This window comes from Leuciscus leuciscus, assembly GCF_965113295.1.
Source record: "Leuciscus leuciscus genome assembly, chromosome: 12".
NCBI classification, from domain to species: Eukaryota; Metazoa; Chordata; class Actinopteri; order Cypriniformes; family Leuciscidae; genus Leuciscus; species Leuciscus leuciscus.
Genome location: NC_138736.1, coordinates 38,184,248 through 38,328,426, shown reverse-complemented (window position 1 = coordinate 38,328,426; position 144,179 = coordinate 38,184,248). Strand labels below are relative to the sequence as shown.

At 37.5% G+C, this 144,179-nt stretch overlaps 5 protein-coding genes and 4 long non-coding RNA genes across 16 annotated transcripts in view; 3 read left to right on the top strand and 6 right to left on the bottom strand.

The window, feature by feature from the left end:
• The window catches only part of LOC309510592 (NLR family CARD domain-containing protein 3-like), an 18,382-nt gene extending 3,306 nt beyond the window's left edge, over nucleotides 1–15,076 (bottom strand). For 2 of the 5 annotated variants that reach the window (XM_082185445.1, XM_082185448.1), the window contains exons 1-13: nucleotides 14,917–15,076; nucleotides 14,112–14,183; nucleotides 10,161–10,265; nucleotides 9,193–9,297; nucleotides 9,011–9,115; nucleotides 8,829–8,933; nucleotides 5,749–5,853; nucleotides 5,396–5,500; nucleotides 5,217–5,318; nucleotides 4,763–4,879; nucleotides 2,638–4,443; nucleotides 496–669; nucleotides 38–211 (exon numbers count right to left, since the gene is read on the bottom strand). In XM_082185445.1, the coding sequence (XP_082041571.1) occupies nucleotides 38–211; nucleotides 496–669; nucleotides 2,638–4,443; nucleotides 4,763–4,879; nucleotides 5,217–5,318; nucleotides 5,396–5,500; nucleotides 5,749–5,853; nucleotides 8,829–8,933; nucleotides 9,011–9,115; nucleotides 9,193–9,297; nucleotides 10,161–10,265; nucleotides 14,112–14,161 (3,053 nt within the window). In that variant the 5' untranslated portion in view covers nucleotides 14,162–14,183; nucleotides 14,917–15,076. Of the gene's footprint in view, nucleotides 1–37; nucleotides 212–495; nucleotides 670–2,637; nucleotides 4,444–4,762; nucleotides 4,880–5,216; nucleotides 5,319–5,395; nucleotides 5,501–5,577; nucleotides 5,620–5,748; nucleotides 5,854–8,828; nucleotides 8,934–9,010; nucleotides 9,116–9,192; nucleotides 9,298–9,374; nucleotides 9,432–10,160; nucleotides 10,266–14,111; nucleotides 14,184–14,916 lie in introns of those variants that run through there. The other 3 variants (XM_082185446.1, XM_082185447.1, XM_082185449.1) reach the window with 3 other exon arrangements.
• Nucleotides 15,077–55,655: 40,579 nt separating this feature from the next.
• sh3bp5a (SH3-domain binding protein 5a (BTK-associated)) lies at nucleotides 55,656–72,871 on the top strand. The gene is made up of 9 exons (XM_082185467.1): nucleotides 55,656–55,996; nucleotides 57,079–57,141; nucleotides 59,357–59,485; nucleotides 67,080–67,244; nucleotides 67,378–67,508; nucleotides 68,263–68,305; nucleotides 69,241–69,460; nucleotides 70,224–70,547; nucleotides 72,017–72,871. The coding sequence occupies exons 1-9, from the start codon at nucleotides 55,916–55,918 to the stop codon at nucleotides 72,202–72,204; spliced, it is 1,344 nt and encodes a 447-aa protein (XP_082041593.1). The 5' UTR covers nucleotides 55,656–55,915; the 3' UTR covers nucleotides 72,205–72,871.
• LOC309510625 lies at nucleotides 72,454–81,566 on the bottom strand. Its single transcript, XR_014210409.1, has 3 exons — nucleotides 81,482–81,566; nucleotides 79,998–81,257; nucleotides 72,454–73,517 (listed from the first exon to the last, which is right to left on the bottom strand). It is a non-coding gene; the product is annotated as an uncharacterized lncRNA (long non-coding RNA).
• Nucleotides 81,567–83,294: 1,728 nt separating this feature from the next.
• Nucleotides 83,295–84,511, bottom strand: LOC309510619. The gene is made up of 2 exons (XR_014210403.1): nucleotides 84,300–84,511; nucleotides 83,295–83,768 (listed from the first exon to the last, which is right to left on the bottom strand). It is a non-coding gene; the product is annotated as an uncharacterized lncRNA (long non-coding RNA).
• A 200-nt stretch (nucleotides 84,512–84,711) lies between these two features.
• LOC309510621 lies at nucleotides 84,712–93,843 on the top strand. The gene is made up of 2 exons (XR_014210405.1): nucleotides 84,712–86,901; nucleotides 87,529–93,843. It is a non-coding gene; the product is annotated as an uncharacterized lncRNA (long non-coding RNA).
• A 141-nt stretch (nucleotides 93,844–93,984) lies between these two features.
• On the bottom strand, nucleotides 93,985–101,751 carry LOC309510618. The gene is made up of 4 exons (XR_014210402.1): nucleotides 101,618–101,751; nucleotides 98,258–98,385; nucleotides 94,835–97,732; nucleotides 93,985–94,346 (listed from the first exon to the last, which is right to left on the bottom strand). It is a non-coding gene; the product is annotated as an uncharacterized lncRNA (long non-coding RNA).
• btd (biotinidase) lies at nucleotides 101,653–104,163 on the top strand (the record flags this gene model as incomplete). The annotated part of the gene is made up of 3 exons (XM_082185462.1): nucleotides 101,653–101,880; nucleotides 102,332–102,481; nucleotides 102,591–104,163. The coding sequence occupies 3 exons, from the start codon at nucleotides 101,653–101,655 to the stop codon at nucleotides 103,800–103,802; spliced, it is 1,590 nt and encodes a 529-aa protein (XP_082041588.1). The 3' UTR covers nucleotides 103,803–104,163.
• An 844-nt stretch (nucleotides 104,164–105,007) lies between these two features.
• Nucleotides 105,008–136,452, bottom strand: ankrd28a (ankyrin repeat domain 28a). 2 transcript variants are annotated; one of them, XM_082187275.1, is made up of 28 exons: nucleotides 136,252–136,452; nucleotides 125,300–125,383; nucleotides 123,778–123,856; nucleotides 122,627–122,697; nucleotides 122,345–122,545; nucleotides 120,556–120,643; nucleotides 120,320–120,462; nucleotides 119,077–119,289; nucleotides 118,515–118,593; nucleotides 118,323–118,437; nucleotides 118,155–118,237; nucleotides 117,354–117,417; nucleotides 117,203–117,271; nucleotides 116,867–117,007; nucleotides 115,663–115,774; nucleotides 115,549–115,575; nucleotides 114,996–115,070; nucleotides 114,437–114,638; nucleotides 113,714–113,801; nucleotides 113,507–113,624; nucleotides 113,088–113,298; nucleotides 109,815–109,902; nucleotides 109,644–109,727; nucleotides 109,426–109,571; nucleotides 108,289–108,371; nucleotides 107,147–107,229; nucleotides 106,946–107,037; nucleotides 105,008–106,003 (listed from the first exon to the last, which is right to left on the bottom strand). In XM_082187275.1, the coding sequence occupies exons 1-28, from the start codon at nucleotides 136,273–136,275 to the stop codon at nucleotides 105,714–105,716; spliced, it is 3,153 nt and encodes a 1,050-aa protein (XP_082043401.1). In that variant the 5' UTR covers nucleotides 136,276–136,452; the 3' UTR covers nucleotides 105,008–105,713. The 2 variants fall into 2 exon arrangements, with proteins under 2 accessions (XP_082043401.1, XP_082043400.1); XM_082187274.1 differs by lacking the exon at nucleotides 136,252–136,452 and adding an exon at nucleotides 128,196–128,758.
• A 1,896-nt stretch (nucleotides 136,453–138,348) lies between these two features.
• The window catches only part of snx13 (sorting nexin 13), a 30,963-nt gene continuing 25,132 nt past the window's right edge, over nucleotides 138,349–144,179 (bottom strand). For all 3 annotated transcript variants that reach the window (XM_082185450.1, XM_082185452.1, XM_082185451.1), the window contains 4 exons: nucleotides 143,834–143,979; nucleotides 143,676–143,744; nucleotides 143,482–143,594; nucleotides 138,349–141,968 (listed from right to left, as the gene is read on the bottom strand). In XM_082185450.1, coding sequence (XP_082041576.1) covers nucleotides 141,736–141,968; nucleotides 143,482–143,594; nucleotides 143,676–143,744; nucleotides 143,834–143,979 — 561 coding nt within the window. In that variant the 3' untranslated portion in view covers nucleotides 138,349–141,735. The remainder of the gene's footprint in view (nucleotides 141,969–143,481; nucleotides 143,595–143,675; nucleotides 143,745–143,833; nucleotides 143,980–144,179) is intronic.

Genomic DNA, 144,179 nt, shown 5'->3' with positions numbered 1-144,179 from the left:
TATCAGTATGTGCGTGACTCTCAGAGAGATTATTTACCACAATATCTCCAGTTTACAGTGAGGTTCCTTCAGTCCATCAGAGAGTAGCTTCACTCCTGCGTCTCTTAGTTTATTCGTTGTCAGATCCAGTTCTCTCAGGTGTGAGGGGTTTGATCTCAGAGCTGAAGCCAGAACAGCACAACCTTCCTCTGTGACACCACATTCAATAAAACTGTAGAGAACAATGACACTCTTCAGTTTCTCAGTTCAGGATCTAGACAGGTAATGCTCTAATCATCTGACCACAAAAAATCATGGAAATTCATGGAAATCATGTGAATGTAAAAACAAAGCATCAATGATGCATGTTGTGTTCCCACATGCACTTGCAGCAAATTCGGAGTTGAAGTTCACAGCATTTAGTGTCAGCTGTGTCAGAACAGCTACAACCATAAACTATTTGTTCATATTTCTTTGTGAGTACCAGTGTTTGTGATTCTCTAAGAGATGATTTACCTCAGTTTCTCCAGTTTACAGTAAGGATCAGTCAGTACATCAGAGAGCAGATTCACTCCTGAGTCTCCTAGTTTATTTCCAGACAGATCCATTTCTCTCAGGTGTGAGGGGCTTGATCTCAGAGCTGAAGCCAGAGCAGCACAACTTTTATATGTGACACCACAAAACCTCACCCTGTAGAGATTAAAAAACATGCATGAACTGACACCAAATTTTAAAAAAGTGAAAACTACAAATATAATTCATTTTATAATTTTATTATAAGCTTATTAATGACTAGCTGAAATGAACTGAAATATTATAGCCTAACATGTTACATTCTAGGGCTGAACGATTTTGGTAAATAATCTAATTATTTATTTACTTTATTTATTGATTGATTTTTTTTATTTACCAATATTGTGATTGCGATTTAATATTCTATTACTTTTTAAGTTCTTTATCTTCTGTATTATTCGACAAAGACAAGCAATACATCATTGTATAGTAGGGATGGGAATCTTTAGGAACCTCATGATCTACTTTTTTTATTAATTCATCTTATTAATAACACTTACAATCTTTATTTAATTACATGTGTAATTATACATATTTTTTAAAATAATTATTAAATTAGAGAAAGTAGAGTACATTGAATTAAACATTTGAGGTTATGATGATGATATCAGCTGTTAAGCAGAGTTTTCATGTCTTTAATGGCTATTGGAGCCCCTGTCCCAGTTGTTGAATAGTCAGGCTGTTTAGATTATCATATATGCATTTGAATGACACTGTTATGCTAATGAGATTAGGGCTGGGGAAATTCCGGTAATGAGCTGACTCCTGTACTTTATTTACATGCTTTGTTCAGAGTGTCTCCACCTCTATGTAAATCCCTCCCCCTTGAAAGGTATATAAACTACAATGTACACTGCCTTAGTTAGACTCGATGACTGCAGCTACCGACAGCTCGTGTTCTCAATAAAGAATCCTGCTGAAGAGTATTTGCTTCTGAGTTTCCAACACAGGCCATGTGACAAAAAAACAACCGATCACCTTCGGCCTTTCCGTAACATCATCGAAACTTGTGGAAAGAAGGAGACAGCGGCACAGCCGCGCTTTCCACGTGTTTTTAGACGCGACATGTAAACGACCCCTTACAGAGTGGGCAAATAATGATATTTTTGTCTTCCTTGATGAAATACTTCCACACAACTGATGTGTGGTGTCTGTTAGTGACGTTCGCCATTTTTAATTAATTTACATTTACATTTTACATTTATTCATTTAGCTGACGCTTTTATACAAAGCGACTTACAATTGCTATATATGTCAGAGGTCGCACGCCTCTGGAGCAACTAGGGGTTAAGTGTCTTGCTCAGGGACACATTGGTGTCTCACAGTGGATTCGAACCTGGGTCTCTCACACCAAAGGCATGTGTCTTATCCATTGCGCCACCACCACCAATTTATGGTTAATGCACGCTCGAGTAGTCGATTGTTTCCAACAGCGGCGACTAGTGGTTGCTAAAGATTAAATCGCATGCGTTAACATTGACAGCACTAGTTTAAACATTAAACTCATGGCCACAACAAAAGTATGTTGTTCCCTCAACATAGGATCTTGAGGCCATGATTTCACATCATGTGGACACAACATAAAGAGGTCGTTACCTAGACAAATTAATTTCATGGCCACAACATATGTTCCCACAAGTTAATATGTCGCGGCCACAATACAACTAAGAGACTTTCTAAGAGCCAAACTTGCGGTCTTGGCCAATTGAGAGCACATGCACGTAACAGGAAGTTAGTGTGCAAGAATGTCCGAGGTCTACTAATTGACAAAGCTCTGTGCCCTGAACACACACTAAATCCACACGGACTATTTTTGCTTCAGTATTTGAGCTTGCCATATATTAATGTTCATGATCACTGTAATTTCCACTCTCTATTACAGTGAATGTAAAATAACAAAACAAATGGGGGTGGTCCCTTGGAGATAATTGGCCCCGAGGCCTTTGCAGTGGTAATCCACCCCTACTGCCAGTATTGGGATCTTGTTGAAAATACCCCACTTTTGTTGCTTTGGTACAAAAGCACTTTCAATTTTAAATGTGATCATGTTTAATCAGTGAAGTGATTGTTGTCAGTGTGATTTACCGAACTGTTGTGGATTCTTTAACCACAGGCAGCAGCTTCTGAAGAACTTCATCTGCTGTACTTTGTGTTGCAAAATAATGATTTAGATCAAACTCATCCATCTTTTGCTCTGATGTCAGCAACACATAGACCAGAGCTGACCACTGTGAAGAGGAGAGTTGGGTTTGTTTTATTTTTCCAGATTTTACATAATCTTGGATCTCCTGCATCATTGAATCATCACCCAGTTCATTCAGACAGTGGAACAGATTGATGGATCTCTCTGGAGAGCGATTCTCCTTGATCTTCTGTTTGATGAGCTGAACTGTTCTCTCTTTGTTGTAGGAGCAGCTTCCAGTCTGTGTCAGTAGTTCTCGTAAGAGAGTCTGATTGGACTCCAATGAGAGACCCAGAAGAAAACGCAGGAAAAGGTCCAGATGTCCATTCTTACTCTTGAAGGCCTTATTCACAGCTATCTGGTGCATACCAGAGAGTGAAACATTCTTTGTAAAGCATTGTAAAACATGTAAAGCATTCTTTAAATGCTTCAAAGAACTAAAAGACATAGTAAACACATTTCTGTTTTTTTGCACAAGCGAGATGTGTGCATATAGAGCTGCTAGGTGTTCCTGGATGCTCAGATGCACAAAGCAGAATACTTTGCCCTTATACAAGCCCAACTCCTCTCTGAAGATCTGAGTGCACAATCCTGAGTACACTGATGCTTCTTTCTCATCAATGCCACACTCTCTCAGGTCTTCCTCATAGAAGATCAGGTGGCCTTTCACAAGCTGCTGGAAAGACAGTTTCCCCAGTTTGAGAATCATGTCTTCTTCATCTTTCACTCTCTTCTCATAGTCCTTCTCATGTTTGATTTTGGTCTGAATGATCAGGAAGTGTGTGTACATTTGAGTGAGAGTCTTGGGAATCTCTCCTCTCTCTGCTTGACTCAACATCTCCTCTAGAACAGTGGCTGAGATCCAGCAGAAGACTGGGATGTGGCACATGATGTAGAGGCTCCTTGAGGACTTCAGGTGTGTGATGATTGTATTGGCCAGACTCTGATCACTGATTCTCTTCCTGAAGTATTCCTCCTTCTGTGGCTCATTGAAGCCTCGTACCTCTGTCACTCGATGGACACACTCAGAGGGGACGAGATCCGCTGCTGCTGGTCTGGAGGTGATCCAGATGAGAGCAGAGGGAAGCAGATTCCCCTCAATGAGGTTCATCAGCAGCTCGTCCACTGAGGCTGATTTAGATACATCACACAGTTTCACTTTGCTCTTAAAGTTCAGAGACAGACGACACTCATCCAGACCATCAAAGATAAACAACACTTTATATTCATCACTGGATATTTCCATTTCTTCGGTTTCAGGGAAAAACACAAGAAGAAGATCTGAAAGACTGAGTGTTTTGTTCATCAAGTTGAGCTCTCTGAAAGGAAGTGGAAATATGAGCTGGACGTCCTTATTCTCTTTCTCTTCAGCCCAGTCCAGGATGAACTTCTGCACAGAGACTGTTTTTCCAATGCCAGCGACTCCCTTTGTCAGCACAGTTCTGATGGGTTTGTCTTGTCCAGGTAAAGGTCTAAAGATGTCATTGCATTTGATTGCTCTGTCCTCTGTTTCTGCTCTCCTGGATTGTGTCTCAATCTGTCTCACCTCATGCTCTTTATTGATCCCTCCACTCTCACTCTCTGTGATATAGAGCTCTGTGTAGATCTCATTCAGGAGTGTTGGGATTCTCTGCTTTTCTGTTACTTCATAAAGACACTGAAATTTCTTCAGCAGATTTGATCTGTTTTGGACCAGTCGAGAGTCACGACTGGAAGATTTAAATAACACATTTTTAATAGATCAGTTGAATTTCAACATACAGTCAAATCAAAAATTATTCAGACGCCTTCCTATCCTCACTTACATAAAAGAACTATAGTGTCCTGCACCCACTAGTAAAAAAATATCACAAATTATATCTAGTGTCTGAATCATTTTTGGTTTGACTGTAAAATTAAGGGGTAAAAGTGGCAATAAAATAAATAAACACTTGATAATATAATAAGATGATTCATTCTTTCATAATGGCTGGTGTGGTTGTAGGATATCTATCTGTCAATCTATTTAGACAAAACAATTTGTTGTACCTCAGATCAGTTGATGTGTGTTTTTCCTTAAATATTTCTGGCTTGTCCATAGACTGGTCACTCATCTTGGAAACACAACTGGGCTCTGGTGAGTTTGAATTCTGTCTGCAGAATGGACTACAATAGAATAAAGACAATAGAAAAGAGTAGAGATAACTGCTTTCACAAAACTGAGGAGGCAAGAGAGATGCTGCTTCCTGCTGTAACTTTAACCACTGGTGTTGCTGTGGGATAGTGCCGCTTCACAAAATTAGTAATTTATACACTTTTTAATGTCATATTTTATTATATTTTTGTTTTAAAAATATTTATTTTTGTACTGTGGATTACTTTTTTCAACCATTTTTTGAGGAGACACCTCATCCCTTATCTCCTCTGAGGTATCACCCCTTCTTATTATAATATGTCTGTCTGTCTGTCTGTCTGTCTATCAATCTAGACAGAAATTATGTACCTCAGATCAGTTGTGTGCTCTCCCCTAAATGTTGCTGGCTTGTCCATAGACCAGTCACTCTTCATGGACACACAGCTGGACTCTGGGCAGTTTGAACTCTGTCTGTGGAAATGACATTGATAGAATAGAGTCAAAAATTCATATACTTGATTTTACATGTAAATTAACCTATGTTGTACCTTAGATCAGTTGGTGTGTGTTCTCCATTAAATGTTGCTGGCTTGTCCATAGACCAGTCACTCTTCATGGACACACAGCTGGACTCTGGGCAGTTTGAACTCTGTCTGTGGAAATGACATTGATAGAATAGAGTCAAGAATTCATATACTTGATTTTACATGTAAATGAACCTATGTTGTACCTTAGATCAGTTGGTGTGTGTTTTCCCCTAAATGTTGCTGGCTTGTCCAAAGATCAGTCACTCTTCATGGACACACAGCTGGACCCTGGTGAGTGACTGGTCTATTGACAAGCCAGCAACAATCAAGTATATGAATTCTTGATTTTACATGTAAATTAACCAATGTTGTACCTCAGATCAGTTGGTGTGTGTTTTCCCTTAAATGTTGCTGGCTTGTCCATAGACCAGTCACTCTTCATGGACACACAGCTGGACTCTGGGCAGTTTGAACTCTGTCTGTGGAAATGACATTGATAGAATAGAGTCAAGAATTCATATACTTATTATTTTTTATTATTATTTAAGTTTATTTGAATAGGGACAAGTATGTTACATAAGCTTATGTTACATACTACAACATTTTAGCCAAAGCTAATTCTCAATGTTCGTCCCTAGTGGGCCTTTACATAAAATTAAACAATACATAGTTAAAATAATAATACAGTATAACACAATATAAACGCAACGGACAGTCAGTGGTCACATTTCTGACCTCTGATTAAAGAGTCTTTAAGTTTGTGTTTGAAAAGGACCCAGATTGACTCTCCTTTCAGTTCAATGGGTAAACAATTCCAGGCTTTAGTGGCTTGTAGAGAAAAAGCTGATTGTCCAAATGAAGTATTACATTTCGGGATCTGACAGTTCCCGTTCTGAGCTCCTCTAGTCCTTGAACCCACAGCCCTGAGAGCAACTATGCACTCACTCAAGACCTGTGGGGCTTGCTGATTTAAACATTTATGCATCAGCTTCAACAGAGAAAATTTAGTGAAATTTGCAAAAGATAAAATGTTTAAATTCCTCAGACTAACACAATGATGTAACCTAATGGGCTTCCTATCTAGGATTTTAACTGCTCTGTTATAAATCATTTGAAGTGGCTTAACTGTAGTAACAGTAGCCTGTGACCATGAGCAGATGCAGTAACTCATATGCGAGAAGATCATGGCGTGCATGAAAGTGTGAGCATCATGAAACGGTAGGTAATCCCTGATCAAGGCAAGGCAAGTTTATTTATATAGCACATTTCATACACAATGGCAATTCAAAGTGCTTTATCAGTCTGAATGTATAAAGATTTGCTTTTGCTACTCGACAGATTTTTTTAATATGACTTTCAAATTTAAGTTGAGAGTCAAGTACAAGGCCCAGGTATTTGACCTCTGAGACCTGCTGGATCTTATGCCCATTAATCGATAAATTTAGTTCTTCTGATATGGACTCAAATCTTGAGGCAAAGCAAACAGACATAGTCTTTTTAACATTCAATGTCAGACCTGCATTTTGAAACCACACCGCCACAGTTTGCAGGTATTTTGCCAGTTCATCAGAAACTGCATGCACACTTTTCCCTCGCACATAAACCACTGCATCGTCAGCGTACATTTGAAATCCTGCTGTAGGACATGAGTCTGGCAGATCATTAATATACAGTGTAAAAAGCAAGGGCCCAAGAATGGACCCTTGCTGTACTCCTGTATTCATTTTTAAGAATGTAGACATTTCATTATTGACCACCACACACTGATCTCCCAGTTCAAGATATGATTTGAACCACTGTAAAGTTAATGTTGTGAAGTTAAAATTGGACAGTTTGTGGATAAGGATGTCATGATTTAGCGCAGTGGTTCTCAACTCCAGTCCTCGGGACCCGCTGCTCTGCACATTTTGTATGTCTCCCTTATTTAACACACCTGAACCAGATCATCAGCTCGTCAGGAGAGACTCCATGAACTGATCTGAGTGTGTCAGATAAGAGAGACATACAAAATGTGCAGAGCAGCGGGTCCCGAGGACTGGAGTTGAGAACCACTGATTTAGCGTATCAAACGCCTTTTTGAGATCCAAAAAGACGGCGCCAACAATTTCTCCACTATCTATTGCAAGTTTGAGTTGTTCCACAAAGCAGTTTGCAGTTTCGGTGGAGTATTGTGGACGGAAGCCAAATTGTAATGGGTGTAAAATTTTATTTGATGGTATAAAAGCCATAAGCTGACCATACACAATTTTTTCTAACACTTTTGAAAATACAGGCAAAATACTTACTGGCCGATAATTGCATGCCTGGTCAGGTGTTCCTGACTTAAATAATGGCATAACTTTTGCCTGTTTCCAAGGTGTAGGGAATTGTCCGCTCCAAATAGACAAATTGATCAAGTGTGTCAGCGGCTTTACAAAAGTGTTTTTATTTCGTTTCAAAAAGACTATATTTATGTGAAAAGATCCTTACTATAGCTGTTGTTAACTGAATTGATTGCTTCAAGCACTTTTGCTTCATTGGTCTGCTGAAGTGAGAATGAAGAGTATTGGTCTATTGATTGATGTTTAGTGAATTTTAGTTGCTGTTCTGCATTAACTTGTTGCACCAGTTCTTCCACTGACGAAACAAAAAACGTATTAAATTCCAGTGCTATTTGTTTACTGTCCCTAATCTGCCTTCCTCCAATTCTAAGCTCATGAATGGTCTTTGATTTGCCTGACGGTTTCACAATACCATTTATTTGCTTCCACATTATGAGAGGGCTTCCCGTGGCTTCTGTTATTGTTGCAATGTAATACTCCGCTTTTCTTATATTTTTAGTGACTCGATTTCAGACTTCTACAAATATTTATATCACTACTTAATTTGGTTTTAACAGATTTTTTCAGAGCCAGATCTCTTTCTTTCATTAGTTTTTTCAACTCCTCATTAATCCAGGGTAGTGTTCTCTTTTTCAAATGCTTTTGCTTTTTAAGAAATTTAGAAATAATCCCTTCAACCTTGTTCATTACCTCTTTACAGCAGCTATGCACATCATCATTGTCCATAGTACTCCAGTCAAGAGCATTTAATTCATTATCGACAGCAGGAAAATCACGCTTTAGAATGGTTGGTATATTTGACTGTGTTTTGTTTATATTTAGCAGACGTTTTTTTGATAATTTTCGGGCAACGAGAATCATGTTATGGTCAGACAAACCAGTTAAAAATTATATGATTTCCAAATCCGATCATCCTTGTTCGGCAAAATTAGGTCTATTTGTGTCCTAGAAGATTTTGAGATCCTTGTGGCACCCTTGATTATTTGGGTGAAATCAAATTTAGTCATTAAGGTTTTGAGTTTTTTCCTTTTACCAGAATTAGACCAATCTATATTAAAATCACCTAGTACAATAACTTCGGACTTATGGGCCTTGATTACTTGATTTTACATGAAAATTATCCTATGTTGTACCTCAGATGAGTTGGTGTGTGTTCTCCCTTAAATGTTGCTGGCTTGTCCATAGACCAGTCACTCTTCATGGACACACAGCTGGACTCTGGGCAGTTTGAACTCTGTCTGTGGAAATGACATTGATAGAATAGAGTCAAGAATTCATATACTTGATTTTACATGTAAATTAACCTATGTTGTACCTTAGATCAGTTGGTGTGTGTTCTCCCTTAAATGTTGCTGGCTTGTCCATAGACCAGTCACTCTTCATGGACACACAGCTGGACTCTGGGCAGTTTGAACTCTGTCTGTGGAAATGACATTGATAGAATAGAGTCAGGAATTCATATACTTGATTTTACATGTAAATTAACCTATGTTGTACCTTAGATCAGTTGGTGTGTGTTCTCCCTTAAATGTTGCTGGCTTGTCCATAGACCAGTCACTCTTCATGGACACACAGCTGGACTCTGGGGAGTTTGAACTCTGTCTGTGGAAATGACATTGATAGAATAGAGTCAAAAATTCATATACTTGATTTTACATGAAAATTAACCTATGTTGCACCTCAGATCAGTTGGTGTGTGTTTTCCCCTAAATGTTGCTGGCTTGTCCATAGACCAGTCACTCGGCTGGTTGGACACACAGCTGGACTCTGTCTGTGGAAATGACATTAGGCGCATTTCCATTACAGATTTGCGCAAAACTTTTGCGATTTTTTTCTAAATAACCGATGTTATGCGACTAAAACGTCATTTTTTTCCTCTCGTAATAACTCCAAAAACCATGGCAACGGACGTTGGTAGGTTTATATACATCACAGCTACCGCACTAGACATTATTATTATTATTATAAATGGAAAGAGACGTAGGCGTGTTATCCAAGCATTAATGGCAAGGAAAGACCCTTATACTGTGAGTGGCACATATGAGGGGTTTCTCACTCATTTCTGCTCCGAGGTCTTGATTGTGGCATTTCTTTGAGGTTTAGAATCCAGTATTCCTGTAATTATTTTCTCTTTTATGAATTTAATAAAGAACTCTGTCTCGTATTCTGTCCAAACACACTGCGCCTTCTAAGTCAGGTGACTGTAAATGCGCAAAAACTGTTTCCATTGAAGTTTTGCAAAATATTTATTTTTCGAATTGCCTGAAAAACCACCTCATGCGAGCATAAAAACTTTTTTGCGATAAATGGGAGTTTTTGTGAAATTGACGCGTTTCCATTGAGCGTATTTTCAATTTTCAATTTCAATTTGTGCAATTTGAAGGGTAATGGAAACGCAGCTACTGATAGAATAGAGTCAAGAATTTATATACTTGATTTTACATGTAAATTAACCTATGTTGTACCTCAGATCAGTTGGTGTGTGTTTTCCCTTAAATGTTGCTGGCTTGTCCATAGACCAGTCACTCTTCATGGACACACAGCTGGACTCTGGTGGTTTTGAACTCTGTCTGTGGTATTTAATAGAATAGTTAGTTGATTTTACATGTAGATAATCTTTACCTATAAGATTATCTCTATCCATATACAGTTTTATAAATGTTGAAGAGTAATGACACTGCACAAGTCATTTATCCATCCAACCATTGATTTATCAAAAGAGATGGACTCTTTTAACCCTTTATGGTATGGCGTTGCCATATGGCAACAATTAATTTCTACTAATTTCCTTGTTATTCACAAAAAAAAAAAAAAAAAATATATATATATATATATATATATATATGAAGAGTTCAGATGCAAAAGCCTCTAAATGCCATCTGAAATGGTCTTATAGAATGATCATTTTTATCAAGCTTGTGTATTTAAGTTCAGTAATTTCACTTAAATGACAATTAATAGGTAATCTTCATTGCCATTTAAGTGAAATTATTGAATTTAAATATACGAGCTTGATAAAAATGATCATTCTATAAGAAAATTTCAGATGGCATTTAGAGGCTTTTGCATCTGAACTCTTCATATATATATATATATATATAGCACTATGGGAATTAAAAGGGTATGCCTTAAGATAGCCAATAATGTGCTGTTTTTAAGTCACATGCCATTTGAATGTCCCTACAAAACTCTCTTTCCCACTGTCACTCTCACATGGAAGACACCTGTTGAAGTGCTCCAGAAAAATGCTCTATTAAACTAATTTCTAAACATCTCTTCTCAAGTGGGATGATTTTTTTTTCAGCATCTTTCTGAGTAAATTAGATGCGTTTCACAAATCAACTTTTTCTAACATAGTTTTACCGTAAATCAATGTTAACCATATGGCAAAGCTGTACCACTATGGAAAAATAGGTATGTTTCTATATGGCAACGCTGTACCACAGTGGAATTGCAGTAATGTATTTCAGTAATGTGCAGTAATGTATTTACCCGTAACCCATTGGTATTTTTTATAGATAGTAGCATCAACAATATACACTCACCTAAAGGATTATTAGGAACACCATACTAATACTGTGTTTGACCCCCTTTCGCCTTCAGAACTGCCTTAATTCTACGTGGCATTGATTCAACAAGGTGCTGAAAGCATTCTTTAGAAATGTTGGCCCATATTGATAGGATAGCATCTTGCAGTTGATGGAGATTTGTGGGATGCACATCCAGGGCACGAAGCTCCCGTTCCACCACATCCCAAAGATGCTCTATTGGGTTGAGATCTGGTGACTGTGGGGGCCATCATAGTACAGTGAACTCATTGTCATGTTCAAGAAACCAATTTGAAATGATTCGAGCTTTGTGACATGGTCAGGGGCGCAACTACCCAGTGTCAGAGGGGTATGCAGCAACAATTTTGGCGGCGCCAAACGAGTAATAGCTTACAGATGAAATAAGTACAAAATTGTCATTTATTGATAAAATTGAACTATACTTCACAGTAATGAATCCAGTGCTGAGTGGACCTCTGTCCCTCTAGGGGCATGCTCCCCCGTTAGAAAATGTTGTGCTTTTTAATGTTGAATTCATCAATCTGGTGCACTTTGAGAGTTCAAAATTAAAAGCTCCAACCCATATTCAGTGTGCAAATTAAACAAAGAAAAATTCAAACCTTTTTTAGTAACACTGTCTGTCTACATTACACTACTACATAATAATAGTTATAATATTAATCCCATGATATAGACATATATTGAACAAATGCACTGAAAAATAAAGGAAACTTTCATAATTAGTTTTGTACTAATTTATATACTTAACATTAAAGATGTGATTGGGCCAGCCCAGTGTCAATCAAGAAAAGAACCAATGAGCCGCTGATCTACGTGTTTAATGAAAAATGTCAAAAAATAACTAACGCTGATTTTTTTTTTTTTTTACCAATGCATTACAACGGCACTAACCCAGCGCCGCCAATTAAGCAAAACAAAACAAAACAAAACGAATGGGCCACCGATGTACGAGTTTTATGGACCGTTAAGACAAAGACGAAGACAAAAAAAGCACGTCGGCCCACTGGGAATCTCCGAGCCTACATGCGTGGACGTCACACTTTAAATCCTACCTGTTGCCTTTGACCATCCACTTATTTAGCTGCTGGCGCATCAATTGACATGCCATCACCCTTTCCCTCTTTCTTTTTCTATTTTTAGTCCAGACAGCTTTTTTGCTTTATCCATCTTTTTCGACTCGTACCTGCTCGCTCAGCGCTCACGGCGCCCCCACTTATGAATATCCTACTCTAGCCTGTTAGTCCTCTAAAAAGTTATATAACATTGAGGAAATGCAGAAATTATTTAGAAACGCACAACAGCAGCTACGTATAGATTTAAAAAAAAAAATTAAAAAATTAATTACCATCGCTTTGGCGCCCCCCTGGTGCTGCGCGCCTCTATGCGCTGCATATAGCGCATACCCACTTTTTGCGCCACTGGACATGGTGCATTATCCTGCTGGAAGTACTCATCAGAGGATGGGTACATGGTGGTCATAAAGGGATGGACATGGTCAGAAACAATGCTCAGGTAGGCCGTGGCATTTAAACGATGCCCAATTGGCACTAAGGGGCCTAAAGTGTGCCAAGAAAACATCCCCCACACCATTACACCACCACCACCAGCCTGCACAGTGGTAACAAGGCATGATGGATCCATGTTCTCATTCTGTTTACGCCAAATTCTGACTCTACCATCTGAATGTCTCAACAGAAATCAAGACTCATCAGACCAGGCAACATTTTTCCAGTCTTCAACTGTCCAATTTTGGTGAGCTCGTGCAAATTGTAGCCTCTTTTTCCTATTTGTAGTGGAGATGAGTGGTACCCGGTGGGGTCTTCTGCTGTTGTAGCCCATCCGCCTCAAGGTTGTGCGTGTTGTGGCTTCACAAATGCTTTGCTGCATACCTCGGTTGTAACAAGTGGTTATTTCAGTCAAAGTTGCTCTTCTATCAGCTTGAATCAGTCGGCCCATTCTCCTCTGACCTCTAGCATCAACAAGGCATTTTCGCCCACAGGACTGCCGCATACTAGCCTGGTTCTACCAGACTCTCGTACATTTCATTTGTACAGAGAGTCTGGCCTCTCTTCATTGACAAGCGTTAACTTCCTTGTAGGCGGTGTTTTCTGTTGAAGTTTAAAACTATTGGATCTGCCCATCTGCCCAGAGTCACTCTGGATCTGCCATAACCAATCGCTAATGTTTGGTCGTGACGTAACCCTACAACTCAAACTAACGCACGACATCAACGTCATCGTTCTCAGCCACTCCCTCTGTTCACTGATTGGGCCGCCAAAAATTTGGCCGGAGAAAACCAAAGAATACACCACAATCCCAGACGTAGTACTGAAAGGAAATAAAATTGAGCCCATTCTGACATTCAGTTTGGAGTTCAGGAGATTGTCTTGACCAGGACCACACCCCTAAATGCATTGAAGCAACTGCCATGTGATTGGTTGATTAGATAATTGCATTAATGAGAAATTGAACAGGTGTTCCTAATAATCCTTTAGGTGAGTGTATTTGCAATATATCTGCAAATATATTTGCAGATTTATCTAAGTATATAAATCTATCAATTTCTAAAAGAAATGTCCAATTAAATAGAAAAGAAAATCATAATTTTATGAAAAAAACTACTTTTTGGACCATTTTCTATTGTTGTACAAAGTTCCCTAAGTACCCAACCTCCCATAATGCGCACCATATAGGGTTAATTTAGGGCGGTGTGTAGAAGCCCCAAAGGCCCATAGACATCCTAACTATATTTTGGACTAGGATTGATAGAGGACCACACAACCCATTGAAACAACCCATTATATTATATATAACATTAAGACCATATGAAGAGAGACGACGATGTACCTGCATCCTGGAGAAAAATCTCTCCCCCTGAATGTTTGTGTGTCAGCCATGATTCATTCAGTCTTCGAGGAGCTGCTCGGGTAACATCCATACAGACACACATACAAAAAGTGTTTCAATTTCGTAATTTACTTAAAAGTGTTTATGGGGTAAAATAATCAGATTTATGGCACAGCTGGCCTGACTGAGCACTTTATATGAGCTAAACCTGAATTTAGTTTGCTCAGTATTATTATATATCATTTTTTTTTTTTTTGGTTGGAGTTAGGTTGCAACAGTACAAAATTACGTTAAAACACACCTAACAAATTTTAATTATTGTAACCAAAATATGTAATTTCTGTACTTAACATAATTTCACACAGGAACTTTTACCAATTATCAATATATCAAAGCATCCGAGACACAAATAGCACACACACAGTGACACAGCTGGGGACTCTTCATGGGCGTAATGGTTTTTATACTGTAGCCTACAAACTGTATTCTATCCCCCTACATTAAACCGACCCCTAAACCTACCCATCACACAAAACTTTGAGAACACTGGAGAGATGCCCATTAAACCCTGTTTACGTTGTAATACCCATGTCGTTATTATGCACAGTTGTGTCCTCATAAACCATACAATAACGCGCGCGCACACACACACAGAGAGAGAGAGATGTTTATATAGAATATTATAGAAGTGAAAAGCATTACACTCCCCAATCCTCCTTACTTCTCAGTATTTTGGTCTAAATACAGTAGGCCTATGTGTTAGTTAATGAGGACGTCATTTTATGCAACTAATTTGAGGACTTACCTTGATCGAAGTGAAAGGTACAAAACACAGGTTCTCGAAATTATCCTCCGATATACAACTACAAACATCACTATTTCACATTCTGATTATCAGTTTTCCAGATTAAAATCTTAAAACTCAGGTGTAAAATGGCGCCTGTAGTCAAGAGGCTTGTTTGAGATGCGCCTTGCTTCACCTGAAATGTATGAGAGTAGGCGGCTGCAGTGAGGGGAGGAGTAAAAAAAAGCGCAGGCAATCCGGACAGTTTTAGGCTTGTTTGAGATGCGCCTTGCTTCACCTGAAATGTAAGCGAGAGTAGGCGGCTGCAGTGAGAGGAGGAGTGAAAAAAGCGCAGGCAAGCCGGACAGATCTCTCTTCTCGCAGTGAATCTGACACCTGTGAGATCAAAGATGGATATCGCGGGATTCGCTCGTTCACAGTGTTGCTAATAAACTGGATGTAATTTAAGTTCTGTTGCTTTTATATGAAAATAAATAAAATGAACAAGACACCCAAAGTACTTGTTATTTAATTCCATTCCAAATACATGTTTATCAATATTTTTTTCTTTAATACAGACATATGTGTTTTTATTTATTTAATTTTTTTATAAAAATTAAATTGCATAACCCAAAGAGATCGCACTGTCAGATAGTTTGGGAATATTCACACATAACATATATACACATAAAACATGATATTAGAGTTTTAAAATCAAACATTTTAAAAGAGAACAATACATCACAGTTGTTTAAACCAATGAGGATTAAGCTGTGTCGTCAGCAAGTCGTTTCCCATCGTGCTTTTGATCAGCGCAGTCGGTAGAGAGCAGGTGTGTTCGACATCGGCTGCGGCTGGATGTAACCGATCGGCGAGAGTAGCCGCGTGCAGGCGGGGAGGAGCTGCAAACGGAGACGTGAAGTCGGACACTTTCTGGTTCCCGTAGTGACCGCTCACGTGGTGTTCGCGTACAGCTTAAGTGAAATAAATAGGCTTGTTTGAGATGCGCCTTGCCTCGCCTGAAATGTATGCGAGAGTAGGCGGCTGCAGTGAGAGGGGGAGTGAAAAAAGTGCAGGCAAGCCGGACAGTTCGCTCTTCACGCAGTGGATCTGACACCTGTGAGATCAAAGACGGATATCGCGGGATTCACCGGATTCACGCTCGTGCCCAGTGTTGCTAATAAATTGGATGGAATTTAAGTTCTGTTGCTTTTATATGAAAATAAATATAATGAACAAGACACCCAAAGTAGCCTACTTATTTAATTCCATTCCAAATACATGTTTATCAGTCTTTTTTTCTTTAATACAGACATGTGTTTTTTTGTTTTTGTTTTTAATAAAAATTACATTGCATAAACCATAGTGATTGCACTGTTAGGTAGTTTGGGAATATTCACACATAACGTATACACATAAAACATGATATCAGAGTTTTAAAATCAAACATTTTAAAAGAGAACAATACATCACGGTTGTTTAAACCAATGAACATCAAGCTGTGTCGTCAGCAAGTCGTTTCCCATCATGCTTTTGATCAGCGCAGTCAGTGGATATGGCGCTCGCTTTGTGTCATTTCTTTCCTAACCAAGCTTAAAGACGTGTTAACGTGCGTGTGGAGAACGTCTACCCGTCTGCCCGTCTTAACGTCTGCCCGTCTGCACGTCTGAACGTCTGCCCGTCTGCACGTCTGAACGCAAAACGTGCCTTGGCTAATTTAAAAATAGCGCACGTACTTTTATGCAGCTACTTGTATGATGGATTAATAAATGACTAACTTACTAATTGTATTTTTCTATGTACATTTCTGAAATGCATTTTCTGTAAAGCTGTTTTGAAACAATATTGTGAAAAGCGCTTGGCTACAGCTAAATTTGAATTGAATTGAATAGACTTGTCTTATTTGAGACACTGTTCGAACAGTGTGGGCTAGAAGACTTGATCATTTAGCTATTAAAGCTATTATTAAATTAGATGAAGTAATTTTCAGCAGAGAAAATCACATTAATAGCTATTTAACATAGGCCTAGCTTTTAACATCCTCGAAGAATATTAAGAAAATACTATTTAGGTTTGGATACATAAAAAAACGAATCTCAACAGTAAAAAGCTTTGAATGTAGGCCTATTTTGCAATATCAATTATGCACGAGCATGTGGGAATATGAAATAGGATATAGGCTACAATAATAATAATAAAAAAGCTCTATAGTAGAGTGGATGCATTACTTAATTATATTCTTAAATTCTATGTTATAAAAAATCGTTCTATGAACTTCTAGCAAGCTCATTTAAACCGAGTTGTAAATGCCGAAATGAACGGAGGCTAAATCAATATTAAACTACTAAATATCAATATAAAATTGCCGGTAGATGGCGCCAAGGCCCTGTTCTATTGAGATTACTGGTTGATGTTCAACCTATTCTTTCAAAAATACAAATATATATTTAACACCCACACAACTACTCCTTTTAGACAATTGTTCTGCTGTGGCGATGTTTGGAACTGTATTTTCATTGACTTTTGTGTGAAATGCCAGTCATTATTATTGTTTATTTACAGGCATTCTGGTTTTCTAAAAACTGCTCATTACAGAAACATTCAAACAAATATTTACAAATTTGTGTTTTACTTGGTATTTTTTGATATTCTTGGCATGTTGGCAATTCATTTTCATTATATATATATATATATATATATATATATATATATATATATATCATTATATTTCTGTTACTCAGATGTGAAACATTATGTGAATTTAAAGTGGCTGCGTTATAAATAGAAATATGGGTATAGCCTAATGTATGTGCTGTTGTTGGTTCCCATGACATGCTACATTTTAACATTTTAATGACAGTGTCTTGGCTATACAGTTTGCACACACACACATATATATATACTGTGTGTGTGTGTGTGTGTGTGTGTGTGTGTGTGTGTGTGTGTGTGTGTGTGTGTGTGTGTGTGTGTGTGTGTGTGTGTGTGTGTGTGTGTGTGTGTGTGTGTGTGTGTGTGTGTGTGTGTGTGTGTGTGTACCAGAGTTTCCGCTAGAAAACAAGTGACCGGCAGAGGTTTCGTTTTCCGGACATTTTGATGATATGCTGGTCAAAGAAACTTAATTAGTAAAGTTGAGGAAAACTGGAGGCAGGCTATGCAACTTAAAAAATTACATAATCAGGCCGAATGCAACATGTTTATTAGCCTAACTTTCAAATAGACGAAAAAAAAAACATTTTCTACTATGGTTCGTTTCTTCATTCGGATCTATTTGCGATCCATTCCATTCTAAACAAACAACGCAGTTTATATGCTTCGTCCTTGTTTCATTATTCATTAAGATAATAATTAATAAATGCACGCATAATTATCAGCGAAACTTGATCAATGTTGCAGATATGTTTTGCTATGCACAAACAAATGCCTTTCAAATGCCTTTATGTGTGCAAAATTCAGAATAAAATGAATGTGCAGCAATTTGTACAAATAGAGAGTCTAGGTATACTATAAGTGTTGTAGCCATTAAGCTCATTTAGTTTAATATTTGTTAAAATATTATAATGTTATTTTTTTATTTATGTTGATTATGAAAAGTGAACAGCAGGAGTAAGATAGGATGCGCAATATCGAGAGACATGGAGCGGGTCAGACATGATTTTGACCACTTAATTAAGTTTTGTTTTGTAGAAAGACTTTTCTGAAGTGAATTTCGTTTTGTATAAATTGTATCTTAATTTTAATAAAAAAAATGTTTATCAACCGATTGCCTGGAAATATAGCAGACGATATAGGCCTAATCATGCAGGCGCCCGCGCGGTCACTTGCATTGCTCGTGAACTGGAGCGCATCTCATCCTAATTTAACAAAACTCAGCATAGGCCTCACAGACATGAAATATATCTTAAGAAAGCTTGAAATGTCTTTTTAACAATTTAAAACTAAAAGAAATAGGCTACTCTCTGATTATGTAATCATGTGCATTTCTCTCTATAGGCGCGTTCACTACGGAGATCGTCAACTTCATCTTTACAGCTGTTGTTGCTGTTAATAAACTAAAAAGAATAGGCCTATAATTTTATTAAACAATAAATGAAATGAAATTGTAATTGTATTAAAAAAGCAACAAAAAAATCCTGTTTAAGTGTTTTTTTTTGTTTGTTTTTTTTGTTTTTTGTTTTTTACCTATGCTAATTACGCATTAAATTCAGGTTGGCTACTGAGTCGCTGTCCTCAGTGCCCAGAAAAGCGCTGAAACGGAGATGAAGGGGAAACCGTTCTTATTTATTTTTTGGCTTATTTTAACTGGGCCATCCAGTTTTCTGGAGGCCCACCTAATCAAAATCCTGGCGCCGCAAGTGCTTCAGCGGTCTGATATCAAGAAATAACAGACCGCATTCCACATTGGAATTCAACCAAGCCATGTAATAATGTTTAATAACTTTAAAACGGTAGAGCCTGTTCCTTTATAACATAGCCAAAGGTCGGTGTATTTTTGCTTTATACATTTTAGGCTTATTCTCAAATTCAGATTGTGTTGGGGGGCGGGATTATTAGGCAATTTTAATCGGACAATTTGACCGGAGAGATTTAATTTTGTCGGACATTTCAACGGAAACCCTGATGTGTACATATGTATGTCATTGTGATATAAAGAATATAAATATAAATCGTAGCCATATAGTTTAAATCTGAAAATACTGAACACAAAATACTGAGCATATTGTATAACATGTACTTCATTAACTGCAAAATTGTTAAGTGAATGCTTTTTACTGTAATTCCTATTTATGTAACAAACTTTATTTCCCAGGATTTAAAGATTTAGTGTAGCATTTATGATTATTGTGTGCTTAAGAGCAGAGTAAAGGTATGGGTATCTCATGTGCTAGACAGGAAAAGGACCAGCATGCAGACAATACCATAGAATAAAGCAGTCATACTCTGACTATTTAAGTCTATTATTCTGTTATTAAAAAATGCTACAAATGACATTACAAACTCTTCGTTTTGACATAAAAATCCATTTAAAAAAAAAAATTCAGTCATACATTTTACTTAATATTTATCTTGTGGAATAACTTCCAAAGATGCATGCAGAACCCATACAAATCTGTAAGACATTTAAAGCACTGAAAATATTTTACAAAAGCAAATGTATACTATATCGAACATTGCTCCTTTCAGAAATTGTTAATGCATTGAGCCCTTAATGTACAGGAATAAATGACCCAAGACTTACTGAAACTTCCTACAAGTATATCAAGGAGTGGACATGTCTAATGAGCAGATGAGTGTCCCTCTGCTGCCACCTACTGACTTTAGTGGTCATTTACTGCCATTTTTGTTTTAAGTGTTTGTTTTTCCTGCAGGTGAAAACAAGATGCATCCGTTTAAGCCTTTTACTTTATTTATCAGGGCTGTCAATTGTTTTGCCTGAGTTGGGTGATATATTTGTATGCTCTTAACATATAGCAAAAATTTTTGCAGTATGACTAGGCTAGATTTAATAGAGTGCTAGGCTTTATAAAAACTGTAGTGTAGCTCTATTAAATAGTATATTTATGTTAAACTATTTTAAATTGAATGATTAATGACCTGTTCAGAATAAGTATAGCAGTAACCAGCAATCAGAAGTATGATAATTCATTTTAGTTTAAAATCCAATACATTTTAAAGTGGTTTCTGAATGGTTAATTAATACTAAATGCAGCATCTATGAATGAACTTGAGGCATGCAGACCGGCTGCTGCAGGGCTTTAACAAATCTTAAACAAACAAATATATCACCCACTTTTTCTGAATTTTACTAACCCATTTTATTTGTCTCTCATCGTATACATGACAATATACTTTTATCTATCATTGGGATACAAAATGCATACTTAACAGACATTCATCATTATATAAATAAATAAATAAATCCAATTTAGTCCTAAGTAAACTGCCAAAATAAGATTATCTATAATGTCTATAACAGTAGCCTAAATGTAGCCTATGAGAAAATAAGGAAAATAAGGCGGGCAGACGTGCAGACGTTAAGACGTGCAGACGTACAGACGTTAAGACGTGCAGACGGTATGGAACGCCGTTGTATGGCGTTCCGATTATGGCGCTCGAAATGTTCCATTCGGCGACGAGACTGACAAGCACGACAGATAACACACGTGTATACGTGCGTGTACGTCTCCATTTGTTTTATATGGAGACGTACACGCAAATATCACGTCACGTAGACACGTCAATAACGTGTAGCTGTTGATCTTTACAGACGTGACGGCGGCGTCACGTTAGAATTTAACGTGTGGATAACGTCTGCACGTCTGCCCGTCTTAACGTCTGCCCGTCTGCACGTCTTAACGTCTGCACGTCTGCCCGCCTTATTTTCCTTATTTTCTCATAGGCTACATTTAGGCTACTGTTATAGACATTATAGATAATCTTATTTTGGCAGTTTACTTAGGACTAAATTGGATTTATTTATTTATATGATGATGAATGTCTGTTAAGTATGCATTTTGTATCCCAATGATAGATAAAAGTATATTGTCATGTATACGATGAGAGACAAATAAAATGGGCTAGTAAAATTCAGAAAAAGTGGGTCATATATTTGTTTGTTTAAGATTTGTTAAAGCCCTGCAGCAGCCGGTCTGCATGCCTCAAGTTCATTCATAGATGCTGCATTTAGTATTAATTAACCATCTGAAACCACTTTAAAACGTATTGGATTTTAAACTAAAATGAATTATCATACTTCTGATTGCTGGTTACTATACTTATTCTGAACAGGTCATTAATCATTCAATTTAAAATAGTTTAACATAAATATACTATTTAATAGAGCTACACTACAGTTTTTATAAAGCCTAGCACTCTATTAAATCTAGCCTAGTCATACTGCAAATTTTTTTGCTACTATGTTAAGAGCATACAAATATATCACCCAACTCAGGCAAAACAATTGACAGCCCTGATAAATAAAGTAAAAGGCTTAAACGGATGCATCTTGTTTTCACCTGCAGGAAAAACAAACACTTAAAACAAAAATGGCAGTAAATTACCACTAAAGTCAGTAGGTGGCAGCAGAGGGACACTCATCTGCTCATTAGCCATGTCCACTCCTTGATATACTTGTAGGAAGTTTCAGTAAGTCTTGGGTCATTTATTCCTGTACATTAAGGGCTCAATGCATTAACAATTTCTGAAAGGAGCAATGTTCGATATAGTATACATTTGCTTTTGTAAAATATTTTCAGTGCTTTAAATGTCTTACAGATTTGTATGGGTTCTGCATGCATCTTTGGAAGTTATTCCACAAGATAAATATTAAGTAAAATGTATGACTGAATTATTTTTTTTAAATGGATTTTTATGTCAAAACGAAGAGTTTGTAATGTCATTTGTAGCATTTTTTAATAACAGAATAATAGACTTAAATAGTCAGAGTATGACTGCTTTATTCTATGGTATTGTCTGCATGCTGGTCCTTTTCCTGTCTAGCACATGAAATACCCATACCTTTATTCTGCTCTTAAGCACACAATAATCATAAATGCTACACTAAATCTTTAAATCCTGGGAAATAAAGTTTGTTACATAAATAAGAATTACAGTAAAAAGCATTCACTTAACAATTTTGCAGTTAATGAAGTAGGTTATACAATATGCTCAGTATTTTGTGTTCAGTATTTTCAGATTTAAACTATATGGCTACGATTTATATTTATATTCTTTATATCACAATGACATACATATGTACACATCAGGGTTTCCGTTGAAATGTCCGACAAAATTAAATCTCTCCGGTCAAATTGTCCGATTAAAATTGCCTAATAATCCCGCCCCCCAACACAATCTGAATTTGAGAATAAGCCTAAAATGTATAAAGCAAAAATACACCGACCTTTGGCTATGTTATAAAGGAACAGGCTCTACCGTTTTAAAGTTATTAAACATTATTACATGGCTTGGTTGAATTCCAATGTGGAATGCGGTCTGTTATTTCTTGATATCAGACCGCTGAAGCACTTGCGGCACCAGGATTTTGATTAGGTGGGCCTCCAGAAAACTGGATGGCCCAGTTAAAATAAGCCAAAAAATAAATAAGAACGGTTTCCCCTTCATCTCCGTTTCAGCGCTTTTCTGGGCACAGAGGACAGCGACTCAGTAGCCAACCTGAATTTAATGCGTAATTAGCATAGGTAAAAAAAATAAAAATAAAAATAAAAATAAACACTTAAACAGGATTTTTTTTTGTGCTTTTTTAATACAATTACAATTTCATTTCATTTATTGTTTAATAAAATTATAGGCCTATTATTTTTAGTTTATTAACAGCAACAACAGCTGTAAAGATGAAGTTGACGATCGCCATCTCCGTGGTGAACGCGCCTATAGAGAGAAATGCACATGATTACATAATCAGAGAGTAGCCTATTTCTTTTAGTTTTAAATTGTTAAAAACACATTTCAAGCTTTCTTAAGATATATTTCATGTCTGTGAGGCCTATGCTGAGTTTTGTTAGATGAGATGCGCTCCAGTTCACGAGCAATGCAAGTGACCGCGCGGGCGCCTGCATGATTAGGCCTATATCGTCTGCTATATTTCCAGGCAATCGGTTGATAAACATTTTTTTTATTAAAATTAAGATACAATTTATACAAAACGAAATTCACTTCAGAAAAGTCTTTCTACAAAACAAAACTTAATTAAGTGGTCAAAATCATGTCTGACCCGCTCCATGTCTCTCGATATTGCGCATCCTATCTTACTTGTGCTGTTCACTTTTCATAATCAACATAAATAAAAAAATAACATTATAATATTTTAACAAATATTAAACTAAATGAGCTTAATGGCTACAACACTTATAGTATACGTAGACTCTCTATTTGTACAAATTGCTGCACATTCATTTTATTCTGAATTTTGCACACATAAGTTGAAAGGCATTTGTTTGTGCATGCATAGCAAAACATATCTGCAACATTGATCAAGTTTCGCTGATAATTATGCGTGCATTTATTAATTATTATCTTAATGAATAATGAAACAAGGACGAAGCATATAAACTGCGTTGTTTGTTTAGAATGGAATGGATCGCAAATAGATCCGAATGAAGAAACGAACCATAGTAGAAAATGTTTTTTTTTTTCGTCTATTTGAAAGTTAGGCTAATAAACATGTTGCATTCGGCCTGATTATGTAATTTTTTAAGTTGCATAGCCTGCCTCCAGTTTTCCTCAACTTTACTAATTAAGTATCTTTGACCAGCATATCATCAAAATGTCCGGAAAACGAAACCTCTGCCGGTCACTTGTTTTCTAGCGGAAACTCTGGTACACACACACACACACACACACACACACACACACACACACACACACACACACACACACACACACACACACACACACACACACACACACACACACACACACACTGTATATATATGTGTGTGTGTGTGTGTGTGTGTGTGTGTGTGTGTGTGTGTGTGTGTGTGTGTGTGTGTGTGTGTGTGTGTTACATTCTCTATAAAGTACATTTACTGTATTACTGTATGTAAAATGCAAGTGGAGTACGTATACAGTATTACAGTACTGAAAATAATGTCTGATTACACACCTGTTCTGTGTACAAACGTTTAAATGATTGAAGACACTGTTGTTCTCTCAACATTCAGCTTTACCTTTTGACCCTCAGTCATTGTAAGGTCATGATTGATAACATTGTCTGCAATAGTGTCCTTATTTCATTAGAAACATGTCCACAATCTTGACCTCTTCCACTGTTTTGCCTCCGTACCCTTCTTCCACCACACATCATTACTCCTCTTCTTCCAGACTGTTGACCCTGTTTGTTTCTGTGTTGTTCTTCCATTATCTAAATGTGTGACACAGAGTTGTGCTCTGTCAATATATGCTTGTCAAATGAAGCTTCATGAGATGCACTTCTGAGCTATTTCAGAGACCTGGTTGATTTAATGCTTTACATTCCCCTTCATTAGTGAAATGCAAAATGTATAGCCAAGACACTGTCATTAAAATGTTAAAATGTAGCATGTCATGGGAACCAACAACAGCACATACATTAGGCTATACCCATATTTCTATTTATAACGCTGCCACTTTAAATTCACATAATGTTTCACATCTGAGTAACAGAAATATAATGAAATATATATGTATATATATATATATATATATATATATATATATATATATATATATATATATATATATATATATATATATAATGAAAATGAATTGCCAACATGCCAAGAATATCAAAAAATACCAAGTAAAACACAAATTTGTAAATATTTGTTTGAATGTTTCTGTAATGAGCAGTTTTTAGAAAACCAGAATGCCTGTAAATAAACAATAATAATGACTGGCATTTCACACAAAAGTCAATGAAAATACAGTTCCAAACATCGCCACAGCAGAACAATTGTCTAAAAGGAGTAGTTGTGTGGGTGTTAAATATATATTTGTATTTTTGAAAGAATAGGTTGAACATCAACCAGTAATCTCAATAGAACAGGGCCTTGGCGCCATCTACCGGCAATTTTATATTGATATTTAGTAGTTTAATATTTATTTAGCCTCCGTTCATTTCGGCATTTACAACTCGGTTTAAATGAGCTTGCTAGAAGTTCATAGAACGATTTTTTATAACATAGAATTTAAGAATATATTTAAGTAATGCATCCACTCTACTATAGAGATTTTTTATTATTATTATTGTAGCCTATATCCTATTTCATATTCCCACATGCTCGTGCATAATTGATATTGCAAAATAGGCCTACATTCAAAGCTTTTTACTGTTGAGATTCGTTTTTTTATGTATCCAAACCTAAATAGTATTTTCTTAATAGTCTTCGAGGATGTTAAAAGCTAGGCCTATGTTAAATAGCTATTAATGTGATTTTCTCTGCTGAAAATTACTTCATCTAATTTAATAATAGCTTTAATAGCTAAATGATCAAGTCTTCTAGCCCACACTGTTCGAACAGTGTCTCAAATAAGACAAGTCTATTCAATTCAATTCAAATTTAGCTGTAGCCAAGCGCTTTTCACAATATTGTTTCAAAACAGCTTTACAGAAAATGCATTTCAGAAATGTACATAGAAAAATACAATTAGTAAGTTAGTCATTTATTAATCCATCATACAAGTAGCTGCATAAAAGTACGTGCGCTATTTTTAAATTAGCCAAGGCACGTTTTGCGTTCAGACGGGCAGACGGGCAGACGTGCAGACGGGCAGACGTTCAGACGTGCAGACGGGCAGACGTTCAGACGGGCAGACGGGTAGACGTTCTCCACACGCACGTTAACACGTCTTTAAGCTTGGTTAGGAAAGAAATGACACAAAGCGAGCGCCATACTTTTGGCCTTCCATACAAAACGTTCGCGTTTACACGGACCAAAAAGACGCGTACAAACTGTGCGTGTTAATGCGTCCAAATTTCACGCGTTGCATATAATAGGTATTGTCCCCAACGGTATGGCGTTCCGATCGGCTCTTTATTATGACTTTGCTACATGCACTCGTCTCAATTAATGTCTCACTCAACGTCTTATTTTTTTTTTCTTTCTGCTATTTATTCCATTCATTTTAAGACGCAGACGTGACGCAGACGTCACGCAGACGTCACGCTGACGTCACGTAAATCACGCGTGGCAGTGAAGTGTCCAGTCAGACGTCACGCGTCATTCACGTGTGGCAGTGAAGTTATTATTTTTTTTTTTCTCTAACACGTATTTAACACGTATTTAACACTCGACTCAGCACAGCTCAGTGCAGTGTGCCAGCGGTTGCGATCGGTTCTTTAATATGACTGTGCAACATGCACTCGTCTCAATGAACGTGACACTTGCGTCTGTCTTATAACGTGACGTCTGCGTCTGTGATTTATATATTGGATATTGTGTGTGTGTGTGTGTGTGTGTGTGTGTGTGTGTGTGTGTGTGTGTGTGTGTGTGTGTGTGTGTGTGTGTGTGTGTGTGTGTGTGTGTGTGTGTTGTTTAACCCACATTTTGAGGGCCAAATGCCCCCTACAAAGATAGAAATATGAAGAAACAAACTTGATATAGGCTATTGCATTTTTATAGCTTATTGTTAGGGTTGTTATTGTGTTTTTAATTTTTTATAGTTTTAAAAGGCCTAGGCTACAGCACTTTGGTAAACTAGAAAACAGACAACTCGATCGTGCAAACACTGTTTCTGTAGATCCTTTAAATAGAAGAATAGAATTGAAAAATAGGCTATATTTTTTATATATAAGTCACCTGTGGTGAAAAAAAAAACGACTGTAAACTTTTTTTTTTAAATAGTTTGTAAACTATTATTTGACTTTTTGTTTATGACGTTTTGCCCCTTTATTAAACATTTAAAATATTCACAAATTAATATGGATTTTCTTTTTAGATTTTACTGGTTTTCTAAGGCCAAATTATTTTCCCGCAGGGCTGAATGAGAAGAGCCATCTCTGGAAACATACAGAGAGCTGATTTAGGCTATAGGTGGTTTATAGGCTAATGATAATAAATGTGTCTGAAAAAATAACGAGGCATTTTAATTGTTTTTATTAATAAACTAGTATTTTCTAATCAGTGTCGGCTGCAAACATATCCATCTCCGCTGTAAAGCGGATGCGCCTTTAGATAGAAATGCACCGTTCATGCGGATTATCAGACAGTATTTGCTTTCGATTCAAATTTGTTCGTTTAAAATTGGACATTTCAAGCTTTATTTTGTTTCAGTTCATTTTTGAGATGCGCTCCAGTTCACGGAGATCATGAAAGCGCGCCTGATTGTTTTCTTTTATTTCACGAAATCAAAACGTTTTCTTGTTATTTTGAGTTTACTCAAATAAAAGTAGTTGCAAATTATGTATTATTATTTTCTATATGACCATAAATTATGAGCATTTTAAGTTGTTTCCACTGTTGATAGGAAAATACAAGTGTTCGCGCCCGCGCCTCCGTGCCACGCAGTGCGCGCTCCACTCCGCACAAACCATTGGATATGCGTCAAAATCTTGTGTTGATTTGTGATTATCAAATAAAACCCTGTATTATTATTGTCTAACCTGTATTATGACTGACATATGACGAATTGCTTTGTTCCTTTTTTCGATAAAAGCGTCTTGTAAATATTGTTTGTTCTTTATTTTTTCTTTATTTGTTGTCATTGTTATAAATAACAACGAAATAACATCAGAGAATCTTACAATATAAGTGCAATAAAAACTCCATAAAGTGCAATCCGTTATATCACCAGTCGACAGGGAAATAACAATTGTATAAACAATATACTATGGATTGTGAGATGTAGAAAATAGTACAGCAATGCATTCCCAACTATTAAAGTTGTGTAGAGAGAGAATTTTGGTGTATTTGGTGGGGTGGGTATAAATTGGAGGAATATTTTTTTTCGGCCCGTCCTCACTAGAACAGCAAGCGATACGTTGTTAATTATTGTATATTGTGTATTAAGTGGAATACTTTAAATTGTCTTAGCGTGCATGCTTAAAGTGATTCTCAATTGTAGCGGGTCCAGGAAAAACGAGGCCCTTTAAAAAAAGTTATATATCTTCATTACCTAGAGATAAAATTAGGGTATACAAAATACAAAAAGTAGTCAAAACGCATAACAGAACATATATATATTTTTTTTTACAATATTATGTGCTTATTATTTTCAATTAACGAAATGTCAATCTTCATCTTTATAACAGAAGATACAATGCAACAATCTTCAAGATACAGTATAATCTTCACATATAAAGGATTGCCACCTTTAAAACAGTCCTTTTCGTTTAGGAACAAGCAATGCAGAAATACATAGCATATTAATTTAATCTCTTTTTTTCGTTCATTTACTAATTAGGCTATATATGTTAACTCAACTAATGCAATGTAAATAACTGGATAATTACTATCCAATAAATAATAAGTAAAAAATGTCAAATAAATGTATTGATTAGAGTTGCCATAGACTAAAGATTTTTGTAGTCAACTAGTAGTAATTTATTTAAGCAATTAGTCGACTAATCGCACGTTTATATTAATTAAATACTGGGTGCATGCATGGTAGGCTATAGCTCAAGCGCACGCATAAATCTTGCTGCAAAGCACCAGCAAAAGTAGGCTAATTATAATAAATGTGTCTGAAAAAAATAAAGAGGCATTTTAATTGTTTAAAGTGTTTTTTTATTTTTTATTCGTGTCTGCAAACATATCTCCTCCGCTGCGGATGTCTTGTTATTGTGAGTTTACAGCTATTACAGGCTATTTTAAGTTGCTCCCACTGTTGATAGGAAAGTGTTCGCGCCCGCGCCTCCGTGGCATGCAGCAAGCGCGCTCCACACTTCGCACAAACACTGGATATGCGTCAAAATCTTGTGTTTATATGTGATAATCTTATATTATGACTGACATTTGACGAATTGCTTTGTTCCCATTTAGGATAAAAGCGTCTTCTAAATATGTAGCCTAGACTAGCCTGCATATTAATAATGAATTATTATTATTTGCGTTTTTACCTAACTATAAATGAGTTCAGTAGGCTAATGTTTTTCATGAAATAATTTATGAATGTTTTATTTTTATAACCTAACCTTTTACAGTTTTGGAAATGTTTAAGAAATTCAAATAATAAATAGACACACCGTTTTATGACTCTTTACTGTCCAAGCAGGACATGAACTGATCGATTATCTCTTTTAGTTACAGTGCATGAATGAATATCAGGATATGTTGACAAGAAACAATGGCAAACAAATATTTTAACATGAACATTTGGAATAAAAGCTATACATAAGCAAGGTAAAATCACTTAATTGCTAATAAAATACAACTGAAGATCAGTGGGAAAAAATAATAAAGAATGAGTGTGTGGAATGTGCTGGAAACCGCCCTTGCAGCAGACTATGGCAGACGCAGACGTCACGTTCGGCACACGAACGAGTGATGTGGCAGACGCAGACGAGACGTTCGGCAGACGCAGACTTCACGTCCGGCACACGAACGAGTGATGTGGCAGACGCAGACGAGACGTTCGGCAGACGCAGACGTCACGTTCGGCAGACGCAGACGTCACGTTCATTGAGACGAGTGCATGTTGCAAAGTCATATTAAAGAGCCGATCGGTATGGCGCTCGCTTTGTGTCATTTCTTTCCTAACCAAGCTTAAAGACGTGTTAACGTGCGTGTGGAGAACGTCTACCCGTCTGCCCGTCTGAACGTCTGCCCGTCTGCACGTCTGAACGTCTGCCCGTCTGCACGTCTGCCCGTCTGCCCGTCTGAACGCAAAACGTGCCTTGGCTAATTTAAAAATAGCGCACGTACTTTTATGCAGCTACTTGTATGATGGATTAATAAATGACTAACTTACTAATTGTATTTTTCTATGTACATTTCTGAAATGCATTTTCTGTAAAGCTGTTTTGAAACAATATTGTGAAAAGCGCTTGGCTACAGCTAAATTTGAATTGAATTGAATAGACTTGTCTTATTTGAGACACTGTTCGAACAGTGTGGGCTAGAAGACTTGATCATTTAGCTATTAAAGCTATTATTAAATTAGATGAAGTAATTTTCAGCAGAGAAAATCACATTAATAGCTATTTAACATAGGCCTAGCTTTTAACATCCTCGAAGACTATTAAGAAAATACTATTTAGGTTTGGATACATAAAAAAACGAATCTCAACAGTAAAAAGCTTTGAATGTAGGCCTATTTTGCAATATCAATTATGCACGAGCATGTGGGAATATGAAATAGGATATAGGCTACAATAATAATAATAAAAAATCTCTATAGTAGAGTGGATGCATTACTTAAATATATTCTTAAATTCTATGTTATAAAAAATCGTTCTATGAACTTCTAGCAAGCTCATTTAAACCGAGTTGTAAATGCCGAAATGAACGGAGGCTAAATAAATATTAAACTACTAAATATCAATATAAAATTGCCGGTAGATGGCGCCAAGGCCCTGTTCTATTGAGATTACTGGTTGATGTTCAACCTATTCTTTCAAAAATACAAATATATATTTAACACCCACACAACTACTCCTTTTAGACAATTGTTCTGCTGTGGCGATGTTTGGAACTGTATTTTCATTGACTTTTGTGTGAAATGCCAGTCATTATTATTGTTTATTTACAGGCATTCTGGTTTTCTAAAAACTGCTCATTACAGAAACATTCAAACAAATATTTACAAATTTGTGTTTTACTTGGTATTTTTTGATATTCTTGGCATGTTGGCAATTCATTTTCATTATATATATATATATATATATATATATATATATATATATATATATATATATATATATATATATACATATATATTTCATTATATTTCTGTTACTCAGATGTGAAACATTATGTGAATTTAAAGTGGCAGCGTTATAAATAGAAATATGGGTATAGCCTAATGTATGTGCTGTTGTTGGTTCCCATGACATGCTACATTTTAACATTTTAATGACAGTGTCTTGGCTATACATTTTGCATTTCACTAATGAAGGGGAATGTAAAGCATTAAATCAACCAGGTCTCTGAAATAGCTCAGAAGTGCATCTCATGAAGCTTCATTTGACAAGCATATATTGACAGAGCACAACTCTGTGTCACACATTTAGATAATGGAAGAACAACACAGAAACAAACAGGGTCAACAGTCTGGAAGAAGAGGAGTAATGATGTGTGGTGGAAGAAGGGTACGGAGGCAAAACAGTGGAAGAGGTCAAGATTGTGGACATGTTTCTAATGAAATAAGGACACTATTGCAGACAATGTTATCAATCATGACCTTACAATGACTGAGGGTCAAAAGGTAAAGCTGAATGTTGAGAGAACAACAGTGTCTTCAATCATTTAAACGTTTGTACACAGAACAGGTGTGTAATCAGACATTATTTTCAGTACTGTAATACTGTATACGTACTCCACTTGCATTTTACATACAGTAATACAGTAAATGTACTTTATAGAGAATGTAACACACACACACACACACACACACACACACACACACACACACACACACACACACACACACACACACACATATATATACAGTGTGTGTGTGTGTGTGTGTGTGTGTGTGTGTGTGTGTGTGTGTGTGTGTGTGTGTGTGTGTGTGTGTGTGTGTGTGTGTGTGTGTGTGTGTGTGTGTGTGTGTGTACCAGAGTTTCCGCTAGAAAACAAGTGACCGGCAGAGGTTTCGTTTTCCGGACATTTTGATGATATGCTGGTCAAAGATACTTAATTAGTAAAGTTGAGGAAAACTGGAGGCAGGCTATGCAACTTAAAAAATTACATAATCAGGCCGAATGCAACATGTTTATTAGCCTAACTTTCAAATAGACGAAAAAAAAAAACATTTTCTACTATGGTTCGTTTCTTCATTCGGATCTATTTGCGATCCATTCCATTCTAAACAAACAACGCAGTTTATATGCTTCGTCCTTGTTTCATTATTCATTAAGATAATAATTAATAAATGCACGCATAATTATCAGCGAAACTTGATCAATGTTGCAGATATGTTTTGCTATGCATGCACAAACAAATGCCTTTCAACTTATGTGTGCAAAATTCAGAATAAAATGAATGTGCAGCAATTTGTACAAATAGAGAGTCTACGTATACTATAAGTGTTGTAGCCATTAAGCTCATTTAGTTTAATATTTGTTAAAATATTATAATGTTATTTTTTTATTTATGTTGATTATGAAAAGTGAACAGCACAAGTAAGATAGGATGCGCAATATCGAGAGACATGGAGCGGGTCAGACATGATTTTGACCACTTAATTAAGTTTTGTTTTGTAGAAAGACTTTTCTGAAGTGAATTTCGTTTTGTATAAATTGTATCTTAATTTTAATAAAAAAAATGTTTATCAACCGATTGCCTGGAAATATAGCAGACGATATAGGCCTAATCATGCAGGCGCCCGCGCGGTCACTTGCATTGCTCGTGAACTGGAGCGCATCTCATCTAACAAAACTCAGCATAGGCCTCACAGACATGAAATATATCTTAAGAAAGCTTGAAATGTGTTTTTAACAATTTAAAACTAAAAGAAATAGGCTACTCTCTGATTATGTAATCATGTGCATTTCTCTCTATAGGCGCGTTCACCACGGAGATGGCGATCGTCAACTTCATCTTTACAGCTGTTGTTGCTGTTAATAAACTAAAAATAATAGGCCTATAATTTTATTAAACAATAAATGAAATGAAATTGTAATTGTATTAAAAAAGCACAAAAAAAAATCCTGTTTAAGTGTTTATTTTTATTTTTATTTTTATTTTTTTTACCTATGCTAATTACGCATTAAATTCAGGTTGGCTACTGAGTCGCTGTCCTCTGTGCCCAGAAAAGCGCTGAAACGGAGATGAAGGGGAAACCGTTCTTATTTATTTTTTGGCTTATTTTAACTGGGCCATCCAGTTTTCTGGAGGCCCACCTAATCAAAATCCTGGTGCCGCAAGTGCTTCAGCGGTCTGATATCAAGAAATAACAGACCGCATTCCACATTGGAATTCAACCAAGCCATGTAATAATGTTTAATAACTTTAAAACGGTAGAGCCTGTTCCTTTATAACATAGCCAAAGGTCGGTGTATTTTTGCTTTATACATTTTAGGCTTATTCTCAAATTCAGATTGTGTTGGGGGGCGGGATTATTAGGCAATTTTAATCGGACAATTTGACCGGAGAGATTTAATTTTGTCGGACATTTCAACGGAAACCCTGATGTGTACATATGTATGTCATTGTGATATAAAGAATATAAATATAAATCGTAGCCATATAGTTTAAATCTGAAAATACTGAACACAAAATACTGAGCATATTGTATAACCTACTTCATTAACTGCAAAATTGTTAAGTGAATGCTTTTTACTGTAATTCTTATTTATGTAACAAACTTTATTTCCCAGGATTTAAAGATTTAGTGTAGCATTTATGATTATTGTGTGCTTAAGAGCAGAATAAAGGTATGGGTATTTCATGTGCTAGACAGGAAAAGGACCAGCATGCAGACAATACCATAGAATAAAGCAGTCATACTCTGACTATTTAAGTCTATTATTCTGTTATTAAAAAATGCTACAAATGACATTACAAACTCTTCGTTTTGACATAAAAATCCATTTAAAAAAAATAATTCAGTCATACATTTTACTTAATATTTATCTTGTGGAATAACTTCCAAAGATGCATGCAGAACCCATACAAATCTGTAAGACATTTAAAGCACTGAAAATATTTTACAAAAGCAAATGTATACTATATCGAACATTGCTCCTTTCAGAAATTGTTAATGCATTGAGCCCTTAATGTACAGGAATAAATGACCCAAGACTTACTGAAACTTCCTACAAGTATATCAAGGAGTGGACATGGCTAATGAGCAGATGAGTGTCCCTCTGCTGCCACCTACTGACTTTAGTGGTAATTTACTGCCATTTTTGTTTTAAGTGTTTGTTTTTCCTGCAGGTGAAAACAAGATGCATCCGTTTAAGCCTTTTACTTTATTTATCAGGGCTGTCAATTGTTTTGCCTGAGTTGGGTGATATATTTGTATGCTCTTAACATAGTAGCAAAAAAATTTGCAGTATGACTAGGCTAGATTTAATAGAGTGCTAGGCTTTATAAAAACTGTAGTGTAGCTCTATTAAATAGTATATTTATGTTAAACTATTTTAAATTGAATGATTAATGACCTGTTCAGAATAAGTATAGTAACCAGCAATCAGAAGTATGATAATTCATTTTAGTTTAAAATCCAATACGTTTTAAAGTGGTTTCAGATGGTTAATTAATACTAAATGCAGCATCTATGAATGAACTTGAGGCATGCAGACCGGCTGCTGCAGGGCTTTAACAAATCTTAAACAAACAAATATATGACCCACTTTTTCTGAATTTTACTAGCCCATTTTATTTGTCTCTCATCGTATACATGACAATATACTTTTATCTATCATTGGGATACAAAATGCATACTTAACAGACATTCATCATCATATAAATAAATAAATCCAATTTAGTCCTAAGTAAACTGCCAAAATAAGATTATCTATAATGTCTATAACAGTAGCCTAAATGTAGCCTATGAGAAAATAAGGAAAATAAGGCGGGCAGACGTGCAGACGTTAAGACGTGCAGACGGGCAGACGTTAAGACGGGCAGACGTGCAGACGTTATCCACACGTTAAATTCTAACGTGACGCCGCCGTCACGTCTGTAAAGATCAACAGCTACACGTTATTGACGTGTCTACGTGACGTGATATTTGCGTGTACGTCTCCATATAAAACAAATGGAGACGTACACGCACGTATACACGTGTGTTATCTGTCGTGCTTGTCAGTCTCGTCGCCGAATGGAACATTTCGAGCGCCATAAAAAGAGCCAAAACGTGTGAAACTGTCGCGTTAACGCGTATTTACGTGTTAACACGCAATTTACGCGTTAACACGTCATTACGCGTTAACGCGTATTTACGTGTTAACGCGTAAATTGCGTGTTAACGCGTAAATGACGTGTTAACGCGTACCTAAATTTGGGACATTAGCACCACCTACTGGTTTGGTGCTGCTCTTGCTCAAACACAGAGAACCTAAATTAAGCTTGTAAATAGCAGTTTTTAAGGTGAAAATACATGTTCAACAATGACTTTTCAGAATAATTACAGCATATTTTAAATGGGCATATTTAGACAGTTAACTATAGCCCTAAAAGTCATGACCATTTTCACAATCACAATAGAAATTGTGTAATATATTTACACATTTCTCCAAACAGTATTTACATGTACACTTATACTGTAGCATATTTCTAAAGTATCTTTTTATAATTGAACCACTATGCATTATTTGTTAGAGAACCCCTTCTGTTAACACCATTAAGCCTTGAATCTGAGAATTTAGAAGAATCTGAGATTTGAGATGCATTGTTTTGCAGTATTTTTCGAAGATAACAAGCTCAATAAAATATAACAAATAATATATATATAAATAAATATATATATATATATATATATATATATATATATATATATATATATATATATATATATATATATATATATATATATATATATAAAGGTGGTTATAAATTAGAATGTCTTGGAAAAGTTAATTTTTTCAGGAATTCAACTTAACAGGTGAAACTGTCCATAAGCAAAAGTGGCCCAAACCAAGTATTGAGTACATATGCATTATACTTTTCAGAGAACCAACATTTCTCTATTTAAAATCCTTTTTTTTGTTGATTTCATGTAATATAAAAATTTTCTGAGATTTTGAATTTGGGGGTTTCAAAAGCTGTAAGCCATAATCATCAAAATTATAACAAATAAAGGCTTGAAATATCTCACTTTGCATGTAAAAAGTGTATATTAGTTTCACCTGTAAAGTTGAATTCCTGAAATAAATGAACTTTTCCACGACATTCTAATTTATTGAGAAGCACCTGTATGTATATGTGTATATATATATATATATATATATATATATATATGCTATATTACAAAGTTATATTACAACACACACTACACACAAACACAAACACACACACACATGCGTAATAATAATAATCTAAAGTGATTGGCTTGAATTTTTAATAAATGAAATGAAACAGAACTTCTGCTTTTCTTTTTTTACAATGGATATTACATTGTGAAATCATGAATATAGGACCAAAAGTAATAATATATATTTTATTAATACTACACAGAACAAGAGATTAATCTATATTCTCGCCAAAATGTTGGATAGATTTGGAGTGCTAATACACGTGATCTATCTATTCAGTTTCCTGGAAGTTACCCTTCCATCAGTGTCGTTGCTCATGATGGCTCATGAGGTATGGTCAGCGTAGTGCTTGAGTCACTCTATCATGAATAATTCAAATAAAATAAAGGTGTTGTGTCACGGTGACACCGCCTGTCGTTACTGTTTGTAATCATTCTCATGACTATTAATTTGGTGACGCACACCTTCGTTTTATTGTATTTATTCATGAGATTGCGAAAAAGCGCTTACCTCATGGATACGATGAGCCTACGTCACCTGGCATCTTCCGTTCGGTGCGCGCCCGTGATGAGAATCGTATAGAGAGACGGGAATCCATACATCGTTTTTCCAAATTATATATTACACTTCTTTACAGGTAACTGTGAACAAACTAGCTTTCGGTTATAATAAACACTGTTAAACATACGGTGGGTTGAAAATAGTTTTTTTTAAAAACTTTATTTAAGTTTGTCATGAGATTGTTGCTTCGCAATTAGCGCGACAGCCTGCCATTATATGCAATACATCAAAAATACCGTTGCATGGAATCCATAAGAGTTGATGTTTCAGAGTTATGCATTTTCTTCGACTCACATATTTGGTCATTTAACCCCCTGTGATATGTCTATTAACAGCGAGTTATAGTACTAGAATAGGCTAGCCTATGTCTTAACACATTTAATCATTTTTTCCCCCGGAGTTTCCCCACATTTGTATGGTATTTACAAGATAATTAAATAATCGATATCAATTATATATATAAAAAAATAAATACTTTAAGGCTTTTACTTTTATGGCACAACTAATCAAATAAAATGATGACACAATTACAAAAAATCTAGAAATTGGATGCAGTTATTATAAACTTTATTATAAACTGAATAACACAACAAATAAGTAAAGATAGATAGATAGATAGATAGATAGATAGATAGATAGATAGATAGATAGATAGATAGATAGATAGATACATGGTTTTACTACAGTTCTATTGTATCAATACAGTAAAACCATAGTAACCATCACTGTAGTAACCATGGTTTTACTAAATTATCTAGAATTACATTCAAGCCATTTTGTTACAACAAACATCTACAAAATAACAACAGAAAGAAAAGTTACCATTCTATGATACAGAGTTGATGACAGACAGACATAACTAGGCTACATAGATATCTATCATAGATAGATAGATGAAACCATCACATCAGCATTATTTCCTAAATATATTCCTAACTATATTACACTTATTTTATTCCTAAGTAACTATATTACACTATAATACACTTCTTTTCAGGAGGATTTACGATATATATCAGTCAGATTCACAAGGCTTAATGTGTTATCAGAAGGGGCTCTCTAACAAATAATGCATAGTAGTTAAATTATAAAAAGATGCTTTAGAAATATGCTACAGTAGGAGTGTAGGCTACATGAAAATACTATTTGAAGGAAATGTGTAATATTATCCTAACACAACTTCTATTGTGATTGTGAAAATGGTCATGACTTTCAGAGGCCAATTTAAAATATGCTGTAATTATCTGTAGGCCTAGTTGTAACCTATATTCTGAAAAGTCATTGTTGAACATGTATTTTCACCTTAAAAACTGCTATTTACAAGCTTAATTTAGGTTCTCTGTGTTTGAGCAAGAGCAGCACCAAACCAGTAGGTGGTGCTAATGTTCCAAATTTAGGTACGCGTTAACACGTCATTTACGCGTTAACACGCAATTTACGCGTTAACACGTAAATACGCGTTAACGCGTAATGACGTGTTAACGCGTAAATTGCGTGTTAACACGTAAATACGCGTTAACGCGACAGTTTCACACGTTTTGGCCCTTTTGGCCTTCCATAGTTTTGTACGTCTAAACGCGAAGTTTTTTGTCATGTTATTTAAAGACACGATCGTTTGTATCGCCTTAACGCAACATTTTTGGCCGTGTATTTTTTGTTACGTGTTTCTAGACGAACGTTTTCGTCGTGTAAACATGACATTTTTGAAAGTGTAATATTTCTGAGTCTTATTTGATGTGCGACATACAAATTTTTCTGTTTTAGTTAAACTGGTGATAATTTAGAGTCAATGATTAAATACATTCAATGACTGCATGAATTAACATTATATTCTTTTGTAACGTTAAAGGAATTTGTCCTGTATAGGAAAAGTGAGTGGTCTCTGTGAGCCAACGACCATATTTCCCCTCTGGTTAATGCATTCGAGGTGTCTATTTGGACCACTGCAAATAGCCTACTTGTTGGCAGAACTAATTACACTAGGCCAGTCTACCCTATATGTGGAAAAAGTCACCTCTTTAGTCAGCGGTTTCTGTGGCGTAACGTGTAAAGGGAGACCGGGGTTCTATTCCCACTGACAGCGCTTTTTTTTATTTTTATATCTTTACAGTTATTAAACGCATTTGTTTTCAATAAAAATTATATGACTTAAAATTCATTTTAATTCATAAAAGTTACATTTAGGGTAAGGTTAGGGGTAGCATAGTCTTTAATATCTCAATAAGTTGCCATGATTTTAATATTGTTTTATAAATCTAATAATCTACTGTCAGTTATATTGCAGGATGTTTAATGCACAACAATACTGATGAGCAAATAGTAACGTTATCTGTCACTATTTATAGCATCTAAATGTCTACTGAATCCACAACTGTTGCTATTTACACTTGGACTTGGACTGGCTGCCCCACAGTTTACGTGGTCCGCCTGCTGTAGTGATTCTGTAATGTTTATGTGTCGTATGATTGTGTCTGTGTTTAAATGTTGAATAAAGATTTGTAAATTGTCATAGGCTACTGGTGCTTTGTTTTCTGCTTTTGTATTTGCCTTATTGTTATAATATAATTGTTAAATTTGTGATTGTTACAATATATTGTTGTTATTAGATTATTTTTTATCTGACATGTACAGTATACAGTATACATACAGTCTATATGTGTATTAATTATTTCCAGTCAAACTGACATCCCGACTTCAAGGAGCATTCCAGAGTCTCTCATACCAGATTGATGCTGGCCCACTCGGAGATTACTCCTTTTTTATTGGATCCGGATCATCCGGCACCTACTGTGTCACTAAAATTAATTGCCTAAATGAAAAATAAATAAATAAATAAATACTGTTTGTGTAGTGTTCAATGTTTGTGACACATGACTTGCGCGCTTGTTGTACGAGTTGAGATTGCTGTTAGCCTCGATCGTTTCACGCAGGGGAAAAATGTCAAAAAGACAGCAAAGTTTGCTTAACTTTACGCTGGCCAGTCAGATCCCAAACAAGCAAAAATCGTTTCCGCTGATCAAAAAGGAGACCACGGTGGACACAGTAGCCTAGTATCGACATAATATTTCGTTATTTCGACATAATAAGGGGACATTCTAATCTGCATTAAGCCACATTAAGCGTTCTTATAATGGGTTTCTATGGGAGGAAAATGCTTAACGTGTAATTGCGTTCATATTCTGGGCTCATTTGATTTGTTTTTCTGATTTGGGCTTTTCTGTTTTTTGTACATAGCATAGCCTATTTGTTAGGATTTTAGTATCATAATGATTAATAAATGCACGCACAATTATCCGTGAACTTGATTTGAACAAATGCCTTTCAACTTGTGTGTGCAAAATTCAGAATTAAATTAATGTGCAGAAATTTTTACAAATAGAAAGTATGTAGGCCTACTATACTGTTTTAGCCATTAAAAAAGCGTATTTAGTTTCATATTTGTTAAAATATTATAATGTTATTTTTTTTTCCATTTATGTTGATTTATGAAAAGTCAACAGCACGACCGAGTAAGATGCGCAATATGAGACATGGAGCGGGTCAGACATGATTTTGACCGTTGAAGTTGAAGTTGTTTTGTAGAAAGCCTTTCTTTAAAGTGAATTTCGTTTTGTATAAATTGTATCTTAATTTTAATCAATTTTTCATCAACCAATTGCCTGTATTTAATCAATAGGCCTACTAAACAAATATAACGGAGGCGCCCGCGCGCTCACTTGCATTGCACGTGAACTAGAGCACACCCTAACTTAACGAAACTCAGTGTATGCCTCACACAGACATGACAAATACATCAAATACACAAAGCTTGAAATGTCTTTAAACGAAATAATTCAAAACGAAAAAAGAAAAAGGCTACTCTCTGATTATGTAATCCATTAGGCTTATTATGTGCATTTCTCTCTATAAGCGCGTTCACACGGAGATGGCGATCGATCAACTTCATCTTTGCAGCCGAGTCGACACTTTTAGAGAAAACACTTGTTTATTAATAAAAATCAATACACGCGTCACCGGATTTACAGATGCATGCACACATATTATTTCGAAATAACGAGATATTGTGTTGAAATAACATTATTATTAATAATAGCCTACATCTTTTAGAATAGGCCTATTTGATTGAATGCTGAAAGTTGCCCTTGTTCAATTTAATAAAATTAAAACTTTAATTGTGATCATTAACATAACTGAATATTAAATATTTAGTGGCCAAGTTTTGCGCAGCTCTCCGTCAAATCTAGCACCCACTCAGCACATGCGTTAAAAATTCTCTGGCGCTGTCCCTGCAGAGAAGCTACGTAGGCAGTGTAATTTATTTATTTATTTTTTGTTTTGTTTCGTTACCTCCAACCCCCGTTTTGAGTCGCCGGATCCACTGCGCTCTGGGACCTCCCACTTTACAAATTAAGCACTGTACATCCTGTTATAAGAGGATGCCAACTGAACGCAGTCTGTAAAAGTTCTTTGACAGTTTAATAAAACATTTCTAAGAGCCATCGTAGAGAGCAATCCACTTTTCCACGTTACCGGAGACAAAAAAACCTGCATGAGTACAAACGGGATGAGATGCCACAGCATGACACAGCACTGACATCACAGCCAACGTATAAATGCATCATTGACTCTAAAGTTTTACGCTTGCCTACGTACATGCCAACGTAAAATTACGATCTCATTCACGAACAAATGTTACGTGTGACGTTTGCATAGGTATTTGCTTACCTAACAGCACATCATCCCTCACGGAAAGAAATGTCGTCTGATGTTTATATATGTATACAGCAACGTGCCATCGCATCACAAATGCAAATGAAATCCTAAATAGAGCAACGCTATTGGCTGTTGTGCGGTCTGACGCGACACCCGAACATATTCGTATTGACGCGTACAAACTGTGCGTGTTAATGCGTCCAAATTTCACGCGTTGCATATAATAAGTATTGTCCCCAACGGCGTTCCATAAGACGGGCAGACGTTAAGACGGGCAGACGTGCAGACGTTATCCACACGTTAAATTCTAACGTGACGCCGCCGTCACGTCTGTAAAGATCAACAGCTACACGTTATTGACGTGTCTACGTGACGTGATATTTGCGTGTACGTCTCCATATAAAACAAATGGAGACGTACACGCACGTATACACGTGTGTTATCTGTCGTGCTTGTCAGTCTCGTCGCCGAATGGAACATTTCGAGCGCCATAGTGGAGAGCAACTGCGCTCGATTGCAGAATCCGACACGTGCGCCCAGGGCCGGCCCTGACCAATTTGCTGCCCTAGGCAAGATTTTACCAGGCGCCCCATGCCTCACAGCCCATTTCACCCCGTCATTGTGTTCATGATTTAGCATATATATATATATATATATATATATATATATATATATATATATATATATACACACACACACACACACACACACATTACAGCCTAAACACAAATACCAAGAGCATTACATAGCATTCAAGTCAAGTCCCCATTATCTTTTATAGCACGATTTACAATAAAGATTTAATGTGAACTTTGCTATTTTGAATAAACCTGTAAATAAATATCATTACTATGCCATAAAATGTACAGGCCAAAAGTTTGGAAACATTACTATTTTTAATGTTTTTGAAAGAAATTTCTTCTGCTCATCAAGCCTGCATTTATTTGCTAAAAAATACAGAAAAAAAATGTAATATTGTGATATATTATTACAATTTAAAATAATTGGTTTTCAATTTATTATACTTTAAATTATCATTTATTTCTGTGATGCAAAGCTGAATTTTCAGCATCATTACTCCAGTCTTCAGTGTCACATGTGACATCCGGTCTATCACATGATCCTTTAGAAATCATTATAATATGATGATTCATTATCAAAGTTGGAAACAGTTCTGCTGCTTAATATTTTTTCATAACCTGTGATACTTTTTTAGGATACTTTGATAAATAAATAGTAAAAAAAAAATTTTTTAAAATGTTTTAAAAATAGAAATCTTTTGTAACAACAATATACACTACAAAATCAATACTTTTATTCAGCAAGGATGTGTTAAATTGATAAAAAGTGATCGTAAAGATGATTTATATAATTAGAAAATATTTTTATTTTTATTTTAAATAAATGCAGTTCTTTTTAACATTTTATTCATCAAATATATTAGGCAGCAGAACTGTTTCCAACACTCATAATAAATCAGAATATTAAAATGATTTCTAAAGGATCATGTGATAGACTGGATGTCACATGTGACACTGAAGACTGGAGTGATGATGCTGAAAATTCAGCTTTGCATCACAGAAATAAATGATAATTTAAAGTATAATAAATTGAAAACCAATTCTTTTAAATTGTAATAATATATCACAATATTTAAAAATGTTTCTGTATTTTTGATCAAATAAATGCAGGCTTGATGAGCAGAAGAAACTTTTTTCAAAAACATTAAAAATAGTAATGTTTCCAAACTTTTGGCCTGTACTGTATCCCCACAACTGCACAACTGTAGAGTAAAACATTAATAAAAAAAGTGATAATAAAAAATGCGTCTTAAAACTGACATGATTGTTACAAAACCACACAGTCTGGGGACTCTGGAGAACTCAGAACAACTGCTAACATTAAGTTTAAGGTAAAAATAACTGCCATGAAATTATAGTATCTTACTCCTATGCCATAAATTGTTCATTCACTACATCACTTTACCTCTGTCTTTATCCCCTTTTATCCTCTTCTCTTCTTTTTGGCACTGTATCTATCGCAGACTATGCTCATTTATAATGTGTCATGTAAATTCGGCCTTCCGTCACAATCAGGAAACTTTCACCGCGTCTAGAACTGGCGCGAGCTGCCAGGCCCGTTTCTACGAGCTGTGTGTTAACAAAAGCAGTGCTGTCTACATTGGATGCGGAGTCGCGCACGCTACACAACAAATTACCAACAACTGATCGCGCGCGCGCTCTGTTTCTGACGCACTTCAAGCACTCGATGGGCGGGGGACGATTGGTGAGCCGGACTTTTTTTTTTTTTTTTTGGTAGTATTTCGAATGAATGGTTTTAAAATAGTATTATATATAAAAAAATAATAATGTAAAAAAAAAAAAAAAAATCACTCGTTCACTCATTCTGGCGCCCCTATGGATGAGTGGCGCCCCTAGCATTTGCCTATACCGCCTATGCCGCGGGCCGGCCCTGCGTGCGCCTTGCGCTCGCGAGAGATTTTTGACATACGTCAGCATGACATCAGAGCAAGGCGGACCGCACTCGGACACATTTCTAACCGGCATGCATCTCGCGCTGATCACCGGTGATCGATTCTGCGCAGATTTTGCTCATCTCAAACAAGCCTAATGTAATATTGGCCAAATAATACACAGATGTTTCAGAGACATTTTCATTCAATAGGCCTACTTTACTGCTTCATACAGCGTCTGTTTGAACAAGAATAAAGTTCAACATAATTGCTACTATTAATGAAGTGGAGTCTATACGTTTTTTAATCAGTTTTAATTTGATAAACATGACACAATATAACATACAACATGAAAAGAGTGTTTACTGTTATAAAAAAACTGATTTGTGAGCTTTAGAGTAACTAAAGGTGTTCGAATAAATAGTCAGGGGGCCAAAACTGATATTAAAACTTTGTTGGACACTTTTTGGTACAAGTATACAACCTATCCAGTATTAATATTTAACCCCTCAACATGTGTTCTAGCCAGGTTGTCAGCTTAGAAAATGTTTTTTTTGTCCATTTTAACACTATATTCTTAAAAGTGGTAAAAGCGGATTTTTTTCCCAAAGTGCTTCCATTTTCTTCCATGTTACCTATTGTAATTTTGGCCAAATGTGCAATATAATCCAACTTATGTGCAAGCATGATCATTAAAAAATAATAATCAATAAATACCACAAGAGTATCACACCACAAGGGGCACTGTTGTGTCAGCACAGCTGTGATTTGGCAGCAGATTGAGGCAGCAGATCCAGAGAAGATGATCACAGCAGGTGTCAACAGTACAGTCTGAACAAAACTTTATAAAGAAGTGAATCACACAATCACACAACAGATTAACTTGATCGATTTGTCTACACAAATATTTACCTCAAGATTCTACCATTCTACCATCAAATGTTGCCAGAAACAGGTAAGATAAACTGTTTTTCAACTAGCTATATACTTACCAGACATACACTCACCTAAAGGATTATTAGGAACACCATACTAATACTGTGTTTGACCCCCTTGAGATCTGGTGACTGTGGGGGCCATTTTAGTACAGTGAACTCATTGTCATGTTCAAGAAACCAATTTGAAATGATTCGAGCTTTGTGACATGGTGCATTATCCTGCTGGAAGTAGCCATCAGAGGATGGGTACATGGTGGTCATAAAGGGATGGACATGGTCAGAAACAATGCTCAGGTAGGCTGTGGCATTTAAACGATGCCCAATTGGCACTAAGAGGCCTAAAGTGTGCCAAGAAAACATCCCCCACACCATTACACCACCACCACCAGCCTGCACAGTGGTAACAAGGCATGATGGATCCATGTTCTCATTCTGTTTACGCCAAATTCTGACTGAATGTCTCAACAGAAATCGAGACTCATCAGACCAGGCGACATTTTTCCAGTCTTCAACTGTCCAATTTTGGTGAGCTTGTGCAAATTGTAGCCTCTTTTTCCTATTTGTAGTGGAGATGAGTGGTACCCGGTGGGGTCTTCTGCTGTTGTAGCCCATCCGCCTCAAGGTTGTGCGTGTTGTGGCTTCACAAATGCTTTGCTGCATACCTCGGTTGTAACGAGTGGTTATTTCAGTCAAAGTTGCTCTTCTATCAGCTTGAATCAGTCGGCCCATTCTCCTCTGACCTCTAGCATCAACAAGGCATTTTCGCCCACAGGACTGCCGCATACTGGATGTTTTTCCCTTTTCACACCATTCTTTGTAAACCCTAGAAATGGTTGTGCGTGAAAATCCCAGTAACTGAGCAGATTGTGAAATACTCAGACCGGCCCGTCTGGCACCAACAACCATGCCACGCTCAAAATTGCTTAAATCACCTTTCTTTCCCATTCTGACATTCAGTTTGGAGTTCAGGAGATTGTCTTGACCAGGACCACACCCCTAAATGCATTGAAGCAACTGCCATGTGATTGGTTGATTAGATAATTGCATTAATGAGAAAATGAACAGGTGTTCCTAATAATCCTTTAGGTGAGTGTATAGCTAGGCTAATTTACTTTCATAATTACTAGCTTACTTACTAATAGGTAAATTAAGTTTTGTGCAGATGTGTAATGGAAATATTATGTTTTTAATTTATTTGCTGCACAGCAGCCTATTTTACAGTCTGCTACACTCTAAACAAAAATGGTGCTAAATAGCACTAAAAGTGGTTCATTGGCTTGTAATCATAGGGGAACCACTTTAAGTGCCATATCCTACCTTTGTCAAATGGTGCTATGTAGAACCATAAGAGTTGCCATATAGCACCTTAACCACCCCAAAGAACCGCTAAAGAACCGCTGAAGAACCAAACTGGGCTTAACAGGTTCTTTAAATGGTAGTGGTGCTATATAGCACCTTAACCACCGCAAAGAACCCCTGAAGAACCGCTGAAGAACCATTTTTTTTTAGTGTGTATAGCTAAAAGTGTTAATAAGTTTGTTAGATAGCAAAGCCCTCAGCTTATGTCAGAGGACATTGTAGTGATCCACTCAGAAACCAATCAGACTAGTGCAGTGAAAAATGTCTTTGCCTTCAGATGAGATAACATGGATCCAGAGGGAGCTGTAAGCCTAGCGTCCAAAGAAAAACAAATAGGAAGAGATATTGATTGGGAAAAATGTTTCATTTGTCAAGACAAATATGGAAAATACAGCCAAGATAAAGCCCTTTGATTGAAGTGATTTTTCAGGAAGTGGTGTCTTTGTGCTCTTTCTGGAGATTATTGTAGTATAATATTGTGCAATATTTTTTGCAATATAATAGACACACACCATTATTTGCATTGCACTTAGCTTGACCTTGCTTATTCAATCCATTCAGTCTCAAAGGGATGAGACTGCCAACCTGGGAGCCAACCTCTGCCAACCTGAGAGCCACTGCTTTGATGGGGAAAAACATACCTTTACCATACGACTATTACATAGTTATTACTACTAACTAGTTACTAACCCTAAAGAAGTGAGAGAGCAGTTTTGTTAGGATGGAATTAATAACTATAGTGATATGTGAATTAAATATAATTTGTGTTACAACCTGCCTGGTACACTAATTAAGTCAAATAGCACCATAGACCATCATCTACAGTTCTAAATTTCCGCCTTGACATTAAAGTATTATAACTTGTGCAGCATTGCACTGTCTCTCCCTACAAGCTTTAAACTTGGCTTGACTCATTCCCATAGACATGGGTACTGATTGATAGAGGTTTTGGGATACTAGGTTATGTTTCCAAGCTGATATTCACTTTGAAAACTGGTTCTCTTTAGGCGGAGATTGTTTTTTTCATGTTCTAGTTCTGTTGTCTCTTACACTGTACAATAAATGTTCATTCTGACACTTCAGCAGATATCCCATGAGTGTTAGCTTTCATTTGATACCATTTTTATGAATATGGTCCTTGTGGTTGTGGAGATATTCAACATTTACTGTTGGCATGTCGTGTTGAGCAGGAAACCAAAACATTGGCCTGAAATTGCTTGTACAAGTCACAAAAAAAAAAATTCAGCTTGACAACCACCCTAATATCTTACCTATGGGTGTCTTCTAACTAAAAAAATAGGGTGACAGCTTGTACCAAAACATGTCCGCAAAAGTCTTAACGGAAGCCCTTTTCAGAATTGGCCCCCTGACTAAAACACGAAACACACGTGATCGTTGTCATGCGGTGAATCCGGCCAATCGTGGGACAGCTGTATCGTCATCAGCCCTCCTGCAGCCCAGTGCAGCCGCTCTTGAGAAGCTGCGCTGGCTGAGTTCTCCGGCTACTCTAGAAATGCTCTCGCGGTACTTTGATGGCATATGTCACAGTCACGTGGCGTCGGCGCTGTATCAAGTCGAACAAAATTTCTAACCGGCATGCACTGCTTCAAGTCAGCCGCCGATCGGTCTGCGCAGAGCTGTATGAAGTCGAACAAGCCTCGTAACTGCTCGACTGCAGAATCCGACACATGCGCCTTGCGCTCGCGAGAGATTTTGAACATACGTCAGCATGACATCAGAGCAAGGCGGACCGCACTCGAACACATTTCTAACCGGCATGCATCTCGCGCTGATCACCGGTGATCGGTTCTGCGCAGATTTTGCTCATCTCAAACAAGCCTATTGTCACTACCCTTTACTCGCTAACTTCCCTCCGTTTCGTTCACTCGGATGTAGGCTACATCATTGCTTATGTTGCACGAGTGCCCAATACTGGCGGAAACTGCAATGGGCTGAATTGGAACGTCCTAAGCGGTCCTAAGCCCTTGATCACTTGGAATCAGCTATTTTATTTTTTTTAATTCCTTTAAGAATTTGTTTAATGCAGCATCCAAATGTTTATAGGTGTGTTTGGGTTTTTTAAAATTAAAAAAATTAAAATTAATATATCCTAAGAGTTGTGTCTGTTGTGGTGGTGATTAGACGAGATGTGTGGTGACGTCACAATCGTACTGCATTGTGGGACATATAGGTACCTGAAGTGTAGGCCTACATATGAAGTAGACTCGCTTCCTCTGTCAAAATCGAGGGAACGAGGGTCTCTTTTGTAAAGAAATATAGGCTATAGCCTAAGCAATTTATATATTTTTACAAAATTTAAAGAATGTAGCGTCTTTTAATCAAATTATATTACATCATATATATCATTAAGATTAATTATTAGGCTTGTTTGAGATGCGCCTTGCCTCGCCTGAAATGTAAGCGAGAGTAGGCGGCTGCAGTGATGGGAGGAGTGAAAAAAGCGCAAGCAAGCCGGACAGATCTCTCTTCTCGTAGTGGATCTGACACCTGCGAGATCAAAGATGGATATCGCGGGATTGACGCTCGTGCACAGTGTTGCTAATAAACTGGATGTAATTCAAGTTCTGTTGCTTTTATATGAAAATAAATAAATTGAACAAGACACCCAAAGTACTTCTTATTTAATTCCATTCCAAATACATGTTTATCAATCATTTTTTCTTTAATACAGACACATGTGGTTTTTTTTATTATTATTATTTTTTATAAAAATTAAATTGCATAACCCAAAGAGATCGCACTGTCAGATAGTTTGGGAATATTCACACATAACATATACACATAAAACATGATATCAGAGTTTTAAAATCAAACATTTTAAAAGAGAACAATAGCCTACATCACGGTTGTTTAAACCAATGAGCTTTAAGCTGTGTCGTCAGCAAGTCGTTTCCCATCGTGCTTTTGATCAGCGCAGTCGGTGGAGACGCAGTCGGTGGAGAGAGCAGCTGCGCTCGACTGCAGAATCCGACACGTGCGCCTTGCGCTCGCGAGAGATTTTTAACATAGGGCCTACGTCAGCATGACATCAGAGCAAGGCGGACCGCACCAGAGCCCGTCTACGGAGAGCCTTGGCACTTCCTATTAGCCCCATTGTATCGATCTTGGTTGCAGTTCCATTAGAATTCCACTGGAGGTGATCGCGGGCGAGTGCAGACTGAATGGGAGTCTATGGGGCTAGACGGCTAAATGTGTCTCTTTCACCCGATTGCCGTTGAGAAATCTCAGATTTTATTGTAGGTTTTGCAAGTTCAACATGGGTTATAGGTCGAAAGTTGAATGAACGAGTACTTATTTCTTTTCGATTTCTTACAGGTTGAGTTGTTGTTGCCCATAACACGCTAGCATTCTGCTAATGACGTCAGCATTCTGACGTCATTGACATTTTAAAAGACTTTTTAAACCAAATAAGTGACTCTAAAAAATCTATCACCCAGCAATGTGTAATTTCTTTGCATCTCCTTTCGAATACAACATTCAAATTACTAGACAAAAAATTATATCCTGAGAAAAGTGGATTTTGAGGGTTTTTCGCCATAGACCTCCATTCTTTCTGCACTCGCCTGCGAGCGCCCCCGCATGGACAGAGACGTGTTACTGCAGCCAGTCCAGAAACCGGAAGTAAGCAGAGAGTGCCAATTCTCTTCCTATTAGACATTAGGCTTGTTTGAGATGCGCCTCGCCTCGCCTGAAATGTAGGCGAGAGTAGGCGGCTGCAGTGAGGGGAGGAGTGAAAAAAGCGCAGGCAAGCCGGACCATAGATATCATATAAAGGCTAGATGTCTTAAGGCGGAGTCACTTCCGGCATCACCGGCGGCCATCTTAGGACAGGGCTCTGTGAATTAAGGTGAGTGAGCAGCACGCACACAAATCCTCTTATCTCGCTGAAATCTGGACGGATTTACAAACGGTTTGGTTTCTTACAAACGTTATTAACGTGGCTATAATTCTGAATGCTTAAACATTTTGAACATAATTATTCATATGTATGCAGTATAATAGCTACATCTCTGACGTTTATAACAAACCAAACCGTTTGAAAATCGGTAGAAAATTGAGCAAGTTATGGTTATTTAAAAGTACATGCACCATGTTATGAGTGAGCGAGCACCCTGTCTTAAGATGGCCGCCGTGTGCGGACGTCGAGCTCCATTGGCCAGCAGCGCGGACGAGACATCTAGCCTTTATATGATATCTATGAGCCGGACAGTTCTCTCTTCTCGCAGTGGATCTGACAGCTGTGAGATCAAAGATGGATATCGCGGGATTCGCGGGATTCACGCTCGTGCACAGTGTTGCTAATAAACTGGATGGAATTTAAGTTCTGTTGCTTTTATATGGAAATAAATATAATGAACAAGACACCCAAAGTAGCCTATTATTTAATTCCATTCCAAATACATGTTTATTAGTCTTTTTTCTTTAATACAGACATGTGTTTTTTTTTATATATAAAAAATACATTGCATAATCCATAGAGATCGCACTGTTAGATAGTTTGGGAATATTCACACATACATAAAACATGATATCAGAGTTTTAAAATCAAACATTTTAAAAGAGAACAATACATCACGGTTGTTGTTTTTAATTTTTTTTTTTTTTTTTATCTTTTATCTTTATTAAATCATTGCTATACAAGTAGTAGGAAGTAGGAACACACAGACAGAGTCATACATCACGGTTGTTTAAACCAGAGTCATAGAGAGAGAGAGTTGCGACACTCCCATAGACCTCCGTTGTAAATAATGGCGGCGCTTTTAACCGCCTACTTCCGGGATATGAAGATCGGAATAGTTCCAAACACTGTCATTTGGGCGTTGGACACCATTCACTTACATTGCTGCGCGTCGAGTTGTTCCAGAGTTAAGTTGCCGAAATATCGACCTCTTTTGAATTGTCAACTGTCTATATTGTATCAGAGGCCCTTTGCGATGCTTATACTGGTCTTCATTTGTACATGCACAGCGTAATTATTTATATTTTATGTTGGTTGTTTCAACCAATTTTCAAGCACTGCCTGCTAGCTAACGTTAGTTAGCTAGCGCGACTTCGTCAGCTAAGAGTTCGGTAATGAATCGCTACCACCTTTATAGCAACTTTTATTTAATTTAATTTTTTGGGATATACTAACTTTTCATTATGTTATTATTGTCTTGAGTGAAGCGGCTTGTGAGAACAATGCTGGACCTTTGGGATTGTTATGGCCATCACCAGTCCTGTCTGTTTCATGGATCACCTGCCCCTGGTTTTTGTTTTTCTTGTTCACACACACAAGCACACATTTTTGTTGTCTGTCATTGTTTAATAAAAAATATTTTATTTGAAAACCTTCATTTGTATCAGCCATGCTTAAATTCGTTTTTAATCTGTTATAGTTTTGATAATGTGTATGGCTTAATCTTAAAATAATATTCTTAATCTTAACATGATCATGTTTCACGTTGTGGTCCTGGGGGTGGCCACTTTCATCAGAAGAAGTGAGCTAGCTTCTAAGCGAATTCTGAACGGACCGCCACGGCAGACCTCTTTGCGTGATCACGAAGGTAGGCTAATGGCTGAATCAAAATTTATAAGCAAAATCACGGGAATCAATAGCCTAATACAGCCCAGTTGTGCTAAAATAAATATCATGAGACGTCCATCATCAGATGAATGATATGGAAAAGTTAAGTTAGAGCCGCTAAAGCCAGTGCTACTACCCATGCGAACATGAACACTAAGCTTTTCCCTCCAAAAATATAGCTTAAAACTTATCTCCAAATGCAAAACTGACATTAACAAAATGCAATAATGCAGTAACAGCTGAAAAAGTACTTGGGTGTGTGTTTTATTTTATATTTACCGTTCAATAATGCAATCGCTGCTGTCTGTCCCATAGAAGAACATGACAGCCAGCGTACGTTTTGGAACTATTGGGGCTTACATGAACCACGTGACAGCCATAGCGGCGACATCAAAGAGTGTCGCAACTCTCTCTCTCTATGGCTCTGGTTTAAACCAATGAACATTAAGCTGTGTCGTCAGCAAGTCGTTTCCCATCGTGCTTTTGATCAGCGCAGTCAGTGGAGAGCAACTGCGCTCGACTGCAGAATCCGACAGGTGTGCCTTGCGCTCGCGAGAGATTTTTGACATACGTCAGCATGACATCAGAGCAAGGCGGACCGCACTCGGACACATTTCTAACCGGCATGCATCTCGCGCTGATCACCGGTGATCGATTCTGCGCAGATTTTGCTCATCTCAAACAAGCCTATTTATAATAGGGCTGCGTTCCAGTCCAAAATTGTCATGCCCTTCACTCGCTAACTTCCCTCCGTCTCGTTCACTCGGATGTACGTCATTGCGAGTGCTCACTACTGGCGGAAACTGCAATGGGCTGAAATGGAACGTCCTAAGCCCTTGATCACTTGGAATCAGCTGTGGAGTTGATTTATTATTTACATTTAGTTTCCCTTTAAGAATTTGTTTAATGCAGCATCCAAATGTTTATAGGTGTGTTTGGGTTGTTTTAAATTAAAAATATATATTATTAATATATCATAGAGTTGTCTGTTGTGGCGGTGATTAGATGAGATATGTGGTGACGTCACAATCGTACTGCATTGTGGGACATATAGGTGCCTGAAGTGTACATTGAAGCAGACTCGCTCCCTCGGTCAAAATCGAGGGAACGAGGGTCTGTCCATATAAACTTCCCTCGTCCACTTCACGAAGTGGAACGCACTTCAAAATGGCGGCAGGGATTCCCCCAAGGGGAAGTGCTTAGGGAAGTTCGCAAGTGCGTGTCTAAAAGTGGACTGGAACGCAGCCTAGGCCTATTAATGCATGAACGTGTGTGTGTGTGTGTGTGTGTGTGTGTGTGTGTGTGTGTGTGTGTGTGTGTGTGTGTGTGTGTTTAGGTCGTATCTATTGGGCTCCACTAGAGGGCGCCATTAGTCCAGTGCTTGGAGCAATGGGGGAACAGGGGTCAGATTCACGAACATTTTAATCGTAGGGTGCAACGAGGCTAAAGGCACACCTTAAGAAAAAATTTGCTTTTCACTATTGCAGAAACAAATATATATATTTGTATTGAACATTTATGGAGCAACAGATTTTGTGTGAAAAATGTGTGTTTATTTAATTTAAAAATCGTATAAATGTATGAGATTGCAATGTGGGCCTTTTACCCCACAGACACACGGTGTAACACCAGCACGGGGCAAAAGACACACAGTATTTATACAAATACTTTAGCTGAAATACTTTGTTTTTAATAATATATAGTTAATACATGCTCAAAACAACTGCACTGTTTTATGTTTATTTTGATACATAAGAGAATTCTTTTTTTTTTTGTTCAGTAAATATACTGTCATTAAAATATGTTAATATATCAAATTATTTTTTAATACATAAACAAAATCATTTTAAAAAGGAAAGATTCTGAAACCATTGAATGAGATCCCATAATAATTTAATAGATTTACTGTAAAATTAAATCACATTTTATTATATGATATGATTAATGTATTTTTAAATATGTTTCATTATTAATATGGTGATTATCTCTAAGGAGAACACCCAACATAATATTTGATATTTACCATCTGAATCTAGCCATGTCATGTCAACATATGGAAAAGTCAGACAGATATTTATTATCATGTAAGTGTAAGTGTACTGTAGACTAAACTGGGAATGGTCACAGCACTTGCATATTGTTGTCCTATGTTTAATGGCTTCTATTGCTCTCCTCATTTGTAAGTCGCTTTGGATAAAAGTGTCTGCTAAATGATTAAATGTAAATGTAACGTAAATGCACACACACACACACACACACACACACACACACACACACACACACACACACACACACACACACACACACACACACACACACATGTTGGGTTTCCATGTTTTATGGAGACTTTCCATAGAATTATTTTTTATACTTTACAAACTGTATATACCGGTATCTTCCACTAGCCCTACCATTAAACCTATCAATCAAAGGAAACTCTGCATTTTAAAGACTTAATATGAGCATCAAGTATTCTTGTGTGTGTGAGTTTATGTTTGACACAGTGTTTTTGTTTTGACAGCAAGTTACAGCAAACTGGACTGGAGTAACTATGTAGGAAGTTTGTTTGCCATTTTGCAAATATGGAAAGGGCAGAAAGCAATGACATTCCCTGAATGAGATCCCACACACATTCAACTATCCCTATTTGTTTATAGCCTATACATAGACCTACAGTGTGAGCAATACCGAGACTTGCTACTGTCAATACATTCACAGTCATGCTTCTGTGAGCATGTGAGACATTACTGCTGCTGCTGCACATGTTACATACATGTAGCAGATCTATACAGGTGGAGCTGGGGAAGGAGGAGGGTTTCTGAAAGCATTCTGCACTGCTAACAGCAACTCTACCATATTTAAATGTTGAGCCGCAGCTCATTGGCTGCTGATGCAACAACAACCAATCAGCTGTGCAATTGATAATGATGTGATCGCTACCAAATGAGTTAAGGACCAATCAGCTTGTGCCATCTGGGGTTTCATGCCAGAACTTAGGATTGCCTTCAAAAATATTTATTTTAATATCTCTGACTGACTGGGTCATTTTATGACACGGCACCATTGTTATTTTGAAATGACCAAAAAAGAAAAATAAGATTAAACTTCTATTATTTGGACAAAGATTAAAATAGCTACTTTAAGTGCTAAAAATTGTTTCTTGTCATTCCTTATAGTAATTCAAATAAAAATATGAATTCACAAAGGTAACAATAATTCTATTTTTGTAGTTTAATTTGACATGTTAACAATAAAATCACCTATTTTTAGAGAGATAATTCAATATATGTAGGCCTATATATAAAATGTAACATTTTCAATAACCAGTTCTTGCTTTACTCAAAAAGATCTATATCTAATCTATATCAATCTCTCTCTCCGCTGTCTCTCTCTCTCTCTCTCTGTGTGTGTGTGTGTGTGTGTGTGTGTGTGTGTGTGTGTGTGTGTGTGTGTGTGTGTGTGTGTGTGTGTGTGTGTGTGTGTGTGTGTGTGTGTGTGTGTGTGTGTGTGCGTGTGAACTGCAGTGACCCTCATTCAGGACACCGGAGGGGGCGGGCGAGATCTCAGTAGATCTCCGAGCTTTAGCGGCTCCTCATTCTCATGTCTGCCGGTGTTCTGTGTGTTTGTGTCTCTGCAGATTCATATCTTTTGGATATGAGGGATCGTGCGTGTTTCTTTTAATCGCGTTTGTCTGGATGAACTAATGGAGTGACCGCAGAAGCGCGGCTCTGCGCGGATCATCGGAGCCCGTTATCCCGGACAGAGACCCGCTTTGTTCGGCTAATAATAAACGAATTGCGTCTACTATTAAAATGAACGACATAGAGAAAGAGAATAAATCTGATGAAGACTCGGAGTCTCTGGAGGAAGAGGAGGTTGACCCGAGGATTCAGGTACAGAGAAACAAAATCCATTTCAACTGAAACATCTAAGAATTCACATCGACAAAATCCATTTAAAGCGGATTAACGAAACTCGACTGAATACTTATAGGCTATGTTTGCTGTATTGACATGTTATATTGTTCTATATGTCGATTATTGTTCTGTATGTCGATCAGAAGTCATTCCTGTTTAACCTTCCCGAAACCAGAACTGAAGTTAGACTGGGTCAAACTCTTTTTGTATTAAAGCTCGATCAGATCGTACATAAATTCATCAGAAGTCTATATTATGCACCGATAATCCGATCAGATAATGTTCTGTTGGTTCAGATTGTTCTGGTGTTTGATTCGATCAGGGGAACCCCATTGTGACATCATCTCTTATATTCTGTTACATTGTTTCTTTCGTTTGTTACATTGAGGAACCGCGTTGACAATCAGACACATGTTTACTTTGACGTCATATTTAGAATTCGGGTTCATTTTTAAAGGATCCGGTCGAGTTTACGCGCCCTGCATGCAGAATTAAGACTTGCTTATGAAGTGTTAGATTCCTGTTAGAATTATAATGTTTTTTATTCGTTAGAAAACGATCTACACTGACCCATAAAAAAGTATTTGGACACACTGCTATATTGTTTGACCCAGCACTGTCAAAAACAACAAAACACTTGCACTAAACTAAAATCACCAAAACATCACAAACAAATGTTCTATAAAGCATGTTTTTTGTGGTCAGATACATTGTCTATTTTTTAAACACATTATCAATTGTTTTATCATTTGAAACATTATAGTACTTTCTTTATTATAAATGACACTTTTAAATGCATTTTTAAATGAATCATGAAAAAACTGTATGTAAGACTGTGCAAGTTGAACTGGTTTTTCATCCTCCACCCATGAAAGAAATTAATCCCGTAATGAAAACAACAGTGTGAAACATCTGTGTGTCATCAACGTGTAGCTAACATGGGAGGAAAAGCATATGAGCTTCATTTCAGTGTTGGGTTACTTGAACACTTTCCAGATGTTGCTGGCATTGCAACAGACATCTCACTGCGATCTCAACTGGCTTTCTCTCTTCAACAGGGCGAACTGGAGAAACTGAATCAGTCTACCGATAACATCAACAGATGGGAGACCGAGCTGGAGGTAAGGTTCACATGCCTGCTTTCTGCTGTCACTGTTTTTGCTGAAAATGGTTGCAGGCTGAATTCCAAAGACATGTCTGAAAGCTCAGCACCCTCCCCCCCATCTGGCTCTGACCAATAGGACCATTCCTTCATGCGACTGACACCCTTTTTATCTACTGAGCAGACAGAGGAAATCTCTTCAATCCGAGTCTGGAATTCCTGCTCGGAAAGCCTCAACAGCTAGATGAGTAGTTTAGGAACATATACTTCCTCGTTTCATTCCAAACCCCAGTGACTAACTTTCTTCTGTGGAACACAAAAGGAGATACAAATAGTAGTACATTGCCAGTTGCTAAATTGGCACAAGAAATATCCATTTCCATGTTTTGTTTCAGCTGATTTATGATGTACCACGGTAAAGATAAGGAAAAATAATACCATGGTACTACCATGGTTCAAAAATACTAAGAAATAATGAGCAAAATGCAGTCATAATCTATGTAAGGATTATTGTAAAATTAGCTTTATATATTTGTATATGTGATTATCAGATATCTTTTGTAAAACAGAGTTAATCCATGTTATTTTAGTATTTTTAAGGCAACATTGTAACATTTAAGGCAATATATATATATTATATTATATTTTTAAATTCCCTCATATTATTATATTTTATTTCAGCTTTATATCTATGAACTAAAATGCTTTTAAAAGTTTTAGTTAGCAATAATAACAATAACAATCAGAAATTCATAAGTCAGTAACACTTTATAATAAGGTTTCATTTGTTAACAAAATGCATTAATTTACATGAACTAACCACGAGCAATACATTAGTTACTGTAATTACTTCACAGTGCATTAACTAATGTTAACAATAACTTTGGATTCAATAATGTATTATTAAATGCTGAATTTAACATTAACAAATATGAATAAATGCTGTAAAGTGCAGTTATTATTAGTGTTGTTAACTAATAATATTAACAAATGAAGCCTTATTGTAAAATGTTTCCCATAAGTTCTCTTTTAGTCTTATTTCAGATTCATTTGTTCCTCATCCTCATTTTTTTTTAAATGACAAATGATCTCTCACGGTTCACTGTATTTGGCCTGTGATTAATCAGCAGAAGGAACTTTCTGTCAGAGGAAGTCTAAATCCCTCTGACGTGTCTTTTGTCACAGAGGTCCTGTGTGGAAGGATGTAGATGTCAGTGTTTTTAAATATGTCCAAACCCAGTCCACAACAGATTCATGACCGGCAGAACTGGACACGATACACGGGACACACGCACGACTCAAACTCACAGGCCCCGCGGCTCATCTTATGCTACAAACGTGCTTGTTTCTTTCTGCTGAGGGAGAGTTTTCTGTCTAGAAAGCAGGGAGTAGATTCCTCCTTAACTGGGTTAAATGCTGAATTGAGTTAGCTGATCCAGCGCTTTTCAGGGAGCAACAAAAGGCTTGCTATTGAAGCGTTGCATTGCTGTGAAAGTGAAAGATGGAAACTCATAATTCAGAGAGATTCCTGAGCATACAGTGCATGTTGCCTGGATATGATTAGCCTGGGATTTATTCAGGTTACACAGACTGCATGTACTGTAATTCACACTTCAGTGTACTTGTAAACACAAAGACAAGTATTCAGTAGTTCATACAGCTGAAAATGTTCAGGGAGTCAAACCTCAGACAGCACTGTTCACTCATGCATATTGCACAACATTTTTTGTTAACACTTTACAATAAGGTTCATTAGTTAACATGAACTAACAATGAACAACACTTCTACAGCATTACTTAATTTTAGTTATTCATTTCAACATTTACTAATACACTATTAAACATAGTTAATGCACTGTGAACTAACATGAACTAACAATGAACAGCTGTATTTTTACAACATTAACAGAGATTAATAAATACTGTTACAAATGTATTGCTCATTGTTAGTTCATGTTAGTTAATACATTAACTAATGTTAACTAATGAAGCTTATTGTAAAGTAAAAAAAAAAAAAAATCTGATTTGCTAGCTTTATGCAATATTTAGGAGTGTGAGTGCACTTTATCAAGAAACAAAGTTGTATCAAGTTCCCAGTGCTTTCAATGAGGAACTACCCACTGAATTTGGCAGATCTGTGAGTTTGTGCCATTGAATATTGAGTTTTGTTTGAGACACTTGAGCATGTGTGATTTTTAGATTCACTGTCTGTTATTGATCTCTGTTTTCTTCAGGATTCCCGGCAGAAGTTTCGCGCCGTCCTGTTGGAGGCCACCGTCAAACTGGACGAGCAGGTCAAGAAGATCGGTAAAGCCGTAGAAGACTCTAAACCGTACTGGGAGGCCAGGAGAGCGGCCCGCCAGGTGAGACGCAATAATGTTTGTTTTGCTGGATTTTTGCATGGTGTGGAATCTTCTGGAATCCCATCTAGGGAATAAATGATTAGGAAAAACACATTTAGGCCCTTTGAAACGTTATGAAATATAGTCGTTCACAACTGTAAAAAGGAAAGCAGGCTAAAGAACAGAGTTATGTAATGAAGGTTTGGCTGTTTCCATAGAGGCCCGTTGAACAGCAGGAAACAGCTGGTGACCCGGTTCAGCGGGCATGACTCTGGTTCACCTCATAGATCTCTACCAGTAGGTTAAACACAGGCGACTGTGGATCTATGTGCAGAGTAAACTGTTGAAATGACCTTGCATGTCTAGAGCTGGACAATATATACAAAATATTCATAATTTATGATATAAAAGTAAAATTATTTTTGCTTTTAGCTTTTAAAAATACCTTTTTCCTTTGGCCATGAAGTAAACATGTTCACCATGATAATGATAGATAGATAGATAGATAGATAGATAGATAGATAGATAGATAGATAGATAGATAGATAGATAGATAGATAGATAGATAGATAGATAGATAGATAGATAGATTCATACATGCATTACACATACACACATACATAGATGCAAATCATATGTATATATACAAATAAAAACATAAACATAATATTGTCAAAAGAGTGAAACATATTTAGGGTTAATATCAAGGGTTAATTGTTATATTGCCCAGAACTAATCTTGATTTATGCTTCAATAGCCATCCAAAATATCTAAAACAGAACAAAAAATGAGCAGTGCGAAACTATCTTGCTGACTTAACATTGTAAAGTGTCATGAACTAATAGTGTAATCTTTGTAGATTAACATTAGTAATGTACTGTATTAGTGTGCTATGATCAAAAAAAGTGTGATGTTACAAAAGAGTGTGACTCAAATTTTGGTGGAAAAGTTTAAGAAAAACATGTTTGCCCCAGTTTAAGTTCTCATAATCACATGACCGCCTTCCACCCCCAAACCCAGCCGGCGCTGTCAGCTCCTGAATAATGAATGACCTGCAGTGCAGCGCACAGAACATCATCATTTGTTTGCAAACAGGCCTTGGTATTTTCTATATATAGAAACAGCTAAGGAGAGAAGACTGAACATGACGTCCTTCTAATGTGTCTAAATGCATGAAAAGCCTCTTCTCCTCAGAACATTTTTAGCATAGTGACAGTTATTACAATCAAAATCTAGATTTTGTCATTAGTGTCATGTGAGTGTGCGTGAGGATGGGCTTGAGATCCCTGCTGCTTTCAGCCATGAAATTCTCCATATTATCACCTTGTGACAGTGATAAATCAACACAAATGTCTCTCTCAAACAGTCATAAAAGAGCTTTTTATATCCAAGAGGTGACTTTAGTGAGAGTTCTGCTCAGCTTCTGGCTCTAACGCAATTATAACACTGTCAAAACCCAACAGAAGTGCAGTGTGTTTATCATATATACAGTGTATATTCAAATGTTTAGTCGGTGAGATTTTTCATTTATATATATATATATATATATATATATATATATATAGAGAGAGAGAGAGAGAGAGAGAGAGAGAGAGAGAGAATATTCTCATTAGATAAACTAATTTATTTCAAATGAAGTGATGAAGAGACTGACTCTCGTGAGAAAGCTGTGAGAAGCCTTCAGAAAGACAGAAGCTCCGGTCACTCGCTCATATTCTAAGTCTATTTTTAAACGCATTAAAACAAAATGATCTGACATTAGTCATGAGTCAGTAAAGTGCCGCCAAGTAAAAGACAACGTTAGCTAATCTTTTAAAAGCTCCTGGTAAAACCTGATTCATTTAAGCTGAAGTGTACACAGATCGTAAGTAACACATCTGTACGTCAGCATCTACTCATGAACTTTCTTATTGCGAACGATATGATCAAAAGAAACATAATAATTCAGATGGAGGAGTAAATACGCAGCACACACACACTGTTATTGATGTTAGCTAATGTGATTTAATGGCTTGATTTAATCTTAATATGCATTATATCACTGTGTTTGATCTGTGTAAAGCTGAAGTCAGTGTGTGTGTGTGTGTGTGTGTGTGTGTGTGTGTGTGTGTGTACATTTCTCTGTGCTGGTAATCAAATGATGGTGGTCTTGTGTAACTGTCCTGTCATCACTTTAAAAGACCACCATGATCTGTCTGTGTCAGTGGGTGAGACACACAGCAAAGACTGGCAATGCCAGCTGTCTCTCAGTCAGAATGCCAACGCCCACTTTACAGCCAATCAGAACACAGTACACGATCACACCTCCAATGAGCAGACAGACAGACAGATAGACAGACAGACAGACAGATAGATAGATAGATAGATAGATAGATAGATAGATAGATAGATAGATAGATAGATAGATAGATAGATAGATAGATAGATAGATAGATAGATAGATAGATAGATAGATGACCTTGATTCGGTCGGTCTGTCCGTTGGAATATCTGTCAGTCTGTCTATCTGAATATATAGAGATAGATGGGTGTGTCTTTTCACAGTGTTCAGTGTGTTCTCACCTCTCGTTCCTCTGGCATCTGTTCTGTCCTGTGACACGTGAGCAGCAAACATCAGACATCAATGACAGGCGACTCCAACACGTGTCAGCTGACCTCACACCTCACGTCCCCTCACAGCGTGTGTGTCTGAGTGTTGATTAGAGATGAGCAGAGGTTTTAAAACAGACACACACACACACTATCATGGTCAAATCAAGGTCATTTGAACTGACAGAACATGAAGGTGTTATCCAGACTGAGACCGCATTGGATTTTCTGCTGCTGCAATGTCTCATATGCAAATGTAGAACTATTTTAGTTAACCACTCAGTTGGACATTAAAATATTCAAACATTTCTTTTCTCATTTCTCATTTCTTTTCTGCTCACAGCAAAAATGTTGTCCAAACTTCTGTTTGTTCAAAATAGCATACTACAGTACTACTTACAGTATACTGTTTCTGCAGTTTACTATGCACTTTATGCATGCATTAAATGAACATGACATACTACATTTGCACAAGAATTAGATTAGGTAGTGAATGACACATCTTACTATCAACCCGCTCATTTTACTCATAATATTTGTTCAGTGTGCATTATGTATACAATATGCACATGTATTCATGGAATACCTGGATGACTAATTACATTTGCCGTAATGTGCTTGTGTATAAAACAGTGCAATGAATATTGTCCCGATTATACACTGCACTTAACCTTGTATTTACTGTGTGATGATTGAATCAGAATTAGTACCATCCAGGCTTGATTTCGTTTTACATCTTTTTCTGGACTCAATATTTGATTTCTCAAAAGTTTCTTAAAATGAATAAAAATGCAACATAATAATAGTTATTTCTAAGAACTGAATATGACAAAATGCCACTGTTTATTGTTGCAAACTGAATCACATGTCATTAAGAAATAGCAGGCAGCATACAGGAGACACTGTAGTACTGGACTAGTGCACTGGAAATGCTAAACTTCCTGTTTTCGACACAAATATTTAGGCCTCAATTTAAGATTTATGTATTTGAATTGCATATAAAACATCAACTTGCACAATTTTAATATAGACAAGCTAATAAACTTAATGTAATGCATATTTTTCAGTCATATTTAAAAGAAACAGGTATGATTTATGTAATAGTAAACATAAACATTAAAAAAATATTTTTTTTTAAATACACAATAACCAGGTATATGTATTTATCATCAATTAATCCAATTTGTTTCAGTCTTTGAGTAATTGAGTATGGTTTGTTCCACAGCTTGCCATATTCAAACTTTTTTAATTAATACATTTAATTGTTTTCACAATTATAATATTTATGCTCATTCTATGCATTTTGAAAATATGGTTATTTAAAAAAAAGTTTTAAATATATGCAAAGAGCTAAATGGCTATAAACTAGCTATTTAGTTTTTTACACTTCAGGGCCACCATATTTTTCTGTAAAAGCAAGACAATTTTAATTTGATGTCAAATGAATTATGCTATAATAGGAAAGATTGTGGACAGAGAGAGAGATGGCGAGAAAGAGACGGAGCTCGTATTGCATAAATCATAGTCATGAAGAAAGATCCGGATTGTTTACTCAGATCCCTGTGGATCTGTGCAGAAGGAAAACAGCCGTCGTTGTCTCATTTTGGAAGAGGTTGTGGAATTCCACTGGTTTGCTTAATGGATGCTGGGAGATCTACACTCTCGCTTGTGAATAAAAGATGTTCATATGTGTTTTTATAAAGGGATGTCAATTAAAAGACCTTAATGTGTGATCATGCTAAAACCAGCAGGAGGAAGTTTGTCGATTATTTACAGACAGTGAAGTTAACATGCAAACATACTTCTGCATTTAATGCGAATGCTAATAAAAACACGGGGAAGTTTCCTGCGTTTAGTTGTTGAGGTGATTATGCATCTTCAGATCATACTGAAGTCATTAAATGGTAATTCAACACGATTTCGTGAATGCTGCTCATGAAAAATTCATCATGTCTGACCGAGTTTAGGAAGAAAATAGGTCAGCAAACCATAGAAAATCATACTTGTGCTGCCTGTCAAACACATTACCAGGAGGAGAAAATGGGCAGTATAAGAAACAGACCTGTTCCCTTCTCAGTCCAGACACACAGAACATAACAAGTGTGTGTGAACAGACAGGCAGATGAGCGAGTGTGTGTGATTTTGATCTTTAAAGCCTCACAGCAAGTGAGAACCTTTACTGACGTAACTCTAATCTGCCATTACAGTGTTAACAGAGCTCAGCTTCACCTGACCTTAACCTTTACCTCGTGAGGGAAAGTGTCTAAAGGCGATCGGATCACATGTGGACGACACTAAATACAGGTGTAAACAGAGTCTTAAACGTTTTGAGCTTCCAGAGGTCACTGAAAACACATTCGACCGGATTGCTTTCGTAGTGTAAACGCTCATTGGATCATTGAAACGCCACAAAAGACCGTCTACTAGATGTTTTTCCAGCTTCTAGCATCTCTCATTGTGCATCAGTATGTTAGGAATCCCTCAGTGGGTCACTGGAGAGTCTTCAGGAGCACAGTTCATCACGAGTTACATCACAGCCACAGTGACGGCTTTATGGCTGTCGTCTCTCCAGACTCCGGCGGGCCGACACACAGGCTCTTTGTGACTGAGCAGCTCGGTCAGAATCACAGTATTATGAGTGACACACAATGGACAGTTGACAGATTGGGAGAAATGCATCATCTCTCATCATCTCTAGTGTGGGCCGCTGTTCTGGGTTACTCTGTGGTCATGTGCTGCACAACTGGGTGTTGATTGAGTCATGGATTTTGTAATAGCCAATACTGAAAAAAGAACTTTTATAGAACAGTGTGCACAACGGCCAATATAAAGAGTATAATACACTACTGTTCAAAAGTTTGGGGTTTCAGTAAGATTTTTTACTTCTATTTATCAAACATACATTAAATTGTTCAAAAAGTGACAGTAAAGACAGTGTTAAGTTTTCTATTTCAAATAGTATTAGTAGACATAGTATCTATTTCTTACTTTTGAACATTCTATTCATTAAATGTATCATGGTTTCTACAAAATATGAATGTAGAAACAATTTTCAACATTGATTATAAAATTAAATGTTTCTTGAGCAGCAAATCCGCATAAGAATGATTTCTGAAGGATCATGTGACACTGAAAACTGGAGTAATGATGCTGAAAATTCAGCTTTGATCACAGGAATAAATTACATATTACAATATATTCACGTAGAAAACAGCTATTTTACATTACAATAATATTTCACAATTTTACTGTTTTTACTGTTTTTTTAATCAAATAAATGCAGCTTTGGTGAGACGAAAAATCTGACTGACCCCACATTTTTAATGCTAGCGTACTCATTTTATATAATACAGTTTAATGACAAATAAGACCTACAGAAAATTGCTCATATCCAACAAACACTTTTTCGATTCAAATGTTTTAAAAATGTAATTTAAATTAAATTTAAAAACAAGCAATCAGTGTATTGCTTCAGACTTCAGTGTGCCCACGCAGACATGCCATCATCACATCCTTGCATTAGCAGAGGCCTAAATAGAGCCATTGTTTGATGCTGTACATGCATTGTTTCATGATGTTGAAAGCTCAGTTTTGAACAATGGTCAGAAAGGTCAGTTCTGGAAACGTTTTGACATGACGCATTACCAAATGTGTTCATGAACCCGAGGAAACCAAGCGTTCACCTCATCTCGCTAATGCAAACTGACGTGTAAGTGTGTGTGTGTCGTCTGTCTGAAGAAGTGCATGTCGTCTCTCGCTCTCTCTCTCTTTACCTTCACACTGTGCTGAGCACTTCTGGATTCTTCCATGCAAAACAGAAACACACTGACGTTCACACGGCGCTGACCGAGCCACTGACTCCAGCTGGGATTTTTAATGGACTGCGACACAGATAAAGCAAGCAAGACATAAAGTTAATATGAAACTAGTATAGATAAATTCACTTACTAACCTTGTCTGTGTAAAGTTATATCCAGTTTTTTAATCTCCTGTCATGAGATTAAAGCTGGAATACTTTTTAAAATAAACACTCTTAAAAATAAAGGTTCTTTATTGGCACTGATGGTTCCATGAAGAACCTTCAAAATCCATAGAATCTTTCCATTCCACAAAAGGGTTCATTAGAATTGAAAAATGTTATTCGCACTAAAAAAATGGTTCTTATAAGAACTTTTCGCTGACATTTATTTTGGGGAACCAAAGATTTACAGCATCACTGGGAAAACCCCCTTTTAGAAGCTGAGAAAATTCCAATTATTATTAGATTCTTTATAACTGAGAAAAGCCTCATGGGTTTGATTGCACAGACCAGGAGGTGAGATGATTGAGCTTTATGAAATATACATTAGCTTCTTGTCTCAAGCTACTAGTTTTCTTTATGAATTCTTTTGCAGAATATAGATTTGAATAATGAAAGAGGGATCGTCTGTAAATGAGAAGCTCATCCCACAGAGACAGATCCTGGTCATGTGATCTATTAAAGCTGAGCGACTAATGCCGTGACTGATGAAGCTTAATGGATCATTGAGGGGAAATTAAAAGTGTGTGGTAACAGTTTAGAGTAAGATCCTATTATGGGACTAATGCTAAATAATGTTAACAAATGTAAAGTGGTACCAGTTGAACACACTGTAATTCTTCCATAAATAGAAACTTCCCAGGAGAGTGTCTAACAATGGCACTGAATTGTGGTACATTTGCGTCATCATCAATATGAGCAAATGACAGAGTATTGACAGCAGTTGTTTACTACGGTATCTTGGTAACACTAAGGATGTGTCATCATCGTTTACGTAACAACATGTGCACACTTGAATCTGCTGTGAATGCATTGCAAGAGATGAGGAATGTGAGCTGCTCGCTGAAGACTGAAGACATGAATTATACATTAGTCTGCAAATTATGCTTCAGCAAATTATACCGTATTGCATTCATACTAATTGCTTAATATATATACATACACAATCTTAATTTTTAAGAGTTTGGAAAAAGTCCTGAAACTATCGCAATATTGTGATGTGTTTCAGGCTCAGGTTGAGGCTCAGAAAGCCACACAGGAGTATCAGCGGGCCATGGAGATCCTGCGGGCAGCGAAGGAGACCATCGCTCTGGCCGAGGAGCGTCTGTTAGAGGAGGACAGCAGACAGTTTGACTCGGCCTGGCAGGAGATGCTCAACCACGCCACCCAGAGGGTGAGAGACACAACACCACTCTCACCATAAACATGCTACACTAGACATGAGTTCCTGTAGCTGTAGAACACAATATTCTGTTCTATGCTATGCAATTAATGTGATTCTGAACTGCTCTGATTGGCTCCTCCAGGTGATGGAGGCGGAGCAAACCAGGACACGCAGTGAACTCGAGCACAGAGAAACAGCGACCAAATACAACGCCGCCATCAGCCACATGAGACAACTGGAGAAGAAGCTCAAACGCACCATCAACAAGTCCAGGTCAGAGGTCAACCATACATCTCTCCATCCATCTCTCCATCCATCCATCCATCCATCCATCCATCCATCTAACCATCTATTTATCCATCCATCCATCCTTTCATACACCCATCCATCCATCCATCCACCCATTTAACCATCCATCCTTCCATCCATCCATCCATCCATCTCTCCATACATCCACCCATCTATCAATCCATCCACCCATTTATCCACCCATCTATCAATGCATCAGTCTGTTTTTGATATACATACACTACCGCTCTGAAGTTTGAGGTCTGTAAGATTTGTTTTGTAAGAAATGAATGTTTTTATTCAGCAAGCACACATTAAATTGATTAATCAACAGAAAATCTTTGATCGGGGCATTTATAAAAATAATACAAATATATCATGTCGCAATTGACATAAAGAGGAGACACCCTAAAATCTTGTTTCGCACTCGTTCTGCAGGACATGCATCATTCATAATGATTCATTTCAAAAACATATTTGGGAATAAAATTATGTTTGCTTCAGAAAACCCACAAAATGTTTCCTCTCTCTCACATATAAATGACCAAAACTCTGTGTTTCCCCACCCCGGGCCTCTGCTGTGGATGAAGGATAGTTCAGTGTGGGGCGTCTCTAATGTGTTCCAGATGTGCTTCTGCTGATGGAATGTGCTGGTTCTCTCACAGCGCTCTGTTATTGCCATGGAAACCGGCTCTGAGACTCACTCTGTTCTAATCGTCCTCTTTCTCTCCCTCTGCAGGCCGTACTTTGAATTAAAGGCGAAGTATTATCTGCAGCTCGAGGTACGTCAGTTTTTAATATTCATTCATTCATATTTATATTTATCCGAAGAAAATGAAGGCTAGTTTTAAAACCATTGAGTACTCATTTCACCCTTAATTCTCATTACTGTAATATGGATAAATATTTTTTTTATGTAATCGGAAATTATTTAAATTGTAATGATTTATGCATCATTGTAGTTTTTGTTGTACTGAAATTAACTTCTGTTGATACATATAAATCATTGTACTACAGTAATTTTTTTAACATTTTAAAACTTCTTCAGTTAAATTTAAATATAAATTAAAAATAATATTTGTCAAATATTGAAAATATTATATAAAAAAAATTATATTATGTTTTAATGTATATATATATATTTTTTTTTTAAACAGTATGTAATAAAGTAATCTCTGAAGAATCACCATTAAGAATAATGGAAATTACAATAAATAAATAAATATGTAAAAAAAAACAAAAAAAAAAACATACAAGCGCATTACAGTAATGAGACTACTTCAACTAAATGTATATTTAAAAATATATAATTAAAAATATATGTTATGTTTTAATATATTTTTTTTTAAATTGAATACGGTATGTAATACAGTAGTGATAATCTCAGAAGAATCATCATTAAGAATAATAGAAATATAAAAATAATATTATAAATTAAAATAAATAAATATATAGATAAATAAATAAAATTACAGGTGCATTACAGTAATGAGAATTTGGGGGGAAATATGTTATTAAAAATAATGTCTCGATATTAAAAATGTAATGATCCAAAGGTCCCTTCTTTAGACATTTTCTTTAGACAATTTTTGCATGTTTTTAGTCATTCAAGAGTATTCCTTTTAGAAACACAAACTAACATGTAGATTTGATAATCTTGATTATGAATATATGTGACCTGTTCTCCGCTTTACCTTGTCCTCCTTCTCCCATACAGCAACTGAAGAGACGGGTCGACGAGCGTCAGGCTAAACTGACCCAGGCCAAAGCCGAGTACAGGACGGCCCTTCGGAACCTGGAGACCATCTCGGATGAGATCCACGCACGGCGCCGGCTCTCGGCCATGGGGCCCCGGGGCCGAGGGGTGGGGGCCGAAGATGACGGGGCCGCTACCGACGACATCGCCAACTTCAAAATGGAGTCTGACGGCATATCGAGTAAGTGAGATCATACGTAATGCGCATTATAATACAGTTTGTAATTCATACAGCAGTCCTGAAAAGAAACATTTCACAAATATAAATTCATTTGGTTTGAAATGGTATATGATCAGATTAAATAAAAATCATACATTTCAAAGTTAATATCCACTCTTTTGTGGCGCTGTATAAGCGTAAAAGTAGTTTACATCTGTTTCTGAGACATTCATGCTGAATTACAATCAAATCTGTATTCGCATTAATGTGCAGTTTCACTCAACGTTATAGTTATTTTATTATTTTTAGTGCTTAAACTAAATGAATATTTTAAACATTGCTTTGGCAACTGATACAAAATCATTTTATTTTAGACTGACTATAAAGTTTAGACTATATAGACTATATAGAAGGGCGCAAACAAAATGTAGCTTTGACAATGGCACAAAAAAGTGAATATAAACTTTATTTTATAGAAATATATATATATTTATTTATTCTATTGCATCAGATAACGAAATATCATATTTGACCATTTCACTCCAAACAAACTTCTATTTGTGAAATGTTTTGCTTACTTTCCAAGGCTGTTGTATGTATTTAATCATTTCTAGTCCCTGCATTTTTACATTTACATGCAATTTGTCAAAGAGCCAACAATAGTTGTAATATACACTTCCAGGTTTATTAGATAACTGGATTGGTAAGCAAGCTAGAAAAGAAATAGAAACTAACAATATTCAAAATGCTGATGTAAACTCAAACGGTTGTGTTTGTTCTATAGTGATGTCAGTGAATTTGGAGGACAGCTGCACCGGCACGACATCAGAAGACGATCCCGAGACACGGTCCACCGGCAGCCTGAGCTCCACGTCTGCACCTCTCGACCTGGCCTGTCCGATCCCCTCCTCTCCCTCCTCATATCCCCTGCTCTCGTCCTCCTGCCCGTACCCGTCCTCCTCGCCCCCGTCGTCTCCCTCCGCCGCTCCTGAGCTGCTCCAGCTGCCCGGCTCGGGGTCTCTGGAGGGCTTCGAGCAGGTGTCTCCGGTGTTGGGCCCTCGCAGCGAGTGCAGCGGGGCCTCGTCTCCAGACTGTGAACAGGAACGAGGTGAGAGCCAAAAGACCTTGAACCATGAGGACTGACTCAAATGTGTGGAGTCATAAAGTTACCGGCCAACTAGCGAGTTTTAATCACTTGCCAAAGACAGTTTTACTTACAAGGAATTGTGGCATTATGTTGATTATCCACAAAAATTTATAATTTTTTTTATTTTTATTTTATTTTTATTTAACAAATTGTTGAGTTAGCTAATTTGCATATGTGGTCCCTGGACAGGATGTTGTTACATAAAATTACAGCACTCCATTACAATCCAGAAAAAATAAGAAAATAATAATATAATAAAAAAAATTTTTATGTTTATTTATTATATTTAAAAATTTTTGACAATAAACAAGCCAGAATGATTAAGCCATAATTTAAGTGCTTGTTGCTTGTCCCCCATTTTCTATAAAAAAAAGCAAAAAGGCACTTACAATGGAAGTAAATGGGGCCAATCCGTAACATTAAAATACTGAATGATTCAATAGTATAAGATCCTTCCAATCAGAGTCTAAAAGCTCAATGCTTGAAATGAATTTGCTGCGTATCCCAAAAAAAGTATTACATGCTGAGATTCTAGCAATCTTCTTTTTATTACAAGTGCAAAAAATAAAGCACAATCTTTGGAAACATTTCGTCTTTATATGCAATTTCTTACATATCATTCAACACATGTACATTTAATTTAGCAGACCAGTATAGACCAGTTACTCAATTAGCAATTAACAAATCCAAAGGAGGTCTTCATTCAATCTATGTGGCTGTACAGTATTGAGACGAAAAATGCATTTGCTTCAGTTTGTAATAATTTATGTTCCATATTCGTACAACGACGCATTGGAAGTACCATGTCTATTCCACAAAAAGACATCTCATTAACTGGTATAATACACCTCTGGGAAATGTGGAGCAACTGGTGATTAACTATCAGCTCTATTTATAGCACTCCTGTGTTCATTAAATCGGAATCTCAGCTTTTTTGAGATATGCAGCAAATGAATTTCAAGCTTTGAGCTTTTTTGGAAGGATCTTAATGTATCTTGGAATGTATCTTGGCACGTAATCATGCTTTTAGTGTGAAAACAAAACAAAATCACTCACATTTTTGTTATATCCATTCTAACACCTTTGTCGCAATGCCATAAGCCCTAAAAGGACTGTAAAAAATGACTTTAACAGCTCAAATAATACACATGAACAGAAGAATTAATCATTTTACATTTGTTTGCAATTTAAATTTGAACATTTTTAAATCTTCCAAAAATGTGCCCTATTCACTTCCATTAAAAGTGCTTGATTTTTACTTTAAAGCAAATTATTTTATTGAGGTAATAAACATTATGCCACAAATACTGTTGACTCGGCTTAACTTGTTCTGAACCTGAACATACCTTCAATTTTAGATGTGATTTCTGACGTTCATTTGATGTGAATAAATGAACAGATTCTCATCAGTTGTGTGTGTTTTCGAACAGGTGAGAGAGCAGAGGGCGCAGAAGTTAAACCTGGCAGAACGAACAACACCAGCGGTCAGAAAAGCTCACGCCTGGAGAAGAGCCTGCGCAGTTTATCTCTCCAATCCGCAGACGACGACGACACGGACACTCGTTCTTTCACTGTGACCTCCAACACACCAGCAGTGCTGCTTCTCAACAGTGTTTAGGAACACAGGGGCCAGAGCAGGGGCCCGGATCTGACACTACAGTATGACGAAAGAGCCATTGTGTGAATCTATTATCATCTCAGTGTTACGGACATCTCATCTCAGACTGGTTTAAAACCAGAAAACCATGAAAGTATTAGAATTGCCATGCAGACATCAGCTATGAAGTGATGGGAACTATATTGAACTTTTCATCATCATCACTGAGTGGATGCTCTTCATGTGGTCCTCAAATGTTCGTGTCGTGAATGGACACTGTTTGTATTGTATCTTCTGCCGCGGCGTCTCACTAGCTCACTTGAAACGACTCCATTTTGATTGTTGTTGATGACTCACTTACTAACTGTTGTAGCATAAACAATTAAGTGTCTGAATACGTCACCTGACTCTCCAGCGACTGTAAATAAAGCGTACGACTGAAAAGCGGCGAGTGGGACGCCAGCCTTAGCAGAAGATTTCTGCACTTGTTTTTCACTCTGTCGGAGTTGTGCGATGAACTTTCTCTATAGTCTTAGATTTACTCCACAGGTCATAACGTAACGAGGGACTCGTGTAGTTCAAAGCTATATATTTATACTCAGTGTTTATCTCGTTTTCATGATGTTATCGATGTGTTTTCATGGCACAAAGTTCTTATTTGTGTAATAAACAGATGCTCACAGCTTGAGTCTCTTTCCACTGTTGTGATTTCACACATTAAGTTTTTATTCCAAAACGGAGAGTCTAGATCTTGTGATCTTGGACTTGAGATCTCACCAGACATCAGACCTCATACGCCTCAGTCTCAAATTTAAAGGAATAATTCACCCAAAAACAACAATTCATATTCATATATAATGATGACAGAATTTTCATTTTTGGGATATTCTTCATCTGGATCTGGATCTCAGTTTAAAGCCCAAAGTATACTTTCGGTTTTGAGGCGTACACTAGGGTGTGCAGTGCATTTGATGTACATTTCATCCCCAGCATGTACGTGGATATTGTACGCGCACTATGGGGTGTGAAACTTGACAACACTAAGCAGCCAATCATGTCGATCATCGCTTACCTTTCTGTGAACTGATGTCGTGACCAATGACATTAGAGAAGAAGCTTGACACTCTCGTTGCCACCCTCAGAGAATGCAGTAACTTCATTTATTTACAGTTATCATAAAATAACTCAGTAATGTTATAGCTTCCCAGACAGCAACATAGAGTCAGCCCAGATCCGGCCCACATCTGGTACGTGTGGAATCCCTGTGTATCAGATGCGGGCCGACACTATGTTGCTGTATGGGTTTCTGGTTGATTTGTTTATAGCAAGCTAGCCTTTGTAAGGCCCGCTATATTGGCCCAATCTGCCGGTTCGCCAATACACGGGGAAGGTTGTCACGTGTTCTGTCCTCACTCATGCAAAGTATTTGTTGGTTAAATTTGCAATACATTAATCATGTACTCACTCATTAATTCATCTGACTCCATAAATGAAAGGTTTTAATAATATCTGTGCCTCACTAAAAGTGAGCAAATGTTTGACTATTCCTTTTAACCATTAAATGAACAATGTCACAATCAGTTAGAATAATCACGTAACAATTTATTATGTCAGGTAAATGTATCATGCCAATTTCATAATCAATTCAAAGATAATCGATACAAAACATCAAATTCTTCGGAATAAAGAAAAGATGCAAACCCAACATTAAGAAATACACGAGGCTGAGAGATCTCGGTCTCTCAGCCTCACGGGCCATCTGAAGTACAGAAAAGGCCTCGATCTCCCTACTGCAATTCCTTAAATAGACAAACCTTTTACCTGGAAACATGTAACAATAGAAATTTGCATGCAGTGGTCGCATCTTCATGGGGGTGGGAGACCATTTGCTTGAGAGATCACCTTCCCTTGTAAGTCAGTTATCCATAAACTCTTAAAGACCTTACTACCTTTTATTTTATCTGTCTGGATATGAGATATCTGTACCAGTCGCACTGTGACATTTTAAATGATACCAAACTTGAAAATACTCTGTGATAATCATACACATTAAACTATACATTTTCTTGGGTGATTTCAGGTGATGATCTGAGCATAAGAGAGAGGGGTGAGGGGAAAAGGAAAACGATGTAGATTACATGACTCGGGGGTGAGACTTTGTCTCGATGGTGCATGAGAGCCAGTTCAAATGCTAATCTCCGGAGAGGTCCTTTTGTCCTCTCAGGGTCTGGTCAGCCCCAAAACAGACTGTCTGGAATTTCCTAATTTATCAATTCTTACAGTTTTCCCTCCTTGACTCCGTGGGTCAAATTCAAATGAGCTCCTATGGAGTCACTGATGAACGTCTGTTGTCATTCTTGAGATGTCACCCAAAAATTGTCTTTTCAATGTTAGCATCTGTAGAAGCTTGCAGAGGGCGGTGTTCACCTGCAGAACACCTGTTCTCACCAGGTGTATGTTGCTTGAGTCCAGCAGGTGGATGAATGCATTCAGGTTCTCTTCCTGTAATCCTGTGACGTGAGCAAAGTTCATAGAGTCAATCTGGACCTTTGTGACTTGTTCAGTTGATGTGTCACTCCTCCATGGAGAAACTTCTGCTTCTCTGGCACCTTCTCCACGATGATGATCTGACCCTTCTTGACCGATCCTGTCACCTCCAGCGGTGGGGTTGTCTGGGCAGACCTCAGTGGATGAAGGGCTTCTCCTTAGTTCACACTGCTTTGTGTGAAAAGCTTGAGACACCTGAAAAGCATCTTAAATGTCCACTTCACGATTGAGCACTTATGAACTTGAAGTCATATGGAAATGCATGGGAACACATAATGCAATAAGGAAAAATCATGTCTTGTTCAATGTAAAATACCATGTTCATGTCAGCAATTGTGAGTGGTACGTTTGGTCTCATTAATTACCTGATTTTTAATTACCACGTCAATAGTACTCCTATAGAGGGTCAAGGAAGGAAAAAGGAAGATCTTACAAGCTCTTACCCTGTTTCTAGAAACATTTAAATAAATGGCATTTTAACAAAACAACCAGTGCTATTTTGGTGTAACCAAACATAGAGATTCAATTGAATTGATGTCCAAATACATTGTTGCAAGTAAAATGGACAATATACAAATATGCAGATAAGTTTCAGAAATGTTTTTCTGAATTACTCAGAGGAAATCAAAATAAGTTTCAGAAATTAAAATCAAAATAAGTTTCAGAAATGTTTTTCTGAATTACTCAAAGGAAAAAATGCAGAAATCCAAATAAGTTTCAGAAAATTAAAATCAAAATAAGTTTCAGAAATGTTTTTCTGAATTACTCAAAGGAAAAAATGCAGAAATCAAAAATAGGTTTCAGAAATGCAGCAAGAGGTCGGTGTAAACCAATCAATGGTTTTGTGTGTTTGTGTGAGAATTTTTTAGAATGTCAGTGTGTGTGTGTGTGTGTGTGTGTGTGTGTGTGTGTGTGTGTGTGTGTGTGTGTGTGTGTGTGTGTGTGTGTGTGTGTGTGTGTGTGTGTCTGTGAGAGAGTGTGTTTGAGAGTGTGTGTATTGATCTGGCTAAGTCACAGTCGATGACAGAGTTGAATTGTACATTTTTGTACTTGATTGAATTGGTCTCACTTCAGATTTATCCATTTTAATTATGTTTCTGTTATTACTGGTAAGTTGAGAAATCAGGGGCCCTCTGATCTTCCAACTCCCACCAACAATCATAGAGTTTGAAATTTAATGGCAGGTCTGCCTTATAATTTGTCTTGATTTGTGACTGTAGCCATTCAGTTGTTCATGTGTGTTACATTAGTTAGCAGTTTGTTGTGAATAGCGTATGCTATTCTCTGTGTCTCTGTTAGACCATGATCATGAGATCAGCTCCACCCTGTGTGTGTGAAGCTATCTGGATCTGTTAGTGTGAAGATGACACATCTTCGTCTGATGTGCAGTGTTCAGCCTGGATAGACCATCTACCCCAGGTGATGTTGCTGTGAGGGTATAGTGATGGAGGGGTGTGTTCAGTGTTCATGTCTAGGAGATGGGTGGAATCTAATCGATAACAATTGTGTTGCAAATTTCGATCCAGTTCTAAACTGGGAGGCCATATTTATGCAGTAATGTGATAGTGTGACGTGTGAAAAGGCCTTTTATAATGTCTTTTCACCCATCTCCCGAGTCTCAGGTTATGTTCGAACAATTCCGCTGTCCTGGATTTGCTCCAGGTGGGCTCCACCATTTTGCAGAAGTAGCCTAAGCCTGAGACAGAAAACAGAGGAGAGCGAACCACAGATAATTCCAATATTTCAAAAGCATTAAATTCAGACGTGTAGAATTCTTTTACTTGTTAGCAATTTTAATTCCAGATGTCACATGAAACCGAGTTTCATTGACCACGTCTGAATTGTTGCTGTTGTCTCAGTGTGTTGTGACACCTGAAGCTGCTTTTTCAGTTCAGCCTTCAGTCTGCTGCATGTGCAATGCATTCACACATTTTAATTTGTGCAGATATTTTTTGACCTGCAAAAAACTGTGGTGCTTCTTTCTGCTGTTTAGCATTTCACACCCTCCTCGTAAATTTACTTATCTACTTATCTTATCAGATTCAATTCAGTTGGTGCACCCCAGTCAAGGATTATTTAGCGTGCTATTACCTGTGCCACACTCCTAGCCGTGTTTTCTAACGGTGAAAAATAAAAGCATACTCCGACCCTTTTTGGCACTGGGTAGCACACAAATGAAATTCTGTTTCAGAAATTCAATTTTAATGATGAAAGTCACACTTCTCCAATTATTGTCCTGCTCGGCGAGTGTAATATAATGTTTATTATAATTCATGTTATAATATAATTATATTCTTTAACAATACAAGTCAAATTATATTGTTTTCGGTCTCTGGACCAACTTAACGCATGGTCAAATCTCTACTTGTTCTCATGTCAATACATTTGAATATTAAAAGGCCTTTTGGCTCAGGGCTGATAAGATGTACATTCGCTGTTTTTCTTTTTCCCTTTGCTAGGTTTCAAATACCTTTTCTTCTCATTTAGTCTTTTTAAATGGCCATTATAACGTTTGATTCTTCTATTTACTCTTACTTTATATTTTTCCGTTTATAGATAAGGAAACTATATCGCTTTGCAGTCCTTCTCCTAAGGATGCACGACACAAGTGGTCAGTCCCGAAGATCAGAAGCTGAGGCAATGGCTAAATATCTAGGACGTTGCCGTAATCCCAACGCGCAACAATCAAAGATATATTCAGTAGCCCTCTTGGATGCCCTTCAGGAACTCAATTCAACCGTTTTCCAAAACTATTAAATTAGAACAGAAGTCATCGGAAGCGTCCAAGCTAGGTTAATCAACCAGCGTAAAGCTGATCCTAGTCGGACTAACCCATCCTCTCATCCAAGCAGCCCGCACACTTCCTGATATCAGTTATTAACCGTCGTTAATCTCTGACGCAATCTTGTGGAATATACGAATCCGTAAATCTATTTTGGAAAAAACAAATCTCAGAGTAATTCAGAATACATTCAAACATAACAATATTTCGTTCTCTGAAGCCTCAAATATGAAAAGGTTTTTTGTTTCAGGATTAATGAGATGCGTTCGCTGTTTCTGATTTTCAAATTCATTGTGAATCACATTATAGCCATCAAATTCAGCACAGACACACGCGTTCACTTCAGTTAACACAGGACACATGGCCTAGAATCCCTTCATCTACAACCCTTTTACCTAAGTGTTCCAAATACACCCACAGCAAAACAATAGAATACAACATCTATATCACCTTTGCCTAAGTGTTTCAACTACACTTACAGTAAAGCAATCCTGTGTTTAAACAATAAACTTTAAATTAGCCTATGTGCATGTTGTAGCACAAACAACCAAATTGTGTTCTATGTGCACAATGTGTTAAGCACAACTTCAAATTTGAAAATCCAAACAGAATCATTGCAAACATGAATATGTATCACATCATCCTGTTTTTCTCAAACTTGCTTTTAAACAAATGCATCGACTTGTCTTTTTGTTTAAAATAGAGTCTGTCAAGATTAGTTTAGGTTTAGTATAGGATATTAATGTTTTCAATGTGGCTTTTAGGCCTACCAGTCAGCCAGCATTTAGCATTAGTCTTGGACGCAGCATGGCTTTAGCATTTAGCATTAGTCTTGGACGCAGCATGGCTTTAGCATTTAGCATTAGTCTTGGACGCAGCATGGCTTTAGCATTTAGCATAGCCTTGAGCGTTTTGATTGAAAACAGCATGCCAATAGCATTTAGCAATAGCCTTAATATTTTAGTCTTAGCCTGTACATAATATCATCCTGTTTTCCCAAAATGTTCTTTTCATAAACAATGCATCGATCTGCCTTTTTATTTATAAGATCACGTGTTTTCCGATCGTTTACAAACTTAGATTTTTCTTTCTCTGTTTTCTGTTAGCTTGCTCATTCTTTTCACGTGTTGCTGGTTTCAATAATGGCCGGAAAACATGCGCCTGATTTTAAAACTTTTAGGCTTTACTTTTTTAGCTCTTCATCGATTATTCATTATTTGGAAGATGCTATACTTTAGGTTTCGTTTCTTGTTGCTTAGGCAAAACAAGGAGATCTTTAAAATGCACAAGGGTTTTCATTCTTCATCTGGCTGCCGCATCACGTTCTAAACAAAGGGCTTTAATTCCGACCCGTAAACAATGCAAACATTTCTTCAACACTTCTATAAAGGGCAGAAAAAGTTTACTTACCATCGCGGCGGAAGAAAGAGAAGATGTTCAAACCTCTTGTTGATTTTAAAATCCCAAATACTTGCTGAAAAGGACATTTCTCGTGAAACTGTTTTGATCTGTTTTGAGATCACGTCCGAGGTCACCATTTTGTAAGGCCCGCTATATTGGCCCAATCTGCCGGTTCGCCAATACACGGGGAAGGTTGTCACGTGTTCTGTCCTCACTCATGCAAAGTATTTGTTGGTTAAATTTGCAATACATTAATCATGTACTCACTCATTAATTCATCTGACTCCATAAATGAAAGGTTTTAATAATATCTGTGCCTCACTAAAAGTGAGCAAATGTTTGACTATTCCTTTTAACCATTAAATGAACAATGTCACAATCAGTTAGAATAATCACGTAACAATTTATTATGTCAGGTAAATGTATCATGCCAATTTCATAATCAATTCAAAGATAATCGATACAAAACATCAAATTCTTCGGAATAAAGAAAAGATGCAAACCCAACATTAAGAAATACACGAGGCTGAGAGATCTCGGTCTCTCAGCCTCACGGGCCATCTGAAGTACAGAAAAGGCCTCGATCTCCCTACTGCAATTCCTTAAATAGACAAACCTTTTACCTGGAAACATGTAACAATAGAAATTTGCATGCAGTGGTCGCATCTTCATGGGGGTGGGAGACCATTTGCTTGAGAGATCACCTTCCCTTGTAAGTCAGTTATCCATAAACTCTTAAAGACCTTACTACCTTTTATTTTATCTGTCTGGATATGAGATATCTGTACCAGTCGCACTGTGACATTTTAAATGATACCAAACTTGAAAATACTCTGTGATAATCATACACATTAAACTATACATTTTCTTGGGTGATTTCAGGTGATGATCTGAGCATAAGAGAGAGGGGTGAGGGGAAAAGGAAAACGATGTAGATTACATGACTCGGGGGTGAGACTTTGTCTCGATGGTGCATGAGAGCCAGTTCAAATGCTAATCTCCGGAGAGGTCCTTTTGTCCTCTCAGGGTCTGGTCAGCCCCAAAACAGACTGTCTGGAATTTCCTAATTTATCAATTCTTACACCTTCATGTCAGTCTAGTTGCTGCTCTCCAACAGTGAGCCTTTCATCGGCAGGATTGGTTTTAACTCTTTAGCCGCCAATGACAGAAATTTCCGTAATGTATGAGACAACGCTTCCCTGCCATTGACGGAAAATTATGGCTTCCATGTTTTCACTGTTATACGGGAGGAGGGCGCTTCTTCTGAAGAGTGCTGAATCTCCTGATCAAAGCTCTAGATTCAGTTTTGTCTTTGACAAAAACACGTTTTTCTCAGCTTTATGAAGCTTTTTAAAACTAAACAAAAAGAATGCATTTAACTAGAGTAAAAAAATTTTTTTTAAAGCAGATGCTCTGTTCTTTTGATATATTGCATGTTCGGATATTAATACAACAAAATATTCTGGGGGCCATGAGAATTATGTGAAAATTATAAAAAATGTTGGCAGTGGCTGGTGGCAACTTTAAAAAATAAAAAGCTGGCGGGGAAAGAGTTATTTAGAAAGTGAAGATAAAGGTAGAGGTCACAATGCTAGCTTACATGGAAAGGGAATAAATAAGTTATAGCCCCGACAATCTTTAACCAAAAAGTAATCAAATGAAATTGGACTTATTGGAACCACAACAGCCCTTCAGCTTATTGGCCAGTTTGTTGATAGTATTATATCAATAAACTGGCCAAACTAATATTTCAAAATAATGTCGTCCCAAACAGTAAGAACTGCAAAAATTCAGAGTAAGGCTGAATCCATAGATAGACCATGATTGCATTATGTGTAATGTGAGGAGTCATTTTCTTACACATTATTTGACAGATATATATTTGAGTGTTCATTGTAATTCAGTTAGGAAAAGAAGATATTATAGCATAGGGACTACCAGCTATTGGTTGGAGGAGGTAGTCACAAGCCATGAAAGCCTGTAATTGGTCTTAAACTACACATTTAAAAGCATTAGGCCATTAAGTACAAACGTTTCTAGTTTGCTCAAGATGTTGAAAAGACACAGTATCACCTTCTTACCTGCAATATGGGAATGCGCTGTGGTTCTTATTTGGAAGGAAATTGGAGAATGGATTTAACAAATATAACTTTATATTTGTGTCTTCTTGGTGATAAACACTTCTACCACAGGGTGTCAGCAAAGCACATTTTGAATTAATACTGACAGTCTTCATTATTGCAGCAAGATTTTTTGTGAAACTATGGGAAGAATACAACATCATCTGAACTCACTGAAGGGGTTGCATTGATGACTGAAACAGCTTACTTTGAATCCTTGATATCTGGAAGAAAAGAAAAGGGACATTTTTAGTAAGTCTGGGATCATTTTTTTCCTGCACATTAAGGGCTCAATGCATTTGTTAGAGGAGAGATTTTCTTTCTATTCGCTATTTCTTTCCAGAAGTTATGACAGATATAAAATGTCTTTGCACTCATTTAAACTGGTTGCATGTATTTCTTTAACCCCCTCACACAATCTCTCACCAAAAGACTTCATTTCACATACTTCCAGCGTTTAGTTGATCCTAATAAGCTTCATTGTCCCAGTTGTAAACATAAGGGGGTTTGGCGTCACGCCATCTTTGTTTCCAAAGAGGAAAGAGGAAATATTTCAGTTCCCTAAAAAGAATTTGGGCCAGAAGTTATCAATTATTATAGGTGTGGTGAAATTGCGGTTCCACATTGCCATGAATATAATTTATAGGGCGTTCGTACAGTATGTGCCATCACATATTGTTCTGCAAACAGTTATTTTGATTAGTAAGGGTTCATTTTGTGTGTTGAGTGTGTGGTAATGTTAACTTGTACTGCGTGTGTACATTTGATTAGCTTGGCTGCTGGTTGATTGCAATCATTGAGCATTAAATGCAAAAGTCTGACGTCTGTATTTGCATATCTTTCCAACACTCAACTGTCTTTCCTTTCACTTCATTCCGACAAGGTTAAACCTTGGCCTAAGTAATTTTTTAGCAAATATACATCTATCATCTTGCACTACAAATTCTGTCCAATCAAATTACTCTCTGAAAATGCCTCTAACTAGCAATTAGAAGGAGCAAATCATGGTTCATTACTGTGACATACAAATGGAGGTCAGGTCAGGTCAGTTGCAAGTACACAAGGACTGTATGATTCCCAGGTTTTTTTAGTAACTAGAGAAATGTCATGTAGATTTTCAGATGCAAAACTACTGTATTTTATCAATAAAATCACAGGGGATCACTGACAACTGTGTGATGTTTCCGTATGTGTTTGTGTGGTTGAGAGAGCACAATAAAGAAAGCATGATTTCCATAGATAACAAATGGTAATTTAGTAGGGAAAACAAGGAAAGTCATGTTTGTTTGCTTTGTCAATGTCTTGACATTGGTTCTTTTGCTGTTGTAGGAAGTTATATGGGATATAGTCCTAAAACAACTACTGTGCATTTACTGAAAAATAAATGCACACCATAGAACATTCATAAACTATTCAGAATCAAGAATTTAACAGCCCAGTGGTGTAATCAGTTTTAACAAATGTAATCAAACGTTTAACCAGGACCTCATATCAGTGGTCAACAGACCATTTGAGAAGATGACCCAACCAAAAACATTCAAGAGATTGTGATTTTAATCAAATTAGCAGCCCTAATTTATATATTTTTATTTATTTGAAGGCATCAAGTCCATGAGGAGGAGAAATGTAAAGCTTTAAAAACACTCAACGTCTTCTACCAAGCTGGCACATCTAAGAATGGCAATCCTGATTATTACATTGCCCACAGGTATGAACTTTACTTTTGAGTCACGCTAACTTCTATTTCTGATATCATATGTGTGATAACATTCCTGCGAATGTCTGTCATTAATATTAATCAAACATTCAACTAAAAAAAAAGAGAATCATTCTCTGCTCTTGACTGAATAATTTCTGTATAGCTTTAATAATAATCAATGTATATTTAATTCTTACAGTGATGAATATGCAGTTTTTAATATTACATTTGATTAGTTTATTCAATTTCTGTAGTAGTCTTCTGTAAAAGCCATAGCTGAAATATGTATACTTACATCCTATTATTTGTAAGTTTCTTGTAGTAAATTTCTATGTAGTTTCTTTCTTCTTACTTTAGTACTGATTGTTTAATTGTCTTCAATAAGCTTTGGGAACTTTTTACTTATATTAGTTAGTCTATATTAGCTTTTGCCTTAATAAAATTACTCAAATGCCCACCCCTATATGGCACATACAAACCCTTTTTCAATTATTTACCTATATGTAAATGCCCATCCTTAACCATTCTGCTGGTGGAAGGTCGTTTAGGAAAGACATCAAAGTCATCAAAAGTGTTGTTCTTTATTCTTAATATGAAGTCTTCATATGATCATACATTTCTTTTCTATATTTTAATAACATGCAGATAATTATCAAAGCAGTAAGTATCTGGAAAACAATCAGTAATCTGACACAGTTTGACATTCATTTCTAAAAGACATCTGCATCCCAGAAAGCAAAGTGCATCCCATCCCGTAGGTTTAGCCGTGTGACAGTCACAGTCTGAGGGAGTTGATGATCAGATGAGCTGGAAGAGTTTGAGAAGCGCAGTGGAGGTGAGCGTGTAGATCAGAAGTCCAGACAGCCCCACCATCCCCACCAGTGAAGGAGTTGCCGCAGTGTTGTTGGGGGCCTTGGTTGTGCTGGTTGTGTTGGTTGTGCTGTTTGTGTCGGCGGCATTGGTAAGACCATAGCTTGCAATCATTACAGCCACTAGCAGTAGTAGTACTTCAGTTCTGGAAGCCATATTCAGGTCACTATTTAGATGAGGCAAACAATGAAATAAAAGAATAATATTCAACCTTAAAAAAAAAATCATACTATTTATTAATATTTTCTTACTAAGACACATCCCAAAATTTCCTGCATCTAATATGATCGCCTATAAAACATAAACTGTATACAGGTGAAACTCGAAAAATTAGAATATCGTGCAAAAGTTCATTTATTTCAGTAATTTAACTTAAAAGGTGAAACTAATATATTATATAGACTCATTACATGCAAAGTGAGATATTTCAAGCCTTTATTTGTTATAATTTTGATGATTATGGCTTAAAGTTTATGAAAACCCCAAATTCAAAATCTCAGAAATGTTTTAAATGTTCATAAGCTGTAAGCCATAATCATTAAAATTATAACAAATAAAGGCTTGAAATATCTCACTTTGCATGTAATTTTCTATATAATATATTAGTTTCACCTTTTAAGTTGAATTACTGAAATAAATGAATTGAAAAATATAGAATTTTTCGAGTTTCACATGTATATAAAATAGTCATATTTACCGTTTGCCACGGATGATTGTTCTCTGTGTCTGTCGATCCTCTTGAAGGTTGTTAATGTGAATGCCAGAGTTGAGCTTAGGCTTTTATTTGAATATTACACCCTCGCTAGAGGCGGAGATGTGCTATTACTGCAGGATGGAAGGGAATGCATTTATTATGATTTCTTTGGTCAGTCTCTTCCTCTTAGGGATAGTCCACCCCAAAATGAAAAATCGGTTATCATTTACTTCCACAGCAGAAAGTAAGTCATAGAGAAAAAGGTTCCTACTTGAATCTGGAGTTATTGAAGTTTCAGAAACAGCAGTGTAGTTTTTATTTACAGCGGGGAGAACAAGTATTTGATACACTGCCGATTTTGCAGGTTTTCCCACTTACAAAGCATGTTGAAGTCTGTCAATTTTATCATAGGTACACTTCAACTGTGAGTGAGGGAATCTAAAACGAAAATCCAGAAAATCACATTGTATGATTTTGAAGTAATTAATTTGCATTTTATTGCATGACATAAGTATTTGATACATCAGAAAAGCAGAACTTAATTTTTGGTACAGAAACCTTTGTTTGCAATTACAGAGATCATACGTTTCCTGTAGTTCTTGACCAGGTTTGCACACACTGCAGCAGGGATTTTGGCCCACTCCTCCATACAGACCCTCTCCAGATCCTTCAGGTTTCGGGGCTGTCGCTGAGCAATACGGACTTTCAGCTCCCTTCAAAGATTTTCTATTGGGTTCAGGTCTGGAGACTGGCTAGGCCACTCCAGGACCTTGAGATGCTTCTTACGGAGCCACTCCTTAGTTGCCCTGGCTGTGTGTTTCGGGTCGTTGTCATGCTGGAAAACCCAGCCACAACCCATCTTCAATGCTCTTACTGAGGGAAGGAGGTTGTTGGCCAAGATCTCGCGATACATGGCCCTATCCATCCTCCCCTCAATACGGTGCAGTCGTCCTGTGCCCTTTGCAGAAAAGCATCCCCAAAGAATGATGTTTCCACCTCCATACTTCACGGTTGGGATGGTTTTCTTCTTCCTCCAAACACGGCGAGTGGAGTTTAGACCAAAAAGCTCTATTTTTGTCTCATCAGACCACATGACCTTCTCCCATTCCCTCCTCTGGATCATCCAGATGGTCATTGGCAAACTTCAGACGGGCCTGGACATACGCTGGCTTGAGCAGGGGGACCTTGCGTGCGCTGCAGGATTTTAATCCATGACGGCGTAGTGTGTTACTAATGGTTTTCTTTGAGACTGTGGTCCCAGCTCTCTTCAGGTCATTGGCCAGGTCCTGCCGTGTAGTTCTGGGCTGATCCCTCACCTTCCTCATGATCACTGATGCCCCACGAGGTGAGATCTTGCATGGTGCCCCAGACCGAGGGAGATTGACCATCATCTTGAACTTCTTCCATTTTCTAATAATTGCACCAACAGTTGTTGCCTTCTCACCAAGCTGCTTGCCTATTGTCCGGTAGCCCATCCCAGCCTTGTGCAGGTCTACAATTTTATCCCTGATGTCCTTACACAGCTCTCTGGTCTTGGCCATTGTGGAGAGGTTGGAGTCTGTTTGATTGAGTGTGTGGACAGGTGTCTTTTATACAGGTAACGAGTTCAAACAGGTGCAGTTAATACAGGTAATGAGTGGAGAACAGGTGGGCTTCTTAAAGAAAAACTAACAGGTCTGTGAGAGCCGGAATTATTACTGGTTGGTAGGTGATCAAATACTTATGTCATGCAATAAAATGCAAATTATTTCAAACCTCTACATGCTTTGTAAGTAGGAAAACCTGCAAAATCGGCAGTGTATCAAATACTTGTTCTCCACACTGTATATATTTAAACAATAGGACCTGATGTGAAGAAATGGCAGTCTTTCACATCAGTTTGGTTTTTCAACCAGCAATATAATACATAATGCATTTATTTTCTAGATATTCAGGGAAGTCTTTGACTTTGAGCAGGTGTAAAGTTTTACATAAGCTGGAAGAGGTTCTTTCTGTCCTTATTAGGTATTGGTTAATCCTACTGTAGGTTGGCTAATCTGGACTATATGCCAAAGTGAAACTTGCAGGTAGGAAGAAAGTTTGCATATCATACCTGTAACATTTTTGAAGGTCAACACACAGCATTTTATTGTTCTTTGGTTGTTCATTAATTCTGTTAAAACAACAGTGGGCATCTCTCTGAATGTTACAATGTAGCTATTTACTTGGATAATTTGTAACAATGGTGCTCATGAAATCTGTTACATGGTCAATAATCTTAATCTTAATCTGAATCTGAACAGATTAAGATTAAGACAAAGAAAAGTGCTTTTGTCCTTTGAATAAGCCAAAGGAGATGGTGGGAAGGAAAAATCCCAGAGTAGAGGAGGAAGAACCAAGACTCGGGTGGGAAGGCCCTGCATATTTAAACAAACTGATGAGAAAACATTTAAGGCCGTTTCTCAATATGCATTCTTGTCTGTACTTGTGTTCTTGTGGACTTGTGAAACGTCATCAGTCGCTGCCCAAGTACTGTCCCAATACACAAGTTTGCATTTTGGCAAGAACGGTTAAAAATCCCGGAAGTGTTCTTGACACGCCCATTTTACTGAGGATGCATCGGTTGGTAACTTGGGTGCTTCTCAATATCCCTCCTCGTCTCCTCTCTCCTCCGTCCTCCATCCTATGACCCGGAAACCGATCGAACTCAGCCATCTTGAAGGACATCTCAATTCTCTAATTGCACCGCGAGGAGGCGTGGATCGAGGAGTGAGGAGGCTTTCTGAGGAGTTATGAGCGAGGATACACAGGTGTATCCTTTGCGGAAGAGTTTTATTGACTAAAACATGACGCACGTATAAATTCTCCTCCCCCATCACATCGGTCACAATAATTTTAATTTATACTTTACCTTTGCAGTTTATACAAACCACACATCTTACATATTCCAACAGGACATCTTGCTTTATTATTATTTATTATGAATTTCTTAAATAACCAAACTTTAACAACATAAGGGCAGATCCTTTGAGCGCAGTTGATGACGCTGTGTGTGGAGTGACGCTCGAGTGATCAAGTATTCCAATGAATAAATAAGCTTTCCTTCAATTCCTCCGTCCTCGCTTCTTTTCCTTGCAGCCTTCCCTCGCATCCTACAGGGGGTGGAGCTGAGACGCGAGGAAAGGAAACGAGGATGCACAAATAAGAATTGAGAAGCACCCCTTCTGTGAACCTGACGGCAGAAATATCCCAGTATTCATTTCGGCATTCGAGGAAGGAGAGGCAGGTCAATACAGTAAGTCGTTTTTCTACAATTTCGTACACTATTTCATCACTAAATTCACTTCTGAGAACATTTGATGCGAGAAATCAACTGTATAGATTTCAAATATTGGCATTTTGACACAAATTTATGGCGAATCGAAAATGTGCTCAAACATTTTCGGAAGTGAGAATCTCCATAAGCGTTGCTTTATTGTTATGAATATACATTACATTGTAGTGTAAATTTGTAGAGTAATCCCTTGAGCTGAGGGTAGGATTGGGCGATAAAGCCTGGCTGTTATCATCAATAATTCTCGTTATGTTTGGGTACTGCAGACACCGTCTGTGCGGGGGTATTATTGCGCAATACCAGCAAGAACACATCATCTCAAACTGTCAGCAGCGTTCTGTGTGCTCGTCACCTTGTGAGTTCATTCTTCCAAGAACAACTAGCAAGAGCATTCTCCCCAAGAACACAAGTCCGTTCTGTAATGATTAGATCTATTATGTGATGAGTACTGATTGATTCCAGCAGATGGCAGTAATGTGCTGTGATGATGTGCATTTACTAGAGGAAGAGTTGTTGTAATGGAGATATGCTTGTGTTCCACATGGAATAAAGTACCAGCTATTCCTCTTATCTTTATTTGTTGTTTCTTGAACAATACATGGTACCAGGAGTGGGGTCAGAAAGGCGCAATGGATGCCATTAAACCACCGGGGTCGTTGAAGTTGTGTGGAAATGTTGGCGCAAATTGGAGGACTTTCAAACAGCAGTTCGAGTTGTATGTTGTCGCTATTGGACAAGGAGCTGCTGTGGATGAAAGAAAGATTGCCCTATTACTTACCATTGCTGGAGCTGATGCCGTGGAGGTCTATAACACCTTTAATTTTGAGGAAGAGGCAGACAAGAAGAAACTGGATAAGGTATTGGAAAAATGTAATGCTCATTTTTTGTCAAGAAGGAACGAGACATATGAACGATATTATGAATGCGAGTGCAGCATGAAGGAGAGGCTTTTGATTACTTTCTGACAGATCTCAAGATAAAGGCAAAGACTTGTAATTTTAATGAATTGAGAGATTCAATGATTCGTGATCAGATTGTGTTTGGAATCTATGAGAAAAAAACTGAGAGAAAGATTGTTGCGAGAATCAGAACTCACCTTGGATTATGCTGTCAAATTGTGCCAATCAAGTGAAGTAGCGAGACAGCAAGTGAAGCAGTTTGATGGGGATAATTCGTCAGCGACGTCATTTCAGAGCGCAGCAGTAGACGCCATTCAGAGACAAGAAAAGAGGTAACTCAAGAAGTTTCAGAGATAATGACAATAAAACATTCTCTTGCAAGCGTTGTGGGACCAAACATAAGTTCAGACAGTGTCCAGCTTTCGGTAAAAGATGTTCGAAGTGTAATGGCCCGAACGACTTTGCAAAAATGTGTTTTTCGAAAGACATGAAGAGGGAAAATAAAGTGCATGTAGTGGAGGAGGCAGATGACAGTGACTCTTTGAGTGACTCATTTTATGTGAACATGGTTTCCGAAGAGAATACACATCAGGATGCTGCAACATGTGTATCCAGTGAGGATTCGGTGAAGTCTTCGAAGTGGATTGTTCCTCTTGTGGGACCATAGTGCCTTTTAAATTAGATACGGGTGCAAAAGTTAATTTAATTAACATCAGAGATGTGAAAGCATTGAAAGAAAAACCTCTAATTAAAAAACGTACAGTTCCCCTCAAAGCCTATAATGGACAACCAATTGAAACACGAGGAGTATGTAGATTAAAGATACAAGTAAAAGGAAAGATGAAAAGTTTGATGTTTGTTGTAGTTCCCGATGGCCATGAATCTCTTTTAGGAGATAAAGCTTGTGAAGACCTTCATTTGGTTAAAAGAGTGTATCAAGTCAACAGGGAAACTGTCGTATTACAGACTGTCTGTGACCATGTAACTGACATTGTCAAACAATTTCCAGATGTTTTTGAAGGTCAAGGCACATTGCCATTTACCTATAAAATACAACTGAAAGATGATGCTACACCAGTCATACATGCTCCTCGGCGGGTCCCTGCCGAGGAGTCCTACAACGGATTGAACAACCTACAGATTGAGTAAACTCCATAACCTGTGTGAAGAAGCCTAATGGTGACTTAAGAGTGTGCTGAGACCCTAAAGACCTCAATGATAGCATCAAAAGAGAACATTACCAGATACCCACCCGTGAAGAGATCATTAGTGAAATGTCGGGTGCTACGTTTTTTTTTAGTAAATTAGATGCATCTCAAGGGATTTAAAGCTCAATCAGAAAAAGTGTCAATTTGGAGTCACAGAGATCAAATTTTTAGGTGACAAGCTGTCTGCAAAAGGTGTGGAGCCACACCCAGCAAAAGTGCAAGCCCTCCTTGATATGCCTCCACCTAGTGACAAGAAGGGAATTCTGCGGGCCTTGGGAATGGTGAATTTCCTAGGAAAATTTCTGCCAAATCTGTCAGCCAAAACTACCCATATGAGAAAGTTGTTACAAAATGATCAAGAGTTTGTATGGGCTTCAGTACATGATCAAGAATGGAAGAGGTTAAAGGAGATTCTTACTACTGAACCTGTCCTTGTTTTTTTTATCACACACAGCCAACTAAGATCTCTACAGACGCCTCTCAGGATGGATTGGGGGCGGTGCTTCTTCAGGCCATTGGGGATTCTTGGAGACCTGTGGCCTATGCTTCTCGATCTATGACAGAGACTGAAAGACGCTATTCTCAAATAGAAAAAGAGACCTTGGGTTTAGTATGGCTGTGATAAATTCCATGGATATGTTTATGGATTATCTACTTTTACAGTAGAGACGGATCATAAACCATTAATATCTATCATTCAAAAGAACCTAAATGATATGTCACCTTGAATTCAACGCATGATGATGAAATTACAAAGATATGATCTGAATCTAGTATATACACATGGAAAGTATATCATTGTGGCTGATGCACTGTCTCGAGCACCATTAGCTTCGGAGGAGATCAGCAATATGGACGAAGTTGAGAGACATGTGAGTATGGTGTTTTCATCTCTACCAGTTTCAGATGAGATGTTAAGACTGATTGCGGAGGAAACTGCAAAGGACGCTGAACTGCAGAGGGTTATTGCACATCTTTGTCATGGATGGATCAAAGGCAAATGTCCACAGTACTTTCCATTAAGGGCAGAACTGAGTGTGGTTGAGGGCATGCTGTTGACAAAAAAACAGAATTGTCATTCCAGTGTCAATGCACCAAGACATGCTTCGTCGAATTCATGAGGGACATCTTGGTATTGAAAAATGCAAGAGAAGAGCTAGACAAGCTGTATTTTGGCCGGGAATTAATGTGCACATTGAGAAATACATCAGTCAGTGTGACGTCTGTCTGAGTCATCATTATAAACTGGCTAAAGAACCTATGATGATAGCTGCTCATCCTACTGAACCGTGGCAAAAAGTAGGGACTGATCTTTTCCAGTTGAATGGTAAGGATTATTTGGTGGTTATCGATTATTATTCCAATTATCCTGAAGTTGAACAGCTCCGTCATACAACATCGAATGACATGATTCAGTGATGAAATGCATTTTTGCAAGGCATGGAATTCCTCATATTGTGCAAAGTGACAATGGTCCTCAGTATAATAGTCGTGAATTCAGGCTGTTTGCAGAACAGTATGGCTTTAAGCATACTACTTCAAGCCCCCTTTATCCAAAGGCAAATGGTAAAGCAGAAAAAGGGGTACAAATTGTAAAAAGACTTTTGAAAAAAGCCGCGGCAAGCAATTCTGATGAAAATCTGTCTACTGAGTTACCGTTCTTCTTCACTCAGTTGTGGATTATCTCCTGGTGAGTTATTGATGAATCGTAAACTGCGTGACACACTACAAAAATTATCCCTGAAAACAGAAAACCACAGTTTGTCATTGAAAGAGATGCAACATCTTAAAGAGAAGCAGAAAGAATACTATGACAAGGGAGCTCGGCAACTGAAACCTCTTTCTGAACGAGATGTAGTTCGAGTTGAGGAGCCTACTGGATGGAGAAGGAAAGCTACAGTCCTAAAAGAGGTAAATCCAAGATCATATCTTGTTCAAACAGAAGATGGGCAGACCTTACGGAGAAATCGACAGAGTCTGCTTAAGACAGCAGAGAAATGTCCTTTGTCCTGTCTCCAGAAATGCAGTCTTGTGAAATGCCCTCTGTCGATCTGCAATGTCCTGAAATGCTATCTTCAGATATGCTTTACTCTGCAGGCCAAATTCCTGAACTTGATTTATCTGTACCAAAGTCTAATCGAGTTCGAAAACCACCTGTTTGAATGGACTTAAAAAAAAAAGAAAAAAAAAGGATTGATTAACTGATTGCTGATTTTTTACAGTTAGGCTGGTGTGAATTGTTAGTAATTATGTGATGCTAAAATGTGGAATTGTAAAAAAAAAAAAGAAAAAAAAAGAAAAGAAAAGAGATGTAATGATTAGATCTATTATGTGATGAGTACTGATTGATTCCAGCAGATGGCAGTAATGTGTTGTATAAGATGATGTGCATTTGCTAGAGGAAGAGTTGATGTAATGGAGATATGCTTGTGTTCAGGGGGGGCACTGTTTCATATTATTTTGAAGCTCCCCGGGCGCCGCCATTGATTAGCAGACCATCACCTGCTGTTAGCAATCCATTGACTCCCATTCATTTTGGCGTCACTTTGACAGCGAATAACTTTACATCTGAGGCGTGTAAAAGACTCTATTTGTCCATTATTTATTTCTAAAGAAACACGAAAATGTATGAAAGGCTCCATTACCTTGTATCTTACGTTATGGCCCCGTAGAAGCAGTTTTTGTAAAAATAGGCTAACGATTGCGTCATAACCACGCGAGTCTCTGTCGCACAGTAGAGAGATTACCGTATGGACAGGAGGAGAAGCTCGCGGGCAATCGGGGGGACGTGGAGGCAAAATGACAAAATAATTAATCAGAATACCTAGCAAAAGTTTCTCCTGCTCCTAGTTCATGGACATCTCCTACTCACGATCTCCATCTCTGCAAGTTTCGGAAGGGAATGATTCAGATTTCTCTCGGCACAGCTACTAGAAGACAGACGGGTTGCTCACGTCACATCTACGTCGTCAAGCTCAGTTTGAGTCTGCGCAGTACGCTCGACCATCAGGAAGTGAGAGCTTCTAATTGACTTCACTTGTCTCCGTTGAATCCAATGGGGTCGCTGTGTCCAGTTTATATACTGTCTATGCTTGTGTTCCACATGGAATAAAGTACCAGCTATTCCTCTTATCTATATTTGTTGTTTCTTGAACAATACACATTCATTGCATTCTTGGTTTTGAGAAACACCCTTAGACTGGTTTCAACCTACTGTTTTCCGCTCAGCACCAGCTTTGTGTTTTTTCCTCCTCGTTTGTTGTTGTAAGCATAAGGAAACCTATACATGTATACAAACGTTTAAACGTTTAAAATTCATCAGTTCTAATAAGAGATGCACCAATATGAATTTTTTTATTGCTTATGATGCGTTCACTAACTTTCACTAAGTTTATGATCCGTTCCGCCCACTGATAAAATAGCTAGCGCTATTCACCATGGAAATGGCAAGCAACATTAATGAGGATGACATCGTTGCTAACATATTATTCACCCCGTTTTCAAGATTAACTTTTAAAGAAAAGCTGCAGTCAATCGGCAAAGGAATACCAACACCAGAGCTTAATCTTCTGCAGAAAGCCAAAGCTTTTTAAAGCATTTCAACCACAGCAATTAAGTGATACCCCTGGATGACAACATCAGTCAAGATCAGTTGATTAAATATACAATGTTCCAATGTTGAGAAAATACTAATTAAAAATTAAATGATTTCTGTAAATCCAGTGACAATTTCTGTAAATCCACACTGATGAAGGCAAAGAGCCGAAACGTTTGTTAACTTTATCTCCTGTTACAATAAAATATTTTAAGAGTTCAGACCTATTTAGCATTTTTGTAAATCCAGTGATCAAATGCTGTGGGTCTCAGTTTTCAGTGATAGTCACATGACTAGTGGCTGGTCTATGTGTGTAATTCCACAAACCTGGAAGATCTTCTGAACGTACAGTATATAAGCAGAAGGCTTTAGAAAATTAGAAAATGAAAAATATAACAAAGAAGTAGAATTAATGAATTATGAATACTTTACTGCCATTGTGAGGATAACATGTAATCATGTAATCAATAGAAAAGTAATTGGAAGGTCTAATTAGAAAACTTATGGAAGGTTGTTTAGGAAAGACATCAAAGTCATCAAAAGTGTTTTTCTTTATTTTTAATATGAAATCTTAATACGATCATACTTTTTTATATATATATATTTTAATAACATGCAGATAATGATCAAAGCAGTATAAGTATCTGGAAAACAATCAGTAATCTGACCCATCCCGTAGGTTTAGCCGTGTGACAGTCACAGACTGAGGGAGTTGATGATCAGATGAGCTGGAAGAGTTTGAGAAGCGCAGTGGAGGTGAGCGTGTAGATCAGAAGTCCAGGCAGCCCCACCATCCCCACCGGTGAAGGAGATGCCGCTGTGTTGTTGGGGGCCTTGGTTGTGCTGGTTGCGCTGGTTGGGCTGGTTGGGCTGGTTGCGCTGGTTGGGCTGGTTGCGCTGGTTGCGCTGGTTGTGCTGGTTGCGCTGGTTGCGCCGGCGGCGGGGGTGACGACGGCATTGGTAAGACCATAGCTTGCAATCATTACAGCCACTAGCAGGAGTAGCACTTCAGTTTTGGAAGCCATATTCAGCTCACTATTTAGATGAGGCAAACAACTAAATAAAATAATAATATTCAACCTTTTAAAATCATACTATTTATTAATATTTTCTAACTAAGACACATCCCAAAATTGCCTGCATCTAATATGATCGCCTATAAAACATAACCTGTATACAGGTGAAACTAGAAAAATTTGAATATCGTGCAAAAGTTAATTTATTTCAGTAATTCAACTTAAAAGGTGAAGCTAATATATTATATATAGACTCGTTACATGCAAAGTGAGATATTTCAAGCCTTTATTTGTTATAATTTTGATGATTATGGCTTATAGTTTATGAAAACCCCAAATTCTAAATCTCAGAAATTTAGAAAATGTTCATAAGCTGTAAGCCATAATCATCAAAATTATAACAAATAAAGGCTTGAAATATCTCACTTTGCATGTAATTTTCTATATAATATATTAGTTTCACTTTTTAAGTTGAATAAGTTGAGTATATAAAATAGTCATATTTACCGTTTGCCACGGATGATTGTTCTCTGTGTCTGTCGATCCTCTTGAAGGTTGTTAATGTGAATGCCAGAGTTGAGCTTAGGCTTTTATTTGAATATTACACCCTCGCTAGAGGCGGAGATGTGCTATTACTGCAGGATGGAAGGGAATGCATTTATTATGATTTCTTTGGTCAGTCTCTTCCTCTTAGGGATAGTCCACCCCAAAATGAAAAATCGGTTATCATTTACTCACACTCATGTACCTCCAAAACTCTCTTCTGTGGAACACCAAAAATATATATTTTGGAGAACACTGAATCGCATTGACTTTCACTGTATTGCCAAAACATTTTTAAAGTATAATAAAAAAAATAAAAAACACCTACGAAATTGAGAAACACTTCAGTGTTCCACAGCAGAAAGTAAGTCATAGAGAAAGAGATTCCTACTTGAATCTGGAGTTATTGCAATTTCAAAAACAGCAGTGTAGTTTTTATTTATATATTTAAACAATAGGACCTGATGTGAAGAAACAGTAGTTTTCACATCAGTTTGGTTTTTCAACCAGCAATATAATACATTCTGTATTTATTTTCTAGATATTCAGGGAAGTCTTTGACTTTGAGCAGGTGTAAAGTTTTACATAAGCTGGAAGAGGTTCTTTCTGTCCTTATTAGGTATTGGTTAATCCTACTGTAGGTTGGCTAATCTGGACTATATGCCAAAGTGAAACTTGCAGGTAGGAAGAAAGTTTGCATATCATACCTGTAACATTTTTGAAGGTCAACAACACACAGCGTTTTATTGTTCTTTGGTTGTTCATTAATTCTGTTAAAACAGCAGTGGGAATCTCTCTGAATGTTACAATGTAGCTATTTACTTGGATAATCTGTAACAATGGTGCTCATGAAATCTGTTACATGGTCAATGATCTTGATATAAGAGATTAAGATTAAGACAAAGAAAAGTGCTTTTGTCCTTTGAATAAGCCAAAGGAGATGGTGGGAAGGAAAACTCCCAGAGTAGAGGAGGAAGAACCAAGACTCGGGTGGGAAGGCCCTGCATATTGAAACAAACTGCTATGATTATGATGCGTTCACTAACTTTCACTAAGTTTATGATGCGTTCCGCCCACTGATAAAATAGCTAGCGCTATTCACCATGGAAACGGCAAGCAACATTAATGAGGACGACATCGTTGCTAACATATTATTCACCCCGTTTTCAAGATTAACTTTTAAAGAAAAGCTGCAGTCAATCGGCAAAGGAATACCAACACCAGAGCTTAATCTTCTGAAGAAAGCCAAAGCTTTTTAAAACATTTCAACCACAGCAATTAAGTGATACCCCTGGATGACAACATCAGTCAAGATCAGTTGATTAAATATACAATGTTCCAATGTTGAGAAAATACTAATTAAAAATTAAATGATTTCTGTAAATCCAGTGACAATTTCTGTAAATCCACACTGACGAAGGCAAAGAGCCGAAACGTTTGTTAACTTTATCTCCTGTTACAATAAAATATTTTAAGAGTTCAGACCTATTTAGCATTTTTGTAAATCCAGTGATCAAATGCTGTGGGTCTCAGTTTTCAGTGATAGTCACATGACTAGTGGCTGGTCTATGTGTGTAATTCCACAAACCTGGAAGATCTTCTGAACGTACAGTATATAAGCAGAAGGCTTTAGAAAATTACAAATATAACAAAGAAGTAGAATCAATGAATTATGAATATTTTACTGCCATTGTGAGGATAACATGTAATCATGTAATCAATAGAAACGTAATTGGAAGGTCAAATTAGAAAACTTATGGAAGGTGTCGTGGAAATTACTTTCACGACTTTAAATAATAATTGGAAGACAGCTGGAAATTTCAAAAGTTATAAAGAACTTTATTTCTTGCAAGAAATAATGGCATTCACATACAGAGAGCATCTGATATGAGAAGGCGCTGACTTCTCCTTTTTGCCCAGCTTATATACCCTTAACACATCCTGGTCTGTCTCAAAAGATCGCCTTGGTTTACCTTAAAGGAAACGTCTTTGTTCAAGATCTCTTGTCTAACATAAATTCTATCTAGACAGAACAATATCACGTCTGCAAAAGTTTCCTGTTTTTAGCTGCTGCTCTTATTCACACATTTTGCTTATCTCTATTTTCATCAAAGCTGCGCACATATTTTCACACTTAAAGTACACAATAGGTCATTTGGAGCACACATAGGCTACTAAGTCTCCTATAACCCAGAACATTTTGTTCCTGCAAGCTTATCTTAACTTATGCATTTCTAAAACATTGGTTACATATCTTTAATAATGTACTTTAGCTTATATGATTATATTTCTTTAAATGCTTATGAGTAAAAATAATGTTCAACGTTAATACATCTAAAAAGTAAAGAAACACATCTAAATGTAAAATTTCCATTACATCGGTCGTTTAGGAAAGACATCAAAGCCATCAAAAGTGTTTTTCTTTATTTTTAATATGAAGTCTTAATACGATCATAAATTTTTTTTTTATATATTTTAATAACATGCAGATAATTATCAAAGCAGTAAGTATCTGCAAAACAATCAGTAATCTGACACAGTTTGACATTCATTTCTAAAAGACATCTGCATCCCAGAAAGCAAAGTGCATCCCATCCCGTAGGTTTAGCCGTGTGACAGTCACAGTCTGAGGGAGTTGATGATCAGATGAGCTGGAAGAGTTTGAGAAGCGCAGTGGAGGTGAGCGTGTAGATCAGAAGTCCAGGCAGCCCCACCATCCCCACCGGTGAAGGAGATGCCGCAGTGCTCTTGGTTGTGCTGGCTGCGGTGCTGGTGTCGGCGGCATTGGTAAGACCATAGCTTGCAATCATTACAGCCACTAGCAGGAGTAGCACTTCAGTTCTGGAAGCCATATTCAGCTCACTATTTAGATGAGGCAAACAACAAAATAAAATAATAATATTCAACATTTTAAAATCATACTATTTATTAATATTTTCTAACTAAGACATCCCAAAATTGCCTGCATCTAATATGATCGCCTATAAAACACAACCTGTATACAGGTGAAACTAGAAAAAATTTAATATCGTGCAAAAGTTCATTTATTTCAGTAATTCAACTTAAAAGGTGAAACTAATATATTATATAGACTCATTACATGCAAAGTGAGATATTTCAAGCCTTTATTAGTTATAATTTTGATGATTATGGCTTATAGTTTATGAAAACCCCAAATTCAAAATCTCAGAAATTTAGAAAATGTTCATAAACTGTAAGCCATAATCATCAAAATTATAACAAATAAAGGCTTGAAATATCTCACTTTGCATGTAATTTTCTATTTAATATATTAGTTTTACCTTTTAAATTAAATTATTGAAATAAATGAATTGAAAAATATTGAATTTTTCGAGTTTCACATGTATATAAAATAGTCATATTTACCGTTTGCCACGGATGATTGTTCTCTGTGTCTGTCGATCCTCTTGAAGGTTGTTAATGTGAATGCCAGAGTTGAGCTTAGGCTTTTATTTGAATATTACACCCTCGCTAGAGGCGGAGATGTGCTATTACTGCAGGATGGAAGGGAATGCATTTATTATGATTTCTTTGGTCAGTCTCTTCCTCTTAGGGATAGTCCACCCCAAAATGAAAAATCGGTTATCATTTACTCACACTCATGTACCTCCAAAACTCTCTTCTGTGGAACACCAAAAATATATATTTTGGAGAACACTGGATCGCATTGACTTTCACTGTATTGCCAAAAAAAAAAAAAAAGTATAATAATAAAATAAAAAAACACCTAAGAAATTGAGAAACACTTCAGTGTTCCACAGCAGAAAGTAAGTAATAGAGAAAGAGATTCCTACTTGAATGTGGAGTTATTGAAATTTCAAAAACAGCAGTGTAGTTTTTATTTATATATTCAAACAATAGGACCTGATGTGAAGAAATGGCAGTCTTTCACATCAGTTTGGTTTTTCAACCAGCAATATAATACATAATGCATTTATTTTCTAGATATTCAGGGAAGTCTTTGACTTTGAGCAGGTGTAAAGTTTTACATAAGCTGGAAGAGGTTCTTTCTGTCCTTATTAGGTATTGGTTAATCCTACTGTAGGTTGGCTAATCTGGACTATATGCCAAAGTGAAACTTGCAGGTAGGAAGAAAGTTTGCATATCATACCTGTAACATTTTTGAAGGTCAACAACACACAGTGTTTTTATTGTTCTTTGGTTGTTCATTAATTCTGTTAAAACAGCAGTGGGAATCTCTCTGAATGTTACAATGTAGCTATTTACTTGGATAATTTGTAACAATGGTGCTCATGAAATCTGTTACATGGTCAATGATCTTAATAGAACAGATTAAGATTAAGACAAAGAAATGTGCTTTTGTCCTTTGAATAAGCCAAAGGAGATGGTGGGAAGGAAAAATTCCAGAGTAGAGGAGGAAGAACCAAGACTCGGGTGGGAAGGCCCTGCATATTGAAACAAACTGCTATGATTATGATGCGTTCACTAACTTTCACTAAGTTTATGATGCGTTCCGCCCACTGATAAAATAGCTAGCGCTATTCACCGTCGAAACGGCAAGCAACATTAATGAGGATGACATCGTTGCTAATATAGGCTATTATTCGATTAACTTTCAAAGAAAAGCTGCAGTCAATCAGCAAAGGAATACCAACACCAAAGCTTAATCTTCTGCAGAAAGCCAAAGCTTTTTAAAACATTTCAACCACAGCAATTAAGTGATACCCCTGGATGACAACATCAGTCAAGATCAGTTGATTAAATATACAATGTTCCAATGTTAAGAAAACACTAATTAAAAATTAAATGATTTCTGTAAATCCAGTGACAATTTCTGTAAATCCACACTGACGAAGGCAAAGAGCCGAAACGTTTGTTAACTTTATCTCCTGTTACAATAAGATATTTTAAGAGTTCAGACCTATTTAGCATTTTTGTAAATCCAGTGATCAAATGCTGTGGGTCTCAGTTTTCAGTGATAGTCACATGACTAGTGGCTGGTCTGTGTGTGTAATTCCACAAACCTGGAAGATCTTCTGAACGTACAGTATATAAGCAGTAGGCTTTAGAAAATTTGAAAATTAAAAATATAACAAAGTAGTAGAATCAATGAATTATGAATACTTTTCTGCCATTGTGAGGATAACATGTAATCAATAGAAAAGTAACTGTAGTCTGATAATGAGTATTTTAAAAGGTAATATAATCTAATTACAATTTACAAGTAATTAATTTTTTTCATTAAAGTAAAATTAGCACTGACAGTATGCACATATGCTAGTGGTGACAAAAATGTACTCGCACTGTACAGTATACACATACACCCTCATGTGTGTGTCAAAACCAAAGTATATTTGGTTACTTTGTGGTGTCAGATTTCTGATAATCATTCACCCGTTTCCTCAACAACCGATCTGCATATGGTCTCTGTAGGCTACAATATTTGCAGCATTGTCTTTATTTGAGTTCATTAAAATTGGTCTGAATCTAGGGTCAAGTCCTCGTCTTGGTTTTAAAGGATCTGATCTTGACATCAACTCGAAAACATTTCAATGGTTATCTCCCTCAAAACACACGCACACACCAAAATGATGGTGCTGACAAACCCTGAAGATGCAGGAAAAAACGTCGGCAGTCTCTGCACATTTGCATCATATTAGAACACCCAGACAGCTCGTTTCAGATCAGCGTTTGCAGTCATTTTTCTGTCTGACGGACTCCATTTGCCATAACGTACAGTAGGCTATACTACAAGAGCACACTGCATGAGGTCACAATGCAATATGTTCAACTTCGCCATCCATCTCCAACTAATGAATCAGAGATTAGATCAGCTGTAGTGTTAAACATCTTTGATGACTCATTATTTTCCAAAAGTAAGACATTTTTACACAAAATTTTTATCTGAATTGAATAAAAACAGCTAAATAACAATATCTGGCTGCCACACACTATAATAAGCTCGCAACATATTAAGTAAACAATATTTACAGCTACAAGTGTATTTTTCCACATGCCATTCAAAAAACATTACATATGTTGCATTCAAGTCCTCCTGGGAAGTTATTTACGAGGTGGGAAGTCGTTTTCAGGGCACTTTCGTAGGAGTAAGATGGCGGTGTACCTTCTCTTAAATAACTACACAAAAATCCAGCAAGGCTTAACTCTATTTCTAGAGAATGAAGAACAAAGACTGCGCATATCTTGCTTTTTTAGGTTTTAATTAATTTATGAAGCCACAAACTTTATATATATAAAACTATATTGTTATATTACAATGCTATCATCTTATGTAGCAAGCAATTAGCTTACTTCACTCACTACTAAATACTGGTATTCCGCCATTGTTTACTGACACTCCCCCAACTCGTAAACATCGGGGTTTGAAGAAAATCCCGAGCTTCCCACTCGATCTTTCCGACAAATGACAAAAATGGAGCTCATATGCCAACCAATAGAATCGCGGATTACGACTGACGTAATGCCACCCGGAAGACGATTAACAACAATGTGCTATTGTTTATTATATATATATATATATATATATATTTTTTTTTTTATGGAAGTGCATGCAAACATATGTTTATACGGAAAAGCTAATGTAAATGATCCGAAGAGATATAAATAAGCAGGGAGCGGTACGTTTCTAACTTTAGAAAACGTTCCTTTGTTGTTTGTTGTAACGCATGTTTATGTAAAAAAAATTTAACCACGCGAATAAGACTTCTTAAATCCATGACAGATTTTGCAATGATTAACCTGAACTTTTGGACTCATGACAGACTGACCCACATGTTTCCATGTCCACCCTCCTCATGGCGCTCGGGCTCGCCGGGTTTGTGCTCTGTTTGAGCGGACTGAACCTCATCCTCGCCGCGGATCATCCGTCCTATGTGGCGGCGGTGTACGAGCACCGAGTGCGGCTGAACCCGAACCCAAGAGTCCCGCTGGACCGGAGACCCGCCCTGGAGCACATGAAGCAGAACCTGCGTGTGTTTGAAGAGCAGACAGTGCTTGCAGCACAGCAGGTACACTGACAGATAGTGTGTGTGAGAGCTTCAAACACTGATCAAATGACGACAATGAAAGGAATGCAATAATAATTTGTACCCATTTAAACACGTACCATATGCAAACTATGCATAATATTAATGCCAGAAAATGTCACAACCTTTATAGTGATAAACATCTCTCAGTGCTTTGTAATTGTTTTGTCAAAAGGTTATTTCACAAACACTTTGCACATGAACACACTTCTTTCTAAGATAAAACGACCCTTAAAATGGCATTGAACAAAATAAATTTTTATATAAATGAATGAGATACTAGTTTGCCTAAAAGTAATAGGTGCTAATGTGAAAGAATTGCATTAAACCATAAAAATGCATGTTCGTTAAGTCTTTTAACTGTGGATTCACAGACATTCCTAAATGATGTCTATCTACAGGACCCTTGACGTTTATATCATGTGTTAAACAGGGTGCCCAGATCATAGTGTTTCCAGAAGACGCCATCCATGGGTTCAACTTCACCAGAGCTTCTATCGCTGGTTATCTGGAGACCGTTCCCAACCCTCAGGAGGTCACATGGAGTCCATGTGCTGATCCACACAGATTTCCAGACACTGAGGTACAAAACTGATATTTACCACCCTTTTTAAGGATTATTTAGACATGATGAGTGCCAGTTTTAGAGCCACTTTTTTCACAGTTTCTAACAAGTTATGTTTCTTTCTCAGGTCCTCCAAAGCCTCAGCTGTATGGCTCATAAGAACCGTCTCTTCGTGGTGGCCAACATGCCGTCCCGTCAGAGCTGTAACCGAACCGCCGACCCTCGCTGTCCTGCTGACGGCCAGTACCAGTTCAACACAAACGTGGTGTTCAGTGACCAGGGCGTCATCGTGGCCCGATATCACAAACAGAACTTGTACTTTGAGGCGGCGTTTGACGCTCCACCGGAGTGTGAGTATGTCACTTTCACCACACCGTTTGCAGGCTTATTCGGGGTGTTTACGTGCTTCGACATTCTGTTCCGTGACCCGGCGTTGACTCTAGTAAAGGACATGGGTGTCCGGCAGATTGTGTATCCCACCGCGTGGATGAACCAGCTCCCCCTGCTGGCCGCCGTACAGTTTCAGCGCTCGTTCTCGCACGCGACGGGCGTCACGCTGCTGGCCGCCAACATCCGAGCCGCTCAGTATGGCATAACCGGCAGCGGCATCTTCACGCCATGGGATTCGCTCATTCATCATGATATGAAGGGGGATTCTGGGAAATTGCTGGTGCGTAGAGTGCCAGTTTTGGATCCAGCTTTTATTGGGGACGCAGCATGGCCTACACTGATGCCATTTTCTGGGTATCCAAAGGAGAAACTGAGGTCAGAAGAACCAGAAAAGATGCATGTTTGGCCTACAAGTAGCTTTGAACCAGATGATGGTGTAAAATACTGCCAAAAGGACCCTGAATGTGCACAAGAAGCTACATCTACAACCTTTACCTCCATCATGATGTATGATAATTTCACTTTGGTCCCTTTGCGAGGCAGTAAAGGGAACATTAGCATTTGTAGTGGCTCTGTCTGCTGCCACCTGCTGTTCCGGAGGTCCGACACGCATGAGTTTTACGCTCTGGGCGTCTTCTATGGCCTCCATGTGGTGCACGGGACGTATTACCTGGAGGTTTGCGCTCTGGTGAAGTGCACAGGTGAACATCACAGCAGCTGTGGAGAAGAAACCGAACACGCTCGTACACCGGTGGACTTCAGGCTGACGGGGACGTTCACGACTCGACATGTGTTCCCTGGAATTCTGGGTAATGGGATGACTCTGGGTATTCCGGATCATTCTGGATGGGAAAGAGGAAACCGCTTTTACATGAGCCGGACTGGAATGAGCGCTGGACTCGTAACAGCTGTGCTGTATGGGAGACACTATGAGAAGGACAATGATTAAAACTTTCATAGGACACTAATTATAGTGCACTGCAAATAACATGAATTAGATAATTTCATCTTATTGAACTGCATTTCTTCACCCAAAAATGAAAATGAAAAATTCTGTCATAACTTTTAAATATAACCTCATTGCAAGCCTATATCATTTATGCTCTGTATCACCTTATTTTGCAACGTTGAAGTACGTTATATTCTGTGAATGCGCGAGACTTCTGATTCCTTAGCCGCTATAGGTAAATAACTAAAAGAATAACAACGTGCAGTAAATGGTAAAACTATTTGTACTACAAATCAGTGTGTTTATAATTATGACAAAACATTAAAATAATATGATAATAAATACCAGTTTGCAATATCAAGCAGCATAAGCGGTTTTGTAGTTTAAATAACTGGAAGCTGAGGACACCGAAATAAAGAATTCTTTTTTATAGAAATAGTCTTATGCTATATTTCAAGTTATCTTAAGTCATACAATTGCTTTATGTGAGAAACGGCTTTTCAAACAAGAACAAATGTAGGGCGGGGCTTAATTTTGTCCATCGGAAAATTATTGGATGGTTGTGGTTTGCTATTGGATGATCTCATGTGAGTGACAGGTTGCCCCGCCCCCGTCATCAGAGAAGAGAAGTGATGCTGCGAGAGGGAGGATAAAGTGATTTTGATTAAAGATCACGACAGCACATGAATTTATAAAATGATGTGCACGGATAAATAACAGCTTAAAACAGTGAAAGAGAGACTCAATTATCGACTGGTGTTTACCTACAAAAATAAACCTTTCTGGGCATTAAGGTTTTACAAAACATTTAAATATTACAATTTACATTACAATTTACAGTATTTACAAAATATACTTCAATAATAGATAATACGCAACATTAAACGGGGTGAAAAATATACCTGAAACAAAGAAAACTAATATATAAATATAAAAATAGACAATACAGAACATTAAATGAGGTAAAATGATTTCTGACAATAAATATACTATACGCAAATATTAAATAGAATTAATGAATGAATAGATTCAAAAACTATTGGACTGGATAAATAAAATGTTTTCTTGTATGCAGACTATTTTATATTCTGATATATATATATATATATATTTTTTTTTTTTTAACACAATGTCAATATAATACATAATTTTATATACATTTTTTAATATTTGGCAAGTTTCTGTAATAAAAAGACACTGTAGAATCTTATGGCAAAAGATTTATTTAGAATTATTAATTATTAACAATGTACCAAAAGGTCAAGTCACACACTTGATCTTTTCATTGTATTTGAATTATAAAATAAATCACACACACAACCATTCGAATTCACAATCACACACACACACACACACACACACACACACACACACACACACACACACACACACACACACACACACACAACAGGAAGAACGCTGTAATTCCTCACAGCAGAGGAATAAATACTCAGATTGATCCTGAAAGTCTTCATGTTTTTTAATAATAAATAATCCATGATGATGCAAACCTAAAGTCAATCTTCATGCACGAACGGGGATTAAAAGTAAAGCTGGAGGAAAAGTCTGCAGCTCTTGGTCCCTGACGTCTTCTGCAGTTACAACAATCCATTGCCTTCTCACGTTTCACGCGAATGCTGGCAATAACAGGCCATTTCTTCTGATAAAGGAAAACAAAATGAATTTGGCTTTAAATAAAGAGTATTAGAGATGCTTGAGAGTTCAAACATTGACATTGTAGAGAAGAGACTGGTTAAACTGCAGAGTTGGCCACTTGTTTTCCTGTTTCTCCGTTTTCTCCTGAGACTTTCTTACGCACCGGTCATTGAGAGACGACCCTAATTAGCATAGTCACCATTCGGCCAATGAGGCGAGAGTTTAAGACACTGAGGGGCGGGACAGAGTGTGTTGTCAGTATGTTTCCGAGTCGGAATCATTGAGTTCATCATCGGGGACGATGAGGCCGTCCTCGCGACCCAGGCTGTTGAATTTACGGTAGGAGACGTGCTCGGGACGCAGCATGGGTAAAGGGTCAAAGGTCACGGTCTTGGATGGGCTGGAGTAATGGTTAATGGTGGTAAACGTGAGGTTTGATATGGTGCTGGGACTGCTGGGAGAGATGGGCATCATGGTGGAGAGTATCAGCGCCAAACAGTCGGCCACGTCTTTGTTCGGGGCACAAGACAGAGCTGGAGTGTAACCTGGGAAACACATTTGATCCAATTCAATTCATGTTTATTTGCATAGAAATTTGTATACATGAGCATGTCAAAGTAATGTCCATATGGCAGTTATATACAGCTATTACATAACACACGTTATGTGGTCAAAAACCTGTGCTTGTAAACATTCACCCCAAGCGCAAATTCTGTGCTGATGTAAATTTGCATGATGCAAATCTATTATACAGAAATAATATTATCAGCAGATCCGGTTACCTGGAATTTACCCATAAGCACACTTCCTTTCAAAAGCTTGGTGTCAGAAAGATTTTCTCATCAAGGCTGCATTTACAGTATTTAATCATAAATACAGTGAAAATAGTAATATTGTAAAATACTGTTACAAATAAAAATAACTGTTTTCTGTTTCAATACATTTCAAAATGTATTCCTGAGATGCAAAGCTGAATGTACTGTCGCTTGTGATACATTTTATGCATCCTTGCTAAATAAAAGTATTAGTTTTTTATTCCAAAAAATATATAAAAAATCTTACCAACCCATGTAATGGTACATATGTGTGTTTTTAAATTGAAGTTATAGTGAGATTTCAATTTAAAGTCTTTGATGCAATGTTATTTTAGTACCACTGAGATGCTATTATAGTTATTAATATTTGAATGTTTTTATTTTTATATTTTCTGTTTTCATTTTAGTGAAAAGATTTACAAATTTTGTTGTGCTTTTATACTTTTTATTAGATTTTTAATATGTCTATTGTTTTTCATTGATTTTTATTTCAGTTTTAGTGCAAGTTAAACTAAACAAAAATTAGAATGTTGCCTTGGCAAGTTTTTAAAAAATATTTTATTTTATTATTTCAAGTAATTTGTTTTATGGCATTACTTTTTTAATCATCTTTAATAATAATTCTGCTTTGATGAAAAATGATCTGTGCTTTAAAACCCTTTAAGCGCTCACCGTTTTCATCCACGGCGAGGACACTGGCTCCTTTACCCAGCAGCTCCTGCACGACCACCGTGAGCCCGTTACGAGCCGCGACGTGTAGCGGCCTGAGACGAGAGAGAGAGAGAGAGAGAGAGAGAGAAGCAGCTCTCTTTAATCTCGAGATGATGATGATGAGGAAGAGGAGGAGAACATGCGTGAGGACACCAAACTTACGTCTGCAGCGCTGCGTTCGTGCAGTTGATGAGGTTTCTGTCCGTGACCTTCTCAAGAATTAACAAGGCACTGGTTTCATGCCCCTAAAAACAGAAACAATACAGGTGAAGTTAGATTTGCATTTCCACAAAGTACGAGTGCACGCAAGGCTGTAGAAGACATGCTAGATACTCTATGAACAAAAAAAGCCTTTGTTGGATCATGGTAATTAACCCTAACTAAAGAAAACATTTAAAAATCTAAAATTGTAAAATGATCCATTGATATCACATTTGATACATTTTACATATTTTATGGCTCATATAGTCTATATAACAACAAATGCAGTGTAGAGTGTCAGTAGGAAATATCGGTTTACATTTCCAAACATTCTTTTTGCCATTAATTGTAATAATCCAGTGAGATTTGTGTCTGACAACAGCCGGTATGATCTGATCTCACCATCATCGAGTCCGTCTGTGATTACATGAAGAAACTGAGACTGACTAAATCCAGAAGAACTGCGGGAACGTCTCCGAGACGCTTGAAGAAACCTTCCTGCAAAGCTCCAGGACTGGGAAAAGTACTGGCATTTGTGTGAAATGCTTTCAAAAATAAAATCACAAATTTAATTTATTAAGATTTAACTTCTATTAACTAATTCAAATCAATATATGGTGTAACGACCCTTTGCATTTGAAACGGCTTTCGTCCAGGTACACTTGCTCATAGTTTTTCAGGGAGCTTTGCAGGAAGGTTTCTTCAAGCGTCTCGGAGACGTTCCCGCAGTTCTTCTGGATTTAGTCTGTCTCAGTTTCTTCTGTTTCTTCATGTAATCACAGACGGACTCGATGATGGTGAGATCAGATCATACCGGCTGTTGTCAGACTCCTTGTGCAGACACAAATCTCACGGGGGGGGGGGATTAACATGCCTAAGACTTTTGCACAGTACTGTATATATATATATATATATATATATATGGTCAAAACCAAGATGAAATTCTGATAGTTTGCAATGTAAATCTATGAGATCTTTATAACATTATTAACAGTCAGCTGTTATTCTATATCAGCCAATAATATGTCTTAATAAGCTGATATTAGATGCTGGACTCTCATGTAAAGTTCATGTGAAGTCAGTATTCATCACTGAGTTAGTACCTTACTGCAGGCCAGATGCATTGCTGTGTTTCTGTGCGCGTCCTGTAATGTGAAGTCTGCTTTTGCGCTGCTCACCAGCACCTCTGCAGAAACAACACACACACGTCACAATCATATCAGCATCAACACATCCAGCAGCGTTCAGACCGACCTCGAGCAGCGTGTCGACATGTTTACAGCCGCTTCCTGAATAACAACACTTCTGAAACTCTATCGCCCTCTAGATCCACAACTCAATAACATCAATCGATGAAAAGCCTTGGCAACTGATGAAATTCAAAAGATTGCAATGCAACTGAAATGCAAACAAAAGATAAATAGAACAAAAAAACTAATTTAAATTTTGTTAAGCCTTTCTGTACTCTTTATAGTTCTCCAATAAAAAATAAAAAAAAATAATAAAAAAAACTAACAAAAATGACAAAACTGTTATTAAAACAGACTAAAATGAAAACCAAAGACATAAAAAAAAAAAAGCTAATTCAAAATATTAACAAATACTGGTATAGTGGTATAATAATACTACTAAAATAACTAAATAAATATTATAAATAAATAAATAAATAAATAAAGGCAGTGTTGGGGAATGTTGTTTACAAAAGTAACTAATTGTTACATTGTTACATTTCTATTGCATTTGACAGTTAATAAATAGAACACAAGTCTGTGAAAAGAGATACACTAGTGTTTAAATGTTTGGGGTTAGAAAGATTTTTATTTTATTTCAAAAGAATAATTATTTTATTCAGCAAGGATGTATTAAATTGATCAAAAGAGACTGTAAATACATTTATAATTATACAAAACATTTATATTTCAAATAACTGTTCTTTTGAACTTTCTATTCATCAAAGAAACAAACTTTTTTTAACATTGATAATAATCAGAAATGTTTCTTAATCAGAAAATCATCATATTAGACTGATTTCTGAAGGATCATGTGACACTGAAGACTGGCGTAATGATGCTGAAAATTCACAGGAAATGTTAAACATGTTGCTGACCCCAAACTTTTGAATGGTGGTGTATTTAAACTAAATTTGTTTATTTTAAACATTTTGTTACTTACACTGATCTGCTGTTTGATCTCTGAACTCTTTGTAACTGAAGAAAAATACTATATTTTGTGTGTCTCACCTACGGCGTTCGTTTGCCCGTTCTCGGCCGCCATCATGAGTGGTGTTCTTCCCAGCATGTCGATGGAGTTGACCTGAGCGTTGTGACCCAGCAGAAGCTGCAAACACTCCACGTGATCAGTGTAAGCGGCGGCGTGCAGCGGCGTCCTACGGGACACACAAAACACATCAACTAAAGAATATAAAGCAGTGCTGATCCTATAGAAACCCTGTTCTTACCTGGACTGTGAGTCAGTGGCGTTCACGATCGCTGGACCTAAAGTCTCAATCAGCATCTCAGCTGCAGATTCATTATCATTAATACTGAAACACAGAGAGAGAGGAGAGATGTGATGCTTTCAGATGCACTTCTACATTCAGGAGGAAGCAGATCATGTGAGTGTTTCTTACACAGCGCAGTGCAGCGGACTGAAGGAGTTTCCCTCCATCTGCCGAAACACCTCCTGCTCTAAGAGCAACTCCACACACGCGTCGTGACCTGAGAGCGACACAACAGGATTCTTTGATGAACAGAAAGTTCAAAAGAACAGCATTTATCTGAAATGGAATCTTTTGTAACATTATAAAATGTCTTTACTGTCGCTTTTGATCAATTTAAAGGAGTAGTTCACTCTCCCACGTCATCCGTCATGTCTTTCTTTCTGCAGTCGTAAAGAAATGAAGGTTTTTGAGGAAAACATTCCAGGATGGTTCTCCATATAGTGACTTCAATGGGGTCTAAAGGGTTGAAGGTCCAAATTGCAGTTTCAGTGCAGCTTCAAAGTCTCGACACGATCCCAGCCGAGGAATAAGAGTCTTATCTAGCGAAACCATCGGATATTTTATAAAATAAATAAACATTTATATACTTTTTAACCACAAATGCTCGTCTTGCACTAGCTGTGATGCGCCACACATTACGTAATCACGTTGAAAGGTCTCGCATGCTCCGGTTCAAAAAGGTATACGGTAGGGGCGAAAACATCTCATTCTCTCCTACAACTTTAAAATCATCCGACATCGTTTTACCTTTTATTTATTCCTACCAATTTTTTTTGTAAAGGGTGTTTGACTCAGTCTTTGCACGTTCGCTTTGTAAACACTAGGTCTGTACTTCCGCCTATGTCACGTGTGACCTTTCAATGTGGATAAAAAGTATATAAATGTTTTTGTTTTGGCTAGATAAGACTCTTATTCCTCGGCTGGGATCATGTAGACCCCATTGAAGTCACTATATGGAGGAAAATCCTGGAATGTTTTCCTCAAAAACCTTAATTTCTTTACGACTGAAGAAAGAAAGACATGGATATGGAAGTAGAATAATGTCAAATGTTTTTGAAATAAAAAGCCTGTTGAATTGCACTACTTGAAAAAAAATAGGCATTGCATTAACCATGCTTGCATTTTAATGCATTGTATTTTTAGTGCTTACATTTTTATGGGCTGAAATTCAACATGGTTGAATATTTAAGCTGTGAATATTTCAATTAAAAACATTTCAAACACCTTTTCATTATTAAAAATTCAATAATCCATATTCACCTTTCATATTTCACTTCCAAAATATTCAAACTGTTTAAAAATACAACCAATAATATTCAACAGGCAATTTTCGGTCCATTTTATTTCGCTTTGCAAATTCGCTTCCACAAATTCAGTGGTTCAAATTCGACAGTAAATTCAACATTGACGTCCAGGAACTGCAGGAAAAGCAGTAGATTGCCGAGCATACTCTCCATCTGCTGTTAGTCTACCTCACCATCAGATGGTGCAAAAGCGCGTGTTGAAGACCAGCAACAGTTAGAACAAGTCATTCATTCATAAAACTCATTTACAGCAATGTAAGTGTATTTGTGATTATTATGACGGCTGTTTTATGTTAAATTCAGCGTCTTCACGGTTACTTTTCCTGTGTAGCCTTACTAGCCTATACATGCATCTTTCTCTACCGTGAACGAGATTATAATGTTATTCCCCGATGCGGATATACAGATCCAATGTTACATTTTTGAGGTTGACATAAATTTCTCTTGGTTGTTTAGTTGCCTTAACTTTATATTGTGGCGATGTGCTGCATGCAGGCTATTAGGGTTTCCCTCAATACTTAAGGATTCCCCTGCTGGACATATACAACGCTTAACGTAGCTTAATGGACTACAGTGATGTAAAAGACCAAACTCGCAGGCAAGCAGATGGACTCAGAATAACGCGCAAAGCTTAATGCTGAGCGTTTCCCAGTGATAGATTGGCATACAGATGGCTTGATGTTGGACATTCGCACATTTAGGGACCGTCTCTAAAGTGTGTACGACTTTGGTGTACACGTTTCTAACTCCGATAGCATTTGAATAGAACGACTTACAGTCATAAAACCAACTGTAAAGTGTTCATTTAGTGTCAGGCATAATGCGCACCCTTTGGATTTTTGATATTTATTCAAATAAATTTAAGTTTGCTATTGAAGTTAGAAACGTGTATGCCAATGTTGTATGCAACTTTAGAGACGGTCCCTAAATGTGCGAATGTCCAATGTCAAGCCAATTTTTACATTTAGTCATTTAGCAGAAGCTTTTATCCAAAGCGATTTACAGTTAAACTAACAATAGGAGGACAATATGCAAGTGCTGTGACAGTTTAAGCTAATGCAATACACGTATGCATACTATATATATATATATATATATATATATATATATATATATATATATATATATATATATATATATATATAATGTATGTATGTGTTGATTTTATGCCAGTATATCACGAAACGCTCAGCATGAAACTTTGCGCGTTAAGTTCATATTCTGAGTCCATCTTCTTGCCTGTAGCCTATATAATAGCCTACAGCCTACTTCCCTAATAAGGTGCAAGATTGGTCTTTCACATCACTGTATCAACGGAAGGGAAATCCTTGAGTATGAGGTATTGAGGGAAACCGATTATAATCCTGTTCATGGTAGAGAAAGCTGATGACATGTAGAATACACAGGGAAAGTAACAATGAAGTTATTGAATGAAACATTAACACAGCTTTTGTGTGTTTATCATCTTTTCCGCATATACTGACACGGATAATCATTTTCATTTTATGAATGAATGTCTTCGTCAGCAACAAGCGCTTTTGCACCATCTGATGGTGAGGTCGACTAACAGCAGATGGAGAGTATGCTCTTCCTGCAGTTCCTGGACGTCAATGTTGAATTTACTGTCGAATTTGAACCACTGAATTTGTGGAAGCGAATTTGCAAAGCGAAATAAAATGGACCGAAAATTGCCTGTTGAATATTATAGGTTGTATTTTTAAACAGTTTGAATATTTTGGAAGTGAAATATGAAAGGTGAATATGGATTATTGAATTTTTAATAATGAAAAGGTGTTTGAAATGTTTTTAATTGAAATATTCACAGCTTAAATATTCAACCATGTTGAATTTCAGCCCATAAAAATGTAAGCACTAAAAATACAATGCATTAAAATGCAAGCATGGTTAATGCAATGCCTATTTTTTTTCAAGTAGTGCAATTCAACAGGCTTTTTATTTCAAAAACATTTGACATTATTCTACTTCCATACATGGACATCTTGGATGACGTGGGGGAGAGTAAATAATCAGGAAGTTTTAATTCTGAAGTGAACTACTCCTTTAATGCATCAGTGTGATTGGATGGCGGCATGTTTACCGTTATAACAGGCCCAGTGCAGCGGTGTGAAACCACAGTTGTCCTTAAGGACGAGGATGGTCTTTTGGATCTTCAGTAGGGCCCTCAGAACCCCGACGTGACCGCAAGCAGCCGCCAGGTGTAGAGGAGAGCGCCCCCTGCCGTCCTGAACCACGAAACTGGAGCCGTGCTGCAGCAGCGCCTCCACACACGCCTCGTGACCCATCACTGCCTGCGACACAGTCAAGAGAAGAGAAGCTCTTCGTTTAGATAGATCGTCATAAACACCGCGGGAGAGCTATTCCAACAAGCTATCTTTAATTAAGTGACACCCTAGACACAAATCTGCTTTCTTTCATCATATTCTGGGCTCAACTGAATATGATAGCAGATGAAGGCATATCTCCATTAAGACATTGGTGTTTGTGTGTGTGACTGACCCCGCGGTGTAGAGCCGTCCTGCCAGATTTATCTCTGGCCTCCACAAGAGCTCCTTTACTCAACAGTAGATACACACAGTCTGTGTGTCCGCCCAGAACCGCCAACATCAGAGGAGTCCTGACAACAACAACAACACACAATTAACCTATTCATCAGACTGACAGCATTCAAGCATATAGCGGAGACACAGAAGCTCTGACACTCACTGTCCCTTTCCATCACGTATATTGATGGTTGTTTGCTGATCGGCGTTATGGATGAGCAGACGCAGACACTCAGAGTGACCGTTCATGGCTGCAGATTGACCAAATCAAACACACACAATAAAATAACACACACAATCTGATCTGACCTGACACATCAGCTCATGTACCATCAGTCTCAATGAATGCTGTTCTTTTGAACTTTCTATTCATCCTGAAAAATCAAATGTATCAGTTTCTACAAAAATATGAAGCAGCACAACTGTTTTGAATACTGATAATAATCAGAAATGTTTCTTGAACAGCAAATCATCATATTACAATGATTTCTGAAGGATCATGTGACACTGAAGACTGGAGTAATGATGCTCAAAATTCAGCTTTAATCACAGGAATACATTACAGTTTACAATATATTCACATAGAAAACTGTTTTTAAAAATAATAATAATAATAATATTTCACAATATTAGTTTTTACTGTATTTTTGCTAAATTCAGCATTGGTGAGCAGGAGAGACTTCTTTCAAAAACATTTTAAAAAAAATCTTATTTAGGAAACTCACTTAGGAAATCTCATTTATTAGCTACTAAGTGCCTCAAACAAACCTGTATATGTAAAAACAATTATATATATATATATATATATATATATTAAATGGTGATCAGACGGTCTGAAGCTGAGATTAGTGTCTGATATCATAAGTGTGTGTGTGTTGTTGTTGACCTGCGGAGTGTAAGGCGCTTCTCTTGTGTGTGTAGTCCTTCAGCAGCATTGACGCGCCCTGATTGATCAGAATATCCACACACTCCACGTGACCCTTAAACGCAGCCAGACTCAGAGCTGTGTGACCCTGAGGCGTCCTCACGTCCAGATCCAGCAGAGACTGGACCAGAACCTCAAGAGCATGGTGGTGACCGTGATATGCCTGCCAAAACACACACACACACACACACACACACACGAGACGTTTTAATGCACTGACGCAGACTTTTGACTTGCATGTTATTGCTGACAATCAAACCTACACTTAGACTATTGAACAATGTTATTTGGTTGAATAGTTGTTCATTTTGGTTATTATTAATATTACATGTAATTACTTAGAAAACATTTGTGCCTTTTATTTATTGAACTTCCTTGCCAAGAGAACAACAACTAACTAAGGCCAAATAAATAATAATTATATATATATATATATCTTTGTGTGTGTGTGTGTCTATATATATATATATAATATTTCAATATTATTCTACCGAGCAGGAGATCTGGATCTGTAACTCACCGCTAAGTGTAAAGGGCTGACGGGAGGCTGGACGTCTGTGTCGTTTAAGAGACTTGATGCAGACGTGTTCATCAGCTGAAAATATACATGCATTCATGGCTTTATGAAATTACACAATTTAAAACAGTTAAACAAAGGAATGAGGTGAAAAATTATGATTTTTTTTATATACTTGAAGACATGAAATGGCATTCAGAATGCATGCAATTTAGAGAGAGAATACATTTTATTCATCAGAATGATATTGGGCCAAGAAATGTTAGGCTATAGTTATTAATTACTATTATTATTCATTAATAGTATTTATCTCCAGTCTTTGCTTGTTTATGTCAACAGAAAATGGTTTTGAAGGAGAAAGGTATTACATTTTGATAGATTATGAAAGAATACAAAATGTTTTTCTTCATGCACTGATGAATCACGTGATAAGAACAGAAACATTGATCAATACAGTACACAGGGTTACTTCTGAACTTTATGTGGCCATCAGAGGGCAGCACTGGCCAGACCGTGTGTCGTTTAGCTCAATCCACACAGAAATACAGATACTCACCACATCTAATGGTGTTTCGTTGGCGATCTACAAAATAAAACACAGAGATTAACCCTGAAAACAGAGCAGTGTTGAGGAGTGTTTAAGCTCACTGTGTTTAGATGATGAACTAACCAGCTCCAGACACACGCGGTGACCGTACGCTGAAGCGTAGTGAACAGCGCTGTATCCGTCTTTATCCCTGAGACCTGGATTTGCATCATTCCTCAACAGATACTCCAGACACCTGACAGAGAGAGAGAGAGGGAGAGAGAGAGATCAGCTCAAACATTCACTGAGTGCAACAGACAGAAGTAAAACTCCATTCATTTTCTCCATAGAGAAATAGATTTTAATGACAGACTTACTGTGAGCTCTGAGGTAGTTAAACGATGGTATGAGTTCTTTATTTCACATTTTATTTTAACAGCGCAACAACTACATTACCCATGATGCTGTATAGACAATTCCACCAATGAGAGTCACGGTGAGCAAATTGAGCCAATAGAGTTCAACAGTTGTGAAACTCCATTCATTTTCTCCATAGTGTGTTTACAACACAGTCTTGTACCTTTGACTTACTTTTTCCGATTTCCAAATTCCGATCAAATTGGTAATGTTGTGATTCACCTCGTGGCTGGTTGGCTTGGTTCATGGCTTATACCTCTTTAACGAAGACTCTTTTTTTTTAATTGAATGAATGTAGAAAAGGACCTTTCAGGGAATGCCATACACTCCTCAAAATACTGTACATACTATATATATGCTGATTTTGCAATACATTTTAAATATGTTCCTGAAGGAATAATCGACAACTTTAAATGAATAGTTTTATATAATCACCATTGTTTTTAATTTGATTATGTCATACGCAATGCTTCATGGGATTGTAGTTCGTTCCCTCACTAAAGCCATGAAGTACACAGTTTTTCAGATTTTCAAATGCTATTTTGCTTCGAATCAAAGTTTGTAATGTTGTGATTCTCCTCATAGTTTTTTGGCTTGATTCATGGCTTATAACGCTTTAACAAAGACTTTTTTTATCTCTGTGCTAAAAATGTGTTCAAAAAACTACTTCCGAAACAAACGTAGCTGAAAAAGCATGTGTGCACAATGCACTCTATGGCACATTAGCTCATATTTGTGAGATATCTGTGCACAGCAAACACATTTTCTGTGTGCCTGTAATACCCGGATCGGATGACCTAATACATTTGCGGATACAGTATGTGCAACTAGAGCACATTACTTAATGTGTCTCCGTATCCCACAATGCAGTGCGCTTTACTCGACCTTCCGTTTCCAGTGTGATGAATGTCAGTGTGTGTGTGCTGATCACCTGCCGTCGGAGTCGGTCGCAGATGTGTAGTGTATTGAGCTACAGCCCCGGACGTCCCGCTCGTTCACACTGGCCCCGGAGCCCACCAGAGCAAACAGACACTGATAGTTACAGTTAGCAGCAGCGTAATGCAGCGCCGTCCTGAGAGAGAGATAAATCATACATGATAAACACATTCCTCCTGCAGGATTCACTGTGATGGGAATCTGGAGGAGAATATACAGTACATCCCAGGCTGCTGTAATACTGTTTTTACAGTATTTTTGATCAAATAAATGCAGCTTCTTTCAGAAACACACACATACAAAAACCTTTTGATCATCTAATGTAACTCACCTCCCAAATCTGTCTTTCCTGTTAAAGTCCGCACCTGTGTTGAGCAACAGATTTAAACACTCCAGATTCCTGGAGAAAAGAAGGAGAGACGGGACCATAAAGCATCCAGGCCACAGGGGGAGCCGATGAGCCAATCAGAGAGAAGACTCACCCTCCAGCAGCGGCCGCATGCAAACACGTCCTGCCAAAGTCATCCGGCGTATCGACGTCAAAACCTGAAGCAACAGATAACCATTAATCAAGAGCAGAACACAAATGCACTTCACAGAGAGAGGGAAAAGTGTGTTTACAACAGCAGGAATCAATTTTAGAACTGCTGATGTAAAGGCATGGATTAACATTAGCCTTTATGATCAGAGTTTGAAATGAACTTTTTTACCCACCGGCCAATTTGGCTACAAATTTTTTTATTTACCAGAAATGAACCAGATTAACTATGTCACTGCAAAATCCAAATTTTACTAATATATAAGTGTAATAAAATTTGGATTTCATATATTCATTTCTTATTCAAACAAAATCCTGTCATCCAGCATCTCTTCCCTTCATCTTTCATCCTCATCACCATAAGGTGTTTTAGGTGGACAGATCAATACAGTGCAAAGAACATGTAGGATGTTGGAAAATAACAATGTCTTTTCTGTTAACCAAATGCTTTTTAATCGTCGCTATTGGTTCAATGCAAATGAACAAGCGTGCCGTTATTTGTTGCGTAATGACGGTCATGTTCAAGTAACCCAGATATGCACAGATTCTGCGTAATACGCTCTATTTAATTTATCATGATGACTCACGAGTAGAGTATTTGCACTAAATCTGCGCAGATTTGGCTTACACAAACTTCCCCAGCAAAGTGAGTAAATATAAAAACATGCCAAATTGGCTCGTGATTTGACAGCGTTACCGCGTGACAGGTTAATTTCAAACCCTGCTAATGATAAATGTGTTTCACCTGAGGACAGCAGTTTCCGGCAACAGTCTGAAAATCCGCTCAGCGCCGCCAGATGAAGCGGGAACATGCCGTGGATGCCCCGCCTACAGGGGCGGAGTCACAGTCACATGATCAGCATCAGCTCATAAATCAGGCCTTAACTATGTAAACACATGTCCTGTCACTCACTTTGCCGTATCCGCACCGTTGGTTATGAGCGTGTTGACGAGCAGCTCGTGACCGTATCGAGCCGCTATATGAAGCGGAGAGTTTCCGTTCTCATCCTCACAGTCGATCTCTGAGCCTACGAACCACAAATCAGAGAATGAGGAGAAACCGGAGAGGAAGACACAAGAAACAGCAGAATAACAACACACTCACCGTTCTGAATGATGGCCTGTGATCTGGAGTATCGCCCGTGAATGGCCGCCATGTGGAGAGGAGTTTTACCATCTTTACTCTGGAAAATAAGTAATATTAGTATTATAGAAGTATTAATTTCTTAAAAAAAACAAAAACAATCTTACGCACCCCCACAGTTTAGAATGGTGTAGTAGTTAGAATATTTATCAGAAATATGCAAAACAGAAGCATTTCCACAAGTGGTTTTGGATTGCATCACGGTATGCTTGTAGCTATGTATCCATACACCTATTTTTATGCAAATGATGGGATATCGCATAAAAAAAAAAGGCTGGATGGAAATGCCAAGATATGCATAAATGCTTATAAAAAACATGCGCTTAATTGAGGCAGATATTTTGGAACAATGGGAACACATTTACAGAATAAACTCCTGCGCAACAGAAGACTCTGTGACGTTGCCTGAACAGAGGATGTGATTGGATAACTGGAATAACCAGTGGACCAATCGTATCACTGCGTCTCACATATTTAACCACAAAAACGAGTTCTGTGTGAACCATTGAGAAAAGTGCCTGACCTTGTGGTTGACGTTGGCCCCGTTGGCCACGAGCAGCTCCAGACACAGCGCCCCCTGGCGGGAGGCAGAGGTGAAGTGCAGCGGAGAGAAACCCCTCTCGTTCACCTGATTCACTTCAGCACCCGCTTCTATCAGCTCATTCACCACCACGTCCTGCCCGTTAAAACACGCCAAGTGCAGAGGACTGTTTCCATACGCGTTCGGCTCGTTAATCTAACAGAGACAGATCATTTGGTTAATGGTTCAACAGTTATTTAACACTTAACTGGAATAATAAACCATAATAATAAAGTTTTACTGTGTTATTGATCAAATAAATTGCTTTGGTGCAGATTAAGTAAATACAATTCCAGTTCTTAAATGTCAATAATAATATTTTTATAGTTATTTTGTATAATTATATTATATTATACATGCTTTCTGTTGGATGACTAAAATATTAATAAACATAAATCCTTTTACAGCTGAACACTACAGTAGATGATTTAAATGAGTCATGACATGGATTTTTTATTATCTGAATATGTTCCTTGAGGTTCACTTATACTGTTAATAAAGTTACTTGCACAAAAAAATATTTTCAACCTTCATTCTCTGTCTGAAATGATCAGTTTTTAAGGTGCGGCTCCTTTAAGGCTTGTCATGATTGGCTAACGTCAGTGCATAGTAAACAGTACCAACGCCCAATCGCTATTGCACGCGAGTGTTTTGTAAACCTTATCCATAGAAAAAGCATTATGCATTATAACATTAGGGTTTGTGATGCAGCTTCTGTCAGATCCAATACAGTCGGCTGTTTCAACAAAAGTTTCTTTGTGAACTCTTCATTTCACTGTGCCTCAATTATAAAACAATCTGCAGTCAAATGCTCCGAACAAACATATAAACTCTTACGGAAACATATAAACCATCCACTTGTTCCTGATGCTGCTAATAAATGCTTTGTTTATAATGAGGAGGACATTTTAAGCTATGAAACTTGCAGGATCATTTAAAGGTACAAAGATCTTTTATGTGTCAAATGATCAAGGCAAATTTGATTTCTCATGTCATGAACCCTTTAAATTATTTTATAATGTAAGGAAAATAACAATGTGAGTTCTATGACTAACTTGTGTAGGGTATTTGAACATTTGTAGCTTTGGCTAAACATATGGATTGTGTTCTCTGTATAAAAACAAGCACAGTTGACGTGACGACCAAGAGGCGGAGTTGTATGTACGTGTGGGCGGGGCTTACTCACATCAACACCCAGATTCAGCAGGTATTTGACCACGTTGATCATTCCACTGGAGGCAGCGGCGTGAAGCGGAGTGTATGATTTCTTATCCTTACAGCAAAGCTCAGCACCATGAGACACCAGGAACTTCATCACCTCTAAATGACCTGAGACAGAGAAGGAGTGAGTGAGTGAGTGAGTGATTTCAGATCAATGACAGAAACATGTTTTCTGTTTGTTCTGATGTTGATGTTTTTCACCCATGTATGCGGCCCAGTGAACAGCTCGTCTGTCCTTCTTATCAAAAGCATTGATGTTTGCTCCTCTGGACACAAGCAACTGAACCATCTGCAATGACAGAGAAACTTTCACAGACAGATTTCACATGCACACATGTCTGATCTGATGATTTTAGCTAGAGTCATGATGGGAAGTACAACTTAAAATGCATTTAAATGCTCCAATATGTTCCAAGTGTCATTTTAAATCCCAATAAAATTAAATTCATGTTATTTGACTTTGTTTGGAGACCTGAGCTGTGTTTGAGATCGCCCCCTATACCCTCATTCACTACATTATTCCCCTAATATAGTTCACTTGAAGGAGTGAATGAAAACGAGTGAGTGAATTCAGACACTGAGTGTGCCGGACGGGCTGCCGCTTTTGCATGGTTTGCGCTTGCCGTTTAATAATAATTTGAAATGTAGCAAACTGGCGGCTCCAGTAGTAATGAAAAGATTTATCTTGAACTCTGGAAACTAGCATGTACAAACCTTAATTAAACAATTTAGTAATCAATTAAAAATGTATGATATTACACTGTAGCCACATTTGGAAGGATGGATGGATGATTCAGCAGCGGGCGCCATCTTCTGGTCAGGAGCGGGAATTCATTCTGCACAACCCTCAGTGCATTATGGGTATTCTCTAGCCATTGAGTGTGCATTGGTTGTACACTCATTATTGTAGTGCATTATGGGATTGAATGAGTGCACTCGATAATGTCCACTATGGTTACGGACACCATTACAAATGGCTGTCCCCTCAAATAGTGCTGTATTTAAGGTATGGGATTTCAGACACAGCCCTGGTTGTTTTTCCCTAGCCTGCCTGACTGATCAATAATATATCAGCTTTCGGGTCATGTGTCCGCTAGCGGCACTCTAGACAGACCTCAATCTGTTGATCTCAGTGAAGAAAGAAGATATAAAAGAGCAAAAAGAAGGGCAAAGTTTGTGGCAATTAATTGATTAGTTCTGAGGCTGTCAACTAGTCTTGGGTCACATGACTTTTAAGATGGTCTGACTTTGTTTGGAAAGTTCAAATATAAATATACACTAGCTTTCAATAGTTTGAGGTCCGTATGATAAAAAAAAAAAGGGGAAAAAGTCTCTTCTCCTCACTAAGGCTGTTTATTTGATCAAAAATACAGTAAAAACAGTAACACTGAAATATTACTAACATTTAAAAAAAATTGTATGTGAATATATTGTAAAATGTAATTTATTCCTGTGATCAAAGCTGAATTTTCAGCATCATTACTCCAGTCTTCAGTGTCACATGATCCTTCAGAAATCAGTCTAATATGATGATTTGCTGTTTAAGAAACATTTATGATTATTATCAGTGTTGAAAACAGTCGTGCGGTTTCATATTTTGTGGAAACTGTGACACATTTGTTTCTTAGATGAATAGAAAGTTCAAAAGAACCGCATTTATTTGAAACAGAAATCTTTTGAAACATTATAAATGTCACTTTCGATCAATTTAATGTGTCCTAAAAATAAATATATATATATAAACTAGTGAACAATAGCGAAGTCTGTAAAATGAGAAAAATACATTAATGTGAGTGAAATTTATATGATCAGATACAATTTTTCAGTATTTTGCATTGAAGCAAGTGAAATTTCTTATTTCACTCTGGGTGTGAATATGTCTTTTGTCTGTAACACGTTTCCCCTTTTCTTTAATTCTTTGTGTAAACGGGTCTCGTAACCTCAGCGATGATTGTGCAGCTGTTGATCTGTGTGAGAGTGAACGTCTGACCTCCAGGTGTCCGCTGAAGGTGGCGTGGTGTAGAGGCGTCCGTCCGGCGCGGTCCGACATGTTGACGTTGCTCAGCAACGGGACTAAAGCCTCGGCGCAGCGCACTGCTTTATGGGCCGCGGACACGTGCAACGGCGTCTGCCAGTTTTTGTCCCGCGCGTTGACGTCGGCAGAGTGTTTCAACAACACCTGGACGGCCTCCTGAACACACAACGAGAAAATGAATGAGCCTGAAAACCTTTGTTTGTTTTTATTTGTTGTTCTGTGGACGTGTCAACGTACCTCGCTACAGGAAGCCACGGCCCGATGAAGAGGAGTGAGCCATTTATTATCTTTGGCATTTACTCTCGCCCCTGAGAGAAAGGATATGCAAAATGAGTTGCAGTTATTAATGTCACAGTTGAAGCATGATATATGCAGCTTCTCGTAAGTCTGTTTAAAATAAACTCCCACAATCCTCTGGGATCACATCTGTTGCTTAAAATACAGCAACACCTGTTACTTTTACTCTGTCATTCATGAAGACAACTCCCCTTTACACACGTACTCACTGGAAGTCATTCAGGAAGTCACATGATGTGTATGTGTTTTGTAAGTGTGTCAATGGTGCAAAATCTAGAAAGGCTTCTGGCTGATATAATACACACACATGAGGCATTTTCTATTATATACTGTACACAAAGTCAGAATGGTGTTAGTGATTGCTAAGGGTTTCTAGGATGTTTAAGGGCTTGATATATTTTATTTAGGTGAAAACACATTAAAAATATGTTTTGGTGACACACTATCGTTCATAAGTTTGGGGAAGGAAAGATTTCTTTCCTTTTTTATTTTATTTTATTCAGCAAGGACGCATTAAATTGATCAAAAGTGACAGTAAAGTTTATAATGTCACCAAAGATTCTATTTCAAATAAATGCAGTTCTTTTGAACTTTATATTTATCAAAGAATATTGGAAAAAGAATCATGGCTTCTATAAAAATATGAAGCGGCATGACAGCAAATCATCATATTAGAATGATTTCTGAAGGATCATGTGACACTGAAGACTGGAGTAATGATGCTGAAAATTCAGCTTTGATCACAGGAATAAATTACATTTTACGGTATATTCACATAGAAAACAGATATTATACATTGTAAAAATATTACACATTATTACGTTTTTTACAGTATTTTTGACCAAATAAACTTAGTGAGTAATTAAACCTGCTTAGTGAAAAGAAGAGACTTATTTCAAAAATCTTGAACAAATCTCACAATCCCCAAACTTTCAAACAGTTTTGAATATCATGGAGTTGGAAATGATGCTTTGGCTGTCAGTAGATTTTGGGACATACACAAGAGGTCTGCATATTGAGCATATTCTTCTTTCAAAACAGATGATACAAAAGCATTGGTATATATATGTGGAAACGCCCCTTCATCATACCTGACAGGATGAGCAGCTCGATGATCTCAGCGTCGCCCAGGTACGCAGCAGCGTGAAGCGGCGTCCTCTTCTCACTGTCCTGAGGATTCACAATCACAGACATTCATAAAAACCACGTCGAAAACTCACATACAGGCTACAGCAAAACACAACATACACACTAGCGTTTGAAAGAAGTCTCTTCTGCTCACCAATGCTGCGTTTATTTGCTCAAAGATACAGTAAAAACAGTAATATTGTGAAATATTATTACAATTTAAAATATCTGTTTTCTATATGAATATATAATAAAATATAATTTATTCCTGTGATCAAAGCTGAATTTTCAGCATCATTACTCCAGTCTTCAGTGTCACATGATCCTTCAGAAATCATTCTAATATGATGATTTGATGCTCAAGAAACATTTATGATTCGTGCTACTGCTTCATATTTTTATGGAAACTGTGATACATTTTTCAGGATTATTTGATAAATAGAAAGCTCAAATGAACAGCATTTATTTGAAATTGAAATATATTGACATTACAAATGTCACAGTCATTTTGGATCAATTTAATGCATCCTTGCTGAATAAAAGTATTAATTTCTTTAAAATTATGCCTCTAAATCAAGAAAACAAATTCTACTGCAGCTCCAAAACACAGATCCAAAACAGGATGAAGCTGGTGGTTTTCCACTCATCTGCTGTTTATGCTACATCGAAAACGATAATTTTGTAATTCACCTCTTTATTTGCATGTGTTTTGTACTCCATTTGAAAGCTTTGCGTTTGATGCATGTGCGGTTTCAGCAGGGTGTGTGATATATGATACACACACACAATGGATTCTTGTGCATGGTGGCACAATGATGCATTTCTGTGTGTGATCCACACTGATCAATGCGGCCACAGATCTCTTGAGAGAGCATGCAGAAACATGAGACACACACACATTTTTCTGAGATCTTCTGCGATCACTGTAGCTTTAAACATTCCTCCAGATGCCCGAGTAAAGCTCCTTCTACATTTCCATCAATAAAGGCAATTACGAAAGAGCGGTAATCATTCATTCTCCATGTCATGCCACCCTGCAGGCTTCTGTTTTCCATCTGGTCTGGAATGAGAATGGAAAACAGCAGGCCAAGCCACACGGAGTCATGTGACCCAAAAGGGCATCACTGATTGGTTGCAGTCAAATGGGCGTCGCTCCAGACCAGCCCTGGCATTGGTGATGAAAACAGACTCCTCATTAAACAGAGAGCAGTAAAATAACCATCTTCAGTCCAAATGCAGGCTCATAACAGCGTATCAACCTCTCAGATGACGATCCATTATGAAACTAAAAGTGATAATGTATAGAAACTGCCAGTGTGTCCATTTCAGAATGGTTTCTAGGACCATCCATCACTGAGAGATCAATGAACTGGTCTCAATACCTGGCCAAATGCAATAAAGACTAAAAAGGCCCCATATACAGAGAATTTCAATGGGATTTAATGGGAAAGTTCACCCAAACAATAACCAGTAATGGACATTTACCTGTACATTGACATCTTCTTTCTTGAATATGAGAGAGCGGACTTCATCTGCGTCCACATTAAATATGGCTTTAATCAGAGAGGGCTGTGGAGAAATGAGAGAGAAACTAGTTAAATACAACACTGAAGAGAAACTTCATATTGATCAAAACTGAAATGATGGCGTCCGAGTTGTGTGAAGATGAAAAGAAGCTGAATGAATGAAACACTGTTTTGATCTATGCAGAAATGAATTCTGAGAATCAAATGTCAAGCGGCAGAAGAAAGGAAACCATTGATTCATCGAGACGCCAAAGAGGAAAATCCATTCAAGCTCAGGATGAAATAAATGTATTTAATAGTGTATGAAATCAGTCCTAACAGCATCTGTGACAATATGGAGAGATTCGAGAGTTAAAATGTCCCTCTGTGCTCAGTTACTTTACTTTAAACACAATCAATCAACCGTTTATACTGAGCAAATTATTAGTGAAAAATGTCAGAGGTCAAAAACAGGTCAAAGGAATACAGTATGATGGGGATGCATTAGTATAGAGATTTTGGGTAATATAGCCAATAATCATGTTTACATTGTAGCTGATAATGAGAATTAGGGATGCACGATATATCGGCTAACATATCGGTATCGGCTGATATATTTTCATTTTTAATGTTATCGTTATCGGCCCGATAAGAAAATCTGACCGATATATCAAAGCCGATAAATAATGGATTATTTTCTTCAGATGCGCACTGTTCGTCATCATGGTTTTGAATTGCCTGAAATATGATTGAAATCACTTAAAAATGGAAAATACAGTAAAGTGCAAGTCTGTCATATCGGCTACATCAGCTCGTTCACTAAAACTATAACATATATTTTTGTTAATTGAAGTAAAGCTGAAATAAATTAAAACAAATATTAGAAGAAAAACTTAAACTAAAAATTTTAATAAAATTAGAAATGTTGCCTTGGCAACTCATTTACTGAAATTACTCAAATGAAATAAAAACAAATAAAAACATAAATGGTAATAAAACATAAATGGTAATTCACTGTAACCAAACCGATGAAAATTTGCCATAAATATCTCATTCAATGTAATTCCAAATAAGGCCAGGCTACATTACAGCCACACCCTGTTTGGCTCCGCCCACCAGCCCGACCCTGTTTGGCCCCGCCCACCAGCCCGACCCTGTTTGGCCCCGCCCACCAGCCCGACCCTGTTTGGCCCCGACCACCAGCCACAACCTGCATTCTCAGGTGTCATTATTACAGGAAAGAGAGTAGCAGACATTTACTGAATGTACTCAGACACACACACACACACACAGCAGGTTTCCTGTGAATTCACCTCACAAACACATGAAGATGAGCAGCAGAAGGCAGACTTTGTTCTTAATAACAATGAAGGAAAGACGGGAGGGAATGCCATAAAAGAAAGAATGCAGGTTTCCTCTGTTCAAGGAAACATGGCTTGTTACAACAGCAAAAACTTCAGCCTGAAGGTCCTAAAAACGGCTTAGACCGGGTGCTTTTAACTATTAAAGGACAAAACCTGCCGGCAAAATCCACAGAACTGAGACCTGTCTGGTTCTGCCACTAAACTGCTGATTATCCTGCTAATATGTCGAGAGTTTCCATCCTAACACCTGCTGTTGTCACTGATCAAGAACACTTTTAGCTACACAAGATGCATTTTGGTCTGAAATGTGAGAACACAAATCATAACGCAAAAAAACATGTAGCATTCTCAACGCTGCTAGTGAGCATTAGCATAAAATGTGTTTCCTCTTTTATAAGCTTTTTTTAGGTGTACTACAGTCATGGTGGAGAAAGAGTTTTATTTTATGAGATACTGTTTAGATTTGATGAGTATGTTTAGCTTCATGAATAATGGCCTAGACATGTGAAGGTAACTGAACACAGTCAGGTCAACAACAACAACAACAACAACAACAAAAAAACGAACTTTTTTTTTAATGTTTATCTTTTATTAAAAAAAAAAAAAAAAAAAAAAACATAAATATTAGAAGTAAATTCAAACTAAATGTATTAAAGTTTTTAAAGTTGATAACAAAAAAAAATCTAAGATAATAAATAAAAAAACTATTAGAAAAAAATACATTTTAAAAATTACATAAGGTTTTTAAAGTTTATCTTTGATGAATGTAAAAGATTTATAATTATTCAAATTAAATATATATATATATATATATATATATATATATATATATATATATATATATATATATATATAAATTTGCAAAAGGTTTTTCAAATGTATCTTTCTTAAATAAAAACTAAAGCTGACTCTACTTTAGTGAATATCTTTTGACATGAATCACAAAGAGAGCATGAGGTTTGTTTATGTCTGCATTACAGCTGATGTCAGACTGAGGCCTGTTGTTGTTGTTCACACAGAACATGTTCTAGCATTTTACTGCAGCATTTTATCATTTTTGATGGACATCTTTGGCATCTCACGTTAAATTTGTAGAAACGCTGATGTCTTTTGACTGTAAGAACGTGTTAAAGCGTGTTAAGCTTGTGACATTTGCATCTGACAGCTGCGTTTCCGGCCAAAGGCCAAAGGTCACCAGGTCAGATGATCCAGGGTTTCCAAAGGAATTTTTGGACCTCAGCTGGCAACACCAAAGATCTCCTTACCTGGAACCCCAACCAGATCCGACTGAGACTGATGAACAAGTCTGTATCTGTCTCAGATAATAATGGGGACAGATCATGACATTCAACTACTAAAGCAACTGAATCATTTAGCTTTTCTACTCTTTCACACCGATACCTGCTGCTGTACACACACACACACACACACACACACACACACACACACACACACACAAACAACAGATAAACTATTATCATCATATCCTAATAGTCAAATCAGCCACCTCACCTTCTCGTCCTGAGAGGAATTCTGGGAAATGTGGTCCGGAGTGGCTTTGGAATGCAGAGAGGAAGGTTCATCATCTTCCACCTCCTCCAGGACCACGATACACACGCGACTCATGCGCTCCGACCGCATAGCTGCCTTTCACACACACACACACACGAGCGCTGCTCTTCACACAAAACGCCCCCTCGACGCGCGCGATCCGACAGCGATATTCAGGTCCGGTTCCATTAGTATCCGTTAGGAGCGTTAAATCCCTCTTCCAAACACACACATCCCAGTGAACAGGGAATTCCTTTATTCCTCAGAGCAGGAACATCAGCAGTGCTGCAGTGAGGAGATGCGTGCAGCGTCCTCTCTCACACACACACACACACACACACACACACACACACACACACACACACACACACACACACACACACACACACACACACACTCACTCTTTCACACTCACACACACACACACACATAACACACTGTGATCTGAGGACAATGGTGTGTGAGCTCCAGCCTGCTGAAACCTGCACTTTTACACATACACACACACACACACACACACACACACACACACACACACACAGATCCAACCCCCACCGACCGCAATAACACACCAGCCAACCCTGCTGCAGCGCGCGCGAGAGAGAGAGAGAGAGAGAGAGAGAGAGAGAGAGAGAGAGAGAGAGAGAGAGAGAGAGAGAGAGAGAGAGAGAGAGTGTGTGTGTGTTTTCTAATGAGGCAGCGAGCTTCCGACAGCACGAGCCTTTAACAGTGAAATATGATGCGCAGAGCTGATGGGACAAACACACTCAGGAACAGATCAAATTATTCTTTGTCAGGACGATGGACAAGGTCACTGTGTTTTGTTTTGTTTTTTTGTTGTTTGTTTTTTTACTTTAGAGACAAAATTGTTTCCAGAAGTGGGTTCAATCTGGAAAAGGCTTTGGGGATTACTATTTTTATTATTATTATAATTCTATAAAGGAAAGCTGTAACAGATCGCTATTTGGGTAGGCCTATATCTCATAAAACCTGCCAAGAACACATAGGTCATATTACACCTCAAAATCAAAATAATTTAAGTTTGCATATGGAATATGAAGCCTGATTTTAGGACAAAAAAACAAACATCCAGGGCTTTTTCAAGCACATTTAAAATTCTTGTTAATGTAATTGAAAAAAAGTTGATAAAAAAATATATATATACATTTTAAAGTAATTATGCATCTTGGTAGAATTTGTTATACAGAATTTAATTAATGCTGATTTTAATTCAATATTGAATATAATATTATTAGATAATTTCATTAAAGTATTTTCAGTAAGTTCATGTAAAACATTCAAATATATTATAAGAATTTTAGTAGAAAAATGTGCTTAACTGTCATAAATAATATCCAAATTAGGCCTAAAATAGGCTTCACTTTCTTTACACACATTTTTTTTGAGAGTATGTGTGTGTGTGTGTGTGTGTGTGTGTGTGTGTGTCCAGTCTCTCTGAGATCATGTCTGCTCTGTGACTTATCTTCATCTCATCACCCTCCTCTTCCTCTCTCTCTCTATCCCACAACAACAAACTGCTGACAGCCTGACACTCGTTAATGGAGAGATGTGCGACACACACACGCACGCACTCACACACACACACTTCAACTGTCACACAGAATTATTAATCAGATGTGATTTCTGCACAACACAGTGTTTCTGATTTGAGGAACCACACCGCCTAGCTCAAAAATATCCAAACTAATTCTGCCGGACTGAACACTAGCAAATGCACAGCAACACACTGGCAAACACTCACAACACCTCAGGTGATTTTCTTCAGACAAGGTAAAAATGTAGCAGATTGTTTTGATCAGAGTCTCCAGAACGCCTGATGACACTGAAGCCTGTAACAACAAGATTCAGATGCTCTGATGCTCTTGGCAGACGCTCTCCAAACAAATGACTGATCCAAATCATGCTTGTGTCAAAAAAACAAGACCATAAAGCGAGCATGACAGTCTGATAATCACACACGTGTTCTCTGAACACATTCCAGAGGTCAGGGATCTTTACTGTACTCAAGTCACGGGTTCACAATCGTGACAGTCTACAACATGCAACGCTTATTTGAAGGAGCTTTATACAAATAGTGTAGAAAACAGCAAAACTACAGCTTGAAGCCGTCACTCACTCACCTCACCTCACTCCACTCACTCACTCACTCCACTCACTCACCTCGCTCACTCACCTCACTCACTCACCTACCTCACTCACTCACTCACTCACTCACTCACTCACTCACTCACTCACTCACTCACTCACTCACTCACTCACTCACTCACTCACCTCACCTCACTCACTCACCTACCTCACTCCACTCACTCACTCACTCACTCACTCACTCACTCACTCACTCACTCACTCACTCACTCACTCACCTACCTCACTCACTCACTCACTCACTCACTCACTCACTCACCTACCTCACTCACTCACCTCACTCACTCACTCACTCACTCCACTCACTCACCTCGCTCACTCACCTCACCTCACTCACTCACCTACCTCACTCACTCACCTCACTCACTCACTCCACTCACTCACTCACCTCGCTCACTCACCTCACCTCACTCACTCACTCACTCACTCACTCACTCACTCACTCACTCACTCACTACCTCACTCACCTCACTCACTCACCTACCTCACTCACCTACCTCACTCACTCACTCACTCACTCACTCACTCACTCACTCACTCACTCACTCACTCACTCACTCACTCACTCACCTCACTCCACTCACTCACCTCACCTCACTCACTCACCTACCTCACTCACTCACCTACCTCACTCACTCACTCACTCACTCACTCACCTACCTCACTCCACTCACTCACCTCACCTCACTCACTCACCTACCTCACTCACTCACTCACTCACTCACTCACTCACCTACCTCACTCACTCACTCACTCACTCACTCACCTACCTCACTCCACTCACTCACCTCACCTCACTCACTCACCTACCTCACTCACTCACTCACTCACTCACTCACCTACCTCACTCACTCACTCACTCACTCACTCACTCACCTACCTCACTCCACTCACTCACCTCACCTCACTCACTCACCTACCTCACTCACTCACTCACTCACTCACTCACCTACCTCACTCACTCACTCACCTACCTCACTCCACTCACTCACCTCACCTCACCTCACTCACTCACTCACACACTCACTCACACACTCACTCACACACTCACTCACACACTCACTCACTCACACACTCACTCACACACTCACTCACACACTCACTCACACACTCACTCACACACTCACTCACACACTCACTCACACACTCACTCACACACTCACTCACACACTCACTCACACACTCACTCACTCACTCACACACTCACTCACACACTCACTCACACACTCACTCACACACTCACACACACACACACACACACACTCACTCATTAGGAGCTGGTTTGGGACCAAATGTTGCTTTGTATTTAGTGATATATTCACAGGATATTTACGACACAACAAAGTGTTTATACATGTTTTTTTCCACAATAACTCTGATAACTAGGCCGAATAATCAAGCTTGATGAATGAACGCAGGCCACACTACAATCTGAAGGGATTGATCAGTTACTTGTCTTCTTTTAATGCGTTTATAATTAACTACAGTAGCTATGTTCATATTGATGTTAGGTAATACTTTATCTAATGTCTCAAACAAATAGTGTTCATATCACATTAGAGTTAGATTTGTATTGCTATAAAGTAATTAATCCCACCAATTCATGAAAAGTGTCTCATTACATAAAAATCCAACAGCTGTTCAGCAGGTAAAAGTAACTTTAAAGACAAACCTTAAATTAACAATTAAACTCTCAAATAGAAAGTCTACAAATTTCTAAATATAACAGTAAAAATTGCTGGAGTTTACAATTAATTGTGACTGCAAAGCATTTCTGGAAGTGCAGGAATCTGTTGACTTTTTCTGACATAATGATGCAAGATACAGCAAAACATTTCCCTCCCTGAACCCTGGAGTCTAAAACTGAGTTATGAAATAAGAACTGAAAATGACTGAAGATGTTCTGTATCTAAAAACCCTGCAGCATTGAACAGTCCTGTAAGCTCCGCCCCCTGAGCCCCTGCAGCCAATAACGAGCTCCTCTACCCGAGACTGCAACCAATGAGAACCTGTCGTCACAAGCTGCCTGCCAGATACAGAATCTCATTACACACACTCTGACGGTTACTGTTATATGGCTGATTTTATCAATCTAGTCTGATTTGCCACTATGAAATACTGTTTATAATAAGTTCCAGTGCAGAACGGAACTTGAATCAAGAGAAATCAGGCATCAAAACAGGCTAGTTTCATACTTTTGAAACCTGCCATAGATAGACTTTACTGACTGAATTTGAATAAATCATTTGTTTAGTATCAGCGAATCAGAGGATATAATGTGCAGCTCTGAATGTGACCTTCACTGACCTCTTTAAAAACAAGCAGAACTGACAAAAATATCATGCTAGACACAAGCTATATATGAACTACAGGGCAGATCCGGATTTTTGCGTGAAACAGGATCTTTAACAAGGAAAAACGTGAAAGTTGTGTTTTGTATTAGAAGGGAGTTTGCAGGTGATTGTGTGTAAACTGTTTTACATTAACCAGCATTAAATGACTGTTATTAATAATGATTGATAAGACTTGAAAAAGTAATTAAACATGTTGGAACTTGTTTTAAGGCCCACTGAAGTGCTTTGTTCAATGTGTTGATGTGATTCCACTGAAACAGGAAGGGGTGGGGCATATCAAACAGCTCCTCCCCTTTTATAAAACAGCCAATAGCGTTTAGTTTCTATCACAGCTCGTCCAGAGCTGTTGAGTTCAGTAAAGCTGCAGTTTCCTCCTGATCTCTAACAGTTTCTCCTTCAAATCTCCATATCGCTTTAAAATACAGCATTCTGTGCAGAATTCAAACGAGTCCGATATGTTTTATGATCCGCTCTGTGTTTCGTGTCTCTGGACAGGAGCTGTGGCGGTTCGCGTGACACTAACGTGAAACCAGACTTCATTCGCCCCAATGGAAAGATTATTTACACTGTCTGAATCGTTCCCTGTCCCCTATATAGCGCACTGTGCGCCATCCAGCATGTAGAAACTAGTAAATGTGTGAACTAGAGGTGGGCAGATCGATCCTTGAGTATCGATATATCGATACTGACGTGGTATCGAAAAGGATCGATCCTCACATAAAAATATCGATCCAAATGTGTGTTTTTTTTTTTACCAGTAATTTTTTATTAATTTAGCACGCAATTCAGTGCGTAAAATAAGCTTCTAAGTGGAAAAATAAGCGAATGTTAGCGGATAATTGTGTAGGCTAGAACTTTTTCTCCTAGTCATCTGGATACAAGACGAGACCAATCAATCACAGAGCGTTCGATGCTGGTGCTTCGCTGAGCTCACAGGCCCAGTGCGTTTGGGAAAGCCTTGCTTAGATGACAGAGAAACAATCGGGTATTTTTTTTTTTAATAAACAAAGCAAAAGTGTATATAACGGTTCAAAATGTTGACGTCAGTAAGATTTTTTTAATGAAATTAATATTTTTATTCAACAAGGAGCAATGCATTCAATTGATCAAAAGTGACAGTCAAGGGTTTTACACTGTTAAAAAAAAACTACTTCATATAAATGCTGTTCTTTCAACTGTGTTCATTAAATAATTCTGCATCATGGTTTCCACAAAAAATATGAAACTGTTTTCAACATTGATAATAATAAGAAATGTTTCCTGAGCTGTAAATCAGCATATTAAAATGAATTATTAAAATGAATTATCATCATGACTGGAGTAATGATGCCGAAAATTCAGCTTTGATCACTTGAATAAATTACAGTTTAGTATGACATAGAAAACAGATAGCCTATGTTAAATTGTTATATTACAGTTTTTACTGTATTTTTGATCAAATAAATGCAGAAGAGAATAAAAAATCTTACAGACCCCAAACTTTTAAACAGTAGGCTAGTGTACAATAGTACTTTTACTATAATTAGGGTAGTTTTGTAAAAGTCACTGACTAATAATTACAGGCGAGTTGAGAGCACAAATCACAAAATATTTAGTAGTCATGAAAACGTATTCAGATTTAGCATATTAATGATGCATTCACCTCATAAATCATGACACACTGCTCTAGCACAGGAAAGTGCATACAAGTTCAAGTGCATGCTTTTAAAATGAAAAAGTATTGGTATCGGTATCGGCGATACTGACCCTGTATTTACTTGGTATCGGATCGATACCGAAATTTGGAGTATCGCCCACCTCTATGAACAAGTGACCGATTTCAGCGTCTATTTAAAATATAGGGGGCGGAGCTTCCGATTCTAGAGAGCATTTGATTGGACAGAAAATCTGATGAGAAGCTGAAATGATTCATTTTGGTGGAAGTGACTGTAAGTTTTGGATTGAATGCTTAGATCTTCTAAATGTGAATTGTGTCATTGTTTTGGAGCACTAGCTTATAGATAACAGTAAGGCTAACGTATTCATACTAAAATCCAAAATACGTCGCATTTTGATTTAATGGGGACTTTAAAAAGTCTCCGAATAGAGTCTGGATTTGATGATGTCAAACGCCCTCTAGAGGACGCGAGAAGCACAACCGCATGAGAAAAGGTGTCAATTCATGATAAACAGTGTTTACTGCAGGCCTACAAACAAACGCAGGGTTTTAGCTGTGCTGGTTTGATGGGTTTATAGGGGTTTTGGTCCTGCAGAACATCTAGACCAATGTAACCCAGTTCAGTAAGCAGGTTTTTCTTTAGCAGGTTCTGGCTGATGTTTCAGTCTTCAGTCTCTCTTTGTTTTCAACCAGCAATCAGCATGCAAACAAAGACTACGGCCTGCTGTTCTGACAGACAACCCGTGTGTGTTTTCACTCGTTTCTAACATCAGTCTCGTGCTATTATGACTATTTACAGAATCTCACAAATATCATTCATCTTATGAAGACTTGATGTTTTGCATGAACGCTTCTGTTTGTTCACTATCTTCTCCTCTGAACCTGATCTAACAGCCCAAAACGAAGAAAGTGGGAAAGGGTTTTATAAATGCAGGTTTGCTTTAGTTGCATGAATGATGCTTGATTTAATAAGCAGACTGCTGTTAAACTTTCTTTCTGTCAGTCATAAATCCCTAAGGCTAAGCAGAACTTATTTAATAACAATAACAGCAGCCAGAATTTGTCAATCACAGCTAATGATCAGATCAACTTGACTGTAAAATGGCAAATATTAAACATGACTGTTTGCTTCTAAAAAAAAAAGGCAATTTAAATTAACTGCAAAACAGATTTAAGACCATTAAAAATTTTCATAATAATAATAATAATTAATTAATTAATAAAAAATGTAAACGAAATGGCAACGTCAAAAAATATACAAATATGTTAATTTAGCCAAAAAGACCATTTAATGAAAAAAATATTAATTTAAGAAAATTTAAAATATAACTGTCGCTACACTGCCACCTTTTGGCACAGTTGTGTAACTTATAGAACAACTTTTGTTATGTCGAGATCACGAGAAAATGTAATTATTGAAAACAAGAAAAAAGTAATAATACTAATCCATGGCCTCTTAGGGCTTCTGTAACCAGTCAATGAAATGACAAATATAAATATACTATTTTTCTTATACATTCATTTAAATTTTAAATTAAAATGTTTATGTTGCAAAAAGTTAATGTCCGTGTTATCCTATTTGAGCACTACGCACATACTTTAAGGGTATTAGGGCCAAAAAATGTAATGCTAGGTAAACAGAAAAATTAACCCTTTAATAAGCATAGAGTGCATTAATGCAACAACGCATCATTAGCAGCAACAGACCCAATGCTGAACCACTGAAACCTGCGATTGTTAAAAGCTTAGCCTGTTGTTTGATTGCCACTTTCGAAGCAGCACAGCCTGAGATGTGAGCACAGGTGAGGTGAGGTGATTCAGGTAACTGATGATCACAGACCTGCTCTCGGATCCGCAGCAACATCTTCTTTCTCCTCCAGCGCCGGAACTCATGCGCAAATCAAGCCGGACTGGCGCTTTAAAAGCCTAAAAGAGCCCGAAACATCTCAGACAGCCGCGGGAGAATGTTCTGCCACACATGCCAGGGCTTGAGTTTCCTCTCCTCTTCCTGAAATAGACAAACACAAGCGGCACAAACACACAGAAGCTACAAAAGCTCGTTTCTAGTGTCTCCACTCTGCGGTAGAGCGACACTCACTGCAGTTACAGGGCGAGATCGACAGAGGGCGCCAAAGACACGCGAATGTCATGACATATTATTATGAAAGTCAATTTATCTCAATCTATTAATTATGTAGCCTAGCATTACATCCACAAAAAGCACAAACAATTACTATAACTTCAATAAAATATTAGAAGGACTTTATTATTTCTTATTTACCATTAGACTATTTATCGTTGAGACATTATTAGTGATATGCGATGTTCTTATCATGACGCAAAAAAGAGAGAAAACATTCATATTTATTTCTAATATTTAATTTTACAAACAACAAATGGGTTGGTAAATTATATAGATATTTAAAGTACAACGTTATGGTAATACACCAGGCTATTTAAGAATTATTCATGTTAAACTCAAATGGGACATTGATCTGAAAAGGCCTATCTAATGTTTGACAGCTTATCAAAGATTCTAGCGCTGTCGCTTATTATCGTGCAAGTCAAATCATTTGACTCAATCCGGAAGTAAAACCAGAGTGGAAGTTCTTTTGTCGTCTGAAAACATCTATGCTTGACATTCCACAACAAAGCCTAATCGAGGACGCACCTGATTGGCTGAAACCGAGCGCGATGCAAAGTGAGGTCATCGATGATTCCTTTCCTACCATGTTGTTGGTTGTTTTTCTCATCAAAACTGTCCAAAAACTGTTCAAATATATTCATACAAGCTGAATGTTGTGTTCATTTACCTCTTCTTAGAATCAGTTCACACACACACACACACACACACACACACACACACACACACACACACACACACACACACACACACACACACACGCACACGCACACGCACTATACATTTAATAAATGTATTTTATATTTAATAATAAAATAATCGGATTGTAAGTGAACAATTTAAAATACTAAAATGTTTAAAAATTGATTAAAATGCAATGGAATAAATAAACGAATATATTTTTTTTCTAGCTCAATACTAGAAAAACGTGATAATGTCTCCAGTCTTTGAAAATGTTCAGATAAACTCACTAACATAAACTCAAACAGAGCGCTTAGGCATGTGAGTAATGTCGAAGTCAGTGCTTTAGGGAGCAGTAATTAGACAGATGGTCATTTCTCCTGCTGGGGAATCTGTGGCTGGAATAAGATAAAAATACTACAGCTCTGTGTGTAAAAATAGCAGAAGAGTCACTGAACCACTCTGGCCTTTAGGTGTAAGGAAGAGCCTGAGGCCATTCACACAACCTGACATTTGTCTAAAAAGTTCCTTCCCATAATAACCACAGTTGCATCTAGAAATACTCTCGTTCATTACAGTGTGCTTTTGGCGCCACCTTGATGTCACCAACAGTAATGCCACGCAATGTAAGAAGAAATCACCAAAACAAACACGCATTCAATTATTGAATGAATTCAATTTATTGCAATACATGGAATAATTATGGCTGGAACTTAAAATCAATTAAACAAAAAAGAAAAAAAGTAATACATAAGAATAAACACTCTACTAAAATACACAAATTGTTAATAAATACATTGCAGTTGTTGTTGGGAGAATTTTCTTTGCATTCAGAAATACTAATAATTCTTGGCATATAAGATGTTAAATATCAGTTACGTTTTAAATATTGGTTGGCATTTTAACTCTTTCCCGCCAGCATTTTTGATAAATTTCATAAAACTTTCATGGATATTTTCACAATATCAACTCAATATGATTCACAATATTTTATTATTTAACATATAATATATCAAAAGATAGAACAGAGCCGTTGCTTTTAAACAACACTACTAATTTTACTCTAGCTTAATTCTCTTTAAACACTAAAATGTGGGTAAAGTTTAATAAAAAAAAAAAAGCACATTTTTAATCCTCTTCCTGAATCGACATTTCATCTGGTAACGTTTGGCAGTTTTGATGTATATGTTTGGTGATGGATTACATGCACGTAAGCAATGCTTCTATCACGTATATATATTATATAAGCAGATCATATCGGGGCTTTCTGTTATTATGATTTATTAATTTAATTTTTAAAAATGAAAACTCTACACACTTCAGTTGTTTGATGCCTGATATTTGTAGAACAATTATAATTTTATCATGAGAATGCAGTTTCTGAAAGATTGGACAGTTTTGAAAAAGACTAAATGGTGTAGATCTTTAATATCTTCCATAACTAAAACATTATATTATCAGCATTTAATCCTTCACAAAAACAGTTTCTGAGATTAATTTCTGGTTAAAAGATCTTAAATCAATGCAAGAATCAAATAATAAATCAACTAAAAATGCTTTAAAACAGACTTGTTGCCCACACTTGTGATATACATATATTATTATTAGGGCTGTGCAATGATTAATCTCGATTGCATCCAAAAAATAAGTTTGTGTTTATATGTGTGTGTGTGTGTGTGTACTGTGTATGATTATTTTGAATATATAAATACACACATACGCATGTACACATGCACACATTTTTCTTAAATATATATACATGCATATGTGTGTATTTATATATACAAAATAATCATACACAGTACACACACACACACACATATAAACACAAACTTTTATTTTGGATGCGATTAATCATGATTAATCGTTGCACAGCCCTATCTAATAATATACACATACACGCGCGCACACACACACACACGCACACGCACGCACACGCACACACACGCACAAAACAAATGTAAAACTTTCAGAGTTGCCATGCATTCTAGTCAAGACTCTTTATGTCCGCCTCCATCAGACGTCACTCACACACACACACACTCTCACACACACACACACACACACACACACACACACACACACACACACACACACACACACACACACACACACACACACACAGTAATGAAAGCAGGCTCATCAGGGCAGTGAGTTGGAGTTAATTTTATTAGTGTTATACTGAGTTAAGCTGCTCAAAATTAATGTTTTAGAAGCATAATGCAAAACACTCTACTCCTTTTAGAGTCCTTTTCAGTCTATTAAAACGACCATGACATTCAAATCGACTTACTTCGTTAAAGAAAAATAAGAAAATATAATTGACAGTACATTTAGGCACACCGCTGACACATACTATACACCAATATCATATGCACAGTTCATTTTCATAGATTCATACAGACGGGGATTCAGAGAGCAAATCAAATGAGGAATCTGAAACATTTGTATCAACCACTGAGTGAATTTAAAGGGGAAGTGTGCTCCTGTGTGACCAATCACAGCAGATTCTAGCTTCTCAGTGCCAGCCAATCACAGTTGAGAAAGAGTAAACCTGCGTGTGACGCTGGCCAATCACAGCAAACAGCCACAAAATAAGAGCATCATAAACAATGTTCAATTAAGAGTTTAAGTGCTATTTTTATTTTAAAATCACACACTTAGTTCTTGTCTATTCGCATCAATATCTGGATGAAGCGCATGTGAAACCTGAGACAGGTCATATTCACTCCAAAATCTAAATAAATAATATATTTGCGTAAAGACAAAAACTTTCTCATGACGATTTCTGATCCAAATTCTCGTTACTTAAACTGAAAGAAAAATCGAATTATTACATAACATGAAAAATAACTTGTTTAATAGTTTATAATAAAAATAATAATTCAATTATTTTTATATATATATTATTATTTGAATTGTAATATGTATTTATTTCACATTACAGTAATGAGAATTAAGGAAGGAAATGTGCTCAATCGTCATGAAAATAATGTTACAAAGCCAAAAAAAAGGGCATAATTTTCTTTTTATGTGATGTACTTGCACATAAGGGTGAAATATGATCCGTGCATGTTTTTGCAAAGTGTAGATCTATCATAAGCGTGACTGGAGAGTGTTTAACCTGTGTGCTCTAGCGCCAGACGACCTCTGACCTCTTGCTTGCATGTTTTGAGCCTCCGTTCACCAACAATGTGCTTTCACTCGTTCCTAAAAGCAAAAAAAAAAATCACGCCAAAATCCATCGTCAAGAAAACGGCAGGAGTGACGAAACATTAAAAAAAAAAACAAAAGCATCCCCAACACAAACATAAAAGCCAGACTTATAAAACAAGTCCTTTAAAACAAGCCATTTACAACAACGGAATGTTCAGGTGGTTTTTCTGAAAGAGTTTCGTGTGGTTTCGGATTTTCGCTTCTGAAATTCTTCACTCGAATACGCTTGAAAACTATCCCATACACGATTATTATAGAACATGCATTAAAGAAACATATTGCACAACAAAGAATAACGTATTCTCTGATCAGGCCGGTCGAGATCTCCTTGATGTGTGTGTTTGAGGGGAAGCTACGTCTACGGCACACGTCTCTTGGTCTTGGGTTTAAGGCTCTATATCTCACACGCAAACAGTCTTCGGCATCGGACAGCTGCAGTTTAGTGCTACACTTGCTATTCTAAAATAAAGTAGTTTTAAAAAACAAACACATGTACACGAGCCTTTGATTGAGTTATAAAAACAGGACACACACACACACACACACACACACACACACACACATCGGCTCACTAGAGACGGGTACATTCGGTTAAAGCATATCTCCGTATGCGCTGAACTCCACGTAGCCGGCGCCGGCGCCGCCGCCCGAGACGGCCATGCAAACACACGCTAGGTGAAATTCACCATCTCTGTCCCCATTTGATGTGTTTGAGGGCTTTAGATAATGATTAAGTCATTTTTATGTTATATGTAAGTGAAAGGCTGAGGGGCGTGGCCTGTTTTTAACCCCACCCACTCTATGCAACCAATTGGTTGGCAGGATAACATTACGCTTATTTCAGTGTCAGTGCCACATAATGTTTGTGGATGAGGATCACAACGCATTGCTGCTGACCCTCATCGTACGGTTCTGCTTGTGATGAGTGTTAAGGTGCATAGGTTGGTTCGGTCAGATTTCGTTCACCATACTGTATTGATGAGTTCGACCACTGCCGAATACAAAACAAACCCCCCAAAAAATCGTATGTATCTACACAGTGTCATCCCAACAAACATACAAACGGAGAGGACGATCGCTCAGTGTTCAGTCTTTAGTGGTTCAGAGGTGAGCGAAGTGTCGGACAGTGCGCTTCATGATGGTAAAATGAATCCTCTATGCTACGACCGTGTCAATGCAGTGCTTTAAACGAGAACAGCCAGGAGGCACTAAGAGGGAGGTGTGTGTAGAAACACACGCGCCTGACTCCTCCTCTTCTGCGTCGGCGGGAGACTCGTCCGTCTGTCACCTCTTGTGCAAGCTGCGCAGTTTTAGTGAGTATTTGAGTACACGCGGCGAGCGCGAGTGGAGCTTCACGAACAGGTCGGAGAACTTGTACTGAGGAAACAGGGTCTCCAGGAAGCCCTCTAGAAAGACGTAGACCAGCCGCCGGTTCAGAGACTGGTGCTGGAACATGTCGAAGACACGCAGGATGCCCTTGCGCGTGGTGTCCGCCCCGATGATGTGCTTCAACTCATCTGATGGCAGGAGAAAAGAGTCAAAATTATTTGTATAGCATAGAGCTGCACGATTAATCACTAAAAGACCACAATCTCCATTCAAACTAGGGCTGTCAAATTAAATTAAATTTAAATATACGTCGAAAAACCTACACATTCGAATGCAAAAACCGTGCATTTGAATTTTTGGTGTGTCAGGAGGTGCGCAAGACATGATGATGACGTAACTGTTACGTCAGGTTTGTTTTTGTTAGCTTAACCATTATACAGCGCGGTGCAGTGCGGCTGCGTTTGTTGTTAATCGAAACAGAGTAAATCAACTTTTGAAAGTAAATTGATGCTTCAAATAATGATTGTATCCATGGCATCGTAACACCACTAGGTGGTTAAAGTTACTGTTAAAAAATGTATTTCTTTGAATCATTCATTCAAGAGATTTGTTCAAAAATGCTGATTCATCCAATAATGAAAGTGAAGTATTTGAGTGCGTCACTGAATCATTCACATTTTTTATAATTCAGATTAATGAAACATTTTAAATAGACTACAGCAATTAACATTTTGTTAGAACCTCTAGTAAATTAAGTTATTTTGTTTAGCTTGTTCAGAATCGTAATCTTTACTTAAAAAAACAAAACAAAAAACTGATTCTTAGGCTCAATCCCAATTCACCCCTTCCCCCTACCCCTCCGTTTTGCGCGTTCCCGTGAAGGGGTAGGGTTGTCTCGATTCTCTTTTGGTTGGAGGGGGAGGGGGAGGGGGAAGGGCCAGATAGCCCTTGAAACGAAGATTTTTCGGGACCACACTTCAAACGAAGGGGTATGAGAAATGTACCAGCATACACTGGCTACAGAGGCAACATGACTGCCAATAATCATTTTCTTTATGTCACATTCAATCTTGTGTTCATATTTACGGTCATGTTCTTCAAGGAAACGGTTGCAAAAAAAAAAAAAAAAAAATCGCTAAAGGTCGTTAACAATATGACGCGTGTAAAAAGCAAAAGTTTGAAGCGAAGTGGACACGCGAATGAGGCGAATTCGCGCCCACCGCGCCGCGCTAAACGCCTCATTCGCACCGCAAGACCTCCAGACGCGCGTAAACGCGTCTTAACATTGAAATCACTCGCGCCAGACGCTCTATTCGCGTTTGGTGTGAACGCAGCATTAGGCGTCGAAGATATCGTCATCTCCGTTGTTTTCTGCGAACTTCAGAAGAAAAATGCAAAAAAATAGCTGTAACTCACGCAAGACTACAGCTGACGACGGCATCTTGGAAGTTTGTGATAAACATTGGCGCATCAACTGTGACGTAGGCGCTAGCAACGACGTATAATGACGTGTAACGGTGTAGTAGTGGTGTCCCATTTTTTAGGGGAATATTTTCACCCCTACGCCTTGCCACTCGGTTTCATAGGGGCAAGGGTTAGGGGTAGGCGAAGGGGTGTAAAATAGAATTGGGATTGGGCCTTAGTTTATCCAGAATCATGCAGCTCTAGTATAACACTTTCCACAATACTCATTGTAAGTACCTGGCATGATGCCCAGGAGTGTGGTTTTGGCGGCGACCCGCGTCCTCATACGGAGGCTTTTGTCTCTGCGTGGCGGCGTCTCGGCGAGAATCCCGTTCGGCCAATAAGAGTCTCTGAGGAGTCAAAAAACCCAGTTAGAAGAAGAACCACAACCATTTATATGTCAGAACAGACAGTGTGCATGCAATCATCACCTGAATCTCTTCACATAATCAGACACTTGCTCAGGCGAGGTCATGTACTCGACGTGATCCACGATTTTCCTGCAGTGAAGCAAAAACAAATGTTTGCCGTTGAGCAGAGAGGAGAAACACTGTCATAATGCGCGTGAGAGTACGCGTGTCCATCGCACCTGTTAATGGTGTCTCCATACGTGGCTTTGATGAGCTGCTGCAGGAGGTTCTTGATGTTTCTCCGCAGCCACTGATTTCTCTCCTTCAGGTCAAACACTTCATCCATCAACAGCAACATCACCCTCAGAGGAATATTATCATCCACCTTACAGCAAAACAACATTTATGAAACTCAATATGATTAGATAAACCACATGCAAAATCACTGAACTACCAATAAACAGGGATGCAAACTAATCGGGGTAAAAAAAGGTGACGGAGGCAAACCCTCATAGGAGGGTCTGAGGTCCAGGAAGACTTTATTTTTTAACATCACCTTTAAAATGTGGATTTTGCATTGACACA

Excerpts from the sequence above, each read along its gene's own strand:
- sh3bp5a (XM_082185467.1), top strand. The coding sequence starts at position 55,916 with ATGAACGACATAGAGAAAGAGAATAAATCTGATGAAGACTCGGAGTCT. Across the intron at positions 67,245-67,377 it reads TCAACCACGCCACCCAGAGG|GTGATGGAGGCGGAGCAAAC; the intron begins GTGAGAGACACA and ends TGGCTCCTCCAG. Across the intron at positions 70,548-72,016 it reads AGACTGTGAACAGGAACGAG|GTGAGAGAGCAGAGGGCGCA; the intron begins GTGAGAGCCAAA and ends GTTTTCGAACAG.
- ankrd28a (XM_082187274.1), bottom strand. The coding sequence starts at position 128,324 with ATGCGGTCGGAGCGCATGAGTCGCGTGTGTATCGTGGTCCTGGAGGAG. Across the intron at positions 120,463-120,555 it reads TCACTGGGCCGCATACATGG|GTCATTTAGAGGTGATGAAG; the intron begins GTGAAAAACATC and ends TCTCTGTCTCAG. Across the intron at positions 115,576-115,662 it reads ACCGCGTGTGTCTGGAGCTG|ATCGCCAACGAAACACCATT; the intron begins GTTAGTTCATCA and ends TTTATTTTGTAG.